Genomic DNA, 144179 nt, shown 5'->3' with positions numbered 1-144179 from the left:
CATTCCCACTCTTATCTGCCTCTCCCCCCACCTCCCCATTTTATACTTCAATTCTGGGCTCCCCTCATTCATCCATGATTATCAAGTCTATTTCTCTTTCATAATTAGTAACAATTTTTAGGAATTGTATAAAGAGACTGAAATATTTTGGTTTTAATAAATGGTTGGTTTTCACAAAGAAAGAATTTTAAAACTTCAGTAATGTATGTACTACTTATGTGTACATATCTGATCAGTGACACAAAAGCAAGAATATTTTTGGAATTTTGTACTTAAACCTTTAGAAAATGGTACTTATCAGAGTTTAAAAAGTGATTTTTATGACAATACACAGAATCTTGTACTTAAAATCTAAGATTTTATGACATATTTATGATAGTCAAAAAGCTCCATTCCTTTGAAGTTCAGTTCATTTCCTCCATAAAAGATGAAGAACACTTTGATATAAATATTCTGAAGACAGCTTACCAGGAACATTCTTATTCTGCAGACAGCTTATGAGAAACATTCTTTTCACTCTCGTTAAGCTGAAGTTGAAGACCATTTTATTTAATAATGCTTCCAAATAGTAGTGATTAAATACAGTTTAATTGGATTTTTTATTTTACTTCGTTATTTGAAAAAGTGAAGATGAAGCCACATGATTAAAAACATCATATTCTTGAGTTACCTATGAATAAAAAAGGAAACCAACAACCATGCATAACATCACAAATAATTCTACCTACTATTTTGATGTTTTTTAAAAACATAACCTTTCCAATAAAGTGAGTCTATCCACTCACTATTTATAAAAACTGTCATGAAAGTGCTTGAAGTTAAAGTGAAGAGTGGTCTTAATTATAATTCCATCAAAAATAAAAGTCCAAATTTTCTAAAGGAAATGCTGTTCCTTCAGGTCATAGTACCACAAAAATAATATAAAAGGTGAGCAACTCAAAGGGTTAAGAACTAAATAAAATTTATCTAGTGTTACTGATTCTTTTCTAGGAATGTAGTTATTTTTTAAATTGGAGCAGTTAAAAATCCCATGAAATGTTACTGTACAGTTATGCTTTGAGCTATTGCCTCTAATAATATATACACATGTGGAAACTCCATATATTGTAGTGAGTTCAATTTTCTGTCAATCCTTCAATAACAGTTGGACACATACCTTATGTGGGCACTAGTCTATGCTTTGAAAACCAGAAATGAATAGAAAATGTCCCCTTCCTTCAGGAACACCACAATTTCACAAACAAATTAGAGCTATTTTGAGCAAAAAATTTGCATTGCATATTTAATATCATGTTTATTTAAAAACTCTTATTTGGTTTCTCAGAATAATTAACAGTTGTTTGGAAAAGTACAGGTATTTAAATGTAAGCATCTTTAAATTCAGCTGGCAAAATGGTTTCTGCAGAAACATGAGAACCGGATTTCAGACTTTCAACTCATGTAAAATGCAAAGCTTGGTGATAAGCCTGTAATCATAGCACTAGAGGGCAGAGACAAATGGATCCCTGGAGCTCACTGGCCAGTTAATTTTGCAGAATGTGTAGGCTCCAGGTTTACGGAGAGACCCTGTCTTGAAAGAACAAGCTGCACACTGAAAGAAGAGGAAATCTTACATTGAACTATGACTTTGATTTATGCACACACCTGCAAATACACACGCACAAACTGGAACACCACACATAAGTGCCCATTAAGCTAACATACAGAATTTATTATTACATTTTCACACCTTTTGTACACAATTTTCCTAATCCACTACTAATCTCCCTAAAGCTTTGTCCTTTTGCTAGTTCAATTCCTCCCATATTCCCACTTTCCCTCTTCTGCTTTCATGACACAAGTGTTGTTGTTGTTTTTTTACCTCTTTCAAAATTTGTGTCTCCTGCACCATGGCCACTAATGTAGTATTATGAGTAACATAACACACACACACACACACATTATATGTTCTAGACATAAGAGAAGAGATACATTATTTGTCTTTCTAAATTAGGTTATTCTGCTTAAAATTATTTCTAGTTCCATGTTGACCTCTTAGAATCCAGTAGAGATGGAGGAGTGATGAGCAAAGGGGTCAAGACCATGTTGGAGAAACCCACAGAAACAGCTGATCTAAGCAAGTGAAAACTCATGGACTGAAGACTGACAGCTAGGGAACCTGCATTAGACTGAACTAGGCCCCCTGAATGTGGGTGTCAGTTGGGGGGCTTGAGCAGCTTATGGGGCTACTGGTAGCAGAACCAGTATTTATCCCTAGAGCGTGAACTGGCATTTTGTAGCCCATTCCTTATACTCTCTCAGACTAGGTACAGAGTGTAGAGCCTCAGTCCTGCCCCAAATGATGTGACAGACTTTGATGATACTTCTTGGGAGGCCTCCCACTCTCTGAGGAGTGAATTGGGGATGGGATGGGGAGAGGTAGGGGGATCGGGAGGACAGGAGGAAGAGGGAACTGGTGGTATGTAAAATAAGATTCTTTTTAATTTAAGTAAAAAAAATTTTAAAAATATTTCTAGTTTTATCCAAATTCCTACATGCTATGATTTCATTTTTTCTTTGTGATGGTATTGCATCACATGAGTAGAATAAAAAATGTGGTATTTTCCACTTATATATATGTTATATTTATAGTATCCTTATCTTTATATTTATATTACATATACATATTAATATAAATACAAAATACCACATTTTCTTTATCCATTCATCTGTTGCTGGTTTCATTTCTTAACTACTAGGAATACTGCACCAATAAATATTGATGTGGAAATATCTCTGTGGTAGAATTAGTCTTATGTTGGTATATTAAATTGTATATATCCTCTTTGTTTAATTTTGGTGGTTCAGATAAACCTAGAAGTTCAACAGTTTTTTTATGTTTTCTAGCTCAATTGAGTATAGTTCTTTTTTGCCATTTTTTATTTTTTAATTTTATTTTACATTCCAACCACAGTTTTCCCTCCCATACCTCCTCCTGCCCCCTCATCTCCTCTCACACCCACTTGCCTTCCCCAGTCCCATCCCCAGTCCTCTCCTCCTCACTGGTAAGGGCTCCCATGAGGAGTAAACATAGTCTGGCACAATAGGTTGATGGCAGGGCCAGGCTTCTCTCCCTTGCATTAAGGCTGAGCATGGCATCCCACTGTAGGGAGTAGGCTCCAACAAGCTAGCTCATGTACTAGGTTTGTATTATGGTCAGGAGCCCCTCAGCTAGTGCAAGCTTCACAATTGTCTCCCACATGTTCTGAATTTCTTTGGTGTCTTCTGATGTAATGTTACTCTGTTTTTTTCCTGATTCTTACAATTTTGATCACTTCCTTTCTTTCTTATATTTTCCTTTTCTTTTTGTTAATTTGCTGGAAGGTCTATTGATCTTGTTTATCTTCTCAAAGAATCCTCTCTTAGATACATATTTTATATTTTCTTTAATTTGTTTTTCTAAGTTCTTCTCTGATATTTGATGTTTGAATGGAATATTCTGTAGATATATGTTAGGACAATTTGATGTATATACTGTCATGTAATTATGAGGGTACATATTTTTTGTCCAAATGACTGGTTTAATGGAGAAATAAGGTATTTAAATGGCCTAATATTACCAGAGATTATCATCATTTTAAAGCCCAGAATTATGTGTTTTGTGAAATTTATGCAGACATGTTTGGTACATGTGTGTTTAAGATCACGATGTCTCCTTTGTTAACTGTTCTCTTAATTATAATGAAGTGGACTTAGCTTTAATTTGGTCTCCCGCAATTATTTGGGGGAGTAACACCTGCTTGCCTATTGGCCCTGTTTGCTTGGAATATATTTTCCATCATTTGTCTTTAAGGTATTGCCTATATTTAAATAAATTTTGCAGATAACAGAAACCTGAGCTTTGGTTTTTAATCCATTCAGTCAGCCTGTTTCTTTTGATTGTAGAACTAAAGTTATTAATATTTAAAGTTATTATTAAAATATTTATTGACCAGGCAGCGGTGGTACATGCCTTTAATCCCAGCATTTGGGAGGCAGAGGCAGCAAATGTCTGTGAGTTCAAGGCCAGCCTCGTCTACAGAGTGAGTTCTAAAAGAAACCTGTCTCAAAAAATATGTATTAATTGCTGTTATTTTGGTTTTTTTTCTGTTTGTGTGTTTATTCTTTTTGGGGGGTTCGTTAATGATAGCTCTAGTTTTCCTTCTGCAGGCACTTGGATATGCTTATTCCTCTCTTCGTCTGAAGTAGTCCATCCAATATCCATTACTTCTATTTCTTTATTTATTCAAGTTTCAAATCTTGTATTGTCTTGTGCTTCAGTTTGGGGTTTCTGTCCTCCTTAAGCTTCATTTAAGTGTTTGCTTTTGTCAACCTTGAATGCCCTAAGTTATTTGATAATGTTTACAATTGTTCTTTTAAATACTGTTCCTACTGCTTCACTGCTGGTGGGAGTGCAAACTTGTACAGCCACTTTGGAAATCAGAATAATAGTTTCCCAGAAATGCCACTCTTGGACATATACTCAGAGGATTCACATTCATACTACAAGCACATTTGCTCAACGATGTTCATTGCCACATTCATTGGTAATAGCCAGAACTTGGAAACAACCTAGATGCCCGTCACCTGAAGAATGGATTTAAAAAAGTGTCGTATATTTACACAATGGAATATTACTCAGTGGTAAAAAAAAACAAGGACTTCTTGAAATTTGCAGGCAAAAGCATGGAACTAGAAAAAGCATCCACAGTGAAAATAAATCCTGTTCCTTGTGGTTTGAACAGGAAATTTGCACCGAGGAACATTTTTATAGGATTAGTGGTCTTTTGATAGAATATATTATTTCAGTCTTTCATATTGATTGTATTTTGTGATGGGACCTAATTATGGGGATTTATTTCATTGGCTGTGTGTCTGATATGAGAGTCTAGCATTCCTATGTCAAGGGGAAGCTTAGTTTTGTTTTTGCTGTTGCTAAAACTTGGTTGAGGTAACCAGAGTGTACAAATAAGTCCTTCAGATGTTCACTGTAGATTGTTGGTTGGTGAGGAAACAATAACTGGTTGCATGCTTGTGTCCTAAGAATCAAGTGACACTGCTTGGAAGTCCAGGAAAATTCCTTGATAAGACTCTTGGCAGCACCTGATCCTAAAATGCAGCACAGGCCCAGGGATCTGGGTTGCACCCAGAAAGGGTAAGGCTTTGTATCTCTTTGGACTGGATGAAAATGCTTGCAGGTGTGACTTCTTCCTTGAGCCTACAGAGGTGACATGGATAGTGGTAAATGTTGAGGATCTTGGGTCTGATGAAGGAAAGGCTACATGGATATAGCTTTTCTGCAGGAGTGGAATGGACAGGAAGTAGTGGCATGGAGTAAGTAAGAATGTTGAATCAGACTTCACTGTAGTATTCCTTGAGGAGGGTCCTAGGTGGGTCTGAGCCTGGAGGTAGTGTATGAAAGGAGGTAATTGAGACAAACTCACCCCATGCTTCTTTCTGGTGTAGTCTTCACAGATTTTTAATTATGCGATCAGATCATCTGAAAATAGGCATGACTAAATTTCTTTCCTATTTGTATTCCCTTTGCTTACTTTACATATCTTATTGTTCTTACTATAATATTTTAAGCATTCTATGGAATGAAATCAGTGATAGTAGATGCCATTGTCTCAGTTCTGATTTTAGCACAACCACTCAGTTTTTCCTTGTTTTCAATAATGTTAGCTATAGGGTTGTCATAGATTATCTTTATGCAATTGAGATAAATTAATTGTATTCCTAGTTTTTATATCTTTACATGAATGGATGTTAAATTTTGTCAAGTGCCTTTTTTGCATTTCTTGAGATAATTTTATTTCTGTATTTGCATCTATGTATATGTTTCATTTTACTTAATATTTTATTTATGCTAAATGAGTCCATGGAGGAAACAGTTATTTGTTTGCTTGTTTATTTATTTATTCTTTTCTCATACGCTATATTCAACCACATCCTCCCTTCCTCCCAATTCCCTCACCTACCTCCTCTCCCCCATAGTCACCGCTCCTCCATTTCCCTTCATAAAAGAGTAGGCCTTCCAGGGATATCAACTGAACATGGCATAACAATTTACAGTATTTCTAGGCACAAACCCTCATATCAAGGCTGGACACGGCAATCCAGGAGGAGGAAAAACATCTTAAGAGCAGGCAAAGGAGTCAGAAACACTCTTATTCTCACTATTAAGGAGTCCAACAAAAAATCCCCAAGCTGAACAATCACAGAGTGTATATAGAGGACCTAGCATGTACGCATGCAGGCTCCATGATTGCCGGTTCAATCTCTGTGAACCCTATGATCCCTGCTTAGTTGATTCTGTAGGTCGTGTTCTTCTGGCATCCTCAATCCCTCTCACTCCTGCAATCCTTCCTCTCCATTTTCTCTGGGGTTTCCTGAGCTCTATCTAATGTTTAGCTGTGGTTCTCTGTATAAGCTCCCACCAGCTAATCGAGGAAGCCTCTCTGATGATGATTGGGTAGACACCGATCTAACATAGTCATTCTTACTGAGTATTCAGATCAGATTACTAGTTTTCATTCATGATATTTGTATATATATTTATCAGTGAAGTTGTTTCACAGATTTGTTGTTGTGTCCTTAATTGGTTTGATATATAGCTAATACTGATGCAGTAAAATAAACTTTGCAGTATTTCTACACTTTTTCTATGAAATTGTTTGGGGAATATTGATATTTATTCCACAAAGTTTGGTAAAATTCAGCAAGGAATCCATTTGGAATCTGGAATTTTATTTGTGGGGAAGCTTTCCCTTCTTTTTTAGACAAGCTCTTATTATATAGCTCAGGCTGGCATGGAACTTACTATGTAGATCAGGCTTGCTCTGAAATTATGAGTTCAGCCACTTCTGCCTTCCAAAATGCTGGAATTAAAAAAAAACTTGGTTTGTGAAGACCTTTTTTGTTTTTTGTTTTAGTTTTGTTTTTTTGAGACAGGGTTTCTCTGTAGATTTGGAGGCTGTCCTGGAACTCGCTGTTGTAGATCAGGTTAGCCTCAAACTCACAGAGATCCACCTGCCTCTGCCTCCCAAGTGCTGGGATTAAAGGTGTGTGCCACCACTGCCTTCTTCAACTTCATTGCTTGTCACAGATTTAAGTTGTTTGTATTGTTTTGATTAAATTTCAGTATGCAATGTGTGACTCAGAGTTAATTAATTTCTTTTTCATTTTCCTTGTTGTTGAAATATAAATCCCAACAAATTCTCCAATGACTCTCTCAATATCATTGGAAACTGTTACAATAACTATTTTTCTATTCTAAGTATAAGAATTTAAGTGTTTATCTAGTTAGTTTAGATAGAGGCCTGTATGTATGTTTGTTTTTTAATTGAGTGAAGAATTCTATTTTGAGAAAAAAGTAACAGATTTATACATTAAAAGAAACTAGTGATATTATTAAGAAGTTTAAATTTTGATCATCAAATGATGTTGTTGGATTCCCACCTGGGTCCTGTTGCTGCTTTAACCCCACCAAAATCACAAGACACTATATTAATGATGAAGCTGTTGCTCATTTGCTATGGTTTCTAATCAGCTAGCTCTGATTTAATCATTGACCCATAATCCCCAATGCATATTTTTATAAGGACTTATCTTTCCGAGAACACCAGACTTGTGTTCTCTCTCCAGGGATCACATCTCAACTACCCTCATCACTACATTTCCCAGAATCCTCCTAGATTCCTAGTCCCACCTATCTTGCTTCCCTATTGGCCAACAGTGCTTTATTTATACCAATCAAACATATACACAAAAGGACCTCTCCCATCTTCTCCTCTTTTCTGTCTAAATAAAAGGAAAGGTTTTAACTTTAACACAGTCAAATTATATATAACAGAATAGTTATCAAGCAAGAACTATAGCTACTATATTTTGTCCATCAACATTTAGTAAGATTTAAAGAAAGTATTTTATTGTCTATCCTATCCATGTGAGTCTAAAGTCTTATATGTAGCTCATCTTTTATCATAGCTAAGAAAAACTATAATTATAACTATCTGTCTTCAACTCCATCAAAGACCACAGAAGGATAATATATAAACACTAGAATTGACAGACACTTTTTTCTACCTGGACAGTCACCTGAAGTTCCTCCTTAATGTTAGGGCATCCATCTTTAGCCACCATAGGCCACAGTGTTCGTGGCAGACTTCTCAGCAAAGCAGGAAATTTTAAGCTGTCCATCTGCATTTGCAGTTTGTCATTCATTTTTCTGTGTCCTGCAGAATGTCTGGCACACTCTTTCATGAAGCTGGAACCCTATAGGACTGTCCAAGTTCAGAAGTCACTTTCCTGTGGGTCCTGCATGTCCATTTTATATAGCAACAGTCAAGTCGTCCAGGCAAGAGCAGTTTCTTGCCCAAATGGCTAATCTTGCTATGTTGAAAGCAAACTCCATAAGAAGTTTCTTCTTCCTCTTAGATGTAATTGGTGTGCCAGCAGACATTTCTCTTTGTCAAGTAAAACCTTAAGCTCATTTTCAATTCCATGTATTCTGTAGGTCTTTGAAGGTTTGAAGAATATCTATCTATCATAAATACATCTCTGTATATCTAGAAAACCTAACTAACCTAACTATAAGTTTTGACTATTATAGGTAACTGTACCTATAATCTGTACTTAATTATACATCACATTTTTAAAAGATCAGTATAAACACAATACTTAAACAAGAGGATAAATATACGTATCACACAATTTATCTTAAATTTGCATCAATAAATGAAAATCCATTCCAAGACAAAGTATTCATTCTATATCATATTCCATTTTTCCCTTTAGAAAGAGATTGACTGTGATCATTACAATTTATAACCAACCCTGTATAAATGAAAACAAGCATTTAAACAATATTTGGGAATTTAAGCATTGGTCATTCCAAGCTGCTTCCTGCTGGAAGGGGGCGCTGTCCATACCATGGAGATCATGACAAAACACAGATGCCTCTATAAGTCCTTGTTTTTGTAGTCCGCAAGGCTGCACCATTCCAGTTGTTTCAGATGCTGGACTGCCTGGATACTGCTTCAGGGGGGCTTTCTTCATCAATCCACAGAAACCTGGAAGGAATTCACAGCTTTCCACTTTCTGTAGAAACAAAAGCAGAAATTCCTTTCCCAAGTAACCTGTCCTTATATTTATATTTAGAAGTCAAAGCATTTTTAAAATACATAAGTTGGATTAATTTAGCAACATTTATAATCAAGTATATTTCAGCAGTTGTTTCTTACATAGCAATTGAACAACAGAAAAACACTATAGCATAGAGTATCCAGACTCTCTGTGTATTTCCCGTCTTTACATGGCTTATATTACTCTATATCATTTACTTTTATTTATTTTTTCTCTGAGACAGGGTTTCTCTGTGGAAATCCTTCCGTTTCTGCTTCTGGAGGGTTGGGATTAAAGGCTTGTGCCTCCAAGCCCAGTTACTCTCTCTCTTTTTTAACCACTTTAACTTATTTCTTTTTCTCTCCTGAGCCTACATATATTTTTAAACACACTGTAAACATTTTAGAGGTTTTACTTTTTCAGAATCTGACCTTACAGTAAATCTTTATGTTTTTCTGGTCATGTGTCTGTTATCTGCTAAACAACCTTGCTAAAATCAAAACTGCGTCTGTTTTAACTGCTGTTTTTGCAAGATGGCAAGCTAAATTTAACGCCAGCACTGGGAGCTGTGCTCACTATCTTGGTCTATGCTGCTATCAAGAAGCATGCTGCCTGAGTGGAGATGTGGTCACTGCCACTTCCAGCTGCTTGTACACACCATTCAATTGTTAGCAGGCCTATTAAAAGAGTCTTGTGGGGTTTTTTTTCTGTTTATGCTGTCAGGAAACCTCCCTTAATGGAGCCGCGTTAGTCTCTGCTTGTCTCAAGCTTTAAAACAGAGCTCGCCTGAGAAAAATGCTGCCACCAAGAACCTGTGTTTGCTTCTGTTCTTTTGATTGTAAAATCACCTTTTAAGCTTTTGTCAAGTTAAGTGGAAGTTCTTAATACCCACGTTGTCGCTGCCATATTGTTGTGGGATTCCCGCCTGGGTCCTGTTGCCGCTTTAGCCCCAAAAAACACACAAGACACTATATTAATTATGAAGCTATTGTCCATTTGATATGGTTTTTAATTGGCTAGCACTGCCTTAATCATTAACCCATAATCATCAATATGTATTTTTATAAGGACTTGTCTTTCTGAGAATGCCAGACTTGTGTTCTCTCCTCCAGGGATCACATCTCGACAAACCCTCTTCACTACATTTCCCAGAATCCTCCTATATTCCTAGTCCTACCTATCTTGCTTCCCTATTGGCTAACAATGCTTTATTTATACCAATCAAACATATACACAGAAGGACTTCCCCCATGATACTTTCCAAAGCACAACAATGACTGTATAACCTCACTACTATTTGACACTTTTGAATCCTTTCTACCAACTGAGATATGAGAAACCCATCAAAGTATGTATTCTAGCTCTCTAAGATTTTCTGTGCCATTGGATTTTCATGAAAGTTCAAACTAATATGATAGTTAATGAAAGTATAATTGCTTTTGAAAATAAGTGACAAAATAAAATAATTAAATTTTTTGTTTTTTGGTTGTTTTAGCCTCCATTTCAACAAGTTCCTTTCCTTTATCTACTAGTTCATGACATATACTCATTTGGGCATGGTTTGTTCATGTTTCTGTAAAACAGGGAAGTACATTATTAGGATATTTATTTGAAATCATTTTTATTTTTAAGACGGGCATTCATAATAGATATAAATTGCTCAGTTATTATATTGTTTTCAGTTGATTATAGAAATCATTTAATTTCTTATCTAGCTTCTTCAATGGTCTACTGTTTGTTTAGAAATATAATTTTCTGGGGCTAATGAGAGCTCAGTTGCTAAATTTCGTGTTTCACAAGTTTAAGGATCTTACTTTGAATCCAAAGAACTCAAGTAAAAGTCAGCACTTGGGATCACATGTCTTTAATCCCAGCAATAGGGTGGTATAAAGATAAGAAGCAAAGGATCTCATGTGGAGATTTAGTTTCCTGACAGGGAAAGAATTCATGGAACTAACCGGGTCACCCTTTCAATATGAGGTAGAAGTAAGAGCTAGAGCCAAACTGCTTTGCTTATCTGATATTTCACTTTGAACCCAAATGTCTGTCTCTGGTTTTTATTATTTGTGTTACAATGTCATGATAGGGAACTCACAGAGACAGCTGACCTGAGCTCATGGGAGCTCAATGACTCTGGATCAACAGTTATGGAGCCTGCATGGGACCCATCTAGGCCCTTTGCATGTGGGTAATAGTTGTGTAGTTTGTTCTGTTTGTAAGGCTCCTAGTAGTAAGACCAGAAACTGTCCCTGGCACTTAGGTAGCTTTTGGGAGCATGTTCTCATTGCTGGATTGCCTTGTCTAACCTTTATGTATGGGGAGGAACTCAGTCCTACCTCAACTTTATATGCCATGCTTTGTTCAAGCCCATGGGAGGCCTGATGCTTTTTGAGTGGAGATGGAGAAGGAGTGAATGGGGAAGGGGATATATGGGAATTGGGGTAGGGAACAGGAGGTGGAGAGAAGCAAATGAGGTCAGTATGTACGATAAATGAATAAATGTTAATTAAATTAAAAAACAACCACTGCTTTAGAGATCATTTGAACAGTTTGGAAGAATACATATTTCTGTGTCAACTGAATAGAATATATATACATCTGCATCAAGATTACTTTTGAGAAACTTTTCCTGGGTAGTATTACTTTTCTACTTGTTGTGGTGGTTGGTTGTATTATTTTTAGTTATTTTTCTCTTCCTCAGTTATTATTATCTGCTTGCTGGTTTAAAGTGTTGGGCAGGGTAGAAACATACTCAGATGACATCTGCTTATCTATTCCTTTGGTGAAATGTATTATTTCCTTTGCTGTCATGAATGGAATTATTTTTTCTTCCTCCTCTGTGTATAGTATTCCTTCATGTCTTCCATGTAGGGTAGCCTGGATTTTGTAAAATGCTTCATATTATACTGGTTTTGGAATGCTTTTATTTTTGCACCAATTTTAAATGATATCTTTGAAGGATCAAAGCAATCTTGTTTGGCAGTTATTTATTTTCCTTTCAGGGCTTCAAATCTATCATCCCATGCTCACATAGAATTTAATGTTGCTGTTCAAAGAGATACGATGTTTGCTTTATTAGTGAGTTAGCATTTATTCCTTATAGTTTTTCATGTTGTTGCTTTCCTTTGTAATTTTTTGTATTTTGACTATGAAAAGCTGTATTGAGTTTTTTCCCTAGTCATGCCTATTTGATGCACTAAAATGCCTCTTGTATTCGGAGATCTATTCTGTCCTCTAGGTTTGGAAACTATTTGGTTATAATTTATTGAATGATGAGTCTATATCTTCAGATTTTATATCAGCATTTTTATTTCAGTCATTATCATTTGTTGTGTTTATATAGGTCTGAATTGATTATTGCTTAAGGGTTATTCTTAGGTGAGATATTCTTTTTTTGTAATGATTCTTTTCATTGTTGATGCATTTTACTTCATTGATTAATTCCTTTATTTCCAACATTTTTGTTTATTTTTCAAAGTTTCAAAATTCTTGTTCAATTTTTCCTCCATGATTTGGATATTTTTTCCAATTGTTAACTATTTCATCTAATATACCATCCTTTTTATCATAATCCTAAATTGACTTTTCTCATTCAATTCATTTGCTTATTGGGGTCTTCTATGTGGTCACTGATGCTTTTAAATGAATTCTGAAGTATTTTCTGTCATTTCAGGTTTCTCATTATCACTTGCTTTCCAGTAATGGGACGTTTTGAACTTATCCAAGTATGATTCCGGCTAGATTAAATTTGTGGGGGTTTTGGTGTTTTGCATGTGTGTTAGGAAAGGCATGTACTTCAGTTTCTTGTTTTCTGTGCTTCCATTTTTGTTGTTTATTTTATGTATTAACTTAATTTATAATTTTGTTTCCTATTACTCTTTAGTGGAAATATGACTGCACTGAGCATTCTTGATGTTAACTTGGAATGGAAGATATTTGCTTTCTTCCTTTCCCTTCAGTAACTTACAGAGATAGTGGCAATATAGACCTGAGTGGAAAAAAAGCAAGAGTATTTTTAAGAATTAATTATTTTTATAATAATTTGCTAAAGTGAGAAGGAAATTGTTGAAGAAGGTAAAAAGGGGGATTGTAGTATGAATGAGAGGGAAGTATGTTGGTTATCATCACCTTCTCTCACTAGGGTAGAGTATATACCCCAAATTCCCTTCCATATTTACTAATTCTTGGATTTAAGAATATGTTTTCTTAAACACTGAGCTATTTGTCTAGCCCCCACACTAAGTTCTTTTCTGTAAGCTGCTGTGATTGTGTTTATGTGTGAACATGGTATGTGTTGGAAGGAGCCTGTATACCATAACATGGAAATGGAGGTCAAATGACAACTGTGTGCCAAGTCTGTTTTCAAAAGTTCAAACTTAAGTGGCTGAACTTGTTTCTCAGTCACCTTCTTAGCTGTCTCCCCAGCTCAGAACACACTGATTTCTAGAATTTTCACAGTTGCTTTAGTGTCCTTTTCCACTATCTATTTTTCAATGTTTTATGTTTTCTTATGCTCTACAACTGGGTCCCTCATGATAAGTCACATTGAAATCTTTCCTTTTAAGGTCTGAAAGATGGCTTAGTTAACCTATGAAGATGCTACCTGGGCCTTAATTATTGCTATTTCTCCATTGCTCATAATTCTGCTTGCCATCACAGGAGAACTCCATTTGGAAATTTTTACAACCTTGTTTTATCTTTTGTTTTCCTTAAACTTATCAGAGGGATATTTCTGTTGTCAAAGTTAGATTGTGACTGAGCAATTATTGGGAACAAAATTACCATAGTTTTAGTCAACTATTCATATAAAAGTGATCCTATTTCAATTACTGAGTAGATGAATGGTAAATATAGTCTATACATCCTAATAAATATGATCTTTAGTTTATTCTTTTTGTTTCTTATTTTACATAACAATCCCAGTTCCCTTTCCCTCCTGTCTTCCCATGCCCCCACTGACCCCCATCCCATCCCCTATCTATTTCCCAGGGAAGGTGAGGTCTCCCATAAGGGATCATAAAAGTCTGACACACCATTTGAGGCAGGACTAATGTCTGCCCCCATGTATCTAGGCTGGAAGAGTATCCCTCATTGAAAATGGGCTCCTGAAGCCCATTCACCCACTAAAGATAAATACTGGTTATACTGTCAGAGGCCCTGTAGTCTACTCAGACCTCCCAACTGACACCCATGTTCAGAGGGCTGGTTGGTTACTATGCTGGTTCCCCAGCTGTCAAACTGGGGTCAATGAAATTCCATTGCTGAGGTCAGCTGTTTCTGTGGGATTCCGCAGCATGGTCTTGACCCCTTTGTTCATCACTTCTTCCTCTCTACAACTGGATTCCAGGAGTTCAGCTCAGTTTCTCAGGAGAAAGAAGAGGGGAGGAAAGGGGAGGATAACTAAATAACTTTTCTATGTATATATCCATAAAGTGAGTTTCTTGGATTTTATTTAGTATAAACAGGCAATGCAAAGCATGTAATTGATTACTATCAACTTGTAAGTAGAATCTTGGCAAATTATTTCCCAGATTGCCATTCTACTTTTACATTTCTGTTTGCTTTAAAACAGACAGATACTCGTTTGATTTCAGGTAAATTCTTTGATGGTTCCTCAGTAGTGTATATACTGACTTTGGTGCTTTAGTGTTTTTTTAAATTTAAATTAGAAACAAGCTTGTTTTACATGTCAAATCCAGTTCCCTCTCCCTCCCCTCCTCCCCTGCACACCCCTCAACCTCTATTCCATCTCCTTTGTGCTCTTCCCGGAGGGTAAGGCCTGCCATGGGGAATCTTCAAAGTCTGTCATACCATTTTGAGCAGGGCCTAGCCCACCCCATGTGTGTCTAGGCTGAGAGAGTATCCCTCTATGTGGAATGGGCTCCCAAAGTCCATCTGTATACTAGGGATAAATTCTGATCTACTACCAGAGGCTCCATAGGTTGCTCAGGCCTCCTAATCTCGGTCGGGTGCTTAAGTTTTTTACTGACAAATACACACAATTATTACCGTTATGTGAATTAATTAAATAACTAGTACTTCTGCTGATGCTACTTGAGAATTCTAGAGCAAATTGAATGCATAATGTCTTCTTCATAATCACTAGAGTCAAATGAGTTTTAACAATTTCCTTCATACAGTTCTATTGCATTTCTTTTGTTAACTGACTTACTCCACTAGAAAGAAAGAATTCAGAGGTGTGAAGGTATTACGCTTTTAATTCAGTCATTTTTAAATTTCTTCATGGGCATGCTTTTTATTTATTCATTAGTATCATTTGTTTCCATAGGCATCATAGTAAAGAAAAATAATCATCAATAAAGTAATCTTTTCAACTACACACATGAGACAGAGAACAGCATCAAAGAATAGAGTCCATTGGAATAGCTCTTGGTAAAGCATTCCATGAAAGATCTGAGAATTTGTGAGCAGGAAAAGTGTACATCTTTCTTTATCTTTGTTCCATGATCATATTATTTGTTAAAGTAACAGATTTAATCAACAAAAAATAGCATTTTCCTTGTTTTGTAAATGTTATATCCTTTAGATTGTTCAGCATTTTTGTTCAAGAAAAGAGAAGGAATTGTAAATATGATGAGTATAATTCACTACTTTATAATGTATCTAAGAAAAATAGATATGAAGTTAGTAGCCAAGAAGGTATTATTATTTTTCCTTGTCTTCCTACAAAGACAATAAGTATAACCTGTGGTTCTCTCAAGGCTAGAGAAAAAGAATAGGAACATAATCATGCAGTTATAAAGTTGCCCTCATCCAGAAGTTCGAACTAGAAGTAAAAATGAATATAGCTAAGAAACTTGAAGAAAAAATAGTATTTGAAACTGTAATAAAGACTATAATTACTAATTTTCAATTCAGACCTCAGTATGGATTACTAAATATACACTTCATGATCCTTGAGTTAACAGAAGATAGTCCAAGTCATAAAATGACTGTCATAAAGCTGTAACATTTACTTAAATTCATTCTAATAAAATGTTAGTATTTTTTTATTCACGCAACATTGACCATAATTAGGGAAATTGTACACACATCCTAACCTCATTCTTGTTGTATGATAAGTGATCCAGCAGAGGGAGCACATGCTAATCAATGCATGAATACTAAATGAGTTAGACTTCTGTAGAGATGAACAATAATGTGGGTTTATAAATAGAGGTAAACAGATGACTTAACTATTGGCTTATAGTAATGAAAAAAGTTACTGTGAAAAATATTCTCTATAAAAAAATGTGTTTCCCATTTCAGTGAAATCCTTCATAATTATGTATATTTCATTGCATGGAGTTTCCATTAGAAAAATTTTTGGGAAATCTCAGGAAGGAGTGAAAAAATTCTGTTTTAAACACTTCTTTATTAGTTTTTCCAGTGTTTTTTTCCTGAAATTATTTTCCTTTACAAATTGAGAACACATTTTTGTAATGGAATATTTCAACTTCTGATCTTCCCATTAAAATGACCAGATATACATGCTAAGAACTAGAGCTATCTATTAATCTGCATAAAGGAAGGGAATAAATATAAATACCACATATATTTTACAAGGATTTGATGGATTTTAGTACATATTTGTACTACAAAAGATAATCTCAATTCATGAAGACTAAACAAGTAGTAGAAACAGTTTGTTATTGATTTCCAGCTTTGCTAAATTGAACAAATACAACATGCCATTTGTCTTCTCGTAAATAAATAAAGTTGTCATAGTTCAATTCACAAATACAAAGGAATGATTCTGCAATGTACAAAAATACTTTATTCATCTTATTATTTATTTCAATGTAAATACATATACTGTAAATAAAATAATTATAAATGAAATAATAAATTTATTATTGATTTGTTTTCTATAATTAAAAACCTGAATTTCTTTTAATTTGTATAATATACATAAATTAATCTTTAAAAGAAACTATTATTATTATATTCAAAAATAAAGCCCCTAGCTTGGTGGTGGTGGTGCATGTATTTAATCCCAACACTCAGGAGGTAGAGGCAGGCAGATCTCTGTGAGTTTGAGACCAGCCTGGTCTACAAGAGCTAGTTCTAGGACAACCTCCAAAGACACAGAGAAACCCTGTCCACAGAATCCCCCTAAATTATGCTCTAATGAATATGTTTAGATATTTCCTCAGGATAAGAACAGAAATATAGAGTCAAAGATAGGAACATTTAACCTTTTTTACATAAATTATCAAATTTATTTAACACAACTTATAATTATACCTAAGCTATACAAGAGAAAGCTTTTTCTATTATAGTTCACACTCATGCTACTTTGTAAAAACAGTATTTTTATTCCATTATGCAAATATACCACATTTTCTTTATCCATTCTTCAGTTGGTGGATGTCTCGGCTGTTTCCATTTCCTGCCTATTATGAGTAGAGAGCATCAATGAACATGGATGAGCAAGTATTTCTGTAGTAGAATATGACAGCCTTTGAGTTTATGCCCAAGAATGGTGTGTTAGTCAGGGTTCTCTATGGAAATAAACTGATAGAACATATAGCACACACACACTTCCCAGGGCCTTCAGTGAGCACTGGAATCCTGAAGAAGTAGGTTCTAATGCCTTTGAAGCAATACCTCAGCATCATACTAGATGAACTTGACAAAGACAGTGTCCTTTTATGTAGGCTGACACAAGAAGGTGTGGCCCAGATTTAGGGTGGGTCTGTTCACCTCAAGTGACCCAATCAAGAAAATCCCTCTGTCTATGGTCTGTGCTGTCACCAAGGGACATGTTGGTGTCTATGGTTCTTGTTGCTACCGAGGTCATGCTGATATCTGTGATCCATGTTAGGGTCATTTTGATGCAATTGTTCTGGTCAGAACTGCCACCAGGGACCATGTTGATGTCTGTGCTCTGCGCTGCTACCAGAAGCTATGTGATGTCCATAATCCAAGCTGCAGCTACTGTTGAATTGGTATCAATGACTGCAGACTGTCAGACTGATAACTGAGAATGAGAAACATTGAAAGTGTCTGCACAATCTCTCCCTGAAAAAAAAAACTACACTGGAAGCCATTGGAAAAAAAAACATCCTTAAAAATATGATAAAGATGCTACTGAACTATAGCTGTGTAGCTCTTCACAGTTGATGACTTCTGGTGGGGATGTGGTAGACAGAAGAGGACTCCATGTTTAAGGGATTGGCAACTGGGTATTTGACCATGTTTCAATAAGTATATAGGAAACACAAATTGAGATTTGTGTGTTTTTCTTTTCTTTCTTTCCTTTTTTTTTGGGAAGAGGGCACAATAGTGGGAAGGTGGACCTGGAAGGAATGGGGATTGAGTGTAATTGGTGTGATTAGGATACATTGTATGAAATTCCCAATCAATCAATAAAAATGTTGGAAAAAAAGAAGAAAATCCCTCACAGAAATGACCAGCTGCTTTGGACTTTATTTGATTTCAAATGTAGTCACGTTAACAGCAAAGATTAGCCATTGTAGTGGTATAGCTAATCACAGGTAGTTCTAGTCTACCTTCTTAAGGAACCTCTGCACTTGTCTTTATAGTGACTGAACCATTTTTCACTCCCATACGTGGTGAATTAGTGTTCTCCTTTCCCTACATCTTCTCTAACATTTGCCATCCTTTGTTGTTTGATCTTAGCCACTCTAATTGGGGAAAGATATAACCTCAAAGTATTTTTAATTGATATTTCCCTAATAACTAAGGTTGTTGGAACATTTTTTAAAATATTTATCTGTGTTTTGCATTTCATTTTTACTTTGTGTATTCTAGACACTAACTCTCCATCAGATGTATAGCTGATAAAAGCATCTTGCATTCTGTAGGCTGATTCTTTACTCAAGAGATTGTGGCCCTTGCTATATAAAAGCTGTTTAATGAGGCATCACTTTTAACTGTTGGTCTTGATTTCATGCTACCTGGCTTATTTTCAGTAAGTCCTTTCTTGTGCCAGTAAGTTCAAGGATTTCCTACTTTCTCCTCTATTGGTCTTGTACTAAAGTCATTTATCCATTTGGAGTTGAGTTTTATTCAGGGTGAGAGGTAAAGATCAAGTTTCATTCTTCTATATATAGTTACTCTGTTTACCTAGCTTCATGTGCTGACAATGCTGTCTTTTTTCCCAATGTGTATTGTTAACATTAAGAAATTTATATGTAAATGGGTGGAATTTGAAATATTCATTCTTAATGAGATAACCCAGTCCCAGAAAGACAAACCTCAAATATCTTCTCTCATAAGCAGATGTTAACTTTGAATAACCAGATATATGTGCTTTATTTGGAACATTTATGAGACATCAAGAAATTACTAAAGAGTCATTAAGTGGCAGGGATTTTAAGGAAGGAAAGATAGAATTTATTGGTATTAAGAGTTAAAGGGGCTGATGGAAGCAGAGGCAGACACCCACAGCTAAACACTGAACTGAACTCCTGGAAACCAGTTACAGAGAGGGAGGAGTGAAGAGCAAAGGGGTCAAGACTGTGCAGGATAAACCCACAGAGACACGTGACCTGAACAAGGGGATGTTCATGCACCCCAGACTGATGGCTGAGAGGCTAGCATCGTGATCCAGAATCCCTGAACGTGGGAGTCAATGAGGAGGCCTCGGCAATCTTTGGGGCCCTCTGGTACTTCATCAGTATTTATCTCTGGCATCCGAATGGATATTGGGAGCCCATTCCACATGGAGGGAGGCTGTCTCAGCCTGAACACATGGGGGAGGGCCTAGGCCTTGCCTGGATGATATGACAGACTTTGGAGATTCCCCCATGAAGTTGGGATTAGGTTGGGGATTGGGAGGGCTGGTGGGGGTTGCGGGAGGAGGGGAGAGAGAGGGAACTGTGATTGGCATGTGAAGCAAGCTTGTTTCTAATTTAAATACAAATGTCAAAAAAAGAGTTAAAGGGGAAGAACTGAACAGGAAGGTTTAAATTGGGAAGGGCAGGATAGAAGAGAGAATATAGGAAGGCATCAATAACATTAAAGAGTTTTTTAAATACACTGATGGAAACACACTACTGTAGAAGATACTTGAAAAATATATGTAAAAGGTTAAAATGAAGGTACCCTATAACAGGGCATCAATGCCCCACTGGACAGTACAGGCTAACAAATAGAAAGTGCAGTGCCAGGGATTTGTAACCTCTTCTGAAATTGTTGACTCGTAAGTTAGCAGATCTGTGCAAATGTTATAAGCTATTGCCCATACTCTTTAATACCTTCTAATACTTTGAAGACCTTATTCCTAAAGACACCATATACTTGAGTCATTTAACATAGAAAAATCAAATTGGTACTGATCTGGAATCTTCATTCCTAGCTTCATTGGTTAGCTTTCATGGTGTTAGAAGCTGCTATGCATACTGCCGCAGGAGAAAACTAATCATTGATCATATCCAGCTGGGAACCCTGTGAACTACAATGACTAGCCTGGAAAGACATGCTCATTGGTACAATAGTAGGAATAGTAGGAATAACCAAACAACTTCTGATTAAAGTCTCACTCCATAGGATAATGCTGATGCCTGGCACCATTGTCAGTCCACAACTTATAGCTAGAAATGTCATACTCCCATAGAACCTACTACTTTTATCCTGCTAAATAAACATAGTATTAAACAAACTCCTAATGACTTATCATTACACTTTCAGGTTAATTCATTGCTCAACCCTCATCAGAGACACATCTATTTGCAGTAGATGGTGATTAACACAGAGACCTACGACTTGCCAATGTGCAGTGAATAAGAGATAACAGAATTCTTAGTTGTAAATGGGACATGTAAGTCCAATGCCTTCTTCCCAGGGTTAAGAAATCATTATAGAAGAGGAGGCAAAAAGAATGCATCAGGTAGTACATGACTATAAGCAAACTGCTTTTCAACACAGCAGGGTAACTTCAAATATGAACTCATAGTCGTGATAGCATACATAAGACTTAAGTAAATTCAAGCCTGATAAAGTCCCAGTGTGGAGAAAGAAGTTGGGCATGAAGTCCCACACATAGCCATGGAGATATCAACAACTAATAGCTTATAAAAGAGGAAGAATCGATTTGATCAATTTTATCTGGTAAGTCAACAGGCCATGCATCCGAAAATGTCAGGGACAGCACTAACCAAAGATTTTAATTTTTTTTTTTATAAAAGACGCAGAGTTGGTTTGGGAAGGAAGGAAGGGTAGACCTGGGAGGAGCTGAAAATTATTAAAGTATATTTTCTGGAATTCTCAAAGAACTAATAAGAACATATATTTACAAAAGAAAGAAAAAGATGAAAGCAGGCCATGAAGAGCAGTGCACACCCTTAATCCCTGATCCCTGAACACAGGACACTGAGGCAGGTGAATTTCTTTGAATTTGAAGTCAGTCTGGTCTGCAAAGTGAGTTCCAAAACATCCAGAACTACAAAGGGAGACCCTATCTCAAAATAAAAAAAACAAATTTTTAAAATAATATTTCTGAATTGATCATGGTTTTCCCTTTTGGAGACTTATTAACCTTATTAGTAATTTCAAAGAGAGAGTTTTAACATTATTATTTTCTGTATTTTTTACATTTTAGCAAGCTACTATAGCTAGTTAAATTAAGATTTTTATTGGGACTAAATCAATTTATTAATATGCTTTGGAAGAGTTCATATATTCACAATATAACCCTTTTATTCATGAATCTAGAATAATATATTCCTTTAGTCACTTATTGTCTCCTAATAACATTTAATATTTTACCTAGAAAAGACATTATTTGTAACTAAAATATTTCGGTTTTTGAGAATTTCGTAGATGAGAACTGTATTTGCATTTCCACCCCCACCCCTTCCAACTTCTGTCATGCAACTATATTCTCTTACAAATTCATGACCTCTAGCCTGGGAACTCCTCAGCTTCAGTCCATACCAGTGGTTCTCAACCTTCCTAACACAGCGACCCTTTAATACAGTTTCTCATGTTGTGCTGACCCCAACCATAAAATTATTTCATTGCTATTTCATAGCTGTAATTTTGATACTGGTATGAATCATGATGTAAATACATGATTCACAGGATATGTGATCCCCAAAGGGGTCATGACCCATAGGTTGAGAACCACTGGTCTAAAGAGTAACACACTAACAGGCCAGTATGGGCTAGGTGTTGCCCATAACAATAAACTGAGCTCAGACATCTAGGTTCTAAAAAAAAAAAAAATTCATGACCTCTTTTTATACATAGTTACACATATATGTATGTATATATATATATACATATATATATATATGTATATATATATATAAATACAACCTAGTGAGTGTTTGTAGTGTTACTCATATGTGTATATATCCGGAATACCTGAAGAATACCGATTCTGTATCTCCCAGTAACCACTGATTGCCTGTAGTTCTTCATCTGCATGTGATACCTTGTGCAATTTCTCCCACCTACATTAACATGTTAACTGGAGCTGTACATGGAGTTTCTTTTCCTATAGCACTTCTAAATACTTATTTCATGTGCATGAATATTTTGCCTGCATTCATGCAAGAGCATCACTGTGTGTGCCATGTTCATGAAGTATTGAAACTATAAATGTGATCTGCCACACACAGGTCAATATTACATTTTGTGGTGAGACATCTAAAATTTCTATTCTGTTATTTTGAAATATGTGCTGCATTACTATTGACTGTAATTACAAGTAGTTGTGTAGATCAATATGTAGATTCAAAATTATTTATCTAATTGAAACTTCATATTTGTTGGAAAGAATATGCATTCCTATCCTGTAGTATGCACACTGGTCTGTGGGGAAAATAATTCTACTTTCATATTCATTCTTGAATTTTATAATGTATATATAGAGAGAAATTTTTCTTTATTCATCCCTTGATGGACACAGGTTACTTGAATGTCTTTGCTGCTACTTACAACATTGCAAGTAACATGGAATGAAGATATATATTTCAAATATATTAATTTCAGTTCCTTTGGATATTTAATATAAAATATAATTTCTGTGCAATATTGTGCTTTGTAGTTCAATTTAGTTTTGAAAAATCACTACTTATCTTTTTAATTAGGCTTTTCAGTCATTCTGTCATTAAATCTGATTTTTCATATTCAGTGTTTATCCTTTTGTTTTGCAAAAGTCCTTCATAACAATAATATAGTTATAATTTGACTACAAATCCATGTATAAAAAAGAGGCGTTAATTTAGTAAAGTTTGGAAAATGCAATTCTGAGCAGAATGAAAATAAAAGCAGAAATATTAATAGTGTTTTGATAACATTTGTTTGTGTTCATTTCATTTTTTATGCTTGAAGTCATATTTGTGTTTACAACACAAAATTTGTATGCAATTATCTTCACTGGATTTTAACATACCATTGCGTATGATTAATTAACTTGGTAAATATTATTTACAAATATTATTTTAACAGATATATAATATTTTATAATTGTTTCAGTATAAGAGATCTGCCTCTATGGGCAACAATGTACAGAATCTTTTTCATATTTAGCTACCATACTGTAATTTTCTGAGATATGTATTCATTATTATTATTATTATTATCTTTTGAAATATGACAACACAAAGGCACAAAGAGGACCTGTAATTTTAACAAAGGTACCATCTCAAAATCACTAGGATTTAAGACCAGGTTATGTGATTTTGTAATTGCCTGCTCTATAATTTGGGGACACCATCATTTATGCATGTGAAAAAGTGTCCCAGAAAAGGGTTACCTTAAATATTTTAATAGCCCATTACCTATATTTCACAAGGACTTATATAAATAGTCCCTGATACACAAATCAAATTTAAAAAAACATATATTCCTGTGAATCTGGCACTAAAGTAAATGATGCATTTGTTGTAATTAATAAATTTATAAGCAAAGACCAAAAGGATCAACTTATTGCTAGTAAATTGTCAAAACCGATAAAGAAAAATAAAAACATAAATATTCTATAATGTTTTCCATAGTGTTTATACCAACTTAACATTCCAATAACAGTATGCATATATTTCTTATTTTCTACACAATCATTCATAATTATGGTTTGTTTATTAATAATAGCCATTCTTTTTTTTTGAATTTTTGAGACAGGATTTTTCTGTGTAGCTTTGGAGCCTCTTCTGGAACTAGCTCTTGTAGACCAGGCTGGTCTCAAACTCACAGATATCCACCTGCCTCTGCCTCCCAAATGCTAGGATTAAAGACATGTGCCACAACCGCCTGGATTAATAATAGTCATGCTTGATACATGTAATGTGATATTTTATTATCTTTCTGATATATACTTCCTCAAAGATCAGTGATATTGAACAATTTTTCATAGGATTGTCAGTCCTTTGAATATTAACTTTATAGAGTTCCCTATAGAGGTTGATTCCTTGAACCCACATAGTGGAAGGAGAGAACCAAATTCTCCTCCACAAGTCATCTTCTGACTTCCACACACATGCCATAATATCTTCCACATGCAAAACATTTTTTTAATTTAAAAAATTCTGTAAGAAAATCTACAGATGATGATCGATAATCACAGGGAAATATGCTCTATAACACTAATCATCATGAAAATGGAAGTATAATCCACTATAAGTTAGTATCAAAATTCGAAGGAGTTGTTACTGAGATTGCACTGTTGGTTGCAATATAAAATGGGTAAGTTACTGTCAGAAATAACAAGACACATATTGTGTATGATGCAATTTACATGAATTACCTATTGTAGTTGAATTGATAGAGACAGATAACAAATGACAATAGAGTTAAAAGGAATGAGGAACTAATTGGCAAGAAGCTTCATTTTGGGAGACCAAAACAGTTCTGAAGATGAGCTATCAGTGGACATGTCTTGCCAGGCCAGTCATTATACTAGGTGGCAGTGTTCATGCATAAGTATGATTGATAATTACTTTTTATTTCTATAGCTTGCATAGATCTTTCCAGCACTATGAAAGCTATCCAGTAGAGATAAAACTTGTAGGTCAGTACTAGCTTGTGTTCTCTGTGTTCTATGACTCAATTATGTGAAATCTTCAGAGTATTACAAAACACTACTTGAAAATAACTATGCTAGAGATTTTAGACTTGCATGTTTCACAGAGATTATAAAGCAAACAAGGGATGAAGGGAGAGGAAGGACAATTCCTAGGAAAGGAAAAGAGATAAAATTCAATTAGAGGCTGGGCGTTGGTGGTGCATTTGAGAGGCAGAGGCAGGCGGATCTCTGTGCGTTTGAGGTCAACCTGGTCTACTGAGCAAGTTGCGGGACAGCCTCCAAAACAATACAGAGAAACCCTGCCTTGAAAAACCAAAAAAAAGTTAACTAGAATAAAAGGACTAACTGGGAAATGGGATGAAAGATGGACTATGGGGAGGGAAAATTAATTCTAAAGGTATTTTGAAATGCCATATTTGAACCTATTACTACAGGAGCTTCCTAAAATGTATATGTATATAAAAAGAATTTAAATGGAGTTACCATACAATGGGAGAGACAATAGCCCAATTGTACATCATACATTACCACATAAAACCCTCAGTATCAGAAGTGTTTCACATCTTTTTGAGTTGTTCTGGGATATTTCTAATTGATTATCCACCACAACCTGACTGTAAGACCCTACCCTAAAGAAACCACATATTTATGTCATCACACAAGAAGAAATTAAGCTGATGATCAACTTTGAATTTCACCCCTAAAGACTAGTGTCCACGGTACTGAAAATTATTAGATATGCTACCATAGAAAGGTAATAATTTCACAATCTTTTAAAAACGAAAGTGACTACTGATACCTAAATTCAAGATATACCCACTGGTTTAATAATAGTGGCAAAGATGCTATGGGATTAACCAACTATTTTTTAAAGTCCATGAAATGGAACCCATACCTGATACTGTTAAATTGCCCAAAACTCTGACACTGGATAGGCCATAGGTCCTAGAGGAAAACTCATTATTGTTAGTCTGCTAAATGAGCAAAGCATTAAAATTACTTCTAATGGCATATTGCTATACATTTGATCAGTGAATTACTCAACCCTTATCAGAGAAGCTTTTTTTAATAGTAAATGATATCACCAACACCCACAATTGGACAACCTGAGAGATGTTGGAGTCCTAAATGGGAAGCCATTATCACAGTCCTTCTCTCTTTCTTTCATGTTCCTTCTCTCTCTCAATTTTTCTTTTTTTTTCAGGACATGTTTTCTCTGTGTAGTCCTGGTGGTCCTAGAACTCAGTCTGTGAACCAGGCTGGCCTTGAACCCACAGATATCCATCTGCCTCTACCTCCCAAGTGCTCAGATTAAAGGCGTGTGCCACCACCACCTGGTACACATTCCTTCTCTCAAGACTCACAATTTATGTTGAAGAGTAGAGTGGAAGATTTTAGAAGCCAGATACAATAGATGACTCCTAGAAAACAGTGTTCTTCAGATACCACAGGGCTGATGCACATATGAACTCACAGAGACTAGTCAGCATGCATGACATATCCACAACTTCAAACCAGACAAAAATTACTGCATGGAAAAGGGGAAGTAGACACCAAGTCCCATCCTTAGCCTAGAAGGTATTTACTGCATGGAAAAGGGGAAGTAGACACCAAGTCCCATCCTTAGCCTAGAAGGTATTTACAACTGATGGCTGCTAGAAGAAAGAAAATCAGTTTTCTTCAATGAAGTGATATGGCAGTTTGAGGCTGGCACCAGGCACTCAGGAGTAGTTGGCCATCATAAAATGGTGTGTGTGTGTGTGTGTGTGTGTGTGTGTGTGTGTGTATTTGGGTTTGGGTCTTGATTTTTTTAAGGAAGAGAAAGAACATGGATTTGCGTGGGTGGAATGGTGGGATAGATGGGCAAGGAACGGGAAAAGGAGATATGAACAAAGTATATATTGAATGCAATTTTTGAAAATAGAAAATAAGATTATGAGTTGATTGAACATGATAAACTTTCTTATTCTTAAGTGTTATCTTGAACTAATAACTTTTAAGTTAAAATTAACATCACAAACTATTTTTATAAAAGGCGATAGAGGGGAATTCTAAGTCAATACATTCCTCTTACTTTCTTGGAATGACAGGGGTATAAGAAAAAAATCCATAAAATTACAGTAGTTGCTGGGTATGGTAGCCTACAGCTATTGTCATAGCACTTAGGACAAAATGTAATCTAAATGGCTGGAAAAATAAATAGAGCAATTAAAAATTATAAAATAATGTTGTATTTTATCATTGATAAGTAAAGAATAACTGTAATCCTGGCCAGAGAGATAGCTGAGGTGTAAAGTCACTTATCTCACAAGGATGACGTCCTGAGTCTGTTTTATGTCTTTATGTAAAGGTGAAAGGAGAGATATGACTCCATAAGGTTGTTCTATGACCTCCTTGTACACATTGTGGCATGTGTGTCCCCAAACAAACATTACACACACAATACTTATAATAATTAGAAGGAGGTAAATACAGAAGAAGATGGGAAAAGGGTAAGGGGAATAACAGGATACAAGTGACCTGATAGGGGAAATGGAAAGGTGGGGAGTGAGGTGGGGGAGAGGGCCAAAACAATGATGATATCTGAAAATGACACAAGGAATCATACTTTTGACCATTTATAGAAAACCTACAAAACATGTAATTCTGTGCATAAATACACATAATGAACTATTCTCATCTAGACAGTGTTCCCTTTGAATTTTATAATAAAAATTAAAACAAAATTGGATTGCAATTTATACCATAAATAAAATATCAGTGATTATGACCTTTAAATGATTTGTTTTTAAGATTCTTCACATTATTAACAAATGTTGAATATATCTGTACATGTAGATATCAAAGAACAACCTTGTGGTATTAATGACATTCTTTCATATTTACATGCATATGGAACTGGAACTCAGGTCATCACGCTTGTAGGGTAAGTGACAGGAAGAATATTTGTCTAATGAATCCTGTTTATTGATTTATACCACAATAAAGCTATAATTCAGAGTTTTAAAATGTTTAATTATACCGTTTTGAATTATAACTGAAGAATGAAATAGTTTATTTTATATATAATGTGAAGTTTTAAAGCATAAATGTAATATATAGATAGAAATTGATGTAAGAAGAGTGGTTAAATCAAATTAATCAGTGTGAGAAGTACCACACATAATTGTAATTTTGTGGTAGGGATATTTATAATGTACTACTTAACATTTTTCTAGATTATAATGTATCATTAAGTGTAGCTACCATATTGTACAACAGATGTCATAAGCATGTTCTTTTTTTCTAGCTGAACATTTATACAGACATTTCTTTAGCATAGAGACATCATCTCCTTTGCAATGTATGTTCAGTAGTGGGATTGTAGGATCATATGGTAGTTTTTTATTTTATTCAAGAAATGACATTGCAGTAATCACTAGTTGTAGCACTTACTTACACTCCCACCAAGTGTTAGAGGGTCATCTTTTACATTGTCATCCAACTTACTTTGGATTGTTTTAAAAAAAATACCCATTTTAACAAGTGTAAGATAGAGTGTCATCAAGATATAAAATCATTTCTTAAAGCTAATGTTATTGGGAAGTTTCATATACTAAATGCTCATTTTAAACTTTCATTTGAGAGAGCTTTAGTGTTTTTCCCTGTTTTAAAAGCTCAGGTTTTGACCAGTTCAGGTTCTAGAGCTGAAAGAAGAAGTGAAGATATGCCTCCATCTCTAACCCAGAATTAATTTCCTACTGATAACCACTTGCAAATTAAAATTTACTTTCCTTCAAGGGATTCTCACTAGGGAAACAAATTACTCTTTTTTAATTTTAATTTTTAAATTTAAATTAGAAACAAGCTTGCTTCACATGTCAATCCCAGCTCCTTCTCCCTTTCCCTCCCCTCCTTCCATGCTATCCCACCAACCCCTCCCCATACCTCCTCACTTCCCCAAGGAGGGTGAGGCCATGCATGGGGGTGTCCATAGTCTGTCATTTCATCCAGGGCAGAGCCTAGACCCTCCCTTAAGAGAGTACATCTCTCATTGTTGGATGGGCACCCAAAGTCCATTTCTATGCCAGGGATAAATACTGATCTACTACCCAAGACCCAAGATTGCCTAGGCCTCCTCACTGACACCCACATTCAAGGGGTCTTGAGTAGTCCCATGCTTGATTCCCAGCCATCAGTCTGTGATTCAAGAGCTAACCCTTGTCAGGTCAGCTGTTTCTGGGGACTAAACCAGCCCAGTCTTAACCCCTTTGCTCATCAGTCCTCCCTCTCTGTCACTGGATGCCTTGAGTTCAGCTCAGTGTTTAGCTGTGGGTGTCTGTCTCTGCTTCCATCAGCCATTGGATGAAGGTTCTGTTCCCCAGACTCTCTGACCATGGGATTATAGGCTGGCACTCCCCACATCTATGTCTAAAATCCATATATGAGAGAGTACATACCATGAAACATATGACTCTTAAGGATAAGGTGTACGACCAGCAGTAGATGGCCAACAGAAAATGAACTTAGTAGAATTTTTAGGAGGTTCCTTGTCTCATAATGTTCAGGGCTTTTCATTTTATCCTAGAATTTCCCAGGAACAAAGTGACCTCATATACACAAAGAAATCTGCATACAGAACAAAATCATACCATCTAACTTTAAAATATACTACAAAAATATTATCTATGCACAAAAAATCATAGACAAAAATCAGCAACAGAGAATAGTGAACCCAGAAATAAATTAAAATTGTTATAGTACATGATTTTCAACAGAAGTACTAAGAGCTCATAAGGTAGAAAAGAGGCCTCACTGCTAAGCCTTTGTTTTATTACCCCACAGGTCTTTCTGTTAAGTGTTAGTTATGGGATTCCTAACTATGTAAATGAGTAAGTCTCTGATTCTTGTGCTTTGTCTTGGGCTCTTTTCCACCTTTTTGTTTGTTTTGACCAATTCTGATATGTTAGTTTATGTTGTATCATTATATTTTATTTTTTATTATCCCTTAAAAGCAGTTTTTTTCTAATGAATGATAGAAAGGGAGTGGATATGGATGGGATGTAAAAAGGAACTGGAAGGAGTAGAGGGAGGGAAAACTGTAATCAGGATATATCATGTGAGAAAAAAAATCAGTTCTCAAAAGGTAAAAAGATCAGGTTATTAGTCTTGTTACTGAGCTGTTTTACAAACTAATACCTCATCTCAAGTATGGTTTTCAAATGTTTTCTCAGTTATTCGTTGATCCATCTATGCTATTTTCTTTGTTGTTCCAGAGCTTTGTAGTTTAATGTAACATCTGTTTGTCTATTTGTGCTTCTGGTGCCTGTCCTTACATTTGTGAAAACAAAATAAAATAAAACAAATTCTATTCATTCCCATACTCTGAAGTATTTCTACTAAATTTTGTTCTGATAATTTTATTTTGAGTTGGTTTTTAATAAATGATTAAAGACAAACATCTCTTTTCTGTCTTCTGCATGTTTTCACAAAGGTTTAGCGGTGTGGCCTCTTTTCTACCTTGTGAGCTCTTAGTACATCTGTTGAAAATCATGTACTATAATAATATTAATTATTTCTGGGTTCACTATTCTCTGTTGCTGATTTGTGTATATGCTTTTTCTGCATAGATAATATTTTTGTAGTATATTTTAAAGCTAGATGGTATGATTTTGTTCTGTATGCAGATTTCTTTGTGTATATGAGGTCACTTTGTTCCTGGGAAATTCTAGGATTTATTTACTTTTTTGTGGAAGATAATGCCAGTGTTAACAGTTATTTCCTGAATATGTAAACAAATTAGAATTCTTTAATAGTATTAGTTTTTCTAGCTCATGAACATGGGATTTGTTTTTTGTTGTTGTTGTTGTTTTGCTTTATATGTGTTATCTTCAGGGTTTTTTGCTGTTGTTTATGCTTCATTTGTTTTTTAAGAAGTATGTCACAGTTTTCAGTGGAGAGATTTTTGGTCTCTTTGCCTAGATTTTTACTAAATGTTTTAGCGTTTTATCGAAGTTCTCAGGAAAGTGAATTGAATTCTTGATTTCTTTTATAGACAGCTCATTAGTAGTGTACAGAATTGATATTGATTTTTATATGTAGATTTAGTGTTTGAAATTTTATTATATTTGTTTATCTTAGGAGTTTTTGAAGCAATTTTTAGAAATTACTATTTATATATTCATGAAAAATATAAACAAATGAAATTTGATTTAACATTTTTTCTACTCTGAATATGTTTATTTCTTTCTTTAGTCCAATAGGACCAGAGATTAGGATTTCCTCTACTCTGTTGTAAATGGTGACTTTGGGTATCTTTGTCTTGCTGTATATCTCAAAGGAAAAGTTTTCAAATTGTTTTTCTTGAGTGTAATGCTCAGGGCAGGCTTTTCAAATGTGAACTTACTGAGATGGTATTCATTACTTCTGTACTCAATTTGTTGGGAAAATTTTTGATGTAATTGTGATGAAAAGTGTCAAGTGGTTGCTCTATACCTATCTGAGATGATCACATCCTTTTGGTTTTCAGCCCATCAATTAAATTATTAACATTTATAAATTTGTGTGCATGGATAATAAGCTGTGAAATGACTCACATATATACAATTTGATCTTGAGCCATCTTTTTAATAGTTGGTTAAATTTGATTTGTTATTTTCTTTTTTCTTTTTTTTTTTTTTTTTGGTTTTTCGAGACAGGATTTCTCTGTATTGTTTTGGAGACTGTCCTGGAATTCGCTTTGTAGACCAGGCTAGCCTCGAACTCACAGAGATCCGCCTGCCTCTGCCTCCCGAGTGCTGGGATTAAAGGCGTGTGCCACCAATGCCCGGCAATTTGTTATTTTCTTGAACATTGTTTAATTTATGTTCATCATAATTACTAACCTGGATTTTATGTTCATTATAAATACTAACCCATAGTCTAACTTTTTAATGTATGGATTTTAATAGCATTTTATTAACATTATTTTATTAATTGTTACTTGTTAAATGAGAAACCTATTACATAAAAACATACATAAAGGGTTCTTAAAGAAAATCTACATTTTTCTGAACAAAGTGAGAATATTACTTTCATGTTATTGCAAATCATTTTATCTGTTGAAATATCTTCTAATCAAAAGTGTTTTTCTATTTTTAATATTTAATTATTAGTAGTATTAAAGTTATCAACATCTCCCCTTGCCCCTTCATCTATGAAAGCTCATATCAAGCATGGACACTCACTTTTTCTTGGCACAAGTGTGGAATTTCAAAGCACAAAATGTCTCACGGCCCCAATCCTACAAGCAAAACAAAATTCAAGGCCTTCACCTCTCATTACTCTCTGAGGCTACTTTTAGAACTAGTTTAGTCTCTCTTGAAAGTTTCATTATATAAGTAATTAAAGCTTTTTGGAGCACTGTGACATCACCTAATTTATTATTGAAAAAAAATTCAGCAAAGGGTTCATTGTATCTCTTTCTTTATGATAGTGAATATTTATATATTCTTCCACTTTAAGTCTTGTTCACTATGTTTAATTTGTTGAAATACATAAAGAAATTGCAGCCTCACACAAATGAACCACTGAAGAAAGGATGACTTTAATAAATTTTTAAAAAGATAAGTATATATAAGTACATAGTGACACAAATAATGAGTACTTAAAGAAAATCTACATTTTTCTGAACAAAGGAATAGAAATACTTTATCAGTCTTTCAAGTAAACAAACAGTATTTATTTGTTTTTACTGTCTTTGAAACCATGTTTAATTGTGTCTTTGCCTCCTTAGAGCTAGAATGAACAGTGTGTGCCACCATGACCAGAAAAATGCACTCATTTCTTTAAAGGGCTAGCAGCCTGTACTCTATGCAGTCATACAACTTCTATTCTGATGAAAGTACTTTTAATGTCATCAAATATTTTACACAGTTGTATGTTCTAGGATTTCATCTGCAAAACGTTGACAGTGAATAATTGTTACTATTTTAATTTTTGCTAAGATACAGGCATTTTATACATCACTACATTTACATTCTGTCCACATATTAAAGCAACCAACTCTTCTTTTAAATTTTCATATGAACAATTTTGAAGTCACAGATTCTTTGGAAAAATCATTGGAATAGTAACGGTTCTCTTGCCACTATTTGAGAACCACATTTGAATAGTTATAAAATAAAGCAACATGGGAGTTAGTGTAAATGATGGAGTTCATAGAACTAGTACAGCAAGCTGGAGTCACAAAGTTTAAAGTTTGGGTAGAGAGCATTGAGCTAAAAAAGCATTCCAAGTGGTACATCAGCATATGTCAGGCTGTTATTTTAGAGAGTTAGCACAGCATTTGATATTCAATTGAAAAAAGTTGGAGGTAAGCTACCAGAATGGAATGGAGTATAACTAAGGAATCAGGCAAGGTGAAGATGAGAGGCAGGAAGATAATGAGGTAAGAACCTGTGACTGACAAAAAATAATCTTATTAATCACTGGAAATAAATTGCTGAATAAAATGTGGGCTCTTCTTTGTTTACCAACCTATCCATTTGCTTTTCAAATTTCTTAGAAGTTACATAAAAATATAAATGCGATCTGGTTAAATAGAAAGTATAGCTATAGGCAAGAATTATAGAAAACATATATTTTCAGAATGAATACTGGTTTGGGAATAATAGAATGACTAATGGCATTAGAAAGCATTGGAATATCTTAGTCATGTTTGATTGGAACAAGAGGTTTAGCAATTTTTTGAGTGAAAAAAATCTGTATATAATTTTCTTTATTGTGTTTTGACTATAGTGTTATGAAACAAACAATACTTTCAGGAAAATTATGCTTTTTATATTATTAGTCTCCTAAACTCTCCCTATTAAATCATTAAGTTCAGTGAACTCAAGAAATTGTTTGTTTGGATCATAAGACATTGTCATTGATCCCCTTTCTTTTCTTTTCCTCCTGCAAGAAACCTACATAAATATTTACAGCAATAAAATAACTCCAAACAATTTAGGATCCTACTTATTATTTTGAGTTTTCTTTCCTGATTTTGTTTAAATAGTCAGGAGTTTTATGTGTTTGGAAATATCTCTTCTTTTATTAAAGGGAAGAAAAGGGGACTTTGTAACTCTCCCTGTGAGACCATTATATTTCTCACCATAAGATGTGCATATTTCCAACATTGTTCAGAAGTAGAATAAAGTATAACTGAGTGGGTTTAAGAAAAATATATAAATAAGCAAAATTAATAAAGTTCTTGAACAGTGACAGTGAAATTAAATTTAGCTTGGGCTTTCAAAACAACCTGCAGATTTTTTGTGATTACAAAAAAACAATATGAAACCATAAAATTCTTTAATTTATGCAAATGTATTCATGTCACTATTTTAAAATGCAATTCATTTATTTTAAAATCATAAGTGACTTTTACTTTTATAAAATGGTGCTTGTTTATTGCAGAAACCAAGAATATACTCTACTTAAAATTTTAAACCACTCTTGCAATGATGTTATGCATTTCTATAATATTGTAATGAAAAATATTTAACATGTCCATATTAGTGTGTATTAAAGTTTCAGTGATCCCTCAAATAACTATAATTTAGTAGGATATTAGAACTTAGCAAATAAAATAAAAATCTTCATAATTAATTTTAATGAATGTATATAAATTAGATATTGTCTGCCATTTAATGTGTATGAATTAGATATTGTCTGCCATTCTATTTTTTTAAATTGACCCTTACTCACTGTCTCATAGAGAATGGCAACTGAGGGATAAAATAACTAAAAAACAAAATGAATAAATAAATAAATAGATAGATAGATAGATAGATAATTTCCACATCTCAGAACATACTCCATACTTAGTAATAATTTTCGATATACATGGTGAGAGGCATTACATGGCAGTATGTAGATCTCATTGGTTTTTGTTGTAGCTAAGACTTTAATGATATTTTTCCGTAGTAGTCAGTTCCTTTTCTATAATTTTTAATAATTAACATTTCCATAGTTCTTCATATATTGATTTTTTAAAGTTAAATAAAACAATTATTATGAAGTGCCAGACATATTGTAAACTATTTTTCTTCAATCAAATAAAAAATATTAGTACATTTTAGAGTTTTATTTTATTCATCAATTACACAAAAGTAGAGGGAGAATAGTAGGAATGGGATCCCATGTATGTGCTACTCATTTCAATAATTGCTAACATTTTACCATTTCTTTCTATCTTCCAGTTTTCATCGTACAGAATTTAAAATATATCCCATAAAATGTAATTTTTCATATGTATATTTTCATACATAATAGAAAGTACTTAGCGCAAAGCTTTAAACTACTTCCAAGAAAGAAACCCAGAAAATTAAGATCGCCTCTCTGATTATCTGAATCCTTTATTTAATTGGAGTGCCATGCAGAACAAATTGTTTTGTTCAAATGAAGCTAGCAGAAGTATATTTTGGTACATCATCTAGCAATGTGAAAATTGTTAAACATTTACAGTTCTGCATAATAAAAACGAAAGCAAAATATCAAAAACAAAAACATTTCACAACCAAAAAAATTAAAGGAAGTTTCACAGAAACTGAAATTGAAACTCTTAATCAATTAGAAATGAGAAAGTTTTATTTGCTTTTAGGGATATATTTTTGTACCCTTGGAATGAAATCATATACAAGGAGCTAACCGAAGGTTTCTGTGAATTGATTTAAGTTTGAAAGTCTTCAATTTACCACAGTTTGAATTCTACAACATAATAAATGAATTAAACTACACAAAGTAATTGCTGACAGTACTTCTAGTAGCCTATTTTTAAATCTCTCCATAAAACTTAATGCTAAGCGCATCATCATTGACTAATATATAATGTAAAATAACTTTCTCTAATGGTAAATGAAAAATAAAAGAAATATGCAAATATGCAGTGAGACTCTGGAATATTTCAACCAATATGAATTCACTAAAATTTCATAAATTTCAGTTGGAATAGTATGTAGTGAGAAGTGAAGGAATTGAGAAAGGGACAACCTGTAATAAATCCCGAAGTTCTACTATTAACTTGTTGGATAAGAAGAACAAAAATAAATGAAGACAAATGCTCTCCATTATCAAGACATTATATACAATACAATGTTTGTTATATTTATTTATTATTATACACAATTAATTCTTTTCTTTGAAAAGGAAAACTCATGGCTTTATTGAAATAGCAAAGCTGCTAGGTAATTTCAAGGTTGCTGTGGTCACTGTTTCCCATCTAATAGCGAAATACAGAAATGCATACAAGTTGAAGGTATCAGTGCCTGAGGGTAGCATATAAACCCACTGTCTATTTAAGTATCTCTTTTCAGTATTTGTGTAGTTTTACCAACATAAACAGCAAGACAATTGCTTCCCTTTCCTTCTCTTTCGTCTAACCTAGTGTAGGATTGTGCACTCTTCTGGACCCCAAAGGTGAGGTGATAATGGTGCTGGATCAGACAGGGGAAAGTAGAAAGATTGAAGAATTTCCCAAACAAACCTAATTGAAAAACAGTGTTAGCTGTACTTTATCCTTTGTTGTAAACATTTCTTAAGCCAAGTGGATCCTTTTTCCTTTTAAAAATCAATGAGTGCTTTGTACTTTAACTGGGAATTTACTAGCGTCTCAATTCAATAGCTTTGCATCACTAATGTGAGTCAAATCATTCCAGCCTGCTCAAATACTTTTGATTTTGGCATCTATGTAGACGTTTGGTGGGATGTGTGTTCCATACATGCAGGTCATTATAGAACTGGAAAGGGAAACCTGCCCAAATAGGAATGGATGTCTTCTCCACTACCAGTCTCCAGTTTCAAGTTCAATGTCTGCACACACCAAGTACAATCAGTGTTTTATTTAAATATGTAAATTTCTTAAATTTACACCAGTGAGTTTTGGAAATGGAGCCTTTATGCAACCTCTTTTTCTACTTGCCTCTCCTCTTCACTTAAAAATTCACTTCTGAAGTTGTTTCTCCTTCACCGCAGTGCTTGGGTTTTGCAAAGCAATTCATGAATGCAGCTAAAAAGGGAAGCCTTTAACAGCTAATCTGCATTTTTGTTTCAGCACAATATCGATCTGACAGTAACAGTTTGATAAGGTGCACTTTTTCTGGGTGGAACAAAGAGTACTAAATTAGTTTTGAACTTTTGTGATCTTGTATTATAAAGAGTCTACAACAGACGCTGAACTCAAATCAATTGTCAAAGTGAAGAAGGATTAATAACTGTTGTACTGTATAACCTTTTTCATAACTGCAGTGTGAGGAAGGGCACACTTTAAGATCTACTGCCATATTTCATGATTGTAATTCTTAATAGAAGACCCTTATCTTACAGGGAAAGAAAAGAAAAAGGGCCGCTTAGTTTTTAGGTTAGTTTATAGAACCTATGTAAATTTTAGTAGAGTATGCCCAGTTTTCCTTTACATGATTGGCAGATAAAGTTGAAAGCAGGTACACACACACAAAAAAATCCCAAGAACATTTTCAGATTATGAGGTCAAATGACATATTAAGTAGAAGAGGTATTGTTTTTCAAGAGAAAAACGTTTTAGACTGTAGTAACTCCTGTTGCCTAATAACGTTTTGTCTGAACACTTTTATCTTCAAAAATAATAATTGTTATGGGCCCCAGTGCCATTTATAAGCAATTCCAAAACTGATATAACTATTTTCCATAGAAAGAAACTGAGTCACAAACTGATGAAACAGCTGCGTAAAGATAATTACGCAGTTCATTGAGTCTATCCTGTATTTTAGTGGCTGAATGAAAAAGCAATCCAGACTTTCAGACTCCACTGCTAAACCACCATTATTTTACTTCCTTTCTATGGGTGATTATGGCTTTTGACAGGAATTCTAAAATAAAATTCATTTCAAAATATGAAGATGTTTTGCAGAATAAAGTCAAGAAAAAACTATTTGATAATGAAGATCACTAGAATACGATACAGCATAGCAAAAGCAAAAGGGCTATTGGTTTTAAAGTGAGGCTTGGCTATACATAAGGCTTTTGTATTGAAACTGAATCAGATAGTGCTCTCAGGATGACACCGCCTAAATTCGCTAGCAGGATAATACTGCAGTGAACTAATTTCAGGGCTAGGATAGAAGTCTAGAAATTAGAAGACATAAAGTCCATCCATTAATGAGCTCTAAGGTTGGGGATGTTCACTTTCTCCTAGCTGGCCTCAACTTCTCTATCTTTGGAAGGAAGAAGTTAGGCTAGAATCTGTGGCTGTCCATGGGAGGCAGAATGCTAGAAACTATGCAAGTTCTGAGGAAAACTGTGGATTCCAGATATCAACAAATAGCTGTGGAGTACCCACCAGCCTCACATGAATTTATCCTCCATTTTGCTAAAAGGCTCAGATCCCTGCCCCTCTAGCCCAACCTAAGACTTTAGTTTAAGGATGTAAAAAATAATAATAGATCTATCAAATTTTGATTCTACATATATATATCTTAATTACACAGTTTTTGTTTATGTACAATATACACTAATAATAGATGGCTGCTTGTGCAGTATACATAAAAATGGTTTAGTTGCCTAGGGGCAGGAAAATACCCATGATTATTATATTTTGTTGTTGATTTCACATTCTAGTGATCAGATCATAGACTCCAGGTTTTTCAAGGATCTATAAACTTGGTTGGAACCTAGAGAAATTGACTTTAAAAATCTGAGAAGATAATGGTAATTTCAAAAATTATTTACATGCCAATACCTAACTAGAATAATAAATATATCCAGTTATAAACTCAAATTAATTTTAAAAGTAAATATATGTAAATGTAGTGAAGCTTAAATCACAGCATAGTTATATTAGATTTATATTATTAAAATTCTTCAAATTTTTTACACTAAAATTACATTTAATGTATAATTAAATAGGCCTTATGTATTATATTTTAAAAATTCTTTATAAAAAGTAGATGGTCCTTCAAATATAAGGCCTAACTAATCTCCAAATATCACTGGTTCAAGAACTTTGCCCATCCTCTAAAATAGTTGGAAGCAGTCAAAAAGACAGGAAGGCAGGTAGAGGACTTCATGCTCTGGATAATGCATTTGAGTAGGAGAAATGCTAAAAGCCATGAAAGTTTCAAGTGAGGATAAGAAAAAAACAGGACACTGGTGATATTTTCGAACTTAACTGTAGTGATCTCTTTTATGTTTCTAGATATGTAGTTTAAAAAATTCTTTATTTTAAAATATTTAAAACATAGAGAGCTGAAAGAATTATAGTGAAATAAAGCCAAATATACCCATCTACACAAAGACACACACACACACAAACTTCTATATGTTAGTGCTTAGATTTAATGGATTAACGTTTTGTATATTTGTTTCCTCTACATTTATCTGAACTATTTAAATTTTAAAACTCAATATTAGATACCGTTATATTTTAATTGTAATATAACTCTTAGGTTATTTTGTAAAGAGCCCATTGATTTTCTCTACAATTATATTACTATCATACTTTCTAGTGAACAATTTTTGTAGTTTATCTTCTATTTCAATTTGAACACCTTATTGTCCCAAATATTAGCCTATTCAAATCAAGATCCTATCAAATACCATCCCCAGATTTTTGTTGTTGTTGTTGTTTCACAAATCTAACAAACCTTCAAGGGTTTTTTCTCTTTTTAACTTTACAAACTAGAGTTATTAAAAAGATGAGCACCGTGTGCTTCTACAGAATGTTTGATCTTCTGGATTTAATTACTTCCTTTCTTGTGGTATTTAATTCATTCTTCACGTCCCTGTATTTCCTCTAAACTGAAAGTCAGGTCAGAAGGCTGCATAAGATTTTTGGCAAGTACATTTCCTAGGTGCTGCTTAATGCCTCACGCTGCATTTTATCACAAGGAACATATTGTCTGGTTCTCCATTATTCATTATGATGGTGAGTGACTGTTGGTAAGAGTGGTGAGAACTTGTTTTGTCTACTGTAAAGATTTAATTTCTCTTGCAATTAGCAAGTAGAATTAAACTTTTAGTCATGCAGTTTTTGAGGGATGAAAGAATGAGGATAAAAAGCATATGAAATGAACCCCCAAATGTGATTTCTTGTCTTTTCAATTATTTTCAAAGGAGTTTTCTTGCTTGTTTTACTGTTGAATCCTGTGTTTTCCTCCTTATAGCCTTACTTATAGCCCTCCGATTCGAAATATTGCCAAGCAGCTGGTGATGTGCTATCTTAAGAAATGCATTCACAATAAACCCCAAAATATTTGCCTTTAAGAATTAGCCTTAGAAAATCACCTAAAGGGTTATTGTTTGGGACATACATTGTAAAAGAAAACAATAAATTTAAGACCACAAGGCTAGGCAGAAATTATTCTAGGAAAATATTTCATATTTTAAAAGTATATCATTTCCATTATATATTGTAGACTTGACTTATGCGTTTTTGTCCATCTCAGCTGCAATAGAGCACTTCGTGTGATTATTGTGCCTTTTGTCTGTTTACATTTTACTTATACAGTAAAAATGGCTGTAACTACAGCTCTGCCTATTTCAGCTTTCTTCTAAGTGAATTGAGTCCTCACAATTGAATAGTCACAAGTAGTTACTATATGGTAAATAATTTCATTTTTATAACAAACATCTGTGAAAATTAAAAAAAATGATTCTGAGCAAATCGTTTTAATGACTGATTTTTAATAAATTCGCGTGCTTGACTGAAGATGTGAATGTAGAAACAAAGGAATCTGAAATTGCCTTAGGGAGTGAGGTCAGGTGAAGGTTAATCAAAGGAAGTGACAGTGAAATGGCATTCATGGCTTTTGGTAAATTTTTAATCATTATATATGCTTACACACAGAGCATCCTGTCAATGAAACTTAGGCTCTGCAAATACAATTTTAAAATATTTGATGACTATATTCCATTTTTCTTGTGGTATGCCTTTCTTTCTGTATTTAACTTCACATTAAGATTTTTAAATGGAAAGAATAGAAATTAAAATATCTACGGATCATAGCAATACCAAATTATAGTTCCTCTCTTAGAAAGGCAATGCATTGTATGATAATAATTTATGTGCCTGTAATCTGTAGGGTACAGTAATGAGGGAAACTCTACACTTTGGTGCATAAAAATCATAACTGTTTCCTGTGAGCAGCAATCTCCTTTCATGTGAAGTTGTTTGTATAAATAAGAATGTTTTATTGCTGACAACAAACAGTATTTCAAAGTGGAATGACTTGGAGCAGGTTGTTAGGCATGCCGTTAATTAAGAGACTTATTAGATATTAATTTACCACAATGTTATGATCTTTTACCACTTTTCTGGATGAAAAGTAAATTTATATAAATGAACATAAAACACATTTTTAAAATCTCTCATTTCTTTTGCTTGATTATTTAGTTTATAAAGATGGAGTCAAGTTTTAGTATCTTTATTCATGCCTGATGCAATTGCTTTAGAGGGAGAAAGCCTTATTATTTTAATTTTAATTGAATATCGTAACATGTTACATTTTTGTGGTTGAGGGTATAAATTTTTTCCTGTTTCTACAAATATTCTTTCCTGAAGAAGAGGAAAAGACATTAAACTTAAATTTTGTTGATAATTGTTAATACAGGAACATAAAAATTAACTACTTTTACCTTCTCTCAAAGTATTAGATCACTAGCACTTACATAAATTTTCTAATGAAATCTTGACACAAATAACTGCAATGCAAATTGTCTGAGGACACACTGGCAGACATTTATAAACTCCATCAGAATGGATTAAAGAGAATTTAGATGAAACAGTCTTTACTGTGAAACAACATGAACTTTTCACCATGTTGAATCAGTCTGCAAAAATTATGGACAGAAAAAATATGTTCTTTTACTATAATTTTGTAGTTTCTTTTAAAAACTTGTAACATTTTCTTTCAAAAATCTTTCTTCTTCTTAAATTTTCTCCTCCTATAGCACAAAATGAAAGTAGCAAGATGTTCCACCTAGAAGATACTGTAAAAAATGTGTAGTGTTTTGTAAAGCGACATAAACATAGACACAGAGACATATACAACAAATGAACTGAGCATTTGTCAGCCCAGTCAGGTAAGTTGTCATTTTAGTTAAAAAACAAAACTAAAAACAGTTGAAATTAAACTCCCCCATCTTTAAGAATTATTTTAAAAAATCTTCTTATTCGTAAAATCTCTTAGCTAGAGTATTTGCTGTTATCTGAGAAGATCAAGAACAAACCAGAGGGGCATCTAGGTTTCTTCCAGGTTATGGCTATTACAAACAATGCTGCTATGAACATAGTTGAACAGGTATCCTTGTTGTGCACATGTGCATTCTTTGGGCATATGCCCAAGAGAGGAATTGCTGAATCTTGAGGTAGACAGATTCCCATTTTTCTGAGAAGCCACCATACTGATTTCCAAAGTGGTCCTGTAAATTTGCCCTCCCACCAGCAATGGAGGAGTGTTCCTCTTTCTCTACATCCTCTCCAGCATAGACTGTCATTGGTGTTTTTTATTTTAGACATTCTGGCTGTTGTAAGATGGTATCTTAGAATTGTTTTGAGTTGCATTTCCCTGATGGCTAAGGATGTTGAACACTTTCTTAAGTGTCTTTTTCAGCAAGTTTAGATTCCTCTGGAGAATTCTCTATTTAGTTCTGTACCCCAGTTTTTAATTTGATTGTTTAGCATTTTGTTGGCTAACTTCTTGAGTTCATTGTATATTTTGGAAATCATCCCTCTGTCAGATGTGGGGTTGGAGAATATCTTTTCCCATTCTGTGGCCTGCTGTTTTGTCTTGTCAACTGTGTCTTTTGCCTTACAGAAGCTTCTCAGTTTTAGGAGGTCCCTTTTATTAATTGTCCATCTCAATGTCTATGCTACTGGTGTTATGTTCAGGAAGCGGTCTCCCATACCAATTTGTTCAAAGGTAGTTCTCACTTTCTCTTCTAAGAGGTTCAGTGTGGCTGGATTTATGTTGAAGTCTTTGATCCATTTGGACTTAAGTTTTGTGCATGGCAATAGACAAGGATCCATCTGTAGTCTTCTATATGTCACCATCCAGTTATGCCAGCACCATTTTTGAAGATGCTTTGCTATTTCCATTGTATAACTTTAGCTTCTTTGTCAAAAATCAGGTGTTCACAGGTGTGTGTGTTAATATCAGGGTTTTCAATTTGATTCCATTGGTCTGCCTGTCTATTTTTGTACCAATACCAAGCTGTTTTCAGGGCTATGACTCTATAATAGAGCTTAAAGTCAGGGACAGTGATGCCTCTAGAAGTTGTTTTATTGTACAGGGTTGTTTTGTCTATCCTGGATTTTTTGTTTTTCGATTAATAGTTGAGTGTCATTCTTTCAAGTTCTGTGAAGAATTGTGTTGGGATTTTGATGTAGATGCATTGAATCTGCAGATTGCTTTGGCAAGATTGGCATGTTTGCACCTAGATGCTCCTCAACTGAAGAATGGATGGAGAAAATGTGGTACATTTACACAATGAAGTGTTACTCAGCTGAAAAAACAACAACAATGAAATCTTGAAATTCACAGGCAAATGCATAGAACTGGAAGAAAAAAATCCTGAGTGGGGTAACCCAGGCACAGAAAGACAAACAGGGTATGTATTCACTCATGTATGGATATTAGACATAGAGCAAAGGACTACCAGTCTATAATCCACACCGCCAGAGGAACTAGGAAACAAGCAGGATCCCAAGAGAAGAATACATAGTCCCTCAAAGAAGGGAAGGATGTAACAAACCCCTGAGCAAATTGGAAGTATGGGGGGGAGAGGAAGGTGGAGGGAAGGGGAAAGTGTGGGAAGTAGAGGGAGGAGGAGAACAGGAGAGATCAGGAGGACTGAGACAGGGGAGGAATAATAGAGGAGTGCAAGAAAGGATATGCCTTCATAATGTGAGCTATTATAGGTTTGGAAGCTTGGTATGGAACTGGGGAAATATTCGGGGACTCAGGGGAATGACCCCAACTAAGAATCTAGGCAGTGAAGGAGAGGCTGCCTTTGATGTCCCTCCCCTATAATGAGAATGATGACTACTTTGGTTGCACTTCCTAAAGCATTAATCCAGTAGCTGACTGAAGCAGAAGCAGGTACCCACAACTAAGCAGTGAGCCATACTCCTGAAATCCAGTTGTGGAGAGGGAGGAGGGATGAGCAAAGGAGCCAAGATAGTGCTGGAGAAACCTGCAGAGTAAGTGAGAGTACAGAGACCCTTCTGGTAAAGCTAGGGAACCAGGATTGAACTGAACCAAGCTCTCTGAATGTGAGTGCTAGCTAGGAGGCCTCGGAAGTCTATGGGACCTCTAATGGTGGAGCCAGTGTTTATCAAGAGTACACAAATGGACATTGGGAGTGCATTCCATATGTAGGGATACTATTGAAGTCCAGATACAAGAAAGAGGGCCAAGGCCCTCCCACAAATGATGTGAAGGATTTTTATGGTCCCCCGTGGAGGGCCTCACTATCCTTGGGGAGTGGGTGGGGAGGTTGTTAGGGGAGTCATTGGGGAGCATGGAAGGATGGTAGAGCAAGGGAATGGGGAGACTGATATGTAAAATAAGAGTGCTTCTAAAACAAAAAACAAAGCTGAGAATAGTTTCTGCTTGTTTTATGGAAATTACTGATAATGTAGTTCAGTTTTAAGGTGTTATGTGTGACTCAAAATGGAATTAAAAACTGGAAAGGCAGTCCTTATCTGATAAGCAATAATCTATTATGCTCTAATAGGTGTTTTCATAATTTATGAATTTTCAGTATTTCACCTCTTCAATACTAATGTGCCTAAATAAAATCACAGAATCTCTACATTTGCATATTTGCCTACATAATAGAGCAAACAATATATCTTTGAAATATTATATTATCTTTGATGAATGATAGAATAAGAAGAAAGATTTATTAATTCCTATTTACTTGGGAAACTTTTACTAGATATAAAACAGGGTCTCAAATTGAAACAATTATCCACAAAAGCAGAGAACTTTAGGTTCAGTTAATTGTTTATTTTTTAAAAGATGATTGTGACTTGAGCCAGCTTCACCCTCATCTTTCTTTTACAAATAGATTCTATCATAAACAAACTTTTACTCCCATATAAAAATTATAGAGTATGCAAAGTGTTTATCTCATTTTAGAAATGAGAGATCGCCATTCATTGAGGATTTCCTGCAGCCTGCTAAGAGTATAGTAAATACTTTTTTCTCTGTAAGGCAATAACCATCCCTCCCTTCTCATAAGACTGCAGTGAGGAATACTTAGCACAGTATTTTTGAGTATTATTTTCAGATGAAAGATATTAAATAAATATTGGTTTTCTTCTTTTTATGCTAGGTTTTGTATGTGAAGAGACCTTGCCAAGAGATCCTGCCCTTTGTAAGATTTCTGATAGTGGCTGTTGGTTTTGCTCTCCACTAGTTGTGCTCATCTGATTGCCCTTGTGGTAAAATTAGGTATTTGCTATTTGGCTGACAAGAGTAATGTTGCCATTGTATAACTGAACAAAAGTAAGGTTAGTTAATTTGTCCATTTGGAAAAAAATTATTTAGTAATGTCTAGATATAGATGAAATGACCATGTTACTATCACATTACATGATTTTTCCATACTCTTGCCCTTCTCACAATTACATTTTAATTGCATTAGCAAGTAAAAAGCAAGAATGCATTAAATAGTTTTTTTATTTTCTTAGAGGACTGGCATGATATAGAATGACATTTAGAAATCTGCCTCAATTTAGTAAAATATTTGATAAAGATACCTTTAGACAATAAAATATATAATTTGAAAAGTAGGTAATCTTTTAAGGCATAAGATGTCCCAAATTTTATTTCACTGAAGGAATTTCAGGCTTCTTGGGGAGTTAATGACAATATTTGTTTGTGTGGGGATCCTATTGGGTAGCCTATTGGGAATTCTGTTAAAAAATTCTTCTCATTGAATGGGTGAAATTTGAACAATAACTTCAAAGAGTAACACCGTTGTCAAAAGAAACAGATGGGGTAGTATCTAAGGTCATTTCTTACAGTATCTAAAATTAATTTACAGTAAAATACCTGCTTAACTAGGGGCTAATTTCTTTTAAGAATTTCTGAACTAGAAAATGAGCTCACCAGCTTCCTGCTTCAAATTTCTCTTTGTAGAACTGATCAAGCGGAAGGATGAGTATTATCTGAAATGTAGATCTGGAGAAAGAACATTAACAATAATGGCATTTCTTCACGGTGGCCAATTAGAAATATGAGTGCAGCACGAATGTATGGCAAGTAGACGCCTTACTTAAAACAGTCTGTCCTCAGTGGGGTCATCACAAGGTCAGATGTTGTGCCATCTTGGGACATTTAGCAAAATCTAAAACCTTCTCTCTAACTTCTTATCTTATTTTATTTTCTTGGAGATTGGTTTCTCCTTGGCAAAAGTCCAAAGTGTTAATTCCATAAGTTGAAGGTCCTTAAAATGGATGATGAAAATATCTCTTGACTACTGGTGGCTGATTAATTTGCCACTAGGGGTAGGCAAAGGATGAAAAACACTTATATTTTTTGTCAAATTGGGGCTTCTAGGGTATAGAATGATTGCAATTAAATGTATGCCTTTAAAAGAACTTAAGAGAGAGAGCTAGAAAGAAAAATATATATATATAAAATATTTAATTGTGTGTCATGCAGTTTAAGATTTATTTTTCCAATGTAAAATAATAGCTTTTATTATTTTTTCATCGTATCGTTTTTGAGTAGTATTACAAATGCTGAAAACACTTATGGTTTTTCATGTTTTTGCTTCCTGAACTACTACAAAGATAATTTGCATAAGAAAACATTGCCCGCTAGTACACTAATCTTGCATGATGTATCAATACTGCAGACAAATTTTTGTAAGTATATGTGACTTACAGTTCTTGAGATTATACCTTAGCATATTGTTAGTGAGAAATAAGTTACTCCAGTACTAATTAAAGACATATGAGGGGCCAGGCCCTGCCTCAACCTAATGAGCCACACTATGTTGACTCCTCATGGGTGCCCTTACATGTGAGGAGGTGTATACTGGTGGTAGACTAGGGGTAAAACTAATAAAACTACAACAAACAAATAAAAAAGACATACTCTAGTCAAGACATTTAATCAGCAGGTAATTTTATATAGCTATGGTGGTGTGGGAATCCTAAGCAATTTTAAACATCTTTTATAATTTTGGTTGACTGTACATACAATGGTAAATGGTAATTCAAGAAATAGAAGGATGATGTCCAAATGACAAGGAGTTGTAGCTGGTTGGCCTATGGCTCTGTTTCCTACATTATGGGGAAGTATACAGGTTAAGTTTTTGTTCTATCCCCAGTCACCTGTCACCTTGATGCCTTATTGGTCAGTTTATTACATGAATCATTCATAAGCAAAGTAATTTAAAAATTTGTCAATCAAAATTATAGTATACTTCTAGTGAATTCAGTCTCTGTCCCATAGAATAACACAATATTAGAGTTGGAAAATACTTCATCATGCCACTGTAGGAATCTATTTAGTTTCAGTATACTGATTAAGTAGTCTCGTAGCTTCAGCTTGGATACCATATACACGAGCTCATTTGTTTTTAAGCAGGAAATTGGTTTGTTTTAGTTTTTAACAACATTTATTTTACTATGTATGTGTACACTTATGTGTCTGCATGTCTGAGTATGTGTGTGTGTGTGCGTGCGTGTGTGTGTGTGTGTGTGTGTTTGTATGTGTGTGTAGGCTTGTATCTGTGAAGGATAGGTAGAAGAGAGTATCAGGTATATTTTGTGGGATTCTTGGCTTGCTATGAGGGTGTCGGGATCTAAACATGATAGCACAGTGAGTGTTCTTTTAATATTATACATTTTGATCACACGTTCCCTATATCTCCAACTCCTCCCTGATCCTTGCCACCTTCCCAAGTGCTCTTAACTGATAAAACCAACTCTCCAGCTCATACATGTTTTCTTCATCAGTAACCTTGATAGAAATAATATTTAAATTCTAACTTGATATTTTCCATTCTGTACTTTATAGCTGTAATTCTGTCTTACAGAGGGATGCAGAGAACACATTTGTTTCCCCATTCAAATATCAGTATTGCTAGAGTTGACAAAATGTAATCATTGTCTTTCTGTCTTCCTCTTCCCGTCTTTCTTGTTTCCTTATTTGTGATAATTTCCAGTGTTTATTATCCTATAGGCTCTTGCTACACAGTGTTTAACGAATCAACATTCTATGTAAAATGAAACACAAATGTGGCATTATAGGTTTTTTCTGTACATTGTAGAATGCAGAAAAAAACCTCTTCTACAGATATACATATTTTCTCTTACTTTTAATAATGTGTATTTTACTATGTGTCAGGAACTATTATGTACTTTACATGAATTAGTTAGACAAATTTTGAACATAAATATCTTATAAGTAGGTAGTTATAGTATTCTAATATAATAACTTGATATCTTGATGTAAAAATTCATACGATACAAATAGACAGCAAATTTAGATTGTTTGCTTAACCACAAAACAGAGTTATGAAGTGTTATACTATGTCATCCTCTGTATTACATGACAACTTATTTGCTTATCTTATTACTGATTTTATATTTGCATAATCTGGAAACTTTCTGTTTTAAATAAATTAAATTAAATTTAGTGTGTAACTGTGTAATTCATTTTTTCCTTGACCATTACTAAAGAACTTAGTTTTATTTTGCCATTTTTCAACTTCATCATTGTGGTATAACCTTTAAAATTTTTGCTTTTACTTTAAGAAATTCTATTAGTATATATTAATTGTATAAAATAGTTGGTTTTGTTATGAGATTTTCATACATGAATGTAATATAATTTTTCCTTTCTCCATCACCACTCCCACTACTTCTTTTCCTAACAGTCTCTTTTCTAAGTTTAATTTAAATATATTATTCTCCATATTTGTCTTTCTGGGCGTAATTTATTTTGCTTCATACGTACTTCCTTGAAAAATGATACAACTCTAACAACTCTGTTTATTGATTTAAAAAGCACTGTCTCGCTTTTTTACTCTCCCTCCCCCTTCTCTCTCACACACACACATACCCATTAAAATTTTTTTGATTCATTTGTCTGTTGATGGAACCTAGGATGATTCTATAACATATATGATAAATGCCAGTAAACATGGGTGTGCAGATATCCTATTGTATGCTGATTTAGATGTCTTTGGATATATAATGTATCGTTATAGATATAGTTAGATCATTTCCTACTTTAATTCATCCCTTAAGTTGATGAATAATTCACTAGTGAATATTTATATGCACACAATTAATTAAACATAGTATTCCTTCCAGGTAGATGTGGGTTCATTAACTCATATTCTTTATATGTAATTTTTTAGTAATATGTAAACTCACTTGAATGTGTAACTTGACTTCTCCTTCTCATTCATACTATGGAAAACTATGAAGTACTTTTATAAAGTACAACGGTATTATGATTATATTACCTACTCATCAGTTTACCAACAATTTGTTGAGCATCTCCTAGTCAAGGAGGTACTATTGCACTTAAAGCACTCACAGCCTTATACAGAAAGGATTATAACATAATTCACTAAATATACACCCATATTTAAGAAGAAATGTATATGATATATTTCTGGATCAAGGGAAGATGGAGCTATTTCTAATTTCTGAAAAGAAATGGAACGATTATTAATGTGTGGACCCTTCATAAAGGAGGTGTGCTTAATTTTGGAGTTGTTTATTAAAGAGCCCATGATAAAATTTGATGATTATTTCAATTTGAATTGGCAGTGTAAATCATTAGATGGATTTCTCTGTAAGAAGAATCACTTGATTATCTCAAAATTTAAGTTATATTAAATCAAATTGGCAGGCTTAGTGTCTGGGAATTTAGAGATATAGTATTCTGTACTCCAGTTCAAAAATATAGCAAGTTTTCTCATTAAATTTGGGAGAACTAGCTACTTTAGGACTTTTCCTTTCCATTAACACCAGGGAGCATTTCCTCTTCTTCATGGGTCATTAACATCATAAGGGATCACTTTAACAAAAATCTACATTTTTGAATTTGGCTTCCTCTCTGAATTCTACTGCTTCTCACAGGGGGCTCTGGCCTTTTGTTGTTGTGAATGTCTTAAACACTTTTGAACAGACAGAACAGAACAATTTAAAAACACAGCTATGCTGAGTTTTCCTCAAACATGCATGAAATCTTTACAAATTAACCATGTGTCTGCACAGTGCTATAACATCTGCTCAATTCTGTCTTATTTGTGCTTTTGTTACATAGGTATAGTGACCATATGCCCTCAATTTTCCAGGACTATTCTAAAGTCAACCACTGAGAACTATTGTTCCTAAAACTGAAGTCACATCCACAGGAACATTTGTCTTGATTTCAATTTGGGAATTTGAATCTGTTGATCGCTAAGAAAACACTTTGATGGTTCAGTGCTTAAGGGCTAATATTGCTCTAGCAGAGGACATTAAAGTCCCCAGCACTCATGTCCAGCAGCTCACAACTGCCTGTAATTTCAGTGCCAATGAGTCTGGTCTCACCTTCACTTGCGTCACATGCCACCACACGCGCGCGCACACACACACACACACACACACACACACACACACACACACACAATTAAAAACATAAAATTAAAACTTAAAACACTTTCATGTAGTTACTTAAATGAACTAGCTATTTTTATTTCATATCCATGATGATTTGCTTGCTCCTTTTTTTTTATAGCCCTTCCCTTAACCTAAGGCCCGGTGTGAGAACTCATGTAATAATGTTGAAAAAATTAAGTTAGTTTGGCAACACTTTAGTTTTTATGGATTCATTATAAGCAGTAAATTATAACTAAAGGTTTACATTTTAGATATCAAATATAAAAAACAATTGCAAATGCACAGAAAAATTTTCAGGCTCTACAAAGTTTTATTGAGGTACATAAATCCTATTAATTATTGAATATGTTCTCTATAGGTAAGATGCAGCCCCCTTTTTTATAAATTGAGGGTGTCATTAACAACATCTATCCTACAAGTTGTTAGAAAAACAACATAATTTGCTTAGCCATTAACTGCAACAGAGTATTACTCTATGAATATTAGCTACTAATACAATTATAACAACAAAATTATCTTATAATTAAATATAAGAATTAAATAACATAATGAGGCAAAGTTAGTCAGTGAATGCTCAAATGAGTGAGAGGATGATGGAGTAATATTTAACTGCAAAATGATGAAAAAATTTTTCCACCTTGTATGGAACTAGAAGATTAGATAAAGTGAAACAGAAAATTACATGCCTTGTGGTCAATAAAGTACATCTTATAGAAATTAAGAATGGAATAGTGATTTCCAGACACTGAGGAAAACAAGAAAGGGCAGTTTGGTCATTAAATTCAATGTTACAATTCAAAAGAAGAAATGAACCAATGAATCATTGTGTTCTGCTTCCTAATATTGTACAATATATGTGTATATCTTTACTATGATCTGTACATTATAGTGTGTAAGAAAAATATAAGAATTAAATGGGCAGAAGGAACTAAACTCAACCTCCGCAGAAGAGCAGAATTTTAATCGTGTGTGAATCTGAGAGGTGAGAGGGGATGGAATTGAAAATTCAATGATTTGAGAATCATAATTCTTTGTAATTAAGGTCAGAAAGCGGGTAATCTCGGGTCTAATAAGGGGCAGATAAAATGAAGCAAGCACTTTTCTAGATAAGCTGTTTCTTTTATTATTATTATTATTATTATAATTTTAAATAGCTTGTTTTACATGTCAATACCAGTTCCCTCTCCCTCCCCTCCTCCCACACACCTCCACCATTCCCCCCAGCCTCCCACCCATTTCCTTCCACATAGGGGATATCTAGAGTCTGTCATTTCACTCAGGGCAGGGTCCAAGCACTCCCCTAAAAGTCCAGGCTGAGAGTGCATCCGTCTTTGTGTTATGAACACAGGATGTCTGTTTGTATGATAACCTGTTTCTTTATACCTGTAGACTGGGGATTGGTCTGTTGCCTTGTGGGGAACCTGTAGGGTGTAGATTGTGGATTAGTTGCTTTCTGGGAAATCCATGGGTGTCAGATTCCCTGAAACTTTGGGCTTGTTTTAGGGGATTGTTAATAGCTATCAAAATATTTCATAGCATATTATAAATATATGCAATTTTTTGTGTCAATCAAATAAATAGTTGAGAAAGATGCAGCCCAAAAGGTGAGACCAGATGAATGCAGTATTAAAAAAATAGAGAAGGTTGAAAAGTGAATGAAAGATAGTAGAAACAAATAGGTACAGCTATATAAATGACAAGAAAAAGAGTCCCTAGGGAAAAGGGGGTAGTGAACAATTAATTAAGGAAATGAAAATGTAAATTCTAATATAAATTAGATGGATAGGGGAAGATACACATAGAAAGTGAAACTTAATTATTCTGTGGAAATTGAAACCATATTTATTATAATAAACAAAACATTCCACATACGTTGGTACACTGCCAGTAAAACTTTTCCAGCTTAAGCTTTTTGTTACTGGTTTCCAGATAGTCTTTCGAAGCCATATGCAGTTATACTACTTTGATTCTAATGCTGAAATGGTCAGTTCTCATCTTTTTTGTGGATTAGTACTTTTATATAAATACTTTGTATTCTACTCTTTGAATTTAATTTTTTTATTTTCATATTTCTTTCTGTATGGGAATATTTGCTAAATGTATATGTGACTCATTGGTTATACTTCTAGATATAAAACAATTATAGTAGTAAACACTTATTAGCATTTATTATTTGGCAATTCTTAAGCCAAGGTAACAAAATAGTTAACTATTCTTTGTGACATATTATAGAGATAACATTATTATCATCTTTATTTTCTGTGAAACAGAGTCACAGAGAGAACATGTAACACATGCAAAGTCACAAAACACTAAAGTGTCAATGCTGGATTTTAAAATCAAAAAGTTTGAAATTAGATTCTATTTTATTTTACCACATCACACTATATAGAAAATCTCATCACTTTTTCATTTTAATTGACACACAATGAATTATTTAGTACAATTAATTAAATGAATGAGACCAAATGAGTGGCTGATATAGCTATGGGCTAAATTTGTAGGACAGACTAAGTTGATATAATTGTAAAGATGAAAGATGGCTAATATTACACTTAATCAGTGTTAGTTGCTTCCAGAGTTCAAATGACTCAATTTTGACTAAATATCTTCCTTTTTCTGAGTTGTTCTTACAGTTGCCTGTACCATATATGGAGATATTTTCTAGAACAATATAGAGATAATTTCAGAATAATTCAGTATCTAACTCAACAATAATGTTTAACATTTCATGATATTCTGCATACCAACTCAATTTGAATTTGTCACTAAAGACAATAGAATATTGTGAGTAAAGAAAAAGAGAATAAGATATAATTTAATACCTGTTAAGTGATACTCATTAGAGAATCATCTAGGAACCAAACATTTGATGCCCTGGACAAATGCATGACATTGTAAGACAACTGGATACTGTATAAGTCAAGTTTTTCCTTTCTCTGTCTCTGTTTCTCCCCCCCCATGTGTGTGTGTATGTGAGCGCGTGTGTGCGTGCGTGCGTGTGTGTGTGTGAGTTGTGTGTCTGTGTATCTGTGTATGAGTATGCTTCTGTTTATTTCTCTACCTATATGGCTCCATTGGGTTTTTTAGTTTGGTTGTGGACATTAATACATTAAGTTGGCTTATTTCCATATTTATTTTTGATTTATAATGGATTTAGTTAGCTCTATTCTCTACTTCACACAACTGTATACAGACACAGGGATCTTCCTATGTGTAAAGACTAAATAATAAAATGAAGAAAATCCAATAATAAACTGAAGAGAAGTCTGGGAGCAGACTTTCCATATGCATCTCTTTGGTTTGTGAGAAGGCAGAAAGTTTAACAGTAATGCAGTGAAAGTTTCTAGTATGAGGTAGTAACAGATTCTACTTTGGATTTCACTTGAGATTGCCTCAAATAAGGGATTCATCGTCACCTATTCACTCATTAATCTGAGTCTCTTTTCTCTCTCTCTCTCTCTCTCTCTCTCTCTCTCTTTCTCTCTTTCTCTCTCTCTCTCTCTCTCTCTCTCTCTCTCTCTCTCTCTGTGTGTGTGTGTGTTCTCTCATCGCCAACTTATAATTTAGCAAAAATAAAGGAACAGAGTAATCTGAAATTTGGGTGTTACATTCCCCATATTACATCAAAGAACCATCAAGGCCTTATTTTATTAAATGAGAGTTTCATAGTTGTATTCTGTTTTGATTTTTTTCCTCATTCTCAAAGGTAGGTCAGAAAATATCGAATCAATGTCTACCTGAAAAATGGTCAGTGTTCAGATTCACTGTGTAGGAGAGTGAGTTATCTCTTTGTTTGATGATTATGTTCTCACAGAAAAACTTTCAGCCCTATATTTCATTTAACTGAAAATGGTTTTAATATCTATATATATTTTTCTTACATGTTTGATCATTAGCCAGTCTTTCTACAGACATTTTAAAGTAATGACTCTTTGAGATATTCCCATGTTCTAATATTACTGTTTCTATTCTTTTCTGAACTTGCAACTCTCTGTATGCCATATGTAAGTCCAATGGCTTCAGATTTGAAAGTTAATTTTGCTCTGTGTGACTACGTTAGCATTCAGCTGTGAGTATGTTAGATAACAGTATTAAAAGCAGCCTCCTATTCTGTTGTCATGGATGCAGCACAAACCAAAACTATAACACTATACCGCCAGTCTTCATACAGGCTCAATTTTATCAACCAATTTTAATGTCATTTATCTGAAATTAAATCACTACAATAAAAAGCTTGCAATTTAGTTTATATTTGAGACTTGAAACTATTATAATCCATTGGCTATTGTTAAACATAAGAATCATTTACATTAGCTTTTAAAATATCTGCCACTATTAAACATGAAATACAGAGGCATGAAGTATAAAATGATGATTCTTTTTTTTTCGAGACAGGGTTTCTTTGTGTAGTTTTGGATCCTATCCTGGCATTCGCTCTGTAGACCAGGATGGCCTTGAAATCACAGAGATCTGCCTGCCTCTTCCTTCAGAATGCTGGGATTAAAGGCGCCTGGCAAATAATGGTTTTTATAATGAAGAGGATTTTTCATATTGAGTTAGTTGGCCAAAGTATATTCTCCTCTGGATATGATATAAGGAAAAGAAGCAATATTCTGTAAAGAATTGAGAGAAACAATGCATTTTTAAATTTCTAGTGGATCTTAATTTTTATAACATGATTGTTATAAATTCTGTGCTCTCAGTTCTGAATAATATAGAACAAATACATATGGTTTTCTGTACGTAGTAGTTGTAGTGGGAAAAACTTGGTTGCAAGAATACTTGCCTTAGATCTTATGTTCCTATCTGGGCCTTAAAATTATGCATAAATTTGTAGAAGGCAGGGGATTTCAGGGTTGATGAAGAATTTAATTTGCATAGGACTGAGGGCATAGTGTTCAGTCGTGGAGTACTGTTTAGCATGTATGGAGTTCTCTAGGTTCAATATCTAGGAACAAAAATAAAACAAAAACTAGCTGTAAAGTGTTTTCAAGAACAGCATAAATGGATTGGTGAGTAACCAAAACCATAGATGTTGCCTAGAAAGTATAGTACTCAAAAATTTTCAATTATTTCTATGAACTTATTTATTCCTTGTATCTTTTTATTTCTTTTTCACAAAACAAGAAAAGTGTCATTTTATCTCTAATAATTAATGAGGTATAACCATGTATTGAAACCAATAATTTTCTCAATAATCTTAATTTTACATTCTTAATTTTTATGGCATGAGAGAACATTTTGATAATCTAAACTATGATATTTTATTTGATGATCATTTCAAAAGTAGAGTTTGATGCCTACTTTTGATATATTGAAATGAAATATTTTGGTGCCATGAAATTTAATCTGACTTCTGTTTTTCAACAATTAGAACCAGATAGTTTAACTTTTTTCATTGCGATTACAGTATACATTTACTAACTTATTTACAGAGAAGATGCTTCAGATTTTTGTATTGTTTTGGCTGATGGTGATTGAAAATAGGGATGGTTATGGGATGGAGAAAATCTGTGCCCACTCATAATTAAACAACCACGAGGCACACTGCATCAGTCAGCAAAAGCATGCATCAACATTATGGAGTGAAAATTAAGGAGTCAAACACCCCAGTGTCTACTGTATCTGCCTGCTGCTAAACAGTGAAGCATGGAGAACAGGATACACCTTTATGGATGGATAGCTTTCCTTATTAAAAAAACACAGTGGGAAGCACAGTAGGGGAACGTACTAAAACAAGGCTTTGTAGCAATTTCCTTGAAAGAAATTTCCCAAGATAGCAACTTGAAAAAGCTTTTAATCTTATGACTAGCTATAGAGTGTGCTTTGCATTAGGTGGTATTTAAAAATTCTATTAGCTTTCAACAGATCTGGTAGCATTTCCCAAACTCTCTTCCCATTTTTTCTCTTGTAAAACATTTCCTTTCCCAGACTTCTTAAAATGCATACAAATTATGGGTCTTAAACGCTATGACAAACTTTATCAATGATAAATCAGGTATTTTCGTTTTTGATACAAAATTTGACTTAGAACTTGACATAATGGTATCGCTAAACAAAATGACAAGCTTTTATGGCTGCATTTACTGCTTCATTCACTTAATGTCTCATGTTTCATCAGGTGAATAAAGAAGGCAGTATAGTGTGGCATCTTTTTTACTCTTATAAACTGCAAAGAACTCCTAAGTGCTACAATGCAGGTCAGTTAAGAATATCTTTCCTGAATAGTTTACAAAAAGATATTTCAACTAACAATTTGAATACCTTTTCATGTCTTGAAATCATTCTATTTTATTTGATTTTGGAATTTTAAAATGTTTTGGTGTAATTTGTTTGTTAGAAAAGTTTTTTTCTTTCAAAATTTAGTGTCTGTTGGTTACATTGTTCATTAAAACTATTTAAATGGCCAATTCATGGAGATATAGCTGTCTTAAACAGCTGTCAAAGAAGATTTTGCAAGGTGTAACTGAATGGTGAACACATTAGAGTGCTCTGTAGATATTAGATATTCCTGAAATGTGTGGATAGTGAAGTGACCACAGTTATCTAACATAATGACTTTATTATACACAGTCTACTTTTGAAAAGTTGTGATTTTTTTATTTACAGTAGTTACCAAAGGAAACTGATAGTTTGCATAAGGATAACTAGACATAAGTTTGGAGACTACGTACTGAACAGTAACACAATTTCACATTAAAACATGTATTTGACTACAATTTGGTAAATGTTGATTTATATAGTTTGACTTCAAGATCAGAGATCCATTCTGAATTTCACAAGATTGTTTTTTCTCACAGACTACCAGGAATGAAACTTATTACAATTTCCCTGTATGAAGTAGCCAACAATACATAGTATCGTAAGTAATCTTTATATTCACATATTTCACTTCTATCAGTAGCTGCACTCTAAAACAGCTCTTACCTTGAGTGTCACTATTTTAAAAATACATACCTATGTTGTATTTGATGTAGTCATATTATATGGTGAAGACAGTGTTTTAATCCTCTGCTTTAATATTGTAAACATGATTTGAATTTTCATTTTGTTCAGTAAAAGGAACAACAAAGACATTTCATAAATATAAATATGAGTGAAAGAGCAAAATTTTACTTTGTGATGTGTTGTTATTTTAAAATAAACATTGTAATATGACGATATTAATTTTAAAGTGGTATAAATTGCAAAATGATTTTTGAATAATATTTATAAAATTAAGTGGCATACTTTTGGTTTATTCATTACATTTATTGTAATTTGAGCAAGTTTAACGTAAAAGTTCACTTAATTAGTCCAAGAAAGTGTATATTTAGTGGTAGAATTATGTGTGAAATATTTCTGAATTTTACCAATATGACAGTTTCAGCTATCTGGTATTACGTTAGAAAATACTTTATTTCTTACTTCAAATCTGTTTTGGAGCATTATGAATAAAATGCGATTATAGTGTAAAATAGAAGGGCACAAATTTCCAACATATAGTGTTTAATGACATTTAAAATTTAATTACAGATTTTACTGAGGGTATGATAACACTACACTCATATTTAAAAATGTTTGCATCTATGACATCAGAAGTCAGACTTACAATTTGACTATTTTCACTCACTACAAGAAAAATAAGAAGAAAAACATGAATGAATTATTTGATAATTGACTTCTCATAAAACTCAAATCCATTCAATTTTCAGTAGTTTTGATTTATTGTATCCCCACAATGTACATGAAATTTGATGGTAAAGAATTTCCAAGGAAAGTTGTTTGAGACACAAAAATATATTTTTCAATTTGCCTTTTAAGTTCTAAATCTGATGTTCATAATGTAAGTTAAAACAGCTTTCAAATCACAAGTGCACATTTGCTACTTATAACAACGTGTTTCATGGCTTTAAAAATCTTCCAAGAATAAAGACTTGGACACATTGATTATTTTCATGAGGAGGTTGTACACACACATTTCTGCATTTTCCAAACAACACAATAACTGTGGGGGGAAGTACATTTCAACATTATCTGCTTATGCTACAAATTGATCAGATCTAATTTTATTTGTTTTATATATTTGGGGGTATTAAATAATTCCTGCAGGGAAACAGTTAATCTATTTTTAACTAAAGCTTTACTTTTGTAATCTATCCAGTGCTTCAAGTTGTGTCATTGATCTATGATTTATGTGATTTAAACCACCTCTTGGCTGTAACACTGGTTTCTATCCAAGATGCTGAATTGAATACTAATTACAAGATCAAATTTATGCTGTTGGGCTAAGCAGCTGAATGAGTTCTCCAAGAAGGACTCCCTGCTCTATCCCTGCCACAATTGAACCTTAGGAAAGTTTTGTCAAAAAATAGGATAAGGGGAGAATTAAATGAATGAAACACAAGAATTCAAAATATTTTAATATATTAAGTGGTTGTTTTGGGATCACATGTAAGCAGTTATGAATAGAAATGTGCTTGTGCAGACAGAAGCATAACTTGTATATTTATTGATTCATTGTGTGTGTTTCCATGTATGAAAACATTGAATAAATTCTCAAATCAATATTTATGGCTGTATTTAAAACTGAAATTAACAGAGAGGGTCTGCTCCACAGAGTGGAAAAGCTTCCATTATTTAGTTGTATGCCAAATATATCTAACATTAGTCAACATTGAATTATATATGATCAATTATTCCATTAGGAGTGAGAATCAATTTGTTGGATAAGTAGTTTGCAAAATGTAGATAACTTAGTGATTACCCCCAAAAGGTAGTGGTGTAAAAGTAGGGACAGTTATGTCCATTGGGTGATATTTGGCAATGTCTTGAGATATTTTAGGTTTTCACATTTTGTATGACAAGGACTTCTTTTGACTCTAAGAGCAAGAACATTGGCCAGGTATGTTTAATGTTCTATACTGAATAAGACAATTTCCCATGTCAAAGAATAATAGAGTTCAGTATGTCAAAGGTGTCATTGAAAATCTTGGTTTACAATTCTAATTGCTTGCTAGGTCCTAGGCATATATATAGATTTTGCTGAGAAGTGACAGCAATTGGTACTTTCTCCTTTAAAAAGAAAAGAAATAATAAATTGCAAGTAGGACCCGCACCTCAGTTTTGGAAGAATCTAAGACTTAAAGGGAAATTTGAAAGGTGAAATTTTAGTTTTGAGGGAGGTTCCTTACTTTGATTTCACCTTAAAAATACTAGGACCCTCTTTCTCTAAATGTACATAAATGCCACATCCAGCCCATTTTTACTGTGAACTCATATAACTCTACATTTTACTATTGCTAGCGTATGTACTCAGTTTTAATGTAGTTTTCATGGAAAAGGTGGAATCATTTTAGGTATTACTTTAATTCATTGCAGTTATACAGTTAAACCTCTCTTGAGGTGATGTGAACTTATTTTGGGGGGTAGGGTATTTGAATTGTTTAGATTTTTTCTTTTCTTATTCTTTTGATAATGGACTATATTGTATTGCATTAATCCAATAAAAGATGCAGGTAAAAATAAGTAATATTTTCAAACCAAAATAAAAACTTGTTAATGGTCTGAATGGCCCATTAACTACAGGACCTATATAGTTTGTATGTGAGTCAGATGAGGAATAATGGTTGACATTAACCTTTTGTTTTAGATATAATGGTATTATCTTATTTGCTGCAATGTAATGGAGTAAGCTAGAGGGAAACAGAAACTCTGATCACAATGTATAGCCTTGTCTCCTTACACTGGCAAAACACTACATTTTCCATCTAAAATATAAGAATAAGGAAGGGAGGGGGAATTGGGGTTGGCATGCAAAATGAAAAACAATTAAATAAATAATAAAACAAAATAGAATAATAGAGAATAGGATATCTATATCATACGGTTGATTATGAGTTAAAAATGATATCATATGCAAGTCCTCATTAGGGAAATAAACCAAAAACTGCCATTATTTTCATTGTTATTAGCCTCTAATAGCTGATATTTCCATACACAACTAGGAATTCTTCAGGGATTTTTTTCAAACCCTTGAAGACTTAAAGAAGAGTCCAATATAGCAACTGAAAATAAAGAAGTCCAACACGGAGTCACAATTTAGCTTGGCATAGTCCAAAACAGTGAGAAGTTTAGGGATACGTGACATTTAAAAGATCAATAATCATCATGAATTTGATAGCAGTGAAGACAATCAGGAGGTATGAGAGGGTAGACCAAGGACGAATGTTCATGGAGGATACTCTAGATTCCTGGAGAATAACTGAAAAATTCATCTCTAGTATAAATTGGTTACCAGGAAGACTTTAGTTTTTAAACACAAATGGTAGCTGAAAGTCAATAGAATATACATTAATGAAAATTTGTGTCATATCAACTGAAGGCCTGTATTAATTATAGACTTGTTTTACGTACCAATCCTCTTTGAATTTTCTGCCCCTGTTTTTTACCAGTTGTTTAAAATACAAAAGAATAGTGCTAATAAAAAAGACATAGAGAGTTGTAATAATTCATGAATCTTTTCTAAAAAAGTCTATTATTCACCTTGAAATTAAGAAACATGCAGTAACCAGGAAGATAATCTAGTTTGAGCACTTATAATTAAATTTAACAGAGCAATATTATCACAAAGGTATTTAATGGTAGATATTAGCCACAGTGTTTTTAAATAACTATGGTGATCCTAAAATATTAATTGGTGAGAATTTTGGAAATTATGAGAATTTTATTTATGGCCTTTTTGTTACTGGCCACTCATTTATTTAACTAGATAATAAATGTAGTATTATTATGAGATAGCCTTGAATAAAGTGAGATTCTGGCATTTGTTTCTTCTCTGAAGTAAAGCCAGCTAATCTTGATACCAATTATAGACAATATTACTCTTACTAAAGTTACTATATGGCTATGATCTAATTATTTCATATTTCCTTCCATCTTAAAACTGTACAGTAGTCCTGTCCCCTCGAATGTATCCAATTAGAGGCTATATTGGTATATATTGGATAAATGGGATAATATTTGGGGGGTATTGGGATTTGTGACCACAGCATAATGTTTGGCTTCATATATAATGTAGAGTAGTCAAGTTTTAGTTGAACATGAAAGAACAGGGAAATATATCCCAGGGACATAGATTATTATGATTATTTTGATTACCTAATTAACTCATCAAGGACCCATTGTATAAAGAAAATGAATTATACAGTTCATTTCAATTCTGATGTTTTCAAACAGTTGTAGTGAAATTCTAAATGCTGTTGTAATTAATTAAAAACTTTATATATCAGAGTTTTTATTTTTAGTACATGTTTTCTTACTCAACATACTTTTCCTGTGCAAATGGTTCAATACAACATGTATCTTAAATGTACATTAAATAAAAATATTGTGCTAGAATTTCTTTTATCATTATCATTGATCTTAATTAAACATTGATCACTTCTTTATTTTTCCCAGTCATCTGTCACCTAGTTAATGTACTTCACATTCTATATTACCAGTTAGGATATAAAACCCAAATTAAACAATATTGATTTTGATCCATTTTTGCATACCAAAAGGGAAGAAAGCTTCTTGTTAGAGCTGTACAAAAATCATGATAGAAATTAAACATTTCTCACAATGCCTGGCCACTGGGGTTTGACCACTTACAATAGAATGGGTACCAATCTTTCTGCGGAACATCTGCAATTGAGAGAGCATGCAACGATGTTAATGTCACACCTGCTGTGCGGCCTGCATCCGAGAATGTAGCGAGGTGGTCGGGATAGATGACACAGAGACCGGTCGGTTGCTTTAAGAAAACTTTATCTTCCCAAGTCAGCTTAGGAGAGAGCTCTCAGAAGAAATCTCAGGAGAAGTCTCTGGCGAAATCTCTGGAGAAGTCTCTGGCGAAATCTCTGGAGAAGTCTCTGGCGAAGTCTCTGGCGAAATCTCTGGAGAAGTCTCTGGCGAAATCTCTGGAGAAGTCTCTGGCGAAATCTCTGGAGAAGTCTCTGGCGAAATCTCTGGAGAAGTCTCTGGCGAAATCTCTGGAGAAGTCTCTGGCGAAATCTCTGGAGAAGTCTCTGGCGAAATCTCTGGAGAAGTCTCTGGCGAAATCTCTGGAGAAGTCTCTGGCGAAATCTCTGGAGAAGTCTCTGGCGAAATCTCTGGAGAAGTCTCTGGCGAAATCTCTGGCGAAATCTCTGGAGAAGTCTCCTCAAGAAAAAGGAGCTTCCCTTTTTAAGGACTTTTGCCATCCATTTACATACCATTCTTTCCACTTCTCACCCTCCTGGCTGGTGGTTTAATCTCCGGCCCCAGAATCGGGGAGACACCACAGGGGGCAGGAAGAGGCATCTAGCCATAGGAGGTGTGGAAGGCATGGTATTTCAGTGAGCCAGCCCTTATCTGAGCCCTATCAAGCTTTAAAGCACTGAATTGTTTTCAGTAAACATTACATAGATGCCTGCTCCCAGGCCGAAGGGGAAGTGGGTTTCTGCTCAAGGTCTGGTATCCCCACATGTTAATGGAAATCAACCTCAGATACTTCCTTCCATTTTAATGAGAACTATAACTATGAGAAAACACTGAAGTATGCTCTCCAATTTAGAGAAATTTATTACACACCCTATCCAGACAACCAAGAAGCCACATTTATTAAATAATCACAAAATAGCTGTCAAAGAACAAATTATAAAGAGATCACTAGAACTATAAAACATGAAAATGGGTTTGGGAGAGTCAGAAAATTAGGTTTATTATCTTGAAATGAGATTTGAGTGACAACTGGATACTGAGGAGTTGGAGATGAAGAGTTTTTATGACTGTCGAAAATTCAGTCTGTACCATGATGAACCATGGCAATGTTGAGGAACTGATAATCTAGTATGATAACAGTGCAAAGACTGAAATAGTGACCTGGGAGATAAAATAAGAGATGTAGACAGAATTCACATGGATGCAAACACTGGCTTTGAAGGAGTTCTAAGAAAGAATGTATGTAATGACGTTATGAAACATACGATTTGTAAATGACTGTTTTGAGGCTGGGCGGTGGTGGCGCATGCCTTTAATCCCAGCACTTGTAAGACAGAGGCAGGTGGGTCTCTGTGAGTGCGAGGCCCGAATGGTTTACAGAGAGAGTTCCAGGACAGTCTGCAAGGCTATAGAGAAACCCTGTCTCGAAAAAGAGACTGTTTTGGTCAATTTGTAAAATATTAACAAAAAGATGCAATATGAAAACAGAAAGACAAATTATAATAATAGGTGATAATACTTTTATTGTGCAGGCTGTAGGAAAAAACAACCCAATTAGAGAGAGATTTAGGAAGTAAAGTTTCAAGCTTTTGAAGCTAGAAAAGTAGTTCCTGAAGTTTGGAGTACTAGCAGATATAGACACTTTCTTTTCTTTTATGAATAAGGAATAAGATAAATTACCCTGTGAACTATTATAAGACCCATATCAGGTCCTATAAGAGATGAAAGACAGCAAAATCGGTGTTCATAGTTTGACATTCTAGTAAGTGGTTAAGCACAAAGGTACTATTGGTGTATTAGAAAAGATAAAAGAAGAACTACCATAACCTTCATGAATGCAAGTATTGGGACATGAGAATGCTAGCAGTGTGGTAGATCTGCTTTAGATGCTACTAGCTCCCACAGATAGAAATAAAAAAGAAATGACCTACCTATAACAGAAGTTAATGCAACTCTCCATTCTATCAAGGTTTGCAATATTGCAAGACTGGGAATGACAGGATTTAAGAGCAGTTATATTGATTCTTGACACTGATCACTTGTAAATTTTCACTTATTATCAACTACCATGTTCCAAGAAACCTAGAAGTAGTAGTCAGAATGATGTATAAGGAACATAATAGTCAAGTTAGCAAAGTCACAGCAAACATTCAACTCAAGTCCATATTGATTGCCCTCTGTGGGAACTGTAGTCAGATGAAAGCATCCCGAATCTAACAAAAATATCCCCAAGCAGCTCTCTCTCTCTTAGTTTCTCCTACTCAGGGATTATCATTCATAAAATGTAATATCACTGATTAAAATGAGCCTAGGAAAAGAAGATGGTATGAATATCAAGAATGAAACATTGTTTGTCTTATTATTCTTCAGAATAAAATAATTATTTGATTCTATTTGATTATATATTATGGATCATCCCAAAGCTTCTTATGAAAGTCAATATTTATATAATAAAAAAAGAGAGTGTATAGGAATTAAGTGGCTTCACTGATCATTATATCCTTCATTGAGAGGAATAATATTAAATAATTGGTTAGGAAATTAATTCTCTATGTGAAATGATTTTGAATTTTATTAGAGTTAGAATGTTGGGATAATATTTGTATCTCCTTCCTACTAGCCTACTTTCCCTCATTAAGAAACAACATAACAACAATAACAGTACCCGGAATTTTCTGTTCCTTCAATGACGCAGAAATTCACAACGGATGCTTCACCCAACTACAAGATGACATGCATATCATCTGTCTCAGTGTTGTTTTCTAAAAGAACCTACTGCTTTCTGCTTAGAGGTTAGCTGAAGCAGCACTGAAGGAGACTATATTTACAATCCTGTAGTCATTGACTAAAAAGATTAGGGATGAAGTAAACAAAGCTACTTCCTAGTCCTCCCTCCCCCATCTTTGAGTATTTGGAGAAATAAGTTTTCAAGGAACATCATGAGTATTTTATTGATCTGAGGAATAGTTGTACAAACTCTTTCTCATTCTTGTAATAAATTCTGGCTCCTTATAATTGAATAAAATTAACTTAAGTCAATAGAGTGTCAAAAGAAATGGGTGGGTATTTCTTTGTTATAAACTTGAACTTCTCTCTCCATTATCTCTTTCTCATGTTTAATTTCATTACCTCAGGAAATTATTTGTCATGGAATTGTATATGAGAGTTTCCACTTTTGTTTGTTAATATCCCAAGACTAATGCATGAAGAAACATGATAGAATCTATAATATAGATTTAGCATTGGCATATTACTTTCATAGTCCACATCCCAGAAAAAGCCAAGAATCTGATAACTTCATATGTAAGTACAATAAAGACATAAGACAACACTGTCTACTTGATTTGCTGTCTAATTGGTGTTCTGTATGCTTCTTGCATCTATTTAGGCATGCCTTTCCTTAGTTTGGGAAAGTTTTCTTCTATGACATGGTAGAAGATTTGATCTTTATCATTCACCTAGGATTCTTTTCCTCTCTCTATGCTTTTAATTTAAAGATTTGGTCTTTTCTGGCATTGTACATAATCTTTTCCTGCTTTTACAAGTTTCTCATATTTTTGCTTGTATCATCTATTCCTCTACATTATTTTTGAATCTTGATATTCTATCTCCTACTTGATCCATTCTACTTGTAAGGCTTCCCACTGAGTTTCCTAATTGGGTTTCCTCAACTCCATCTTTATTTCAACTCGAGTACTATTTAATATTTCTCTTTAATGAATTTGTATCTGTTTGTGTCCTAGGACATCACTCAGGCTCTCTTTGAATTCATTCTTTTGCATTCATTTGGGCTATTCATTTCTATCTTCTTTAAGGTCCGTGCATTCTTTTATGACATTTAGTGTAATTTTTCTTTTAAGTTCTGTGCCCTGGGATTTATCTGAGTTCACACTGAGCTGGAGCAGAGAATATATGGGTTGAGTTGGGCCCGCAGGATGTATCTGAAACAAGCAGCATTGGGTCAACCAGAGCTGGCAGGAACTATGTCTGGGAACACAAGTTGGTTAGTTATATTCTGTGTCACATTAGAAGGCCAATGTGTCTCTAGCAAAAGGGGCCTGGGGTCTCAAATGTCTCAAAATCTCAGGCAAGAATCTACTGTGTGACCGGATTTGGAAGGGATTGTGCCTGGGAGTTCAGGTAGGCTACTCATGTCTCTGGACCATAAGGGGTGAGCTAGAATATCTCTGACAGAGTCTGATCTGAAGTCTGACCAGAATGTTTTGAAACATAAAAATGTAAAGGGATATAATAAGCCATTAATTCAGACACACTCTAATAAAATAATTTTGAAAGACTTTGTTTTGTCATTAACCACTGAACCATCCTTACATGTACCTTTTAAATTTATTGTTGTGTGTGTGAGAGAGAGAGAAAGAGAGAGAGACAGAGAGAGACACACAGAGACAGAGACAGAGAGAGATGAGGAGACCTGATGACCTGATGATTTTATTTAGGGTTGTGTGTGTGTGTGTGTGTGTGTGTGTGTGTGTGTGTGTGTGTGTGTGTGTGTGTGTGTGTCTGTGTGTTTTGAGATGACTCCATGGAATCTGACAACCTATCAGGGAACTTGTCCCTGAATAAGACTGATTCTTCTTTTAACATCCATTAAACGCCTCTCCTGGTAGCATGTCCATTTAATCCCAGCAGTCACAGAGGCAGAGCCAGAGCCAGAGGCACAGGCACAGGCACAGGCACAGGCACAGGCACAGGCACAGGCACAGGCACAGGCACAAGCAGACGACAGGCAGACGACAGGCAGACGACAGGCAGACAGGCAGACAGGCAGACAGGCAGACAGGCAGACAGGCAGACAGGCAGACAGGCAGACAGGCAGACAGGCAGACAGGCAGACAGGCAGGGGCAGGGGCAGAGGCAGAGGCAGAGGCAGAGGCAGAGAGGCAGAGGAAGAGAGCCAGAGAGGCAGAGAGGCAGAGGCAGAGGCAGAGGCAGAGGCAGAGGCAGAGGCGGAAGATCTCTCAGTTTGAAGCCTACCTGGCCTACAAAGCTAGATTTAGGACAGCCAGGGCTACACAAAGAAACCCCGTCTCAAAAAAAGCCAAAACAAAGCATAACAGCTATTACTTTGTTGTAGCTCTTTATCTGGAGGTGGGGCCTTGTGATTTTCTCACATATACTTTGAGTTTCAAATGGTGTTATCAAAAGCACAGATCCTATTTAGTTGACCATATTGTTAAGATTCCTTAGGTATAACTTTCCAACCATATACAGTAATTTTCTTATAGCAGACAAATTGATCCTCTTCCTCTTGTGATCTTTCTACCCCATAACTTGTTATGTTCCTTGAAACTTAGGTGTGGGAATTATGTTATAGATGTATCAACTCAGGATGGATACTGTACTGTTTATTATATTATTATTATTATTACTGTTACTTTTATTTCATTGTCATCTTGACACAAACTAGAGTTATTTGGGATGAGGAACCCTAATTGAGAAAATACTCTCATCAGATTGCTTGTAGGTAAATCTATGAGGTATTTTCTTATTTAAACATTGATATGGGAGGGCCCAGTTTATGTGGGCAATATCATCCTTGAGCACATGGTTCTGGGTTGTATAAGAAATCTGGCTGAGCAAAATATGAGGAGTAAACCAGGAAACAGCATTTCCTCATGGCATCCACTTTCTTTCCTGCCTCCACGCTCTTGAACTAGTAGAGTTTATGCCCTGAATTTTCTCAATGATGAAGTGTTATCCGAGAGTTATAAGCTGAAATAAACCCTTTGCTATCCAATTTGATTTTGCTCTTGTTATTTTCTTACAGCAATGGAAATATTAACGGAGACAAGTATTCCATAATCAGTTGTTCTCTACATTCTGACCAGATATGGATTTTCATGCTCTATCTGCTTCAAAGACAAGTTTATTTGAGTAAGGGTGAAAGCTATACTTATCTGTAGATATAATAATAGGTGTTTAAAATTCAACTTAGAATTATACTGGTTTAGAAATGTGGCAGTATTAGTTCCTCTTTAGAGTCTATGACCTCACCTGTGTGGTAGTTGGCTAGGTTAAAGTACCAGGCATGAATTCCCTCCCATATAGCAGGTCTCAAGTCCAATTAAGTAGCTATTGGTTAACACCGAGATATAAGTGATGCTATTGTACCTTTGGGTATATCTTGCTTTTCTATTGTTACATTTGTGTCCTTCTAGCTCAGTAGAACATTTGTAGATGGCAGCTTGAATAGCAACTGTGCTTGCTATGAGATCTAGTCCTCAGAGAAAAGGGTTCCAGGTCAGGTCCAATTTGATTCCTCCAAGTCCAACGTATGCGGTGTCTTCAGCAATAGGGACTTGCCTTCAACCTCTGTGAAGCAACCAAGGGCAATATCAATCAATAACCTGTGCTACTTGGGAAGTCTCCACACATGATATAGATATCAGGTACCTTGTGTAGTACAGTTGATAGGTTCATTCTTATGTGATACATTCCAGTACATGGATTAGATGTGATTTTCACCTTGAAGAACATTTCACTGTTCTGTTTCTAAGTTGTTCTTTGCTGACATAGATATTCTACAAGATGTTTCCCAGAGTATAGTTTCCTGAAACATGTTCTTGGTTCTCAGAGGAATCTGTGCAGAGAAGAATCTTTGCCTCCACAGCTGCTTAGTTGCTAATATTCAAAGGATCTCTTGAAAATTTTATTTTAATTTTGGTCCTGTCCATTGTTTTCTGCCACTATCCCTACCTCTGCTGGTATAATGGCAAGGTCTACTCTTTAGCTGTTACTCTTTCTCTCTCTCTTTTACCCTCCCTCTCCTTCTCTTTATTCATTTAAAACTATCCACTTCACAAAGCACTGTGTTTATTTTGTGCAAGTCATGGTTCTGACCCTCTGTATTTGCATTCAGGCACATGGAGAGGAGGTCACTGGCAATTGAGATTGAGTGCTCTTTACAGTCTCTCCATCCCATTTCCATTGTCTACTTTCCAAAGATTTTCTGGTATTAAAATGCTGTTTTTCTTCCATTACTGTGGAGATTTGAATGGGAATGACACTCATAGGCTTAATATTTGAATACTTGGTTTCTAGTTGGTGGGACTCTTTCAGAGGGATTTGAAAGTGGAGTCTTGCTGGATGAAGTGTGTTACTGGGGATTTCAGGTGTCAGTGCCATTCCCAGTTATTTCTCTCTCTTTGCTGTGTCTCAAGATGAAAGTCCTCTCCCAAAGCTACTGGTCCAGTGCCACGTTTGCCTTCTTATTACTATTATCCCCTGCCTTGAAGCTTATAGTCTCCCATCTGGAACAGTGATCCCCAAATAAAACAGTTTCATTTATAAACTATCATAATTTGGGTATTTTGTCACTACAATAGAAAAGAAACTAAGACAACACCTATGCTATGCATCAGCTATTTTTCAATATGCCTAGATACCCTTCCCTAGAGTTTCTAGCTGTTTTTGCAAGTGTTGTCCACTATCATATTTTCCCCTATGTTCTGGAGAATCTTAATTTCAAAGTGAGTTCTTAACATTTCATTTTTTCTTCCTTCATTTATTTTTTTGGGACTGGGTTTCACTATATAGCCCTAGGTATCCTAGAACTCACTCTGTAGAGTGGGCTGACCTGAAACTCACAGAGATCCACCTCTGCCTCCCAGTACTGGGATTAAAGACATGTACTACCACCACTCAGCAAGTTCTTACCATTTCTTATACTGATTTGAATTTGATACCAGGCCCAGTATTGGAAAATAATTTACTAACATGAACTTGCTATGCTTATTTTACTCGAATTTGCTGTTTCACATGAACTAAACCTGTCATATATATTAGCAGTGATAATAAAATGAGTAATCATGATATTTCTTAGAACTTTACATACTTATATCCAGAAAAATATATATCAATGAATATGTAACTATCTTTATATTATATCTAGAAAATAACAAAAATTTCCTGCCTTATACCTTTAACATTGGTAATGTTTTGCTTATTGAAATCAATGGAAAAAATGCAGAAAGTAACCATACGATCTGGTACAAAAATACTTGTTAGTAGCTGATAGAAATTAACTTCTATTGGTAAGACCAAATTACCTCTATCTACCCCCATTTCTAGCTTTCTTAGCAGGAATGTAGAAAGTTTAAAATTTTGCTCCTAAACTATAATCTATTTATGCCCCTGTGGCAATTAACTTGGTGGGTAAATTGTTGTTCATATCTAAAATGGGCAAGGATGATAAGTCCCAATGGATTGTTTTCTTGTTTTCAGGATGTAGAAGAAGATAGGATGAGAGAGAGAAAGAGAGAGAGAGAGAGAGAGAGAGAGAGAGAGAGAGAGAGAATTACAGAGCATGTGTAATACAGTGTTCTTAATCTAACCTAACTTCCTTTCTTTTCCCTCTTTTATTGGTAACAATACATTTATACAGTCATTTAATAAACATTTTGATTAGCTACTTTGTGGCCCCTGCATTTAAAGTTGCTCAACCTGGATTGTTGTTACATTAATAATCAGATAAATAATAACCTGTCTTTTGTGAAGAATGTTGATTGTCTTAGAAAAAACAGTTCTGTAACATGAAAAAATTAATGAACCCAGTGACTAATATTGGAATTCAAACATCAAGCTGAATATTAGAAAAAGCAAAGAAGCCCGTCACTAACTTCTTACCTGTACCTCAGGCTGAATGTTCACCAAGTGTTCACCAAGCCTCAGACTGTAACCTCCCCTCAGTGTAGGTGGAAAATGAATATCTCCTCATGAATACTTGCTCCTGTCTTTTATACCCCTATAGTGCTGGGATTAAAGGTGTGAGCTGTAATTCTTTTTCAGACTGATTCAATCTTTTGTAAATCTGGGTGGCCTTGGACTAAGAGAGATCCATCTACCTCTTAATCCTGAGTCCTAGGATTAAGGGTGTGTACCACCACCTCCTAGCTTCTGGCTGAAGGGATCAAAGTTGCATATCACCACTGCCTAATCTCTATAGCTCTCAAGCTCACTCTGCTTTTGTGAATCCTCAGTGAAGCTTTAATAAAGAAATCATAAATAATATATCATTACACAGTGCCTGGTTTGTTTCTTCAGAATTGTTTTTCTTAGGCATAATGGAGGGAAGACTCACCATCTTGTGGACTAGTCTGGTCAGTTAAATGAAAGAAGGTAGCTGGAGTAAAATCATATTGAAACATTTTAATAAAATACTTTTCAGATATTCTTTGATATATAAGGGCATTTTAAGCTAGATGTGATGACTTAGTCCAGTAATATAGGCAATAATGAAGCTGAAGCAAACAGATTGACATGAGTTTGAGGCCAACTTGGGTTGCACAGTAAAAATGTTGGTTTTTGATGTGACTTTATAGCTACATAATCATGAAAATACAGAGGTAAACTGTTCATGAATCAGTGCCCAGAAGTATTAAATGCTCCATTTCTGAAAAGGAAGATTGGTCTGGTAAAGTGGCTCCAGGTTATCAAGGGAAGATAAATAATAACAATAATAATCGCAATGATTTTTGCATAAATAAAAGCAGCCATTAAAATTTTAAATTTTAATTCATTCTTAATTAGTCCCATAAACTAATATGTTAAATGAACTCAATTTACTTTCAAACATATTCATCAGATGTAGATTTCTTGAAACAGAATGTATGGCCTTTTCCTATTAATTGTCTATAGGCAATTACTTATTTTTGCCTACAAATTTTATGCAATGCTGTCCAAACCTCTGCTACTATTACTTCTCTACATCTTTTATTTATAAATTTATGTAGTTAATGAAAATCATGATATATGGCAGATTTCTAATTTCTTTTCAATTTATTTTACTAAATATCTATTTATGGAATAATTTTCATTAAAATGCAAGTAGCATAGAGTTGAAAATCTTCCTTACATTTTCCATGATCTTTAAAATCTATGCTTAATAATGCAATGAGTTCCTTCAAATTTTAGAAATCTGTTCCTTATTTAGTGGTAATAGTAACCACAAAGTTTAGTTTTCCTCTGTGGGACCATTTTTAATGAATCAAAGAAGGGAGGGAGCCAGTCAGAAGTAGTTGTTAAACTGGACAATTTTACGACTAATGGTATTCATGCTGAGTAAAGCTCAGTCAATATACTTAAGTTTTTTTCTCAATATATGTTTATATTTAAATTAGAAACGTGAATATTTCACATCTCAGTCCCAGTTCCCTCTCCTACCCCTCCTTCCTTGTCCCTGCACCAGCCATCCAAGCCCCACATCAAATCCCCATATCATTCCCCAGGGAAGGTGAGACCCTCCTTGGCGGGATCTCTAAAGTCTGTCATTTCATCCAGGGCAGGACCTGGGCCCTCCCCGTGTGTCCAGGATGAGAGTGCATCACTATCAGGATGAGAGATACCATAATAGATCGAGTCATTATAGGCTTGAGGAGAGAGATGACACTAGTGAGATCTCCAGAGATCTACAAGGATAACATCAACTGCCAAACTAAACAATAGTGGAGAGACTGCACTAATATCCCCTCCTTGATGATAGGGTTGATGACTACTCTATATGCCATCCTAGAAACTTCTCATCCAGGGACTGATGGAAGCAGAGACAGATACCCATAACTAAACCCTGAACTGAACTCCTGGAATCTAGTGACAGAGATGAAGGAGTGATGAGCAAATGGGGTCAAGACCATGATGGTGAAACCCACAAAGACAGCTGACTGGATAAGGGGGAGTTCTTGAATCCCTGATTGATGGCTGAGAGGCCAACTGGGGACTGATCCAGACTCCATGAATGTAGTGCCAGGAAGGAGACCACAGAAATCACTTGGGCCTTGGGTAGTAGATCAGTGTTTACCATGGTTTATACTTAAGGTTTTAAGAATCAATTTTTCTCTACTAATTGTTCAAGAGATGCATAGATATGATAACCTGGGGTTTTAACATATGCTATTTAAAATTATAATGAAAACTTGCCTTTTACATGCATAGGATTTCTGGTCAACTGCAAATTTTTCCTTTCTTATTGTAGCACAGGTATTTCACTATTGAAAAACTATCATCAATGAAAGGCAAAATTTAATAAAAATTTTAGTTTTAAGGAATGGCTCTTAAAACAGAAGGGATAAATCAATTGGACTTTGTTATTTTCATTTGTAACCATGTCTTGCCAGCACAATACAGAAATATTTTATTCATGGAGTCAAGTGTTTTCAAAGTAAGGTAGGTTGTGTTGATACTGACTTACTTTCTGTCAAAAAGAGACCTTATTTAGAGTATAAGATCATTCAATGAGGATAATTCCTTGAAAATCTATTGCTACAATTGAAGGAAAAACATTAGAAGCACATGTTTTATATTGAGTGGGTGGGCCAAGTATGTCAGCTTTATATGTAGTGTCAGCATGTTAAAATTTTAACTTAGAAAATATGTACAGAAAGATAATTGCTTATTAAAACCATAACTCATTGGCTATATATTTTTCCCATTAATAATATGTAATAGCTAACTTTCCAGAACATGTTTTATCTGTTTGGCGTTGTGGTGGGCATCTTATGTATATTGTTACACTATTAACCTTATAAAACAAAAACTTTAATTTCCATGTTTCAGAGACAAGAAAACTGAGGCTCAGAGAGATTAAGATTTCAGTGATTGTAAGTGATGAAGTTAAGATTAAATTAAACAATTTGAATTTAGGATACACATGTTTAACTAACGGGCCTCGTAAGTAGATATTTCAACCAAAGTACGTGCATGTATCTACTATTTATTATTACTATTGTTTTTATATTTTTCCTACCAATAGTACTGTAGTAACGTTTTTGCCTGATGTAGTTTTGTTTACATTTAGATCTAACTTCCTGGGATAATCAACACCTCAGCAACTTTTCCTCAGCTGAAACTGATGACCTAAGTTACTAAATGATAGGGTTGTTTTAATGATTAACAAAGGGCATAAGAGAAGGTAATAGACAAGGTAAATATGGCCAAGCTGTTCTAAATGTTAGAAAAAGTCACAATTAAACTTGCAAATTTTTCTAATTGCTATATAGCAAAATAAAATAATGCAATTTGTATTAGATAATAAAATATATACTGTGTAAAATATGTTATTTCATTTAATCTTTTAAAATAATAAAAATGGGTTGAGTAAGTAGGTCAGTAGTAGAGCACTCATTTAGCATGAAAAAGAAACTGTACTCAATTTCCAATACCATCATAAATAAATAATAATTTTAATGGCTATGAAATTAGTATTTAGTATTAACTAATGTTTCTCTGCAAATTCAGAACTGTCCAAACACTTTATTTCTATTTTTGGTAATAATAACAACATTATGAGACAAACATTTATCTTTATCATGAGGTCAGTGAGATACAACAAAACGAAATAAATTTGCAAGTTTTGTATCTCTAGATAGCTGCAGAGGCAGAGTACAAACCAAGGCAATGTGGTACCTTTCTGAAATAAATATAAATAGAGCCTTACTCTTTATTATTTTTCTTTATTATTTTGTGCTACTCTTATGTTATAATGAAGAAAAAATGAACTGTAGCTATGACCATGATATCCTGTTAATGATTCTACCATTCACAACAATGGAGGGATGGTAAAGGAACCTAACCTGCTCAATAATGAAAAAGGATATCAGAGAGGGTGTAATGAGCAAGGAAAGAATGATAGGCCGCAAAATAGAGACGTTAATAGGGACTATGTGGAAAGAATGGGTTATAAGGGAATAGAGTGGTAACAGGGAGTCCTTAGTTATTTTTGTAATTATTCCCTTTCATTTTTCCTATACCATGATTACACACTTTGTATTCTACTTAAAAGTTACCCACATTTAATTCAAAAGAATGGAAATTATCCAACTATCCAGTAAAAATAATGACCAAGTTTCATAAACTGTTTCCTAGGTGGCAGAGGAGACATTTATTCAAATGAATAGTGCAGCCAGTTAATATGCTTTTTTTCCAGAATTGTATACTTTAATTTCAGTAGTAAATATTTTCCAGGAGTTTTACCTGAACCAGGCAAATGGTGTTAGATTATTCTTCTCTTTGGCCTTCTACAACCCAACTTTGAAAGGCCCCAAGGCTACAGAAAGAATTATTAATGAATGATTAACCTAGACCTCAAACACTAAAGAGGCTTATAACCACGAATTTTATTTTTTTCTAAATTAATGAAGCATTCCTGAATTTATTGTCATTGCCTGAGATCTATTCCTTCATTCTAACATATGCACTGGGGATTTGAGGTAAGATATTTAAATTCTTCATGCTCCAGTGCTTTCAAATATAGGCTATCTCTTAATTATTTTGTGTTTGTTTTCCAAATAATTAAGTGAATTGCTCTTATAAAGTGCTTAGAACAGTGCATTGTACTTAACAGTCAATAAGTTTGTCTCTTTTATTCATTTTTCCTGACTGATGGTCAGCCTTTGTTTTATTCAGGAAAGAATATTGTGGTTGCTTTGAAGAAGTAGTCATTGAATATTAACTATGTATTATACACTAAGCAATAAGGATACAGAAAAATTATGTTAATTTTTATTTTTAAAATGATTATTTATCTTGATAGCATAGACATATAACAAACTATATCAGTGGAGAAAGATAAAGATTCCTAGGTAAACTAACAAGTATGTTTATGAAATTTAACTGTGTAGTTAACTATGGCTTGTGTGATATGGGTAAGTGAATCATATCAGAATGTCAGTGTCATAGTCATTCAAAATTTCAAATAAATGCTATGTTTAAGTTTTGTGAAATGCCCATTAGTAGAAGATTTTCACTTCTTCATACGAAAAATAATAAATACAAGCTCACTGTCCAGTTTCCTTGTCATCTTCGAAAACTAGTAAAATATACATTGAAATATTTTACTTCTTTTTCTGTCATACACAGCATCAACATAACCAGTAGGTAAATATCAGATGGCTGAACATAGCTCATAATTTATTTAGAAAATGAAATCTACATTAAGTCATGAATCTATTTTATAATAAGTTTTGTTCTGAAAGATTCATAAACATTGACTGTTTTATGCAAAACAACATGAATCATAAAAACCCATTGCATGTTATGATATGTGAGGCCCAGCAAAAACAGGTGCCTTACCCTCATATGTCATCCTAACTTTGGATTTTGCTTTATGTGTCAAAATTAGAGAGAAGAAAGTATTTATAAGATGTGTGTGGGTCAAGAAAGGTTTTTAGGGAGTTGGAAGAGCAAAACAAATGATATGAAAATACACGGGAAACACACTAGAAGTGGAAATATTTAAGGGGCAAATGACTAGGGTAAAGGTGAAGGTAGTGGAAAGGTGAGCCAAAAATAAGCTTGTTGGAAAGTCCACATTGGAACCTACTACTCTATAAACTCACTAAACACATAATTTGAAAAGAAGAATTGCAATATAAGTAATCTACATAAGGTTATAATACTGCCCTCAGAAGCCACACATTCCTAAATGAAAGTCTCATTTAGACTTCATGTGATAACTTCATTTGAGTTTTTGACTGGGGAAGCCCCAGAGGCTTCCAAAACAATATAGGCAATTGCCACTGCTTTTCGGTATCCACAGTAACTGTAATGGTAAACTGTATTTATGAAGACAACACACAGTTTGGTTGTGCGACACAGACAAATTGATCTCCAAGTGACCTAGAAAATTTCTGGCTGCTAGTTAGCTTTCAGTGTGTAGAAAGGTGTTTATATAGGCTGTTGGGGAAGAAAAGCAACCAATGGTTTTACCCAGTACTGAATGTAGTATGCTACAGTTCTGACCAGCTACGCAAGGCATGCCAATTAATGCAATAGGGACTTGAGCACTACAGGTATAACCAACCATATTCTGTAGGGATTTGAAACTTGATGCATGAATTATACTCTAAACTTGGTCAAAAGTTTATCTCTATGGAGGAGGTCATGGGACCTAGGGGAGCATGTACTAAATTAGCATGTGACTAAACTGCCTCCTTACAGTTAGGTTGAGATTTACATGCTTGTGCTACTCTCATATTAGGTAAGAGAAACTTGTTGTTGAAGTGGAAAATGATTCATATAGGGACTCATAACTGGTCAGAGGGAGAGAGCAAATGACTATTCAGGACTCAGTCTTAAAAGTTGCATCCACTTCACCCATCCCAAGATCCAGGGGAAAAAAATCACAAAAGGATGTATGTAACATGTAGTCTTCCGGCCAACCACTTGGGTCCCGCTGCTGTCTCAGAAGCCAAATAACACACGAGACACTGTATTAATTATGAAGCTGTTGGTCATTTGCTATGACTTCTTATCGGCCAGCTCTGACTTAACTATTAACCCATAATTGCTAATCTGAGTATTTCCATGCAGTTTTCTCTCACCAGAGACAAGGGTCCAGCCCTCTTACTTCTCCCTGCATCCTACATCCCCATGACTGACTGTGCCTCTGTTTCCCAGAATCCTCTTGACATTTTTTTATTTACATATACACAGAAGGACTTCCCCCATCAGATGTAGGTATTTATAAAGTCAAAGGATGGAGAAAAAGCTATTAAATGATGCTTTTGTTTTGTTTATGATTTATTTTGAAATGGCAAGGTCCTTACAATCATGAACATATAGCAGCTATGGCTACCTGCATTTACTTACACACGTGTGCATATGGACACACACACATTCACACACAGAGGGAGAGACAGAATCAGAGACAGAAATTGAAATAGAAGGATAACTTGCTAAGAATGACTGGGATGCATGACAATACAGTCCGTTAGTTTCCAAAAATAGACATAAAAGAATAAAAGGTTACATGACACATATATTCTATCACAGATTTTTAGACATATTTTTGATGCAGTTTGCATTAATTCCATGGTGGCTCAAGTAAATGAAAATATTTTATATTCTACAAGCTCCTTCATGTGACTGAAAAAATGACATTATTTCTTTTTGTTCAGTGTTACATCTGAGATATTACAATATTTTCTATAAACTCATTGTGGGGACACCAGACCTTGAGCAGAAACCCACTTCCCCTTTGGCCTGGGAGCAGGCATCTGTGTAATGTTTACTGAAAACAATTCAGTGCTTTAAAGCACTTGATAGGGCTCAGATAAGGGCTTGCTCACTGAAATACCAGGCCTTTCACACCCCCTACGGCTAGATGCCTCTTCCTGTTTCCCTGTGGTGTCTCCCCAATTCTGGGGCCGGAGATTAAACCACCAGCCAGGAGGAAAGAATGGTATGTAGATGAATGGCAGAAGTCCTTAAAAACTGGGGAGACTTCTCCTGAGAGCTCTCCTAAGCGGACTGGGGTCTCCTCCTAAGCTGACTTGGGAAGCATAAAGTTTTCTTAAAGCAACTGACCGGTCTCTGTGTCATCTATCCCAACCACCTCACTACATTCTCGGATGCAGGCTGCACAGCAGGTGCGACAACTCATCATATACATTTAAGTTGATGATACATATTGACTATTGCAAATAATGATGCAATAGCATTGAACTGCAGGTATCTCTTTCAAAATACTTATTTAATTTCCTTTTTAATACCTTACAGTGGTGATGCATTATCATAGGTAATTCTACTTTTGTTAATTGGGACATGACATATGATTTTCATAAAGATTATACATATTTACAATATACCATATTGTGACAGGGATCCATTTTCTTCACAGTGGTCTGATATATGGCATTCCCAAACTTACAAAGGATTGTACCACCAAGTTCATCTTTTTGTGCTAGTATCCAACTGTGGAGAACATATTTTTGCCAGATTGCTAGATGATTTTATGCTGATCATTAATTCAATCTAAAAAATGTTGGCATTCTTGGAATTCCTTGTTGTTTTGTGATTGAAGAATGGGAATTCCTATTTTAATTAGTACATTTGAAATAGATTTTAATGCTGTATATGACTGAAGATAGTTGAATATTACATATTCCTATGCAACTCATTGTGCTTTGGATCTTAAATGTTTCATGTGTTGAAGGCAAAAGTGTTTAAAGATGGGTTTTTAGGTTGCTTCCAGGTTCTTGCTATTACAAATAATGGGGCTATGAACATAGTTGAACAGATGTCCTTGTTATATGAATGTGCATCTTTCGGATATATGCCTAAGAGTAGAATTGCTGGATCTTATGGTAGACTGATTGCTGTTTTCCTGAGGAACTGCTATTCTGATATCCAAAGTGTCTGTATGAGTTTGTACTCCCACCAGCAGTGGAGGAGTGTTCCACATTCTCCACATTCTCTACAGCATAAACTGCCATTGGTGTTTTTTATTTTTCTTCTGTTATTTTCTGATACAAGATTTCTCTGTGGCTTTGGAGGCTGTTCTGGAATTATCTCTTGTAGGCCAGACTAGCCTGGAACTCACAAAGATCTGTCTGCCTCTGCCTCCTTACTGCTGGGATTAAAGACAAGCAACACCACCTCCCAGCTGATGTTTATGATTTTAGCCATTCTAACAGGAGCAAGATAGTATCTCAGAGTTGTTTTGATTTGCATTTCCCTGATTGCAAAGGATGTTGACTACTTTCTTAAGTGTCTTTCAGCCATTTTAGATTCCTCTATTGAGAATTCTCTATTTAGTTCTGTACTCCACATTTTAATTGGATTATTTGGTGTTTTAGTGACTAGTTTTTTGAGATATTTGTATATTTTGGAAATCAACCCTCTGTCACATATGGGGTTGGCGAATATTTTTTCCCATTCTGTAGGCTGCCATTTTACCACTCAACTGAAGAATGGATAAAGAAAATGTGGCACATTTACACAATGAAGTAATATTCAGCAGAAAAATAACCAATGGAATATTGAAATTTGCAGGCAAATAAATGGAACTAGGAAACCATCCTGAGTGAGGTAACCCAGGCACAAAAAGAAAAATATGGTATGTCACTCATATATGGATTTTAGACATAGAGTAAAAGTTTACCAGACTACAGTCTACACCACCAGAGAAGCTAGGGTACAAGGAGGACACTAAGAGAAACACCCATGGTCCCCCAGAGAAGGGGAAAGGGACAAGATCTCCTGAGCTAATTGGCAGCATGGAGGAGGGGAGAGGGAAATAGGAGAAAGAGAAGGGGAGAAGAGGAGGGGAGAGGAGGACACGAGGGAGCAGGGAGATCAGGTCAGGGGAAGAATAGAGGAAACCAAGAAAAAAGAGATACCATAATAGAGGGAGCCATTATAGGTTTAAAGAGAAATCTGGCACGGGGAAATGTTCAGAGATGACCTCAAATAACAATATAAGCAATAGTGGAGAGGGCACCTTAAATTCCCTTCCCCCAATATGTGGAACACTTTCTTATGTGTCTTTCAGTCATTTTAGACTCCTCTATTGAGAGTTCTCTATTTTGTTCTGTACCCCACTTTTTAATTGGACTATTTGGTGTTTTGGTGACTAGCCTCTTCTGTTCTTTGTATATTTTGGAAATAAGTCCTCTGTCAGATGTGGGGTTGGTGAATACGTTGTCACATTGTCTGGGCTGCCTCTTTGTCTTGCTGACTGTGTCCTTTGCCTTACAGAAGCTTCTCAGTTTCAGGAGGTCCCATTTCTTAATTGTAGTTCTCAGTGTCTGTGCTACTGGCATTATGTTCAGGAAGCAGTCTACTGTACCAGTTTGTTCCAGGGTACCACCTAACTACTCTTCTAAGAGTGCCATTGTGGCTGGATTTATGTTGAGATCTTTGATCCATCTGGACATAGCTTTTGTCCATGGCGATAGATATGAGTCTATATGCAGTCTTCTACAAGGGAACATCCAGTTATGCCAGCACCATGTATTGAAGATACTTTCTTTTTTCCATCGTATAATTTTAGCTTCTTTGTCAAAAATCAGGTGTTCGTAGGCGTCTGGGTTAATATCAGTGTTTCCAATTCGATTCCATTGGTCTGCCTGCAATTTTTGTGCCAATACCAACCTGTTATCAGAACTATAACTCTATAATAGAGCTTGAAGTAAGGTATGATGATGCCTCCAAAAGTTCCTTTATTGTACAGGGTTGTTTTGACTGTCCTGGGTCTTTTGTGTTTCCATATAAAGTTGAGAATTGTTCTTTCAAAGGGATTGCATTAAAAATGTTGATTGCTTTTGTCAAGATTTCAATTTTTACTACATTGGTTCTACCTATCCAAGAGCATGGGAGATCTTTCCATTTCCTGGTATCTTCATTAATTACTTTCTTTAAAGACTTAAAATTGTTATTTATTTATTTATTTTGGTTTTACAAGTCAGGGTTTCTCTGCATTGTTTTGGAGGCTGTCGGTCCAGCCTGGACTTCGAACTCACAGAGATCCGCCTGCCTCTGCCTCCCGAGTGCTGGGATTAAAGGTGTGCGCCACCACCACCCGGCAAAGACTTAAAATTCTTGTGATACAGGTCTTTCATTTGTTTTGTTAGCATTACCCAAGGTCTTTTATGATGTTTGATGGTGTTTGTGGCAATTGTAAAGGGTTATGTTTCTCTGATTTCTTTCTCAGCCCTATTATTATGTGTGTATAGTAGGGGCAATGCTTTATTTTAGTTGATTGTGTATCCTGCCACATTGCTGAAGGTGCTTATCAGCTTTAGGAGTTCCCTGGTAGAGTTTTTTGGGTCACTTGTGTAAACTACCATATCACCTGCAAACGGTGAAAGTTTGACTTCTTCTTTTTCAATTTGTATCCCCTTGATCTCCTTTTGTTGTCTTATTGTTCTAGCTAGAACTTCAAGTACAATATTGAAGAGGTATGGAGAGGGGATAAGGTCTTGTCTTGTTCCTGATTTTAGAGGAATCATGTTGAGTTTCTCTCAGTTAAGTTTGATGTTGGCTGTTGGTTTTCTGTATATTTATTTTATAATGTTCAGGCATGTTCCTGTTATACCTGATCTCTCCAAGCCCTTTATCATGAAGAGGTGTTGGATTTTGTTGAATGCTTTTTCAGCATCTAGTGAGATGATCATGTGATTTTTGTTTCTCAGCTTGTTTATGTGATGAAATACATTGATGGATTTTTGTATGTTGAACCATCCCTGTATCCCTAGGATGAAGTCTACTTGATCATGGTAGATGATTATTTTGATGTGTTCTTGGATTTGATTTGCCAGTATGTTATTGTGTATTTTTACATCAATGTTCAATAAAGTTCTCTTTCTTAGTTGTGCTTTCATGCCAAAACCATGCAGTTTGTTAATACTATAGCCCTGTAGTAAAACCTGAAATTATTATTATTTAGGATTATTTTTTCTAGCCTGTTTTTTTCATATGAAGTTGAAAATTTCCCTTTCAAGGTCTATAAAATTTGTGTTTGAATTTTGATGGCAATTGAACTGAATCTGTAAACTGCTTTTCATAAGATGGTGAGTTTTGTTATATTAATTCTACCAATCTGTGAGCATGGGAAATTGTTACATCTTTTGACATTTTCTTTCTTCAAAGACTTGAAGTTATTGTCACACAACTCTTCACTTGCTTCGTTATTGTTACCACAATATATTTTGTGTTACTTGAGGCTATTGTGAAGTGTATTCTTTCCTTGGTTTCTTTCTAAGCCCATTTGTCATTTGTATAAGGAAGACAGTTGACTTTGGGGGGATGTAATCTTATATTCAGCTACTTTGATAAAAGTGTTTATTAACTTTTGGAGTTGCCTGGTAAATATTTTAGGGTCACTTATGTATCCTATCTTATCATTTACAAATAATGACACTTTGACAACTTCCTTTCTAATATGAGTCCCCAAATCACCTTAAAATGACTTAGTGCTCTAGCTAAAACTTCAAGCACTGTATTGAATAGATATAGAGAAAGAAAAAATGTTAACCTTTTCCTTGATTTTAATTCAATTGTTTTGAATTTCTGTTTGTTTTGATGTTGGACATAAGGATTACTGTAAATTTTCTTTATTATGTTTAGGCATGTCCCTTGTATCACTAATTTCTCCAGGACATTTTCCATGAAGGAGTGTTGAATTATGTCAAAGCTGCATCCAATGAAATGATCACATGTGGCTTTTTTTCCGAGTTTAGTTATATGATGGATTACATTTAATTTTTTTGTATATTGAACCATTTTTACATCTCTCCCATAAAGAATACTTGATCATGGTAGATGATCTTTTGATGTCTTCTTAGATGCAATTTGCAAATATTTTATTGAGTATTTTCACATCTATGTTCATAAGGGAAATTGTTCTGTAATTCTTTTTGTTGAGTCTGCATTTGAATTTAGTATAAAAGCAACTATAGCCTCATAAGATGAATTTTGCAATGTTTCAATGTTTCTTCTCTTTCTATTTTGTGAGATAATTTGAGCAGTAGTGATATTAGGTCTTCTTTGTAACTGGTATAATTTTGCTCTAAACCTGTCTCTGGGTGTTTTTGTTTGTTTTGTGATTTTGGGTGGGATAATTTCAGTGACCACTTCTATTTCTTTAGGACTTATTGATATATTAAAAGTGTTTATCTAATCTTGATTTAACTTTGGTAAGTGGTACCTTTCAATAAATTATCAAATTGTTTTATATTTTTCAGTTTGTTGGAGTACAAATTTTTCTTTCTGGAGTATCTCCTCTCCTGAGTCTTCTTCCTGGCCAATCTTTGCCAATCTTTCCAAGTCTCTCTGGATTTCGGTGGGACTTCCAATTGCAGTGCTGGTGCCACAAGCAACTACGAGGTATCAGGAAAAGAAAGACCAGATGTCCAGCTGTTTGTACGAATAAGTGTCTTTATTTTGCAAGTGTTAAGAGGTCTCTCTCTTGTAGGAGGGAACAGTCTTATATATAGTCTTACAACACAGTAGAAAAACCCCAGGTGGAAGAGAGCATGTTTTCCTCCTGCTAGATGTTGATGTCAGTTGGGCAATGTAGGGGCAGTAAGTCAGGACTAGAAAAAAGGATGCACCTGTGGCTATCAGCTGACAAACAACTCAGAGACCCTGTGGTGGCTAGGCCCCAACAATGTCCCCCTTTTTGTTTTGATTTTGTTAATTTGGATAGTCTCTCTCTGCTTTTAGTTATTTTGCATAAGTGTTTGTCTATATTTTTAATTTTCTCAAAGAACTGACTCTTTGTTTCATTGATTCTTTGTATTGTTCTCTTTCATTGATCTCAGCCTTCAGATTGATTATTTCTTGCTGTCTCTTCCTCTTGGGTGTGCTTACTTCTTTTTGTCCTTGATCTTTATGGTGTGCTAGTATGAGATCTCTCCAATTTTTTATGTTGGCACTTAGAGTTATGAACTTTCCTTTTAATACTGCTTTCATTGTGTCCCATAAGTCTGGGTATGCTGTGAATTTATTGGCATTGAATACCAGAAAATCTAACTTTTTTTCTATGATTATATCTTGGTCTGGTTTTCATTTAGTCAAAAGTTGTTCAGTTTTCATGAGTTTTTAAAAATTTTTAATGTTTTTTATTTAAATCAGCAACAAGCTTGCTTCACATGTCAATCCCAGCTTTCTTTCCCTCCCCTCCAGCCCACCCCAGTCCCCCACTCCAATCACCACTATTGCTTAGTTTGCCAGTTGGTGTCATCCTTGTAGATCTCTGGAGATCTCACTAGTGCCAGATCTTCCCTCAAACCTAGAATGACTCCCTCTCTTATGGTATCCATGAGTTTTAAAACTTTCTGTTGTTTCTGGTTGTCTGATAGGATGCAGGGAGTTATTTCAATTTTCTTGTGTGTTTATCTTTTTGTTCTTATTTGCTCTTTGATAATTGCTATAGTGTACTTTGGTCATATTTACTTCCTCTCCCAACTTCTACAAATCCATACCCTTTTCTCCATCCACCAAACTTGGTGTCCATTTTCAAGATCATTCTGTAAAATTTGTGTTGCCCACTGTCTCTTTGATGCTTTGCCTTCCACTAGGGATTAATTGACCTACCACGGGGTCATACTTTTAAAGAAAACTGACTGACTTTTCCCATTAGTTATCATTGACAATAGTTCCTTAGCAAGTGGTATTACTTGGTGACTGCCTCCTGTCTCCATGCTGTGATTTTTGTCTGTCTTGAACTTTCTCAGATCTTCTTTTTGCTGTCACAGCTACTCTAAGTTCATATATCTAAATGTTAGAACTTGACAATAAGACCTTATTGTTGAAGACAGCACTTACTTGAGTCATACGACATGGAGAAAATCAAGATTATAATATGGAAGCTTCATTGGTGTTATATAGGAAAAAAGAGAATGATCAGTCTTATCCATCTCTGAATCCTGCAAGCTACATTAAGTATCAACCTAGGAAGACATGCCCAATAGTTCAATAGTGGCCCAAATATAATGGGAATTAACAAGCACTTTCAATTTGATGTAGGACCCATTCCACCAGTTGAAAAATCATACGTAGTACAATTATCAAGATCAGGAACCTGTACGCAAGTGGTCATATACCCTAGGAGAGAATTTATTACTATTAGTCTTATATGTCAGCATAATGTTAAACTGACTCCAAATGATTCATTATTATATCCAGACTAGTGCATCTTTCAACCTTCATCAGAGTAACTTCTTAGAACATCTTAATCTCAGAGACTTACAGTTGGTAAAAGAATAGATAATAAGAGACTATGGGAACACAATATCACATTCCTTTCTCCCACGTCTCACGGGTCATTGCAGAAGATAGTGAAGAAAAATTATAAGAACCAAATCTGTGGATGAATACAAAGTAATTTATGTTCATCAAAATAAAAAAATTCTTTCTTTCTTGTTTGCTTGCTAAGTTTACAATAATCATTAAACAATTATAGCAAGTGTAATGTTTTTAATTCCTGTTTCCTTTATAATTAGTATATTAGATCCTTGTCACACTAGTGTTATAAATTATCTGACAAAAAGCAACTTATGGGAGGAATTTTCTTTTGGCTAAGAAATTGAAATGTATGTTTCTTAGTGAGTCTGTTGCAGGAGGGGTATACAGCAGTTATTTGCTTATATTTCAGTGGACCTGGAAGCAGGCACATGCAAAGAAATTCAAAACCCATGAAATTCAGTTCTTTCCAAGGCCCCACAAATATTTAAAGCAACGTCATCAAGTGAATATGTCCAAATTCATATTCCTGGAAGAGTATTTTATATCAAACTATCCTATCAGTAACTTTGAGGCCCTCTTCAAAAACCTTTATTTCTTTATTTTTATATTTTTTATTAGTTTGCCAGTTTTGTACTCAATACATTTGTTTTCTACTTTTGAGTTACTTGACTTCTTTAAATATTTATTTATTTATCCCTCATCAGATATTTCTCCGATTCTGTAGCTTGTGCCTCGAATCTTTTCCTCTTTCATTTGCCTTAGAGATATTTTTAGTTTGTTTTAGTCCTATAGTTCAATGGCAGGGGGTGTATATGTTCCTAAGTCCAACATTCAGCACAAAAAACAACCCCATAAACATCTCCCATGCTTTTACTTTGATGTAATCACATTTTAAATTCACTATTGAATGTTTTCTTGCTCATAATATCAAAATGCAAAGGAAAATTCTAGGTTAAATAAGGTAACACACAAAAAGGGGTGTATATGTTCCTAAGTCCAACATTCAGCACAAAAAACAACCCCATAAGCATCTCCCATGCTTTTACTTTGATGTAATCACATTTTAAATTCACTATTGAATGTTTTCTTGCTCATAATATCAAAATGCAAAGGAAAATTCTAGGTTAAATAAGGTAACACACAAAAATATTTATGCAAAAATCATAAGTAGAAATAAAATTTTCATCTGAGGGGAAACAAAATGGGGTCTATCAATATTTTTGAAAAAATATGGCTATAAATGCCTGAATTATAAGAATAAGACTCAAATTACTATTCTAAGGTGCCATTTCCAAAATCTATATAAAAAAGAGCAAAGAAAATTGATAACAAGCAAAGAAAATGAAAATTAGAGTAGACAACCATTGAAGAGATAAATAAGATAAGAAGAGACTATATAAAAGGATCAATGAAACTGATGAACCTGTGTATAAACTAGCAATGTGAAAAAGAAGATACAGTATTAGATGTCCAGGAAAATAATATACCATTAGCCTTTCAGGACTTAAAATGATTATAAGTGAATACTATTAAAATATTTGTCAGTTTTTCATCTTTTGTGATATAAAAATTCCATAATAAGTTACAAATTAACATGAAATTTTATCTTCAGAAATAAAGTATTAGAAGAAAAAAATCATATGTGTAGTGATGCATGCCTTTAATTACAGCACATTAGATGAAGACATAGTTTTATCTCTGTGAGTTTAAGTTCAGAATGATGTACACTGGGACCACTGGGGTTCTACTGTATCCTGATTTGAGAGCTGTGTAGATTCTGGAGTCACAAACCCCAGATAAATCATCACACAATCAAGGCAGAATTGTCTATTTGTGCCTAATATTTCTATCCTTTCTTTTGTCTACCTCTATTGATGAACTAGTCTGTATCTAACTGATGTTAAATTAAGATAAATGCATCATTTCTAAGTTACCAAATCTTGGGGCTCCTTTAAGGAATGTGAATGCATTAGCAAACTTTTTTACACAGCATTGTCATGTCATCAAATTCTGAGAAACATAAGATTTTAAGTTTTCTGTAATACTCTAAAACCGTTTGTCACAGGTGGAAAAGCCTTTTTCTTTGTGTGTTAAATTGAATGATAATACTTTCATTGTTGAGTTTTTGCCTATGTGTATTGCCTTTCCCCTCATTCTAGGAATTATGTTAATATTTGTAACAATATTCAAAATTCCCACCATTAATTGTTCTTTCCACATCCCAAGTAAGAGGTTAACACATTATGTCTTTAATAGCTACAATACTGCTAGTCATATTAGTTTGTCATACTAGTTTTATCTACCTAAAAAGAATATAGGTATCCTAGTTTTATTTGTGTTACTGTGATAAAATACTGACCAAAAGCAACTTAGAAATGAAAGGGTTTGTTTCACCTTAACAGTCTACAGTCTAGCATAAAGGAAAGCCAGAATAGGAACTCAAGGAGCAATGTGGAAGCAGCAACTAATGCAGAGGCAATTAAGGAAGGAATGCTGCTTACCTGTTTGTTTTCCATCCATGGCTTATTCAGCCTTCTTTCTTATATAAGGAAGGACTGGTAGCCTAGGAGTAGACTGTTGTAGAATATTATTTTAAGGTATGTGACTTTTGTTTAGGCTATATTTGTGAAGCTGTGATTATTTGTCTGTTTAAAACACCTGACGGTCCTAACAAAGAGCAGAATGGCCAATAGTGAGTCAGCAGCAAGTATAGGGAGGGCTGGCAGACAGAGAGGATAAAAAGGAGAAACTGGAAAGTAGGAGAAGGAAGAGGGAGAACATCAGGGACCAGGCACCCAGTCAGCCACTGAGTAAGAAGTAAAGTAAGATATACAGAATACAGATAGATAAAGGCCCATAGGGAAAAGGTAGAGAGGCTAATTTAAGTTCAGAAAAACTGGCTAGCAACAAGCCAAGCTAAGGCCAGACATTCATAACTAAGAACAAGACACCATGTGAGATTTATTTGGTAGCTGGGTGTGGGCCCCTAAAATGAGCAAAAATAAATGCTACACTGGGCCAGGTCCTCTTACATCAGCCATTAATCAAGAAATGACCACCTTTTAGTGGCTTTTGGGACACTACTCCTCATGCTGTATCATTTTGCCCATCCTTAATACATGGAGAGGTGTTTAGTTTTACTGCAGCTTGATAGGCCATGTTTTGCTAATGCTCATGGAAGACCTGACCTTTCCTGAACAGAAATGGAGGAGGAGTGGGTGAGGAGTGGGAACTGAAGGGGGTAGAGGGAAAGGTACTGGGGGGAGAGGAGGGAAGGGAAACCGAGGCCAGGATGTAAAATTAATTAATTAAAAATATGTCCTCACAGACTTGCCTACATGAATATCTGATTGAAGAATTTCCTCAGTTGAGATTCCCTCTTTCTGGCTGTCTCTAGTTTGTGTCAAATAGAAAAAACCTAACCAGCAAAATAGGTAAATGGAAAAAACTCCTTAGCTGCCATATAGATCTCTAGTATGGAGGTTGAAGCCTCTTAGTATGTTGAAGGTTAGTATGTAGAAAACTTTGGCCAGGCAGTGGTGGCAGATCTCTGTGAGTTTGAAGCCAGCCTGATCTACGAAGTGAGTTCCTGGACAGTTCCTAGAGAAAACCCATCATGAAAAACCAAAACAGAAAGAAAAGAAAAAAAAAGAAAACTTTGATTTGGAGAATGATTTTATAGCCAAAGGGAATAATGATAAGGCAAAAGTTTTGACAGCCACATGCCTGAGTTTAAAATTTTTATGTTGGTTATGGTGGCCTAAGAGTTTTGGTTATTTCTATGGTCTCTATACTAGGTTACCCAGTACATGCCTTTGCTTTGTAGGGTACTTGAACATCATGTTAGTTCAACAATAGCTAGGTCTGTGCTCTATGCTTGTTCCAGATAAGAGTAAAATAAAACTTATGTCTCCTCTTTCTGGAACTCCTTTTATTGTAAGATGACCCACTACTTCCAGGCTTTGGCTCATTACTCATTATCAAGCATTCAATTTCTCATCTGAAATGGGAATAACAATAGTGTCTCTTTCATAAGATTATTGGGGAAATTTAGTGAGTTAAAACTGATAAAAGTTGAAATGAGTTATCAAAATTGCACTTGTTCCCAGTTAGAATGACACTGGTGATGTATTTAAAATGCATGGAACCTGGTAGGTACTCTGCAATTATTTGTTATAAGCAATTGCTACTGATACACAAGATGGTTGTAACTTGTCTGAGTACGCCACTGCCTTCATGGATATTAGGATTGTCTAACCCAGCAGTTTCTCTGTTGATTTTTGCTCCCATTTTTCTAATGACCCACTCTATTCCTCATGATAGAGACTCACCATGCTTCTAATAGTTCAATATGTATTCCAGAATCAACTGAGGAACATATAAAAATAAAGCTTTGGTTAGCACACGAAATTCTTATTCAACAGTTCTAGTAGTGTTCCCAAGAATAGGAATTATAACAAGTATTTTAGTCAGTACTGATGCAAGTGATTTGGATACTACATTTGGAGACATTGTGAACTAGACGCTCTCTAATTACCTTTTGGGAATATGGTGGTTTTTAGGATTGCTTTTCCATGTATGTCCAAGCTCCTCCCAAACCAACTGTCATACCCATGAGAAGAAAAGTCTGGGAAAGATTCCCATGAAGTCATCCAGGATACATATGAAGGATTAATAGATACCAAGGGAAGAAAAGATTTGAGGAGGGCAAGAGCAAGCCCTTTCTGATTAGATCCATGTGCTTGTTCCTGGCACAGTGGGTACCCAGGGAGTGACAGTGCTTCTCATACTCAGTAAGTTGGAGAAGAGGATAGGGCGCAGCTGGAGATTGGTATTCAGTGGCAAGAGCCTTGGCAGAGCTTAATGAACGAAAATGTGGTAACTCAAAACCTTGCTAATTCAGTCTAATTGGGGGCCTGAATAATTTTTTAATTAAAAATATTTTAATTAAAAAATGATAGAATATTTGAAAGGCAATTTTATTACAGTCAAGGAGTTACAGCAACCCAAACCAGACTAACAAAGTGTTGCCAAGTAGAGGTCCTCTGGGAGCTAGCGTAATGAATTGAGAATTATTTGTCATCAGGAATTTGTATGTAAATGGATTTGTATGTAAATGCATGCTTCAAAAGTGCTTGGAAACAGTTTGTTCTTCTAAGGGGGATAAATATGCCCCTGGTAATCAAGTTTGCATCATTTTATTCATAATGCCATCACCCAATACCTCCATCAAAGAGCAAATTTAGTTAAAATTTTGGTAGAATTCACCCAAGTTCATTTATAAAGTTCTTGAATTCATAATTTTCACTTGAATATTAAACATGTCTCATATTTATTTTGAGGAAAATGAATGAACTCAGAACTGGAAGAAAGCTAAGAGATCATTAAGCTTAACACCTGCATTTCACAAGTAGGGACCTTAAGACTTATTGTAAGGGTCTCCTTAAAAGATGTATAGGATGCAGGTAGAACCAGGACTAGATTCCAGTTCAATTGCATTCTAGAACATCCTGCTCCCTGCTGCATCAACCATCAGCCTTTTGATTGATATTGCTTACTAAAATATATAATGACATCCATAAGTCTTAAGAAGCAGACTAATTTTTATATTAAAATTAATATACCAACATTGCTAATAACTTATTTGAAAATATGCCACAAACATATAGAGAAACAGAAAACAATAAGGTATATAAATGACTAGAGGTCTAAGTAGAGAATCTCTAGACTTCACAAAGTTATGCCAAGAAGGTGTGTCTTCAAAAATTTCTACTTAATTCAAAACATTTATTTCTGCCTTGTGAACTATAGAAACCAGGTGAAACAACACTTGTGATAGAAATGTGGTGAATTGGCTGGTCATGGCAGCCCAGATCTGGAAAGTAACTATCTAGGAAGTGGAGGCAACTTTGTGACATATCTTACAACAGAAGAAAATAAACTACAGTGACAAATACCAAATCCTTCTTTAATTTATACATAGCCCATATTAAATTAAAGTAGGGACATTGACATAAAAATATTCTGGTAAAGTCATTCTTCTCTAAGTAAGAATGTGTTTATTCTTATGTTTGTTTATTGTAGATTTATTGGTGTTATGTATTAAGAACTCAATTGGAAAGTAAGAAGTCAAATTTTCAGTATTTGCAGATGATATAATATTTTACATAAGTGACCCAAAAAATTCTACCAGGGAACTCCTGCAGTTGATAAACACCTTCAACAAAATGGCAGGATATAAATAAACTAAAAAAATCATTAGCCCTACTATATACAGACAATAAACAGGCTGAGAAAGAAATCAGTGAAACATTACCCTTTACAATAGACACAATTAACCTAAAATATCTTGTGGTAATGCTAACCAAACAAGTGAAAGACCTGTATAGTAAGGACTTTGAGACTTTAAAGAAATAAATTAAAGAATATGCCAGAAAATGGAAAGATCTCCCATGCTCTTGGACAGGTAGTATCAACATAGTAAAAATGGCAGTCTTGCTAAAAAGCAATCTACAGATTCAATGCAAACCCCCTCACAATCCCAAAACAATTCTTCACAAAACTTGAAAGAACAATACTTAACTTTATATGGAAAATAAAAAACCCAGGATAGCGAAAACATCCCTGTACATTAAAGGAATTTCCGGAGGCATCACCATCCCTGGTTCCATGCTCTATTATAGAGCCATAGTCCTGAAAGCAGCTTGGAATTGGCACAAAAGTAGACAGGTATACCAATGGTATAGAAATGAAAACCCTGATATTAACCCACACACATACGAACACCTGATTTTTGAGAAAGAAGTTGAAGTTATACAATGGAAATAAGAAAGCATCTTCAACAAATGGTGCTGGAATAACTGGATGCGGACACATAGAAGATTGCATACAGATCCATATCTATCACCATGCACAAAACTTATGTCCAAATGGATCAAAGACATCAACATGAATCCAGCCACACTGAGACTCTTAGAAGAGAAAGTGGAAGGTACCCTTGAACGATTTGGTACAGGAGACTGCTTCCTGAACATAACACCAGAAGCACAGACACTAAGATCAATAATTAATAAATGGGACCTCCTGAAACTGAGAATTTTTGTAAGGCAAAGGACACAGTCAGCAAGACAAAATGGCAGCCCCCAGAATGGGAAAAGATCTTTACTAACCCCACAAATGACAGAGGGCTGACTTCCATATTATACAAGAACTCAAAAAGCTATCCACCAAAACACCAAACAGTCCAATTAAAAAGTGGTGTGCAGAACTAAATAGAGAATTCTCAATAGAGGATTCTAAAATGGCTGAAAGACACTTAAGAAAGTATTCAACATCATTAGTCATCAGGGAAATGCAACTCAAAACATCTCTGAGCTACCATCCTACAGCAACCAGAATTACTAAAATCAAAAACAACAATGCCAGTCTATGATGGAGGGAATGTGGAGAAAGAGGAACATGCCTCCATTGCTGGTGGGAGTGCATACTTGTACAGCCACTTTGGAAATCAATGTGGCAGTTTCTCAGGAAAATGGGAATCAGTCTACTTCAAGATCCAGCAATTCCTCTCTTGAGTATATACCCAAAGAATTTATACAACAAGGACATATGTTCAACTACATTCATAACAGCATTGTTTGTAATAGCCAGAAGCAACCTAGATGCCTCTCAACCAAAGAATGAATGGAGAAAATGTGGTACATTTAAATAATTTTTAAATAATTTTTCATTGGAAAAAAACAAAGAAATCTTGAAATTTTTAGGCAAATGAATGTAGCTTGAAGAAAATATCCTGAGTGAGGTAACCCATCACAGAAAGACAAGCATTGTATGTATAGATATTAGACATAGAGCAAAGGACTACCAGGCCGCAATCAACATCACCAGAGAAACTAGGAAACAAGGAGAACTTCAAGAGAAGAACACATGATCCCTTGAAGAAGGGGAGGGGGACAAGAACTGCTGAGCAAATTGGGAGCATTGGATGAGAGAGAAGGGAGGTGGGAAGGGGAGAGGAGGAGAAGATGGGGGGGAGAGAACAAGAGGGAACAGAGGGACTGAGACAGGGGAGGAACAGGGGAGGGCAAGAGAGGAGGTGTCTTGATACAGGTTTGGAGAGAGGTCAGGCACAAGAGAAATGCTAGGAGATCCACAGGGATGACCCCAACTAAGAATATAGGCAGCGGTGAGACTGACATTGTTGTCCTTCCCCTATAATGAGATTGATGAATACCTTGGTTGCCACTCCTAGATCCTTAATCCAGTAGCGGATCGAAGAAGAAACAGGTTCCCACAACTAAGCACGGAGCCATACTCTTAAATCCAGTTGTGGAGAGGGAGGAGGGATGAGTAAAGGAGCCAAGACTGTGCTGGAGAAAACCTCAGAAACAGTTGACCTGACCTAAAGAGAGCACTGAGACCCTAGTTGTAAACCTGAGGAATCAGCATTGGATGGAACAAAACCCTCTGAATGTGAGTGCCATATAGAAGGCCAGGGCAGTCTATGGGGACCTCTAACAGTGGAGTCAGTGTTTAGCCCTGGAGCACAAATGGACTTTGGGAGCCTATTCCCTATGGAGGGATACTATTTAAGGCCAGATACACGAAAGAGGTCGTAGGCCCTCTCCCAAATGATGCAAATGATTTTGATGGTCCACCGAGCAGGACCTCATTATCCTTCAGGGGTGGGGACCGTAGGAAGATAGGAGGGCAAGTGAATGAGGGGATTGATACCTAAATAAGCGTGCTTCTAAATAAAAAATTAAAATAGTAAGATATGGAGCTCAAAGCAAAGTTTAAAAAGAATAAATAAAAAATTAAAAAATAGAATCCATCAGAAACTCTGAAATGAATTTAGATCATGTTGTACCAATATGGATAAGTATAGAGAATTTTATGCTGAACAAATAAACTAGGCAGAAAGAGGAAAACACCTTGTGATCTCAGTGACATGTATGATCTAAAAAACAAAAAACAAACTTACAGAAACAGAAAAACAAGGCATTGGTGTCCTGAGTATTGTTTGGTGGGAGAGGTTTCAGATGTTTAAAAATAGGGGAAAAAGTTATCCTTTCCTATATGCCTTCCATTTATATAATCCTAAAGCCTGAATTTAGCATGAGAATATTCTACATTAAGCTACTTGCCATATATTGAGAGTATATACAGTGCTTAATGTAACAAGAGGTTCTTTGTCCCAGGTAGGTCCCGCTCCCATTCTCAGCCCCAAATAAATACATAGATGATATATTAGTTATAAAGCTTTTGACTGTTGGCTTGGGCTTCTTATTGGAGAGCTCTGTCTTAATTATTAACCCATTTCTATTGATGTATTTCCACATGGTCTTATCTTACAGGAGAAGGGTCCTGCACATCCCATCTTCATAGTTTCACATGGTATCTGCTGTCTGCCTATACATCCCAGAATTCTTCTCCTAGTCCTGCCTATCTCCCTGCCTCTATTGGCTACAGTGTTTTATTCATCAACCAATAGGAGAAACATATACACAGAAGGACTTTACCCATTAGTTTAATACTTAGCATTTGATGTTCTGCTTTATTTTATGATAGTGTTTTAGGATTTTAAAAATAAAACATTTTATTGTTATGCAAAGTTTTAAACCATAAAAGTATTCAGTTTTTTGCATCTATGTTTCTTCAAAGGTTTCATATGATCCTCTACAACTGCACATGACTCTCAAATATCAGATTCATCATCTTAGACTTATGAGTTAGTAAATTCAACTCTCCTTATTGAATATAGTAAGGAAAAATAATTATTGTCATCAGATGGTCTCCAAAAGCTTATGGTTGATTCTCATTTTTTCTCTAATATTCTTGATTCATGATGTAGTTACTTTGCTACCTAGCAGTGGAAAGGATTGCCTTCAAGTGCTTTTTGATAGGAAAATCTCCTTACCCAATAAGTGTTAGTGTTTGATTTCTTGATCAATTCCCCTTGAATTATTTCACCTGAAACTTTTATCTCTTGAGTGTATCTCTGATCACTAAAAATAATTTTTTCATTTAAATTAGTTCTTTGAGAATTTCCTACAGTGTGTTTATATCATATTAATTTTCCCTTTGCAACTCTTCCCAGAATGAACTCCTTCCATTCCTACCTAATTTCATGTCCCTTTTACCCCCATCAAGGTCAATTTTTGCCACACAAATTGATTTGAAAATGTGGCCCTCCCCTGGAGCATGGCCAGTTTATAAGGAGCTATGCTTGTAGAGAACATTGACTCTCTCCCAGCAATTAAGATTTGTCAATAGCTCCTCAGCCAGGGGTGGGGAATCAAATTTCATGCCCAGTTACCCTCTTTTTGAGGTTTGATCTGTCTGGTTTAGGTGTGAACCAGGCTTGTGCATGACATTGCAGCCACTGTCAGAGTTCAAATATGCAGCCGTCCTGCTGTCCCAAGAAGACTTTTTCCTCATAGTCATCCAACATGTCTGTCTCTTATAATTCTCTGTACTTTCTTCTGCAATAATCCCTGAAACTTGGCAAAGGGATGCATATGTATGTTCCAGTTAGGGATGTACATTCTTCAATTATCCTGTAAAAGGATAATTCCATTTTGACTCTTTGTATGTATGTATGTATGTATGTATGTATGTATGTGTATATTAGAAAATGTATGCAGCACTTTTTTGTTGTTGGTATTTTATTATAGATAATGGTACAACAGTACAGTCAACAGTATGATTCTTTCCTCCTGTAGCTATAACACAACTTAAACAAGTATAGAAATTGCATTTTTTGTTGTTTCTTTCCTTCATGCTTATGTTTTCCTTAGAACTTTATTTACTTGTAATAATCTCTTGCAATAGGAGTAAGAGCTTAAATATCATAGCAGGTAAATGGAGGTTATGTGTCTTATACAAAGTCACAGAATTATAGAAAAGATGAAATTGAAACTCTGGACTTTTGATTTCCTTTCAGTTTCATTTATAAATCAAATCAGCTTGCTTTTCTCCTTCAAGAAAAAAGAAGGAAATGATTCTATCTTTAGAAATTTATGCAAACTCTCATTTCTCTTTGAAGACAAATCATTTAATCTGTCACATACAAGATCATTTTATTTGTAATAGCATCTGTTATACCTAGCTCCTCAAGGAGTAAAATTGACTTTCTTAGTGCTGGTTCTTGTTTAATCAAATTTTCACCAGCCTGTGACTACATTCTTAGTGCTGGTTCTTATTTAATCAAATTTTCACCATCCTGTGACTACATTTTCTGCTTAAGTTTAATCTTTAGTATCATTTGAAAAACTTTAACTTTATCAAGTTTGTGCCCAAAGATTGCTATTCATGGTTTCAGATCTTTGTGCTGATATGCTACAGTTCTCCTCTCCAATCTTGTAGTTGACTATTCTGGGTCTTGCTTGAACTGTATTTTGATACTTCATCCTGACTTCCCAAAATATTGTATATTTGACTAGCATTGTGTAAAAGCTAAAGGGGCCCTTCTTCTCTTCACACAGTAATTTATAAGAGTTGTCATGGCATTTGTTCTACATTTTTAGTGATAACTATGTATCTTTCAATTCAGATTTAGCTTGTCAGTTTGGGCTGTGGTAGAAAAAAAGACTGGGTGTATTGAAAAATGCAATATGACTGTTTAGTTCATTTTTAGTCTTGGTACCTCTGCACTTGTAAAATTAGGACTCACTCAGTCCACAAAATCACCTCCTGTCGCCATTCCCTAAGAGCAATCTTGAATCAATACAGGGTAGACCTATAAAAAATTGCCATGGGGAATCTTGTCTATTTTCCAGGGGGATGTATGTCTCTCTTTGGGTACTCTTTGTTACCTAGCTTCTCTGAGGTCATGGACTAGACTGATTATCCTTTGCATAAGCCTATTATCCACTTATGAGTGAGTACATACCATGTTTGTCTTTCTGAGTTTGAGTAATTCACTCAGGATGTTTCTTGTTGTTCCATTCATTTGCCTGCAAATTTCTTTTTTTTAAATTTAAATAGAAATATTATCTTTTTAAATTTAAATTAGAAACAAGCTTGCTTCACATGATAATCCCAGCTCTCTCCCCCTCCCCTCCTTCCCCAACCCCCACCAAACCTAGTCCCCCACCCCATCCCCACTCTGCTCCCCCCGGGAGGGTGAGACCCTCCCTGGGTATCTCCAGAGTCTGTCATTTCATGTGTCCAGGCTGAGAGAGCATCCCTCAATGAGGGATGGGCACCCAAAGTCCTTTTGTATGCCAGGGATAAATACTGATCTACTACCCAAGGCCCCATAGATTTCCTAGGCCTCCTCACTGACACCCACATTCAGGGTGTCTGGACCAGTCCCATGCTGGCCTCTCAGCAATCAGTGTGGTATCCATGGACTACCCCTTGTTCAGGTCACCTGTCTCTGTGGGTTTCACCAGTTTGGTCTTGGCCCTTTTGCTCATCACTCCTCCCTCTCTGCCACTGTTTTCCAGGAGTTCATCTCAGTGCTTAGCTGTGGATGTTTGCCTCTGCTTCCGTCAGCCACTGGATGAAGGTTCTAGGATGGCATATAAGGTAGTCGTCAATCTCATTATCAGGGAAGGACATTTAAGGTAACCTCTCCACTATTGCTTAGTTTGTCAGTTGGTATCATCCTTGTAGATCTCTGGAAATCTCACTAGTGCCTGATCTCTCCTCAAACCTATAATGACTCCCTCTATTATGGTATCTCTCATCCTGCTCTCCTCTATTCTTCCCCCAACTCAAACTTCCTGCTCCCCCATGTCTTCCTATTGCCTCCATTTCTCCCCCTCTCTTTTGCCCAGCTCCCTCTCCCCTCCCCCCATGCTCCCAATCCTCTCAGGAGATCTTGCCCCATTCCCCTTTTTTAATGTACCATGCATATCTCTCTTCGTGTTCTTCTAGTTTCCCAGACACTCTGACAATGGGATTGTAGGCTAACACTCCTCTGATCCATGTCTAAAATCCATATATGTGTTAGTACATACCATGTTTGTCTTTTTGTGACTGGGTTATCTCACTCAGGATGGTTTCTTCCAGTGCTGTCCATTTGCCTGCAAATTTCATATCATTATTTTTTACTGCTGAGTAGTACTCTATTTGCCAAATTTCCTTGTCTGTTCTTCAGTTGAGAGTCATCTAGGTTATTTCCAGTTTCTGACTATTATGAATAATTGTGCTATGAACATAGTTGAACAGATGTCTTTGTGATAAGTGAGTGCTTCTTTTTGGTATATGCCCAAGAATGGTATTGCTGGGACTTGAGGCAAATTGATTCCCAATATTATGAGAACCAGCCATACTGATTCCCAAAGTGGTTGTATAAGTGCTCCCACCAGAAATGGAGGAGTTTCCCTTACTCTGAGTCCTCTTCCCATAAGCTATCTTTGGTGTTTCTTATCTTAGCCATTCTGACTGGTGTAAGATTCTCAGATTTGAGATTTGAATTTCCCTGATGGCTACGGATGTTGAGTTATTCCTTAAGTGTCTTTCAGCCTTTTGAGATTCTTCTGTTGAAAACTCTCTGTTAAGAACTCTGCACCAATTTTTAGTTGAATTATTTGGTATTTTGATGTCTAGTTTCTTGAGTTCTTTTTATATGTTGGAGATAGATAAGAATTCTGTCAGATATGGGGTTGTCAAAGATCTTTTCCCATTCTGTAGGCTGTCATTTTGTTTTATAATCTGTGTCCTTTCCCTTAGAGAAGCTTCTCAGTTTCAAGAGGTCCCATTTGTTAATTGTTATTCTCAGGAAGGGGTGAGATGGAAGGGGGGGAGTGGAGAATGGGAGAAGGGTGGAGAACATGAGGGAACTGGATGGTGGAGATGGGAAAAGGACAGAGAGTGAGAGCAAGGAAAAAGATACCTTCATTGAGGGATTCATTATGGGGCTAGTGAGAAACCTGGCAATAAGGAAATTCCCAGGAATACACAAAGATGATCCCAACTAAGAGCCTTAGCATTAGTGGAGAGGATGCCTGAACTGGCGTTTCCCTGTAATCACATTGATGATTACCTGCATTGATGATTACCTGAATTATCACCTTAGAATCTTCATACAGCAACTGATGGAGGCAGATGATATCCACAGATGAAAACTGGCTTGAGTTTCCACAGTCCAGTTGAACACAGGGAGGAAGAATAATATGAGCAAAGGGGTCAAGATCATTTTGTGGATACCCACAGAGACAGTTGACCTGAGCTAGTGGGAGCTCACTGACTCTTGACTTATAGCTGGGGAACCTGCATGGGATCAAACTGGGCCCTCTGAATGTGGGTGACAGTTATGAGCTTGGGCATTCTGTGAGGCCAGTGGCAATGAACCAGGATTTATCTCTAGTGCTTGAACTTGCAGTTTTGGAGCCCATTCTCTTTGGAGGGAAACCTTGCTTGGTCTTGCTATAGGGGGAGGGCCTTGGTCCTGCCTCAAAGAGATGTGCCAGACTTCATTGACTATCCATGGGGTGGGGACGGGGGATGTTGGGAAAAGTGGGAGGAGGGAAGGAAGTGGGAATTTGGATTGGTATGTAAAATGAGAAAAGATTAAATTAAAAAAATGTTAAAAAATTGTCATGTATCAAATCTCATTTTTATTTGGTTCCAATTGTTTATTTGCTTTCCAATTGATTTTTGTTATCTAGACTATGTATTCACTTTCTATGCATGGATCTTTTATTTGCTGACTTAATAAAAGATCCTAACTTCCTCATTTGAAAGTGTATAATTTTGGGCTCTGAACCCTAAGAATCTCAGATGCTACTATTTCTTGGCATAATTCTCTCATGCTAATTATCTGACCAGATTTCAGATTTCCATCGCAAATTGAACTCCATATCTTTGTTTTGTAATTATTATTACCTAAATTTAATTAATAATAATGATTAATAATGGATAACATCAAGTGCTACCTATGTGTCAAGGTCAAGTCTATGAATTTTCAAAGGACTAATTTAATATACATCAATTCAGGCCCGAGATAAGCATTTTCAGTTTCCTCAACTTGTATTGCAATATATTGGCAGGTTTTTGGCTTTTAGAAAAGATTATCTTAGCTCCTATATCTGAGTCCATATTTTTGTCATTATTTCAACCAACTATGATTACTATGATTGGTTGAAACAACTATGGTTACATAGTTAAAGTTTCTAAATCCTTAGTTAAGAAGACAGATTTGAATCCTAGTTGTATGTCTGTATATCTGTCTGTCCTGTGCTCAGATTTTCATCCTAAAATGAGATTAAGAATAACCATTTCATAGGACAAGTATCAGAAATAAAATAATTTACATACAAAATAGTAAATACTATCACAAAACAAATCTGGAGATGATATATAATCTTAATAGCTTTTGCTTCTTTAGTGCTGAATGTTAATATTTATTGAATTGCATTTTGTCTTTAATATTCTTTGCCTCACAAGTGAAGGTAACTGTGGAAAGGTTTTTTTTTTAACAGACTTTTCTATTTGAGAATTTTATCTAAAAATTTAAAGGTATCTTGACTAATTTTAAATACCAGAAATAATGCATGTAGAACCAGAACTGGCCTACCCCTTATACGAAATTGATGAGTACCCCAACTATCATCATAGAGCCTGCATCCAGTAATTGATGAAACCAGACACAGAGATTCACAACCAAAACCCAGGCCGAGTTCCTGGAAGCCAGTCGAAGAGAGGGAGGAGGGGATATATAAGCAAGGCAGTTCAAGACCATGATGGAGAAATCTACAGAGACAGCTGAAACAAGATTGTGGAAACTCATGAACTCTAGACCTACAAATGTGGAGGCTCCAGGGAACTTAACTTGGTCCTCCATATGTGAGAGACAGTTGTGAAACTTGGACTACCTGAAGGGACCCTGGCAGTAGGACCACAATACAAACCTGAAATCATGAGCTAGATTATTGGAGTCCACTCTCCATGGCGTTATGCCATGCTCAGTCTTAATGCATGGAAGAGGGTCTCAGCCCTGCCCCAACCTATTGTTCCAGAGTATGTTGACTCCTCATGGTAGCCCTTACCCTGTGAGGAGGAGTATACTGGGGGAGGGCAGAGGGGATGTGAGGAAGGGACTGGTGGAGGTTTGGGAGGGAGAACTGTGGTTGGAATGTAAAATGATATTAAAAATAAAAAAATAAAAAGTTCATTCATATGGCAGAATTTTTGAAGAAAAGAACACGAGGATAATTAAAATAGAGGTTAGAATCAATTAGTGGATTGCTTGACTAGCTTCAGAGTCACTGCCAGAGGAAACTAACTTTTAAATTAAAATTGAATGTGGTAATAATTAACACTGGTAACTATAAAATGAAAACATATTTAATAAAGTAATCAAGCAGATACCCTAAAGGCTATACCTTTATGTTATGTACTTTATCATATTTTACTAACTCAGTGTCATTAGAATACTCAAATTGTCTTTTCTTCTTGGTACTTTCCATATTTCCTAATTTCATATTTTCCTCAATCAGTCAAAAATAGTTTCTAGATGCACAAATTATTTGGTAAATCTTAATAGAGGTACTCACATGCACAGACACTTTATCTCAAGGAGCCTACTATGTAGAGACAGAAATGCAAATCTGTAACAATTTAAATAATATAAAATTATAGAAATCTAGAAAAAGCAGGATGGCTAGCCACATATCTCATAATCCAGACTTTTTTGATACACCTGCTAAACCTATTGTCAAAATTTCTGTCGTGTCAGTCTCCACATTGCTCCTCCTCAACTCCTCAATATTTTTCCTCAGAATATCTATCTGTTAAATACACATCTACTTATCATTCAACATGAGACAATCTGAAGAAATATTTGAAAAAAAAAGTCTGAAATAAGCCCATGTCTCAGTCATCATGACTGGAAAATGGAAAGCTTCAGAGGAATGTTGATTCACAATGGAACAGGATAGTGTAAAGTATGTAAAATGGATTACACATGCTCATACCTTGTTTTCCTCATTGCTGACAAAATACAGTTTGCCACTACTTCTGCATTTTCTAGACATTCATATTGAATTGCTTGAGCCGGATGCAAATCACTTCCCTCTTCACTTTCCTGGGGTCCAGATGTTATTTGCAAGACAGAAAGTGTGTGGTGGTCTCCACACAATTTGACATCATCTGTATTTGGATACAGGCATAACAATGTTTAAAACTTTGCATATAACTTATCAAATGTTTTTTGTACTTTGAACTCTTGGAGGTCAAAAATATTTCTGCTTAGGCAATGTATCCATGAAGTAGTATCAGTTTAGATGAAGGGCAAATTAAAATCTAATCTGCCACTGGATTAAACCCTGGAAAATACACATGATCTGTTTCTGTAAGTCTGGTACTCAACATGTGGAAATGAAACCAGTTAGTGGAAACAGCATTTGTTATGCTAAATTAAAGTCCTTGAGAACTTTGAGAAGTGAAAAGATTTAAGTTCCCTTTGAAATCCAGGGTGGGGTACATAGCCTTCTAAAAAGCTCCACACTCCATATGATCAATCTATTTCATGAAGCCTCAGTCATAGACGTGGGTATGACTTCACATTTCCCACAAAATATAAATGAAGGCTTGATTGCTCATGAACAACACATTTGTTTCCATCAAAAAATTAATCTTATGTCATGAAAGAAGCTGGTTTATGATGCTGTCACCCTATATTCTAGCAAAGACAACATTGCTTAAAAGGCATCATTTAATTAAACATTTTAGTTTTCATGAAAATTTTCAGAAATTAACTGACAGCGGAAACTAATAGACTACATTTGCAATAATGTGGGGGAAGATTGCAGATTGCTGTTTAACTAAAACAATTGGCATTGACATACATATTCTCATTTAAATACCTAAAAATAATCTGTAAATGGAATATGCTCTTTCTGGTAAACAATGAAGAATTAATTGCTCTAGTATAAAGGACTTTAGTAAGAATAAGACATCAACTTTCGTTTTTGGTCATAATTTTTAATGTAGTAATTCCTTTTTTTGTCTTTTTTATTTTTAAATTTAAATTAGAAACAAGGTTGCTTCACATGTCAATCCCAGCTCCCTCTCCTACTCCCTCCCTTCCTTCCATGCCCTCCTGCCAACCACCATTCTCCCCTCCTCCAATCCCCACGCCTTTCCCCAGAGAGGGTGAGGCCCTCCATGGGGGTGTCCATAGTCTGTCATTTCTTTCAGGGCAGGGTCTAGGCCCTCCCCCAAGGGTCCAGGCTGAGAGTGCATATCTCATTAAGGGATGGGCACCCAAACTCCATTTGTATTCCAGGGATAAATACTGATCTACTACCCAAGGCCCCATAGATTGCCTAGGCCTCCTCACTGTAATGTAGTAATTCTTAATTTAATAGTGAAGAAAGTATAATGTAGCTTAATAGAATGTTGCCTTTATTATAAGTTGACAAATTATTAAACAAAACCATAGTAATCACATAGAAGAAATAGAAATATTTATGATGCTTCTTTTTAAAAATGTTTTAATTGAAGTTCAGTTATATCATTTTCCCCCTCCTGTCCTCCCAGCTATCCTCTTTTGAACCCCTCCCATGTTCCCCTACTCTTAGTTTCATAGTCCCTCTGTCTTTGATTATTGCTGTTACATATGTATATATGTACAATTATATATAAATACAACCTGTGAAACTTCTTGACATTTGTGTGTATATGATTTCAATAAGGGGACATATTCCTTGGGACAAGCTAAATCTCATTTTCCCAGCTGTCGTGAGTTGCCTATAGTTCTTTGTCTAGGGGTAGGACCTCACAAAAATTCCCCTTTTACACTTTAATACGTCGATTGATGTTGCCATTTTTCTTGTCTTGTTCGTGCAGGCATTTCTAGGATTTACTCAAGAAGACAGAAATCATGCCTGGAAGCCTGGCTAACTTCCCCTGGGTAATGATGTCATGGAATGTATAAAAGAATCCACTACATCCATTTGCTAGACCAGCATAATTCATTACCACATTCTAAATCTCATTGCTGTACTCACAGGTAAGTGTAACTAACACCCCTCATCAAAGATGCCTTTCTTTACAGCAAATGGGAGACCATCATAGAAAACCACAACTGTACACAAAGCAGAAATCAATTGATATGGAAATCTATGCCTCAATGTATCTGCACCACACCTCCTGAATGTAAGGCTCACGGAACATTATGGAAGGGAGGATGCAAGGATTGCAGTAGCCACAATAGTAAGAAGTCTGCTCTGCAACAGTTTCTCTTGAGAATAGATTCATAAACAAATTTAGAAATAGAACGTTAACACCACACAAACCTGACAGATACAAACTTCCTCCAAATGTTAAAGATTAACTAAACCAACAACTAGACATAACAATAACATATGCACTCAAACTTAACATTATTTCTGGTATTTCAAAATAAATGGACAAACTGAATTCAATCACTAGGAACCATTAGACAGAATGAAAATGACTAGCATCTATTCCGTTAATTTCTTGAGGTTGTGAAAGAAAAGAAATACAGCGGGATTAACTCAGACTTAAGGAGAGTAAAGAGAGATGAGTACTGCAATTTGTAATACAAGATTTGATACTAGTCAGAAATTAGGGAGCAGTTAGAAAACTTGAATAAGGTCTGTAGAAGAGAATACTCTATAAATATTCACATCTTGATTTTTATTGTTCTAATGTTTTCACAGATGATGTTAGGTTTTAGAGGAGATAATGCTAGCCCGATTTTTGTATCTTAGATTAATTCAAAATTAAAAGTGACAAAACAACAAAACATCCGCGTTCTAGAATACACTTTAAAATAATTGGGACCACTGAATAAAGTTGCTTTCTAGAGGCTCGGGAACTCATGCCGACTTTAAAACATCATTCTTTTTTACTTATATCATTCTAATATTTGTTAATATTTAAGCTAACCCATCACTCGTCCTTGCCATTTGAATTCCTTTCACCAAGAGAAAACATGCTTTCCTGTGCTTATTAGTCAGGAAATATGTCAAATTTTATTTCATCTCTTACAGATTTGGCTTATAAAGTCATCACTGCAAAAACATATTGCTTTAAAAAAAAACAAGACTTACCTTTATCTTTCTGTAATTTCCAGTTCATAAGCAGCTAAAGTACATGTTAAGGACAAAAAAATAAGACTAGTAATGATAGTTGAAAAACCTTTCCATGTCTCCAGTAAGAATAAAAAAATCAGGAATCAAGTTTTAAATGACTGTGTTTATTTTAAATTAAAATTTCATATATGTATACTGTATTTTATCCTCCCTCTCTTTTCCCTCCAGCTCCCCAATTCCTCTTGTGCAGTTCTTTTGTTTGAAATTCATGGCCTGTTTAAAAATATTATTGTTACGTATGTGTAAATGATAACTATATAAATATACCAAGTTTATTTATTGTTGCTTTATGCATATGATTTTAGAGCCAATCACTTAGTTTTAGAAAACCAATTATAGGAGGTTCTACATCTATCTAGAGAATTATAACTAAGGCATAGAAATAATAACAATTATTTATTTATCAGGTACAATTTTCTAGTTAATGCTGTATGTACTTGACAAAAATTCTGAGTTTAATTTTGAGAATCATATAAAGCAAATGATATTGTTACTCATATTTTATAGGTAAGATAATCAAGACTGAGTGATTATAAATCATTGATTCCAACGTCACATCTAGTAAAATGTTGCTGGATGTATGCACCAAATTCTCACTATATTTACTGTTCCTGAGTTTCTACAATATCAAGCTGATTCCAAATGGATGAGTAATCACCAAAAGGAAAACTATATCATTTTTGGTGTGTCAATTTTCTGTTACAAAATCATTCTAATATTTGAAACCTTCAAGCCTTGTACATAAGTAAGAACCAATATTTAAATACTGGATACTTCTTAACTTGTATCAAGGCATAGTATCTTTCAGAGCCTGGAATCAGTGTGTAAATATTTTGGATAGTGCAGTGTGTCATTAAGCAACATAATAGAATTACTCATACAAAACTCACTAGATTAAAACTGTGAGTTATTTATTCTGTGATCTTTCTTTCATTTATATGAGAATTAGATTTTCAGTCTGGTTAGTATTGGGCTACCTTTAGTCATTCAGCCTAAACTACATGTACAGAAGACATTGAAGGAAAGCATATTTGGTAAATGTTACTGGAAATACTGGTTCTTTTATGACTAGAAGAATGATAAACATTCTTAGAAAGCCATCTCTTTTAAGAAAAAATATCATGAAAAGAATAAAAACCAAACAAGCAGACACATTCCTGCAGATAAAAACCAGAAATTTTGCTGGGGTGGGGGGAGGGAGTTCCTTTATTGTTTTTGCAATTTGGCAGCTGTCAACATCTCAAAATATCATCTCACCCAAACTGTTGAAAGAAAAGAACCCTTTGATTTTCCCCTTGAGACGCTAAGACTGAAAATGAAATCTTTGTAGTCCCAGATCTATCTCAGACAATATCCTCTCTTTATTTTCTAGTCGGCAGAAACATGTAATTTCTAAGTAGTTAATTAAATAAGTTTTTATCATTTTAACTTGATTTCAAAAGGAAAAAGTAGATAAAGTAAATCTCTGACATATTTTCTCCTTTATTACCAATCTTAAGAGACTAAGCAGCACATTTCTTGCACCATTAATAATGCAAATTAGTTTTTGTTTGTGTCTCACATAAGGCTATAATTAGAAGTAAATATTTAATGCCCAGATCAGAAAATCAAATCTAACACCCAGAAATTGTGTTCTCTAGGTACAGGAAGTTAACGTGAGAAAGATTATATGTACAGAAATTTTTGTTTATTTAACCTTTCTTGCTGTTTCTTCACTACCAGTGGATTACCTTGTAATTATTTATTAAACAGCCATGTTTTCATATTCTTTCTCCTTCAACCTTTAGGGACACAAGCAGCATTAAATATTATTCATTTAACATTATAAAATGTAATTGGATATTCATGTAAACATTGCATCTGTATTTTCAATTTAGTATCATATGAATACCTAAAAGCCAAATAATTATTCAAATTGCAATTCAGAAATTTACTTATTTACATTAACTTCTCATAGTTTACTTTAAAATATTTATTGACCTACCAAATTTGCAAAATCTTATTTTTTAAAATTATCAGAAATGCTTAGGTATTGCATTTTCATTTAAACAGCTATGTAGTGACTATCTACAGAAAAATAATTACTTATCCCTTAATCAATATTTTTGACTGAGTTTTCAAGATTAATCCAAATTCATTTTTGGTTTCTTCTTTCTTCTTTTCCACAACCACCACTTTGAGGATACAAACCAGAGTCTTCTCTATGTTAGACATATGACTTATTTCTGCCAGATTCATACTCACTTTCTATAGGAATGACATGTGAATGTACAATAAGAAATCTTAAGCAAATTTATCATTGTAAAATGGGCATTAATATAAAACCTTTAGTAATTGAGATTTTAAAATGTGCTAAACACATAATTAATTTTTAATTTTATACTTAGCACAACTTTAGCCCAGTGTCTAATCAAGTTGAAAAAACCAAGTTCTGTCATGTTGCAATGTGATTATGATAAAAATGTAGCTAAGACATATCTTTCCTTATTCTTGTAATGATGGCCATCTCTGTATCTTGGATGTTGTGATCAGGGCTGTGAGGAACATCAGAGTTCTGTTACCTCTTCAGTATACTCATTTCAATGATGTAAAATATATTGTAAATTTTGATTGCCAGGAACCCTTTTAATAACGAGTGTACATCATTTATACATTTATCATTAATGCACAATAGCCTCTATGTCTTCATACACTTACTAATTCTTGTTATATGATACAAACCATTTTGGCAGATATGAACTGATAATACATTGTGGGGTATATGCACATTGGAATACTATTCTTTTTTTCAAAAGGAAGAGATGATTTCATTTTAGACAAAACAAGTGGACTTGGAAAAATGAGGCAAAAATAAAGCAGGCACAGAAGGAAATATCAAATGAACTCATTTTTATGTGGAATCTATAAACTTAGAATGTGGAGAAGAGTGTGTATTAATGGTTACTAGAGACTTGAAAAGAGGGCGGGAAGCTGGGAGGTAGTGGCATATGCCTTTAATCCCAGTACTCAGGAGGCTGACACAGATAGATCACTGAGTTGAAGTTAGATCACTGGTCTACAGAGTGACTTCTGGGACAGCCAAAGCTATACAGAGAATCCCTGTCTTGAAAAACAAAACACCAAACAACCATACAAAAACAACAACAGTGAAAAAAGATGTCTGGATATACAAAGGCTAGTCTAAGAGTTCAAAGATTCAGTTATACAGGAGAAATACAGTTTGGTAATCAAGTGTACAGAATTAGAAATATAAGTAATTCTGAATTATATATTTTAATTATTTAGATTTGAAGTGTATTAACCCTAAAACAGATAAGCACATAATGAGATAGATTTATTGCTTGAATTTACCATTCCACACTGTAAGCAAGCACATAAAAAATCATCAGATTATACAATATAAATTTATGAAATTATCTTTCTATTAAACTAAAAATAAAAATAAAATTAATGAATGTTTTGATTCAGATTTAAGTCTACATTCAAAGTGCACTAGAGCAGCTGAGGAAGCTGTGGAGAAACAACAAGAAGGGATGTTTGAGAACTAAGATGTATTCAAATGTAGAGGAAGCTACAAACCTAGAAGAGGAGAACATGAGGAGCATACATGAAGTGAACAATAAATCTGTTCAGACAGTTGAAGGGTCAATGGAGTCCACTTCTATTATTAGCACTTATTTACTCTAGTATACAACAGTTCAAACAATTCTCATTCTTTCCATAGCACTCTTCAGAAGTTATGGTAGTAGGGGCTGGAGCAAGAACACTTATTCTTTTCATAGAACCCCTTCATAGTACTGCTTGTCAGTAGGAGAGGAATTTTACAGATTAGATTACATAGCCTGTTAGCGTTCTTTGTCCCTGGATGACCTGTATTCCAAGGAAAACTAGCTTAGCATAAAGGCAGGGATCAGAATCTATCCACAGATAAGACTAGCTTTCCAAATTTCAGTGACTTGGGAGAATGCAAACCTCATCTATACATTTTATCTTTAGATTTTATAGTCTTCTTCCATTGCATCTTTGTACTGGCTAGACCTTGGATGAGAAGAAATGCTTTTTGGAATATATTATTTGTATTCTACTTTTTCTCAAATCATAATATGCATGTATTTGTGTGGGCATTGGTCAGATAAGAGTTAAAGAGTTTATTAAAATTTTTATTAAAGAGTTAGTAATAAAATTAAGAATATATTCAAACTATATTTCTCATGATTTTTTGCTTTTATGTGCATGTGTATTTTGCCTGCATGTCTACCTGTACACCATGCACATTTCTGGTGTCCACAGAGTGCAGAAAAGGGCATCAGATTCCCTGGAACTGGAGTTACAGATATTTGTGAGTCACCGTGTGAATATTGGCAATTAAACTCAGGACCTCTGGAAGAACAGCCAAAGCTTTTAACTAGTAACCCATTTCTTTAATTCCTCAAGTTATATTTCATTTTCTTTATTGCTTCTCAAGGGATAACATCAGTGAAAAGATTTGTACTCACGCCATACATTCGCATAATTTGTAATAAATTTTAGTCTCTGTATCAAAAGTATATCGAATGAAAACAGACAAGTGTAATACTTACTGCATTTAACCTAAGATATCACATAAACTTCTATAGGTTGTTTGGGCAAGTATGAGTTGTAGATAGTTATTAGTGAATTGCAGTTTTTGGAAAGAATATAAGAGGTTCACTGTAGAAAAGCAAAATGACTTTACATTTGACTGCATTATGGAATGTGAGGTAGTTTTATATAAGGATCACTTATACCTGTTTGAATGTTGGCTAAATTATGTCTGTCCCACATCTGCTTAGTCACCATCACTGCTGCCTTTGAACTAGCAAATCATTTATGTATTTTAGAAAAATGTTGGCAACCACCATGTAAGTGCCAGACCCTATTTTTGGCACAAGGAAATAAATAATAAGTAACAGAGGTTCTCTGACATCAGGAATATCTAAAATTAAATACCAGGAGCAATCAACTGAACACAAAACCAGAATTACATTTGATTTATCTAACAAGGGTAGGAAAAATATTCTTCTAGATAAAGAATTTTATATTGCAAAATTTCTGTATACTTTTAAATATTCAATACAAGAAAAATGAAAGCACCTTGAAAACTGAATAAGTATAAGAAAGTGACGAAAGGAATTATTATTATTCTCCTTCAAATCTTTTACCCTATTCCTTTCTGCTAAATACAATTGTTAATTTTATAAATTATTTCATATAAGTATGTGAGTTTGTAGTTCTGGCTTAATTTATCTCTTGGGGGGACCTTTTGTCCATACTTTTAAAGCTTCCCCTTTGTCCAAAAGAGTATGTACTAGTGAAAATTTTGGCTTAGGAATTTCAGGTAACAGGCTAATAGGAAAAAACTATTATTCTATACTAGGATGCGCTAATAGGAGTGTGTGTGTGTGTGTGTGTGTGTGGTGTGCACATATGTGTTCACAGGCACATGTATGTGCATATACGTGTAGAACTGAGGATGGTTCCAGGAATCACCAAGTATCTCTCTTCCACCTTACTCACTGAAGCACAGTCTCTCAGTCAAATCCAGATCTTGCTGATATGCCTAGCCAAGCTAGCTTTCTTGCTCTGGGGATCCTCGTGTTCACCTTCAAAAGTGAGAAAAGAAGAGCTTGCATACCTTCCTGGCAGTTTACATAGGTTTTGAGGAGACTTGCAATAAACAGTAAGTCATCTTGCCAATACTGAGTTCATCATGTTTTATGTGGAGGCCACCTATTCTGCTCACATATAGAGTCAGCCTGAGGCATAAGAAAAGGTATTTTCTATGCTCATTATCCCATTTGATGCTCCTAGTAATCTTCCAAAGAGCCAGAATTATAGCTGGTAAGTGGGAGAATAGAAAACTGAAACCCCAAAAGTCTGACTCCTTGTCATGTTGTCGTTACTATAAAGGTGGTTTTAAACTCATTTTTGTCCATTGTTCAAATGTTTTTGAGTAACCGCATGATAAATAAAAGGGATAAATAGATATATTTGTTTGAAGATGGATTTGACGGTTCAGAGACATAACTGATCACTTCTATATTCCTTTTCACAGCTTTAAAGATCTTCCTCAAGCAGGGCGGTGGTGGCACATGCCTTTAATCCCAGCACTCAGGAGGCAGAGACAGGCAGATTTCTGTGAGTTCGAGACCAGCCTGGTATACAAAAGCTAGTTCCAGGAAAGGCTCCAAAGCCACAGAGAAACTCTGTCGCAAAAAACACATCAACAAAAAAAGTTCTTCCTCAACATCATACTATCTATGAAAACAACTGCATAGTACTATGCCTATGCAGTTGTGTATGCAGTTTTGTAACACACCATTTCCAAATATTGTCCTAAATATTTAATAATAAATTGCATATTCCCATTCAACTTATCTAATTCATTGAGTCATGCTCTCCATTTTGAAATAACTTTACTGAGATTGTTTACAGATTTTAATAGTTACAAAGGTTAAATAATTAATATATATGAAATGTAGCATTATTGACCAGTTAATAAGTAAATAAGTAAATTTTCCGAAATTTGTAAAACTGCTTTATTCATGTGTTGTCATTAAAATATAATATTACTAAAGTTTACAATTCTCATTAATTTGTGTAATTCTGTATGTGAAGACTAAAAAATAAAAATGTTTCAGTGAGAAAACTTTCAAAAAGTGTAAAAGATTTTATTTAAAAGGGAATATTTTGTTCAAATTCAAAGCTTTTAAAAGTTTACTTTAAAATGAAATTTAAACATGTCAAGACTAAATAGTAGAGAAAAACAAAGATATAAGGAAACTAGAGGAAGAGAAGTTTTTGTATGCTATGCTTAAGAGAAAATTTTCTTTTAGATGAAAGAAATTCTATAAAGTAAGGCCATTTTCCTTAAGTGAGAAAAAATCATGATAGGATCCAAAGTAAGAATGTGAAATTATACAATGTGTGAATCACAGGTTCTTGAAGGAAAAATCCTAGGAAAGCTTATATGAATAAATTAATTATAACCTAATAGGTTATTTAAAGTGTTTTGTTAGCTTGACATTTAATTCAACTAAGGAAAATGCAAATGTTTACAGTAGCAAAGTGTTAAGTTTTTATCTGATCTTAGTAATTTTAACAAATTCCAGACCTGTGTTCTTTCTAAATTAAATGTGTGTAATTGTTTTCTTAAAGCCTGGTTAAGCATTTGATTATTTAAGGAGCCAATTTTAAAAAAATAAAGAACTAAACCTTCATAGAGTTAAGATTTTTGTTTTTTTAATATGCTTATTTTGAAACCTTCTAAATTGAACTTTATACATTTGTTTAAATAAAAATAAACAACTATGTTAGAGGATTAAATTATTTGCTGTCATGTGCATGTATGACTAGAAATAAACAGATCTATGTGCTTGAATAATGTCTCAATTTTATGTAAAAGTGTAAAGAGTTAAACACAGATGCATTTAATAAATACAAAGTAAAAAATAAATGTTTTTATGTAGTTAACATGGTTTATGGTCCTTAGACCTATTAAATAGTAGATACAGTTTTTGATATTTGCCTTCTTGTATTTGATACCAAGTAAATGTGAGTTATCTTGCCATTTGGATAGTTTTACACTTTTTTAGGATCACTATCATTACTCCATGAAGAACCATGCAATTACAATTATCCTTATGAACTATAGAGTCAAAATTTTGCTTCAAAATTAAAATCTAACTTAATTCGTAAATGGCAAAACATAGATGAATATTTTTTGTCTTTACACATTTTCAAAATTTATCGAACAACAAAAAATTCAAAAGTTTTAGTGTTTTTTGGGGAGAGCAGATTTTCATATAATCCATATATGCTGGCAGTCAAAGGCAGTGCCATTTCTTTTATTACAGTCTTAAATAACTAATATTAACCCTCATTTCATGCATCACACACAAACTATATATTTATGTATACATAATTTTATACACATATATGCATATATACATAAAGTTATAGAGGCTGAGAAGGCTTCATGAGGTTTCAAAAGTCTGTGTTAATAAGGCTGTGAACCAGGCAAGTGCTAGGAGGGAGCTAAGGTAGATTTCAAGAGAAAATTTCAGAGTTCACTGTGAGGTAAAAGGCGACACTGATCTGGAGCAAGAAATGGTAAGTCTGGTCAAGGTTCTGACAACAAGCAGGTAGACAGGAGTGTGGGACAAACAGTTTAGTAGGTTGCATCAACAACAGAGGACCAGTCTGAGCCAGAGCTCTAGGAACAGTCCAGTAGTCTAAATTTCATATTGTGTGGGGAATCACACAAATACCTCACCGTGTTAACTGTCTACCACTGTATGGGGTTCAAATGAGGAAGTTACACAATTTCCTTGACCTTGAATGTCATGGAAGTTCTTGGACCTGGCTCCCTTCTATGATATTAATACACCAATGTGTCCCTGATATCTCAGTCCAGTCTCATAAACCTACAAGGTGGCTCCGTTTCTACTCTCAGAAATAACTAATTTATTAGTGTGTGCTGGATGTGTGGTACCTAAGAGATGGTGCAATCTCAGTATTTACCCAATAACTGCAAACATCCTTCTCTATTAAAGGGGAGTTTAAAGCTCCTTGTAAAATGGAGTTGCCAAGAACAAAGCACAGCCTGAAAAAGAAACAATATTTCTTATGTAACAGATGTTTCCTGGGAAGATACAACAGGAATCTCCTGGTCCTAAGGGCACTCATGACAGATCTAATTAAGTATTGCACCAAGAACCAATTAGCTCAAACAATGACTTTATTTTAAACTGGAATTTCTTTGTTGTTGTTTTGTTTTGTTTGTTTGTTCGTTTGTTTTTGGTTGTCCTTGAACTATCTCTGCAGAGCAGGCTGGCCTTGAAATCACAGAGATCCACCTGCTTCTGCCTCTGAGGATTAAATTTGCATGCCACCGCTGCCTGGCTTTTACTGGAATTCTAAAAGGAGTATGAGTGAGCAGTCACTTCCATGAAGCAGGCCTCTTTCAATAAAAACAAACTCGGTCACCAGAATGCTTATCCAAATGTGGATAATGACTTCAGAAAACCATGAAACCTTGGAGTAATCTATATTCAATCCTGAAGCTTTCAATAGGTAGTTCTTCAGTCAGAACATATCTGTCTGTCTGTCTGTCTATCTGTCTATCTTCTTCATAATCTATCATCATATATTCATCATCTATCTAGCAATATCTATCTATCTGTCGTCTATCATCTATTTATAATCTATCATCTATCCTTTACTATTTTTTTATAGTCACTCTTCCCTCCTATAACTATTTACTCCTTTTTTATTTCCCTTTTCCTTTCTTGCCTTCGCCCTTCCCTTCTTCTCCCCCTTCCCCTTTTTTGTTTTAAGGCTGGGAAGAGACCCTGGAGAATCTTCCAAGTTCCTGTTCATTTGACCCTTTGTTTATCTCATGAGGTCCAAGAGCCACTCCCTTTCCTTTCTGAATGAAGTATATGTTTCAATTTGGAGGGAATTTGAAATTAGAATGCTCCTAGACTGTACCTTATTACAAAATAGGGAGTAACACAATAGGTTAGAGCAGCCTGATTTCAACGGAGAGCAACAATGTACAAGTGCGATACTGATTGTTGCTTTCTAGTCTATTATGCCTCAATTATTTAAACACAATCAATGTAAAATCATGAAGCAGTCTTGTCACTATTTCTATAAATAATGGAAATTATGGGTTCTTTTATGTTTGATTTATATATCAGATGTGATCTCATTTTATGAAATCCATCCCCATTCCCTTTTCTACAATTCCTTCCATATCCCTGTACTGCTTCTACCTCAAAACTCCATGTGCTTTGTGTCTACTTGGTGAACTAAGAATACTTAGTATTACCTGTCTACAAGAATGTGGAGTCAGCTACTGAAGAAGGGGAAGCTTCTTAGGATTTTTTTTTCTGGTTTAATCTAGGGCAGGTTTGATCCATATACTCAGACCCACTGTGGGTTCTTATATACAACTGTTCTGTCATGCATATTAAATTTTATTTCACTGATGATGTTCAAAAGCTCCAGCTCTTACACTATTTCCATCATTTCTTTTCCAATGACCCTTGAGTCTTGGTAAGTAGAGTGTGTGATACAGATGTCCCATTTAAAGACAGCATTTCACTGTTTCTTTTTCTCTGAACTTTTTTCCAGTTTTGGGTCTCTCTGTTAATCAACATCTAATACAGCAAATATAATTTTCTTTGATGAGATACAAAATACATGGTTATATATAAGAAAACTTGAGATGAGCTAGTGAGATGGATTTAGTTAAGAATACTGGATGCTCTTCCAGAGGACCAGGGTTTGATTCCCTGCACACCCATGGTGGCTTATAACCATCTTTAACTCTAGTTCCAAGGGACCTAATAACATTGTCTTTTGTAATCACCTGGGTACATTTGTGATGCGCAGACATACAGTAAGGTAAACATGTCAAAACATAGAATAAAATAATAAAAATAATACTGAAAATAGGAAGCAGTTAGTTATTATTGTTCATTTAGCAGAATAATAGCAATAGATTATTCCTAGGGCCTACGGCCTAGAAAGCAAGGTTTCAGGACTCAGTTAAAGGTACTAGGAATGAGTTCTGTTTTGTGGCACAGTCCTTAAATCTAATCAGAAAGTGGGTAGTTACTCCCATAACAATAATACCATCATTGTACAAGTAGAGGTATCTTGCCCGATCAGTCATTATTATACCTTGCATGAGCCATAACTGAGTAAGACTTTTGTTAACTTTTCTCCCCTGTTATTGTGCAAATAACATTACAGCACTATTACTTGCAAGCCAGTAAGGATGACACTTTCAGGTCAGTACCAGCTATATTTATCTATCTTCTATGACTTGTGATGTAGAGTCTTCAGCAAAGTGTCTTATCATTAAATTTTGGTGGGTAACTGAGCAATATTCATAGTTTGTGAGAAAGAGAAGAGGTCACCCATACCCTGAAATGGGCTCTTATTTGACAGTCTATGGTATTTTGGACAGGCATTGTCCTCCCAATATAGAGTAACACCTCTTAATTTCCTTTTATGTATATATTTGTATATATTTAAGAAGTTTATATAGTAATGGGTTTTTTTGCTGCTTTCATTATTTGTGTCTTTTTTAAAATTTAAATTAGAAACAAGCTTGTTTTACATGTCAATCCCAGTTTCCTCTACCTCTACTCTTCCCCTGCCCACCACCGATCCCCTATCCACCCCATTTCTGTTCCCAGGGGAGGATGAGGCCTTCCATGAGGGATCTTCAAAGTCTGTCATATCATTTTTGAGGAGGGCATACGCCCTCTCCCACGTGTCTATGCTGAGAGAATATCCCTCTATGTGGAATGGGCTCCCAAAGTCCATTCATATACTAGGGATAAATACTGATCCACTACCAGAAGCCCCATAGATTTCCCAGGTCATCTCACTGACACCCACATTCAGGGGCTCTGGATCAGTCCTATGCTGGTTTCCCAGCTATCAATCTGGGGTCCATGAGCTCTCCCTTGTTCAAGTCAGCTGTTTCTGTGGGTTTCTCCAACCTGGTCTCAACCACTTTGCTCATCACTTCTCCCTCTATGAAACTGGATTCCAGAGTTCAGCTCATTGTTTAGCTGTGGGTGTCTGCTTCTGTTCCCATCAGCTACTGGATGAAGGCTCTAGGATGGCATATAAGAGAGTCATAAATCTCATAGGTTTTTATATGGCCTTTTACAGCTTTTTCAGAGGAGGCTTTTTTAAGGTTAGTAATCCCTCTCCACTCCCCATACTCCTTCATCTATGCCCACCCCATTTAATCTTCCTTGTTGCCCTTTTCCACTTCATACTACATATGATTTATCTCCATTCTTCTGAAGTGCTCCCTGTTGGCACATTTCAGATTCCTGACATCAATGGAAACTATAATTTAAATACATATTACTAAAAATTCAAAGCTACCATCTACATATGATAAAGAACATATAACATATGTCTGTCTAAGTTTGGGTTATCTCACTTATAATGACTATTTCCAACTTCTTTGTTTATCTGAAAATTTTATAATTTTACTTTTCTTGTAGCTGAATATTATTATATTGTGTGTATGCAACATCTAGTTTATTTCCATTTCTTGGCTATTGTGAATAGAACAGATATAAGCATAAGCAAGAATCCTTATAATATGATATAGATATATACCTTGTGGTAGTATTGCTGAGTTATATGATAGATCTATTTACAGATTTCTGAGGAAGCTTCTCACTGATGTCCATAGGGGCAGTAGCAGTTTGTAGTTCCACTAAGAGTTATGAGCGGTCCCTTTCCCACAAACTCATGCCAGTATTTGCTGACTTTTTAATTGTTTTAAAATTTTAAATTACAAACAAGGTTGCTTCACATGACAATCCAAGTTCCTTCTCCCTCCCCTCCTCACACGCTGTCCTACCAACCATCCTGCCCGCAATCCCATTTGCATTCCCCATAGGGGATATCCAGAATTGGTCATTTCATTCAGGACAGGTCCTAGGCCCTCCCCCAAGAGTCCAGGCTGAGAGAACATCTCTAATTGTGGGATGGGCACCCAAAGTCCATTGGTATGCCAGAGATAAATACAAGGCCCCATAGATTGGCTAGGCCTCCTCATGGACACCCACATTTAGGGTGTATGGATCAGTCCCATGCTGGAATCCCACCCATCGGTCTGGGGTTCAAGAGCTCCCCCTTGTTCAAGTCAGCTGTTTCTGGGGGTTAAACAAGCCCAGCTTGGCCCCTTTGCTCTTCAGTCCTCCCTCTCTGTCACTGGGTTCCAGGAGTTCAGCTCAGTGTTTAGCTGTGGGTGTCTACCTCTGCTTTCATCAGTCATTGGTTGAAGGTTCTGTTTCCCAGACTCTCAGGCAGTGGGCATATAGGATGGTCCTCTGTGGCACCCGCACCACAAGCAAGTCCAAAGTATCAGGAAAAGAAAGACAAGCTGTCCAGCTGTTTGTACTAAGAGAATACATGTGCTGCCTTTATTGCCAGGAGAAAGTCTGTGTGTGTGTGTCTTCATTGCAAGTGCTAAGAGCTCTCTAGCTTGTAGGAGGGAGCAGTCTTATATATAGGCTTACAGCACAGTGGAAAAACCCCAGGGTGGAAGAGAGGTGTTTTCCTCCTGCTAGATGTTGGTTGTTGATGTCAGTGGGGCAATGTGAGGGCAGTAAGCCAGGACTAGAAAACAGGATGCACCTCTGGCAATCAGCTGACAAACAACTCAGAGACACTTTGGGGGCTAGGCCCCAACAGCCCTCCCTTAATCCATGTCTAAAATCCAAATAAGAGTAAGTACGTACCATGAATGTCTTTTTGTGACTGGATTACCTCACTCAGGATGGTTTCTTCTAGTGTCATCCATTTGCTGCAAATTTCAAGATTCCATTGTTTTATCTATTTTTTCCCACCGAAGAGTATGCCATTGTGTAAATGTACCATATTTTCTCTATCCATTCTTCAGTTGAGGGACATCTAGGTTGTTTCCAGGTTCTGGCTATTGCAAATAATGCTGCTGTGAATATAGTGGAACAGACATCCTTGTTGTATGAATGTACATCCTTTGGGTATATGCCTAAGAATGGAATTGCTGGGTCTTGTGCTAGATTGATTCTCATTTTCCTTAGAAATCTCCATACTGATTTCCAAAGTGGGTGTACAAGTTGGCACTCCCACCAGCAGTGAAGGAGTGTTCCCCTCTCTCCACATCCTCTCCAGCATACATTGTCTTCGGTGTTTTTGATTTTAGCCATTCTGACAAGAGTAAGATAGTATCTCAGAGTTGTTTTGATTTGTATTTCCCTGATGGTTAGGAATATTAAGAACTTTCATAAGTGCTTCTCACGAATTTTAGACTCTCTAAAAAGAAAATTCTCCACTTAGTTCTGTAGCCCACTTTTTAATTGGGTCCTTTGTTGTTTTGGAGACTTGCTTCTTGAGTTCTTTGTAAATTTTGGAGATCAGCCCTCTGTCAGATGTGGTGAATAACTTTTCCCATTCTGTGGGATGCCTTTTTCTCTGTTAACTGCGTCCTTTGCCTTACATAAGTGTCTCAGTTTCAGAAGGTCCTGTGTATTAATTGTTGACCTCAGTGTCTGTGCTACTGGTGTTATGTTCAGGAAAAAGTTTCTCATACCAATGCATTCAAGGGTACCTCCCACTTTCTCTTCTAAGAGGGTCAGCATGTATGGATTTGTGATGAGGTCTTTTATCAATTTGGATTTAAGTTTTGTGTATGGCAATAGACATGGATCTATCCACATTCTTTTACATGTCAGCCTCCAGTTCTGCCAGTACCATTTGTTGAAAATGCTTTCTTTTATTCACTGTATAATTTTAGCTTCTTTGTCGAAGATCATGTGTTCATACTTCTATGGGTTAATATTGGGGTGTTCAATTCGATTCCATTGGTCTACTTTCTATTTTTGTGCCAATACCACCCTGTTTCCAGGACTATAGCTCTATAATAGAGTTTGAAGTCAGGGATGGTGATGTCACTGGATATTGCTTTGTTGAATAGGGTTGTTTTGTCTATCCTGTGTGTTTTGTTTTTCCATATAAAGTTGATTATTGTTCTTTCAAGGTCTGTGAAGAATTGTGCTGGCATTTTAATGGGGATTGCACTGAATCTGTAGATGGCTTTTGGAAGATTGCCATTTTTATTATGTTGATCCTATCTATCCAAAAGCATGGGATATCTTTCCATTTTCTGTTGTCTTCTTTACTTTTTTTCTTTAATGACTCAAAGTTCTTGTGATATAGGTCTTTCACTTGACTGGTTAGTATTACCCCAAGGTATTTTATGTTGTTTGTGGCAATTGTAAAGGGTGATGTTTCTCTGATTTCTTTCTCAGCTCTTTTATTGTGTGTATATAGTAGGGCTACTGATTTTCTTGAGTTGATCTTGTAACTTGCCACTTTGCTGAAGGTATTCATCAGCTGTAGGAGTCTTCTGGTAGAGTTTTTTTGGGTCACTTATGTAAACTATCATATCATCTGCAAACAGTGAAAGTTTGACCTCTTCCTTTCCAATTTGTATCCCCTTGATCTCCTTTTGTTGTCTTATTGCTCTTGGTAGATCTTCAAGTACAATATTGAAGAGGTATGGAGAGAGTGTATAGCCTTGTCTTTTTCCTGATTTTAGAGGAAACACATTAAGTTTCTGTCCATTTAGTTTGACGTTGGCTGTTGGTTTGCTGTATATAGCTTTTATTATGTTCAGGTATGTTCCTGTTATACCGGATCTCTCCAAGACCTTTATCACGAAGGTGTTTTGGATTTTGTCAAAGGATTTTCAACATCTAGTGAGATGTTCAATTGATTTTTGTTTCTCACCTTGCTTATATGGTGGATTACATTTCTGGATTTTTGTATGCTATATCCCCCCGGCCCCGCGCACATCCCTGGGATGAAACCTACTTGATCATGGTGGATGATTGTTTTTTGTTTTTTTTTTCAAGAAAATTTTTATTACATTTTTATTAGAAAAGAGCTTGCTTCACATGTGAATCCCAGCTCCCTCTCCCTCCTCTCCTCCTGCACCCCCACCATCCCCCCCCCCAGCCTCCCAACATATTCCCACCAATCTCCCCATAGGGGATATCCAGAGTCTGTCACCTTACTCAGGGCAGGGTCCAGGCCCTCCCCCAAGAGTTCAGGCTAAGAGAGCATCCCTCCCTGTGCCATGGACACAGGAAGTTCATTTGTATGCCAGGAACAAATACTGATCCACTGCCCAGGGCCCCACATGTTGCCCAGGCATCCCCACCGACTCTCACACAAACAGGGGTTTGGGTAAGTCCCATGCTGGTCTCCAAGCTCTCGATCTGAGGTCCAAGAGCACCCCCCTTGTTCAGGTCAGCCGTCCCTGTTGGCTTCACCAGCACATTCTTTGTCCATTTGCTCAACACTCTACTCTCTCTGTCACTGGGTTCCATGTGTTGAGTTCAGTGTTTAGCTGTGGGTGTTTGCCTCTTTTTCCATCAGTCACTAGATGAAGTTTCTAGGATGGCATAAAAGGTAGTCGTTCAGTTCATTATTAGGAATGGGCATTAAGGGTAGTCTCTCCACTATTGCTCATCTTGCCAGTTTAATCCTTGTAGATCACTAGAGGTCTCTCTTCAAACCTATGATTCCCTCTATTATGGTATTTCTCAACCTGTTCTCCACCTATTCAACCCCCAACTCAATCTTCCTGTTCCCCCATGACCTAGTCTCTCCTTTTCTCCCCCTCTCTTCTTCCCAGCTCCCACTCCCCCCACCTCCTGCTGTGTTCCCAATCTGTTCAGCAGATCTTGCTTCATTCCTCTTCTCTGGGGTACCATGCATATCTCTCTTAGGCTCTTGTCTATTTCCCAGACTCTCTGTCAGTGGAATTGCAGACTGGTACTCCCCTGACCCATGTCTAAAATCCATATATGAGTGAGTACACACCCCATTTGTTTTTTTTTTTTGTGACTCAGTTACCTCACTCAGGATGGTTTCTTCTAGTGCCATCCATTTGCCTGCAAATTTCAAGGTTCCATTTTTTCCCTGCTGAGTTGTACTCCATTGTGTAAATGTGCCACATTTTTCTCTACCACTCTTCAGTTGAGGGACATCTAGGTTGCTTCTAGGCTCTGGCTTTTACAAATAATGCTGCTGTGAGCATAGTGGAACAGATGTCCTTGTTGTGTGAATTTGTATCTTTTGGATATATGCCTAAGAGTGGAATTGCTGGGTCTTGTGGTAAATTGATTCTCATTTTCCTGAGGAATCTCCATACTGATTTGCAAAGTGGATGTACAAGTTGGCACAACCACCAGCAGTGGAGGAGTGTTCCCTTCTCTCCACATCCTTTCCAGCATACATTGTTGTGGGGACACCAGACCTTGAGCAGAGACCCACTTCCCCTTCGGCCTGGGAGTAGGCAGCTGTAAAACAATGTTTACTAAAAACATGTTTACTAAAAACAATACAATGCCCGGGGCAATAAGTTCCTGGAAAAGGCCTGCCCTTGGAAACCACCCTGACCTCGACCTTGTCCAAAGACTAACCGCCTCTTCTGACATGCCCAGATCAGTTTTTGGTGTCAGGGCAGAACCAGCCAGGGTAGAGGAGAGGGCAGAAGCTTCTCTGGAGGGAGCCTTTCTTAGAAAGTTTTCTTGAACCTTTTTGGGGCCTGCTTAAAGTTTTCTTTACATCGTTGAATGAGTCTCTGTGTTGTCAATCCCCGACACCCTCAGCATGTTCTCAGACACGGGCTGCTCAGCAGACGCGGCACATTGTCTTCGATTTTAGCTATTCTTATAGTAGTAAGATGGTATCTCTGAGTTGCTTTGATTTGCCTTTCCCTGATGGCTAAGGATGTTGAGCATTTTCTCAAGTGTCTCTCAGCCATTTTAGACTTCGCTATTGAGAATTCTCTATTTAGTTCTGTACCCCACTTTTTTTTATTACATCCTTTGATGTTTTGTAGACTTGCTTCTTGATTTCTTTGTAAATTTTGCAGATCAGCACTCTGTCAGATATGGGGTTAATGAATATCGTTTCCTATTCTGTGGACTGCCTTTATGTCTTGTTGACTGTGTCCTTTGCCTTACAGAAGTATATGGGACATTAATAGATGGGTAACTTTTAATTGTTGTTTCTGTTCTTGGATGTTATGGGTCTCTAAATTACCTCATTTTGATTTAAATTTGGTAAGTCATACATATCTTAACATTTGTATTTTTTCAGTTCTCTGGAGTTTAAACTCTTAAATGTCTTTATGATGAAAATTCTGTGAAAATCTCTGAATTCCTTAGTTTCTGTTTTAAAATCTCCCTTCTGATTTCTAATGCTATTAATTTGGATAGTCTTTTACCTCCTTTCTATTTATGTTGCTAAAGCTTTGTCAATTTTGTTAGTCTTTTTAAAGAACCCACTCTTTATTTAATTTCTGTTTTCATTTGATAATCTCATCCCTTATACTGTTTTGGGTTATTGTTTATTCTTGTTTTTCAAAGGCCTTCAGGTGTACCTCTAAGTCATTAAATTGTTAATTTGAGAGCTCTTTAGTCTTTTATGTTGGCAATTACCACTGTAATCATTCCTCTTATGATTGGCTTCATTATGTTCTATAGGTTTTGTTACATTGTGTCTTCCTTTTCATTCAATTGTGGAATTCTTAATTTTCATTCTTAATTTCTTCTTTGAACCAATTATCACTCAATGGGACATTGTTTAGTGCCCCCAGGTGTGTTTATGTTTCATAGCTTCTATTGATATTCAGATTTATTCCATCGTGATCCAATAGAATGCAGGAGATCATTTCAATTTTCCTATGTTTATAGACATAATGTCAACATTTTTGATAAATTTCCTTGCATATTAAAAGTGTGGCCAGTTTTAGAGAAAGATCCATGTGCTGATACTATTTATACTATTTAAAAATACAATATTTGTTTTTATCAGCACTGATTAAAATATATTATTAGTGATTTTTAAACAACCTACTACTGTTATTCTGCAAAAGCAACATAGCAATAAAATGACTGCTAATTGCATATTGGTATACATATAGATTAGGTCCTTCCTTAACCCTCATCAAAGAAGCCTCTTCTTGAAGTAAACGGATAGTAACACAGTGACCCAAAACTGGAAAATATGCAGAGGGTGATAGACTTTAGAGCACTCTGTCTTAGATGGAATATTTTCATCAAACCCCTCCCCTCAAAGTTTAAACTTGGGTGGATGTCTGTTAGCTCCATTTGATTAATGATATCATAGAATTCCAATGTTTCTTTGTAGGTGATATATCTATTGGTGAGAGTACAATAAAGTCACTAACTCATAATGTTTTGGCTAATATGTGGTTTTAGGTCTAATTCTAATAGCATTTATTTTTATGAAATTAGGTACAATTTTGTTTTGTATATGTATAATGCCTAGACTTATAATATTATGTTGGTGAATTATTTCCTTAATTTGAATGAATTTACACTCCTTTTCTCTTTTGAGTAGTTTTGGTCTGAACTTTATTTTGTTTGTAGCTAGAATATATCTTTCTGCTTGATTATTAGATCCATTTGCTCAGAGCACATCTGTGATTCCATTTGTGCTACTTAGATTTTTGTCAAGATAGGGTCACCTAGGAAGAAAGAACCATCTTTTAAGAAAAGACTTTTTCCTGAGTGAGGTAACCCAGTCACAAAAAGAGAAACATGGCATGTACTCTCTCATATATGGATTATAGACATAGATATGGGGGAGTGCCAGCCTACAATCCCATGGCCACAGTGTCTGGGAAACAGAACCTTCATTCAATGGCTGATGGAAGAAGAGGCAGACTCCAACAGCTAAACACTGAGCTGAACTCAAGAAATCCAGTGACAGAGAGGAAGGACTGATGAGCAAAGGGGTTAAGACTGGGATGGTTTAACCCCAGAAACAGCTGACCTGACAAAGGTTAGCTTTTGAATCCCAGAACGATGGCTGGGAATCCAGCTTGGGACTGATCAAGACTCCCTGAATGTTGGTGTCAGCGAGGAGGCCTAGGTAATCTACTGAGCCTTGGGTAGTAGATCAGTATTTATCCCGGGTGTACAAATGGACTTTGGGCACCTATCCAACAATGAGATATGCACTCTCACCCTGGACTCCTGAGGGAGGGTCTAGGCCCTGCCCTGTATGAAATGACAGACTATGGACACCCCCATGGAGGGCCTCACTGTCCCTGGGGAAATCAAGGGGTATTGGAGGGGCTGGTGGGAGGGCATGGGAGTAGGGGAGGGCAAGGGAGAGGGACCTGAAATCGACATGTGAAGCAGCCTTGTTTCTAATTTAAATTTAAATTAAAAATAAAATAAAAAAGAAAAGACTTTTATCAGATTGTTAAGGAAGCAAGTATGTGAGGACATTTTATTTTGTTAATGATTGATATGGAAAGGCCCAGGCTACTGTGGGTAGTACCACAACTAGGTATGTGGTTATTTGTTGTATAAGAAAACAAACTAAGCACGCAGGAGAGACAAACAAGGATCACTTCCCACAGTCTCTGCTTTAGGTCCTAACTCCATGTTTCCTTTCTTGAGCTACTGCTTTGACTTGGTACTGCTTCTCTTCTTGCCGAACTGTAAGCTATATAATGAAAAGAAACAAACTAACAAACCACATCAAAATACCCCAAATCCTTCATGTCTCAAGTTAGTTCAGTTAGTATATTATAACAGTGATTGACAAGCTTAACTAGAACAGGAATTGGTTCCAGGTGTAGGGATATTGCTGTGACAGAGCTAAATATATTGCGTTTGGGAAAATTATAGAGTGTTTGGAACATTAGTTTGGAAAAGCCAGCGAGTGATCAAAGTTCAATGTAATGTTCTATGGGATCTTGGATGATAAATATATAGAAATGTAGGTGATGGATGCTGTTTTGTCAGGTCCACACCCATTTCCTTTTTTCCAACTCCTTCCCTATACGCTCACTATTATTTTTATATTTTCCTTTTTCTAAACTAACCGAGTATACTTTGTGTGGTTAGTATGTACATACCTATAAGATCATCTACTGAAGGACTGTTTACCTTTCAGTGGCCTTATCCATGAAGGAAAATAACTCTCTTTCCCAACAACTATCAATTTGTAATATAGCTCCTCAGCTAGGGGAGGAATAGTTTAACGATCTTCTCACTCCATGCTAGGAGTTTGAATGGCTTGATCACATGAAAATATTGCATGCATTCATAGTCAGCATTAGTTCACATGTACAACTATACTGTTGTGTCTAGAAAGCACTGTTGCATTGTAGCCATCTAATGCCTGTGAATATTACAATCATTCCAATAATTCTCAAGCATTGGTGAAAAGGGTATGATATAGGTATCCCATTTGGGGCTGAGCACCCCACAATATCTTATTCTCTACATGATGACCAGTTGTGGCCCCTGCGTCATTATTAAATGATATACTGAAACTAGAAGCTTCTTTGATAGTGATTGAGAGATTTATTATTAATTTATATGTATTAAAATATGCTTTCAGGACTAAGAGATATTCTACTCCATAGGTATAACAGTGTGTCTTCAAGGGTTAGTTTAATAGGATGTCAATTGAACAGTATAATTTCTGAGGAATAATCCTTTAGCACACTGTGAAGATACACTCTTCTCATTGTTAATAAAGAGATGACTTGTGGGCCTGAAAGGCAGGACTTACAGACAAAAAGAGAGCATGGGGAAGAAGGAGGGTGGAGTCACCAGCAAGACACAGAGGAAGAAGGTGATAAACATGCTGTGGTGACAAAAATGTACTACTGTGTAGTAGAATGTAAATAAGAAATATGGCTTAATTTAAGTTGAAAGAGCTAATTAGTAACAAGCCTAAACTATCAGCTGAGTATTTATAATTAATAATAAGTCTGCGTGGTTATTAGGCAGCTGGCAGTCCTGATGAAAAACTCTGCCTACACCTAATAGTGGTAGGTCCTCCACTAGGCCTATGGCTTATCTAGTCTCTAATTCTTGACCTCTTAATGGTACCAAGTATCATCTTGGAGAGTGGGATTAAATGTAATCATAAAGTGACTGGTTGTTCCCATAACATTAATGTGACCCTTATAACAGTGGAAATATCTTGTCTGGCCACTTGTTGTTGTAGCTTAGAGTACATAGATGGGGAAAAGTGATAATTACTTTTCTCCCCTAGTAGTATTCACAGCACCTTCTGAACCATGAACGCAAACCAGTAGAGGTGAAAGTTTCAAGTCAGTGCTAGCTTGATTTCTCCATGCTTTATGACTCAAGTATGTTGTATTCTCAGTAATAGGGTCTTGATATCAAAATCTGGAGGATAACCAAGAGCAATGACAATAGTTCATAGTACTTATAGGTCTATGGGACTCCACTACTCAACAATCCTAAAAGAAATAATCCATTTCTGACACTAGGGTTTTTATTTGATAGCCAATGATGTCTTGTCCTTGTCTCTTGTCATAAAGTAACTCAGTTTAAATTATTTTTAAATACGTGCATTTGTACATATTATAGGAGGTAAAGGTGGCCTTTACTTGCTCCTCCTCTCTGATCTCTAAGCATTTTTCTTTATATCTGACTCCATGGTTTTTTATTTAGACCAATTAAGAACTCCTTTTTGCATTCAACTACTTTTTTGGATCTAGAATACAGCAAGATAGGCTCCACATCTATTTTTGAAGTAACAAATATCGTTTTTAAAAGTCCTCTGTGAAAATTCTCAAATGACTAAAGCTTAAATTATCACCACACACACACACACACACACACACACAGACACACATGCATACACTACACAGTCAGAGAGACAGACAGACAGATACACACACACTTTTTTCATTTTCTGATTCTATAAAAGGCCTCAAAACTCTATAACTCTACTGCTATATCCTCACTTTATACATTCAAGAAATAATTATTTTAATAATAAATTGTTGGCTCATCATATATATATGTATATATATATGATTAGCACCAAGTTAGTTTTAGTAAATGATAATTAGGTTATTTAGGACAATAGAAATATACAGATGGGTATAATAAGGTATATTTTAAAACATCTTCAAGTATTTATAGAATAAAAGATCACAGGAGAAGAATGCAACATCTTATTAACAGTAGTAATCCAGAAAATAAATTACTGCATTGAATCTATTTTTCCCTACTGGGGGATTTACCATTCCTAATAAATTTGATTAATGAGCAGCCAAATTATAGCATCTTGTTAGCTAAGGAATCTAACAGAAGAAATTGTCCCAATAAAAACTGGGCAGCAAAATTATTTTTTTATATCTATTATACGCTAGAAGTCATAATTCTTGGCAGAAAGACTCATTTTGTATTCCCCATGGTGATTTAAAATTTTGGTTGTGTACCAAGTGAGTAGGGTGATGTGTTTGTAAAGTTTGTTTCTAAAATGTTATAAGTACAAGTTTTATTACTCCTTTCCATGGAGTAATAACCTAGATTAATATAACATAAATTGGTCAAAAATATCTGGCAGTAACTATAGTGAACCTAAAGTGGAAGTAGCATCTGGCAAAATTAACAATACATTCTCTCTGGAGAGAAGGCATTTCATACTAAAAATTATAAATTTTTATAAGCTGGTTTGTAAGGAGAAAACATCACTGATTCAAATTAGAGACAGGAAAAAGACAACATGAGTCAGAAATAACAAAATAGAAGACAATTAAACATTCATATGTCCTTCAAACATTTAATTTACCAGACAGATAAGAAAATAAACATATTAACTTATGCTTAATGAAGTAAAACCTCACAAGAAACATGATATTATTTAAAATGACCTAGATATTTAACAACATGCCAAATAGAACCAGCAGGAATGAAAACATGTTTTAAAAAATATTTTTAGATTCATTAAAAAATTCTGCATTGCTGAATACACATTCATTCAATTTGAAGATAGGCCACAATACATTTTCTGAATGTAATACAGAAATATAATTAAAGAAAAATATCAATGCAAAAGTTTCCTTCATAATTTAAGCCAAGACAAGTAGCTTTCTCAAGGTTCTCATTCATCCTCTTCCTACTTCCTGGAATCCTTTTCTCCTAGATGTTTACACTGATGGATGACCTTTTCTCATTGTTGATATTGCAGACTGCCCATTATAAGAGAGAATTTCCATTATGGGTACTGAATACTGTAATCCTAATACAATAATCACTTTATCCTTAGTTTCATATAATGCCCACTCTGGAGAACTAAGACAAAACAAATTGCACAGAACAAAGTACTGCGTATTTAAAATATCTTTCATTTAATTCTGATAATGGATCTCCACCAATAAAATTCAGTTCTACAAAATCGAAAAATAGGGAGAAAGGACACTGAGACCTCTCTGTGTCACTATATAATTTCTCAGATAATATCATGGACATGTAAATACTATGAAGTAATTACAGTGACACAACTTTGATTTCTGGTACATAAGTCACTAATTTCATAGATATCAAGAGACAACTGTACCTATTAGAAGTAAATTCCCATTAATTTCTCTTCTCAGTCCTTAGTGACCACTAATGTATTTTCTGTCTATGGATTTTTCTATTACATCTTCTGACCTTGTTTTTTGATACATATCTTTTTACATAACTTGTTTGGTAGATATTGTGGGGGGAGATACTTGTGAGTTTTATTTGTTGTCCTGGGCATTAAATCCATTGGCAACACATATGCTATCCAATCAACTATATTCTTATAATTTTGTACATTTGTTGATGTCCTTTGCCTACCACTTATGTCCTATCCAAGTTTTATCAAAATTACTTTACATCTGTGTTTATTGTCTGTTTCCTACATTCTTCACTTCTTTGGTGTACGTTTCTTTTGGTCTTAGATTTTCAATGAAATGTATACAATTGTCAGTATCTATCCTTTTTCCTGAGCTTCCACTCATTTTTGAAAGACTTATTATTTTGTTAGCAATGCATTAAACTCATATTTCCCTTCAGAGAGTGTGTTAATTATATTTTCTCTTGCCATTACAAAATTCGATGGATAAAAGAAATTTAGGAGGAAAATAACAAATCATACAGCTTCATGGACAGCATCTGGGGCTCATGATGAAATTAGATAGGTCTATAAAGGTAAGGTTTCTTCATAAACCCAGCTCTGCTGACTATAGTGCAATTTCTCTCTTAGACTGTGTGCATTCCATGGCTAAAGCTGTCCTTAGCAGATGTCCTATTGTCCTGGTATCTATAATCCTCCAGTGTCTCAACTGCAATGTAGGCTTCACCATCACAACTTCACACAATGGCCTTTCAGGAACTCCTTGAAAGAACTTTATACTAGCCACACATATTCTGGCAATATATCTTCTTTGTAAGAACAGAACAGGACTTCTTGATCCCCATAGTCTTGTGTTCTCTATGCCTGCAAAATCAGTACCACATGGGTGACAATACCAAGTTCTGCTAACAACTGGAAATGATCTTGGGGAAACATTTTCCTACATTGTAGCTGTCAAAGAGCAGGGGATTTCTTCAGCTTAGGCTTTTGTCTTTTGTAAATATTTTATTTATTGAGGTTATAATTTAATTAAGACATTTCTTCCAATTCCTCTCTCCTAATCCTTCCACATACCCTACCACCATTCTCCTTCAAATTCACAGACATTTTTCAAACCAAATGTTATTGCATGTATATATGCATATGTATATATCGTGTATTCCTAAATATAACCTGTTCAGTTTGTATAATCCTACCTGTATGCATGTTTTCAAGTCTGATCGTTTGGTACTGAACATGTTCTCTTCTCCAAGGAAGTCTGTCTCTCATATTCCCAGCTTTCCTTGGTTGTCTATAGTTCTTTGTGTAGCACTGGGGCCTCCTGGGCCTTTCTCCTTCCAGTTTGGCATGTTTATGGGCATCATATTTCATTTGCTCAATAAGTCAGTGAGACTTTAGGGTGTAGCTTCTGATATTACTAGGAGCCACAGTCTCTCAGCAAACTCCCTGATCCTCAGTCTCTTACAATCTTTCCACCCCTTGTTCTACAATATTCCCTGAGCCTTGGGTGCATGTGGCAGTGGATTAAAGATGTTTTCATTGGGATTGGCTCCACTGTTCTGCATTTTGATTTATTATGGTTTTCTGTCATGATCTTCACTGTTGCAAAGAGAAGTTTCCTTGATGAGGGATGAGAGATACACTTGTCTGTGTGTTTAAGAATAAATATTTAGATTATAGTTAGAGATTGTGCTATTTAGTGAAGTGGTGATTGTAGTTTCTCCCCCAAGAACCTACAATAACTTCGTTATCTCTGCGTACTTGACCATGTTTTCATTACTAAGTATCATTTCTCTCTTGTTTAGTGGGCCTTAAATACAACTAGAGAACTGTTAATATAGCTGAGCTATGCATGATAATATTGCACTCTTTGAGCTTTCTTGCAAGGATTGTTATTGTTATGGTTCATAGGCACATATATTGTGCTTGCAAATATTTTACTGAGCATTTTTGAGTCTATGTTAGTCATTGGCATTGGCCTTCAGTTTTCTTTTTCTATTAGGTCTTTAGTTGGTTTTAGTATTAGACTGATACTAGCTTCACAGAAAGAGTATGGAAGTGCTCCTTTTGTTTCTAGTCTATTAATAGTTTAAAAAGCATTGACTATACACCTTTTTTTAAAGTCTATAGAATTCTGTTGTGAATCCATCTATCTCTGCACGTTTTCCAGTTACACAGCTTCTTTATTGCCATTTCAATCTCCTCACTTATTACAGTGTCAGCTTAAGTTTTGGCTTGGTTTAATTTATTGATTTAGGTAAATATAGAAATTTATCTATTTAAGTTTTACAGCTTAATGACATTTATTTGTGCTCCTTTTGAGTTTTTCGTGTAGACACTTAGACCTCTAAATTTCTCTCAGAGGACTGTTTTCAATGTACCCCATAGGGGTTGTTGTTTTGTGCTTCCATTTTCTTTTAGTTCCAAGATATTTTAAGAAAATTCTTCTTTAAAAAATTCTTCTTTGGTTCATTCATACTTCACTATATTGAGGTACTTATTCTCAATGCATTTGTATGTTTACTAGTAATTGCTGTCAGTTTTAAGTTTTACTGCATTGTGGTCAGATAGTATGTATGAAGTTATTTAAACCTTTTTGAATTTGTAAAGAAGTATATTTTGTTCCAGAATGTGCTATCTTTTTTTTAAAGAAAGCTTCCTTATGGTGCAGAATAGAATATGTATTATTTGGTGTTGGATGGGATATTTTGTTGATATATGTTACATCTATTTGATGTGTGGTATCAGTTAATTCTGATGATGTTTCTTTGTTTTTATTGCCATTCAGATGACCCATTTATTGCAGAAAATGGGGAACCCAAATCAACTATGATTGATAGATTGATGTTACTGTGTCTTTAAATCCTATACTATCTTTTTATTTTTTATTTTAAATGAAATTGGGTGCGTCACAGTTTGGTTCACATATGTTTGGGATACCAATATCTTTTTGCTTAATTCTTTTCTTTTTATAATGAAGGGTAACTATTTCTTATGATTAGTTTTAGTTTGAAGTTTCTTTTATCATCTATTCAGGTAACAATGCCTGCTTGCTTCCTGGTCCCATATAACTTAAATATTTTGGTCCATCCTTTTACTATAAGCTGATGCCTATCTTTAAATGAGATTGTTTCTTGTAGAAAATTGATATATTTTCTTAGTTAATCCATTAAGTCAATCTGTGTTTATTGATTGGAAAATTGAGCCCGTTGGTATTTAAAGTTAGTATTGAAATGTGTGGGTTAAATTTGGTCATCATTGTGTTATTGGTTTTTCTTGGTACTGTTTATGTTCTCAGTGTATTACAATAATTATTCCCTAGTATTTCTTTTCACAGTGTTTCTTTATTTCATTCCTCTCTTCATGTTAGAATATTTTTTCCTTCATTTTCTTTAACTTTCCTTGTTGGTTATAAATCTTTTTGGAATGCTTACATCATGAAAAAAATTTCTACTTCAGTTATGGTGGATATTTTTCTCGGTTTATTAGTCTAGGCTGGCATTCATAGCCTTTCAGGAATTTGAATATTTTGCTCCAGGCTTTTCCAGCTTTCAAAATTTCCAGTGAGAAATGACTTTTTATTTGGATTGGTTTTACTTTGTATATGACTTGCATTTTTTCACTTGGAGCATTAAATACCCTTTCTTAATTACGTATATTTGGTGTTTTAATTATGACATGGTGGCGGGGGAGATTTCCTGTCTTACCTATTTAGCATTCTGTGTGCTTTTTGTATATGTAAGGGTTGTCTTTCATTAGTTTGGGGAAGTTTTCTTCTATGATCTTGGCCTATGCTATTGACTTCTCCCACATATATGACTATAATCTAAAAGTTTTATTTTTTCATTGTATGTCAGATTTTCTGTATGGTCCTTGGCCATGTTTTTAATTTTGCATAGTTCTTTATTATTTGGTCTAGGTCCTCTATTTTCAAGTTCTAGTAGTCATAGGGTCTATGTTTGCATATTCTTAGGCATCATTCAGGCATTTTACTCCTTAATTTCACTGAGCTCTTTCATTATATCTTTCTTAGATTTCTTGAATTCTTTGACAAAGTTTTTTGGCTGTTCTGTTAAATTCTTTGTGTGTGGGTTCATCTAGGTAATTATCATTGGCAAACATACTTATAGGACTGGTTGGCTTTGGAGAGAAGAAACTATTGATATTTAATTTTGTGTGCAATCTTTTCAATGAGATATAGGCATATGAAATTCTCTTCTTTATTCTAAGTCTGATATGGACTAAGCAGTGTGTGTCAGAGGAGAGGATATGTGAGCATGTTGGGCTTATAGGTTAGAAATTATATGGGTGGAATAAAGTCAGGTGGACACGGGGTACTGTACTGGTATACAGGATATGCCTCCTGGTCCAGGCCTTGAGTGTCAGAGTACACGGAATAGGTAGAAAGTTGGTATGTGGGGTGGAAGAGGTCTGTAGGTTAGGGTTAAATATTTGAGGTCCTTTTAGAATCCTGAGATTGACTGTAGTGTAGACAGAGGTAGCTAGAGACAGCTGGGGCACTGGATACATGACCTAGGCTAAATATAGAGGGTTAGAGAGGGCATGTAGGTGGTGAAGATCAGGTCAGAAAGATTCATTGACAATGTAGATTCTGCAGACAAGCATGAAAGATCTGACTGGATGAAGATGCTGGATACTACTGAGGAAGAACCAGTGGCAGGTAGGAGATGTCCCTGATAGAAGCTTCTTTTTTAACCTAAGGCACTAAGTATAATTAGTTCATATGCACATGCCTGTGACCATCCACTAAAGCATGGGCAACATAGCAATGTCCTATCATTTCCCAAGTCTCTCTCTCTCTCTCTCTCTCTCTCTCTCTCTCTCTCTCTCTCTCTCTCTCTCTCTCTCTGAATAGCCATTAACTCCCATTAGCTCATTAGGTAGGGGTGGCCCATGGGAAACCTGTTCCCTTTCCATGCTGGAAATTTTAACTCTTTTGATCTTGTCAAGATCTTGTGTTGTACAGATAACCACAGCTGCTGTGAAGTCAGGTGTGGAAAAGCCATGGAAAGATGGGTCAAATTTAATATATTCTTAATCTCTGTTTTCTAGTGATTTCTTATGAAATTTTCCATCTCCATTTATTTAAAAAATACAGGCATGTAATTTTCTTATGTTTTTCCTTTACTGTCAATGTAAGGTTTGCCTAATAATACCTTCCTTCTACTTCAAATTTGATAACCCTGAAGTACTCTTCAACTCATAGTGGCTCCCACACATACACATGATGGTGGGTGGGGGAGAGGCAAGGAGGATCTCCAAACAAGATATACCTTTTGTATTTATGCCTCCAATGAGCTAATCTCTATTCAACTATAAACTTCTTTTTAATGTTTTTATTTAATTAGAAACATGTATACTTCAAATGTCAATCCCAGCTCCCTCTGCCACCCCTCCTCCATTGTCCATCCACCAGCACCCTCGCCCGCCCCCAGCCCATTCCCCAGGGAAGGTGAGGCCTTCCTTGGGGGGATCTCCAGAGTCTGTCATTTCATCCAGGGCAGGACCTAGGCCCTTCTTCCCCTGTGTCCAGGCTGAGATAGCATCCTTCCATGTAGAGTAGGCTCCCAAAGTTCATTAAAGTAGAACATTAATCTACTACCCAAGGCCCCAGGAATTTCTGAGGCCTTCTCACTGACACTACACTCATGGAGTCTGGATCAGTCCTCTGTTGGCCTCTCAGTCATCAGTCTGGGGCTCAAGAGCTCCCCCTTGTCCAGTCAGCTGTTTTTGTGGGTTTCACCAACAAAGACTTGATGAGCCTTTGCTCATCACTCCTCTATCTCTGTCACTGGGTTCCAGGGGTTCAGTTCAGTGTTTAGCTGTATCTGTCTCTGCTTCCTTCAGTCACTGGGTGAAGGTTCTAGGATGGCATATAAGGTAATCAACAAACTTATAATCAGGGAGGGGCTATTAATGTAGTCTCTCTGCTATTACTTAGTTTTCCAGTTGGTGTTATCCTTGTAGATCTCTGGAAATCTCACTAGTGTCAGCTATCCCCTCAAAACTATAATGACTCCCTCTATAATGACTCCCTCTATTATGGTATGTCTCATCCTGCTCTCCTCTATCCTTACCCTGACTCAACCTTCCTGCTCCTCCATGTCTTCTTTTCCCCTCCTCTTATCCCCCTCTCTTTTTCTTGGTTCCCTCTCTCCTCCCCCCATGTTCCCAATCTGCTCAAGAGATCTTTCCTCATTCCACTTCTCTGGGGTATAATGCATATCTCTTGGGAACCTCCCTGTTTCCCAGACTCTTTGGCCCTGGGATTGTAGGCTGACACAACCCTGATCCATGTCTAAAATCCATATATGAGTGAGTACATACCATGTTTGTCTTTTTGTGACTGGGTTACATCACTCAGGATGGTTTCTTCTAGTGCCATCCATTTGCCTGCAAATATCTTTTTTGGTTTTTGTGTTTTGGTTTTGAGAGACAGGGTTTCTCTGTATTGCTTTGGAGGCTGTCCTGGAACTCACTCTGTGGACCAGCCCGGCCTCGAACTCACAAATAATCGCCTGCCTGTATAATTTTAGCTTCTTTGTCAAAAATCAGCTGTTCATAGGTTTATGGATTAATCTCAGGGTGTTCAACTCGATTCCCTTGGTCTACCTGTCTATTTTTGTGCAAATACCAAGCTATTTTCAGGACTATAGCTCTATAATAGAGCTTGAAGTCAGGGATGGTGATGTCTCCAGACGTTGCTTTGCTGAGCAGTGTTGTCTTGGCTATCCTGGGTTTTTTGTTTTTCCATATAAAATTGAGAATTGTTTTTTCAAGGTCTGGGAAGAATTGTGATGGAATTTTGATGCAGATTGGCAGGTTGGCCATTTTTACTACATTAATCCTACCTATCCAAGAGCATGGGAGATCTTTCCATTTCCTGGCATCTTCTTTAATTGCTTTCTTTAAAGACTCACAGTTCTTGGGATACAGCTCTTTCACTTGTTTGGTTAGCATTACCCCAAGGTACGTTATGTTGTTTGTGACAATTGTAAAGAGTGATGTTTCTCTGATTTCTTTCTCAGCCCTTTCATCGTCTGTGTATAGTAGGGCTACTGATTTTCTTGAGTTGGTCCCTGCCACTTTGCTGAAATTATTTATCAGCTATAGGAGTTCCCTGGTAGAGTTTTTTGTATCACTTATGTAAACTATCATGTCATCTGCAAATAGTGAAAGTTTGATTTCTTCCAATTTGTATCCTCTTGATCTCCTTTTGTTGTCTTATTGTTCTTGGTAGAACTTCAAGTACAATATTGAAGAACTATGTGGAGAGAGGACAGCCTTGTCTTGTTCCTGATTATATAGGAATTGCCTTGAGTTTCTCTGCATTCAGTTTGATGTTGGCTATTGGATTGTTGTATGTAGCTTTTATTGTGTTTAGGTATGTTCCTGTTATCCCAGATCTCTCCAAGACCTTTATCATGAATGGGTGTTGGATTGTGTCAAAGGCTTTTTCAGCATCTAGTGAGATGATCATGTGATTTTTGTTTCTCAGATTGTTTATATGGTGGATTACATTGATAGATTTTCATATGTTGAACCATCCCTGCATCCCTGGAATGAAGCCAACTTTATCATCGTGGATGAGTTTTCTGATGTGTTCTTAGATCTCATTTGCCAGTATTTTATTGAGTATTTTTTAGGGAAATTGGTCTGAAGTTTACTTTCTTAGTTGTGTCTTTGTGTGGTTTGGGTATCAATGTTATTGAAGCCTTGTAAAAACAGTTTGACAAAGACCCTTCCACTTCTATTGTGTGTAACAAACTTAGGAGAATTGGTATAAGCTGTTTTTTGAATTACTGGTAAAATTCTTCGCTGAAGCCATCTGGGCCTGGGCTTTCATTGCTTGGCAGATTTTGTTGACTGCTTATATATCCTTAGGTGTTACAGGAATATTTAGATTACTTATCTGTTCTTGATTTAATTTTTTTAAAATTATATTTATCCAGAAAATAGTCCATTTCTTTTAAATTTTCAAATTTTGTGGAGTACAGCTTTTCAAAATATGACCTGATGATTCTCTGGATTTCCTCACTGTCCACTGTTATGTTTCCCTTTTCATTTCTGATTTTTTAATTAGCATGTGCATACTCTGCCATTTGGTAAGTTTGGATAAAGGTTTGTCTATCTTGTTGATTTTCTCAAAGAACAAACTCTTTGTTACATTGATTCTTTGTATCATTTTCCTAGTTTCTACTTTATTGATTTTAGCCCTCAATTTAATTATTTCTTGGCGTCTACTCCTCTGGGGTGAGTTTGCTTCCTTTTGTTCTTGAGCTTTCAGTTGTGCTGTTAATTCTCTAGTGTGGCTATTCTCCAGTTTCTTCATGTGGGCACTTAGTGCTATGAACTTTCCTCTTATCACTGCTTTCAAAGTGTCCCATAAGTTTGGGTATGTTGTATCTTCATTCTCACTGAATTCTAGGAAGTCTTTAATTTCTTTTCTTATATCTTCTTTGACCCAGGAGTGGTACAATTGTGTATTATTCAATTTCCATGAATTTACAGGGTTTCTGTGACTTGTGTTATTGTTGAATTCCAATTTTAAAGCATGATGGTCTGATAAGATACATGGAGTTATTCCATTTTTTGTACCTATTGAGGTTTGCTATGTTGCCAAGTATGTGGTCCATTTTTGAGAAGGTTCTGTGAGGAGCTGAGAAGAAGATATATTGTTTTGTGTTTGGATGGAGTGTTCTACAGATGTCTGTTAAACCCAATTGGGTCATAACATCTATTAGGTCCTTCGTATCCTTATTAAGTTTCTGACTTGTGGTGAGAGTGGGGTATTGAAGTCTCCGACTATGAGTGTGTGAGGTTTTACATGTGCTTTGAGTCTTAGTAATGTTTCTTTTATGAATGTGCATGGCCTAGTATTTGGGGTATAGATGTTCAGAATTGAGACTTCATCTTGGTTGATTTCTCCTGTGATGAATATGAAGTGGCCTCCTTTTGATTGATTTTAGTTTAAAGTCTAATTTGTTAGATACTAGGATTGCTACCCCCACTTGTTTCTTGGGTCAATTTGATTAGAAAATCTTTTCCCAACCCTTAACTCTGAAATAACGTGTGTCTTTGAAGATGAGGTGTATTTCCTGTATGCAGCAGAAGGAAGGATTCTGTCTTCAAATCCATTCTGTTAGCCTATGTCTTTTTATGGGTGAAATAAGACCATTAATATTGAGGGAAATTAATGACCACTAATTGTTCATTCTTGTTTGTTTTGGGATGGTTGTTGTTGGTGGAATTGTATGAGGATTTCCACCACTTTTTCTTTTGCCTGTTGGTAAAGTGGGATTATCTATTGCCTATGTTTTTCTGGTTGTAGTTAACTTCCTTGGGTTGGAGTTTTCCTTCCAGAATTTTCTCTAGGGATGGATTAGTGGATATGCATTGTTTAAATCTGGTTTTGTCATGAAATATCTTGTTTTCTCCATCTATATTGATTGAAATTTTGCTGGTTATGGCAGTTTTGGCTGGCATCCGTGGTCTCTTAATGTTGGTAGAATATCTGTCCAAGACCTTCTGGCTTTCATAGTTTCCATGGATAATTCAGGTGTAATTCTTATAGGTTTGCCTTTATATGTAACTTGGCCTTTTTCGTTAGTTGCTCTTAATATTCTCTCTTTATTCTGTATATTTGTGGTCTTGATTATTATGTGTCAAGGGGATTTTTTGTGGGTCCACTCTATTTGTTGTTCTGTAAGCTTCTTGTACTTTCATTAGCATGTCTTTATTTAGGTTGGGAAAGTTTTCTTCTATTATTTTGTTGAATATGTTTTCTGACCTTTTGACCCATTTTTCCCAGATATTTTGTGTTAGGGATTTGTTGGACTTAAAGTTTTCTTTGGTCAATGAATCTAATTCTCCTAGTTTATCTTCAACACCTGAGATTCTCTCTTCCATCTCTTGTATTCTGTTGGTTATGCTTGCATCTGTAGTTCCTGACCATTTTGCCAATTTTTATGTTTCCAGCATTCCTTCAGACTGTGTTTTTTATTGTTTCTATTTCAGATTTCATCCCTTACACTGTTTGAATTGTTTCTTGCAATTTTTCTTTGTCTTTTGCTCCTTTCCTTTAATTTTTGGATTGTTTTATCTTCTATCTCTTTAAGGGATTTTCTCATATCCTCTTTGAGTGCCTCTATCATTTCAATGAAGTTTTTTTTATTTTTGTCATTCTCTTCTGATTCATTTGTTTTGGGGTGTTCCAGTCTTGTTGGTGTAGAGTCTCTGGACTCTGGCAGTGTCATATTGGTTTTTCTATTGCTCCTTGTGTTTCTATATTGTCTCCTTCCCATCCGTTCTTGCAGTGGGTTCCAGAGGGTGCCTCTTTCTCTCCTGGTGGGTGTGGGGGTCTCGGGTTCTCTTCTGGTGTGTGTAGGCAAGTTCACTATTTTGGTAGCTCTCCACTTCCTGGTCTTGTGGGTGGAGAAATGGACTAGGGTGCTGGGGTGCTTTGTATCGCACTGGGTTGGATGGGAGCCCCAGTGGTATACCCCAGGCACAGGAGTGTGGCCTGGAGACAGGTCCTGATAGTTTTTGTCATATGGGTGGTGTAGGAGACTAGGTGCTGGGGTGAGTTTGTTCCTGCCTCTGGAATTGAAGCTGCAGTGTTAGTCCCCAAGCACCTGCAGCTGGTCTAGTCCTAGTTCTGTGGGTGGAGCAGGAAACTATGGTACCTTGACTCCTACCATCTCTGCAAGGATGGAAACCTCAGTGGCAGAGCCTAGGTGCAGGCAGGCCGTCTGGAAATGGGACCTGGTTTACCTGGTCTTATGGGTGGAGCAGGATACTAGTCTGCCTTGGTTCACAACACTGGGATGGAAGCCACAGTGGTAGACTCCAAGCATAGGCACCTGGCCTAGTCCCGTTGGTAGAGTCAGAGATTAGGCTGATGGGGTGCCTTGCCTCCTGCCTCTATGATGGAAACCTCTGTGGCAGCCCCCAATCACTGGCAGGTGGCCCAGAAATGGGCCCTGGTTTACCTGGACCCATGGGTGGAGCAGGAGACTATGGTGTATTGGTTCTTGCTTGGATGGAAGATGCAGCGGTAGACCCCAACCACAGGCAGCCAGTCTATTCCTGGTTCGGTGGATGGAGCAGGAATCTATGGCTCCTGCAGTCTCCATAGGGATGGAAGCCTCATTGGCAGAGCCCAGGTCCAGGCAGGCAGTCTGGAAATCTTAATTTCTTATTTTATTTCTTCTTTGACTCAGGAGTGGCACAATTGCGCATTATTCAATTTCCATGAGTTTGAAGGGTTTCTGCAATTTGTGTTGTTGTTGAACTCTAAAGCATGGTGGTCTGATAAGATACATGGATTTATTCCATTTATTTGTACCTGTTGCAGTTTGCTATGCTGCTAAGTATGTGGTCAATTTTTGAGAAGGTTCCATGTAGTGCTGAGAAGAAGGTATATTCTTTTGTGTTTGGATGGAATGTTCTATAGTTGTCTGTCAAACCCAATTGAGTCATAACTTCTGTAAGTTCCTTTGTTTCTTTGTTGAGTTTCTGTCTGGTAGTCCTGTCTAGTGGTGACAGTAGGGTGTTGAAGTCTCCCACTATAAGTGTGTGAGGTTTTATGTGTGGTTTGAGCTTTACTAATGTTTCTTTTACAAATGTGGATACTTTTGTGTTTGGGGCATAGATGTTCAGAATCGAGACTTCATCTTGGTGGATTTTTCCTGTGACAAATATGAAATTTTTCCTGCTTCATCTCTTTTGATTGATTTCAGTTTAAAGTGCAGTTTGTTAGACATTATGATTGTTGCCCCTGCTTTTTTCTTGGGTCCATTTAATTGGAAAATCTTTTCTCAACCCTAACTCTGAGGAAACATCTGTCTTTGAAGCTGAGGTGTGTTTCGTTTGCAGAAAGGATGAGTTCTGTCTTCGAATACAGTCTGTCAGTCTGTGCCTTTTTTAAGGGTGAGTTAAGATCATTAATATTGAGGGATATTAATGACCTTTGATTGCTCATTCTCACTTGTTTTGGAATGATTGTTTTTGGTGGAACTGTATGTGGATTTCCATTCCTTTTCTCTTTTGGCTGTTGGTAAAGTGGAATTATCTATTGCCTATGTTTTTCTGGTTGTAGTTAACTTCCTTGGATTGGAGTTTTTCTTCCAGAACTTTCTGTAGGTCTGGGTTAGTGGATATGTAGTGTTTAAATCTGGTTTTGTCAAGGAATATCTTGTTTTCTCCATCTATATTGATTGAAAGCTTTGGTGGGGATAGTAGTGTGGGCTGGCATCCGCTATCTCTTAGTGTTGATATAGTATCTATACAGGATTTTCTGGCTTTTAGAGTTTCCATGGAGAAGTCAGCTGTAATTCTTATAGGTTTGCCTTTATATGTTATTTGATCTTTTCCTTAGCTTTTCTAAGTATTCTTTCTTTATTCTGTATATTTGGGGTCTTGATTATTATGTATTGGGGGACTTTTTGTGATCTACTCTATTTGGTGTTCTGTAAGCTTCTTGTCCCTTCATTGGCATGTCTTTCTTCAGCTTGGGAAAGTTTTCTTCTATGATTTTGGTGAATATGTTTTCTGTCCCTTTTAGTTGGGTTTCTTCACCTTCTTCTATACCTATTTGTTCTTAGGTTTGGTCTTTTCGTGGTGTCCCATATTTCCTGGATATTTTGTGTTAGAGATTTTTGGACTTAAAAATTTCTTTGATTGATGAATCTATTTCTCCTAGTGTGTCTTCAACACCTGAGATTCTCTCTTCCATCTCTTGCATTCTGTTGGTTATCCTTGCATCTGTAGTACCTGGCCATTTCCCCAGTTTTTCCATTTCCAGCATTCATTCAGATGGTGTTTTTCTATTGTCTTCTTATCAGCTTTCAACCCTTCCACTGTTTGAATTGTTTCTTGTAATTTTTGCTTCGTGTTTTCCTCCCTTTCTTGGATTTGTTGGTTTGTTTTTTCTTCCATTTCTTGCATTTTTTCTTCCATTTCTTTAAGGGATTTTCTCACATCCTCTTTGAGGGCCTCTATCTTTTTCATGAAGGTGTTTTTAAGGTCATTCCCTTCTGCTTCATCTGCATTGGGGTGTTCAGGTCTTACTGGTGTAGAATCTCTAGATTCTGATGGTGTCACATTTGTTTTTATGTTGCTGGGTGTGTTTGTATATTGCCTATTTCCCATCACTTCTTCCAGTGGATGTAGAAAAAGTTTCTTCCTCTCCTGGTGGGTAGGAGACCAGGGCTCCCTTTTGGTGGGTGCAAGCAAATCCAATACTCACTGGTCTCTGCTCTCTCTTCTCTGCCCTCTGTCCTGAGTGTGGGCAGAAGTAGACTGGCTCTTTCTGCATGCTCCTGGTCACTTTGTCGTCCATCCAGGTTTGAGTCGACCTGGCTGAGGTCCAGGCCAGTGTATCCAAGAGAGGGTGAGCAGGAGGAATTCAGGTCTAAGATTGGGGCCTGATGCTCACCTCTCAACTATAAATTTCTAAGTAGATGAATACATTGCCAAGATTTGTGTTCTAATGACCTATTCTTTCCAAAATGCCTGTAAGTGGGTAACAAAACCTTTAGTTCATAAGCATCTGGGTTACATAAAATATCTAAACCATGGATAACTGCTGTAATCTTCAACACAGATAAAACTACCCAGAATAAGTCTGAAGAAGATGAAGAAATGGATTTTATAACTTGTAAAACATATGTGTCAAATGTCAAGTTTTCTGAAAAATAAGCAGAAAGCATAGAATCACGAAAAAATGCTCATTTAAGATCATACACAAATACATGCACATATATACATATTTATATATATACATAAATAATATGTATATTGAGAAACTAGATAAGAAACTTAAAGCTACTCTCTTAAATATGCTTTAGAAATAAAACAAGAAATTCACAAGAACAAAATGGGACTATAAAAAATAGAATTATATGAAAAGAACCAAGTACAATTCTCCACATGAAATTTAAATTCATGATTTGTCAAAAATAGATGTAAATAAAAAAACGAATCATGATATTTGAATAGGAAGAATGGAAGTTATTATGTCCAAAAAGTATAAAGAATACAAATGAACATAGCCCATAAATGTATGTGATACATCCAAACA

The sequence above is a fragment of the Mesocricetus auratus genome, unplaced genomic scaffold, assembly GCF_017639785.1.
Source record: "Mesocricetus auratus isolate SY011 unplaced genomic scaffold, BCM_Maur_2.0 Super-Scaffold_100003, whole genome shotgun sequence".
Classification (NCBI taxonomy): domain Eukaryota; kingdom Metazoa; phylum Chordata; class Mammalia; order Rodentia; family Cricetidae; genus Mesocricetus; species Mesocricetus auratus.
This window is presented reverse-complemented; position numbering follows the sequence as displayed.